The 144,179-nt window shown below is 39.7% G+C and overlaps 11 protein-coding genes and 1 non-coding gene across 12 annotated transcripts; 4 read left to right on the top strand and 8 right to left on the bottom strand.

The window, feature by feature from the left end:
- Positions 1-58,935: 58,935 nt before the first annotated feature.
- LOC141594881 (acetylajmalan esterase-like) lies at positions 58,936-60,292 on the bottom strand. The gene has a single exon (XM_074414868.1). It carries the CDS (start codon positions 60,290-60,292, stop codon positions 59,123-59,125), a length of 1,170 nt encoding a protein of 389 aa, XP_074270969.1. The 3' UTR covers positions 58,936-59,122.
- A 1,678-nt stretch (positions 60,293-61,970) lies between these two features.
- LOC141596597 (eukaryotic translation initiation factor 1A) lies at positions 61,971-64,667 on the bottom strand. The gene is made up of 2 exons (XM_074416797.1): positions 64,272-64,667; positions 61,971-62,354 (listed from the first exon to the last, which is right to left on the bottom strand). The coding sequence occupies exons 1-2, from the start codon at positions 64,524-64,526 to the stop codon at positions 62,172-62,174; spliced, it is 438 nt and encodes a 145-aa protein (XP_074272898.1). The 5' UTR covers positions 64,527-64,667; the 3' UTR covers positions 61,971-62,171.
- A 512-nt stretch (positions 64,668-65,179) lies between these two features.
- LOC141594221 (U4/U6 small nuclear ribonucleoprotein Prp31 homolog) lies at positions 65,180-67,030 on the top strand. Its single transcript, XM_074414370.1, has one exon. The coding sequence runs from the start codon at positions 65,260-65,262 to the stop codon at positions 66,670-66,672; it is 1,413 nt and encodes a 470-aa protein (XP_074270471.1). The 5' UTR covers positions 65,180-65,259; the 3' UTR covers positions 66,673-67,030.
- Positions 67,031-67,177: 147 nt separating this feature from the next.
- Positions 67,178-73,786, bottom strand: LOC141596596 (BTB/POZ domain-containing protein POB1-like). Its single transcript, XM_074416796.1, has 6 exons — positions 72,743-73,786; positions 69,590-69,709; positions 69,279-69,400; positions 69,072-69,135; positions 68,642-68,912; positions 67,178-68,355 (listed from the first exon to the last, which is right to left on the bottom strand). Exons 1-6 carry the CDS (start codon positions 73,140-73,142, stop codon positions 67,542-67,544), a joined length of 1,791 nt encoding a protein of 596 aa, XP_074272897.1. The 5' UTR covers positions 73,143-73,786; the 3' UTR covers positions 67,178-67,541.
- Positions 73,787-74,601: 815 nt separating this feature from the next.
- LOC141596595 (uncharacterized) lies at positions 74,602-77,630 on the bottom strand. The gene has a single exon (XM_074416795.1). The coding sequence runs from the start codon at positions 77,331-77,333 to the stop codon at positions 75,294-75,296; it is 2,040 nt and encodes a 679-aa protein (XP_074272896.1). The 5' UTR covers positions 77,334-77,630; the 3' UTR covers positions 74,602-75,293.
- Positions 77,631-79,035: 1,405 nt separating this feature from the next.
- Positions 79,036-80,134, top strand: LOC141594880 (uncharacterized). The gene is made up of 2 exons (XM_074414867.1): positions 79,036-79,727; positions 79,789-80,134. The coding sequence occupies exons 1-2, from the start codon at positions 79,036-79,038 to the stop codon at positions 80,132-80,134; spliced, it is 1,038 nt and encodes a 345-aa protein (XP_074270968.1).
- A 3,451-nt stretch (positions 80,135-83,585) lies between these two features.
- LOC141596593 (putative uridine nucleosidase 2) lies at positions 83,586-91,638 on the top strand. The gene is made up of 9 exons (XM_074416794.1): positions 83,586-83,724; positions 84,133-84,248; positions 84,430-84,489; positions 84,589-84,774; positions 84,906-85,010; positions 85,492-85,588; positions 90,729-90,836; positions 90,936-91,071; positions 91,342-91,638. The coding sequence occupies exons 1-9, from the start codon at positions 83,685-83,687 to the stop codon at positions 91,448-91,450; spliced, it is 957 nt and encodes a 318-aa protein (XP_074272895.1). The 5' UTR covers positions 83,586-83,684; the 3' UTR covers positions 91,451-91,638.
- Positions 91,617-94,415, bottom strand: LOC141596592 (F-box/kelch-repeat protein At3g61590-like). Its single transcript, XM_074416793.1, has 2 exons — positions 94,326-94,415; positions 91,617-92,934 (listed from the first exon to the last, which is right to left on the bottom strand). Exon 2 carries the CDS (start codon positions 92,912-92,914, stop codon positions 91,712-91,714), a length of 1,203 nt encoding a protein of 400 aa, XP_074272894.1. The 5' UTR covers positions 92,915-92,934; positions 94,326-94,415; the 3' UTR covers positions 91,617-91,711.
- Positions 94,416-98,262: 3,847 nt separating this feature from the next.
- LOC141596591 (uncharacterized) lies at positions 98,263-99,953 on the bottom strand. The gene has a single exon (XM_074416792.1). It carries the CDS (start codon positions 99,287-99,289, stop codon positions 98,492-98,494), a length of 798 nt encoding a protein of 265 aa, XP_074272893.1. The 5' UTR covers positions 99,290-99,953; the 3' UTR covers positions 98,263-98,491.
- LOC141596590 (uncharacterized) lies at positions 99,931-109,590 on the bottom strand. The gene is made up of 14 exons (XM_074416791.1): positions 108,685-109,590; positions 108,164-108,250; positions 107,194-107,309; positions 106,339-106,389; positions 105,330-105,501; positions 104,647-104,952; positions 104,345-104,548; positions 103,515-103,994; positions 102,681-102,890; positions 102,118-102,303; positions 101,733-101,896; positions 101,495-101,647; positions 101,110-101,188; positions 99,931-100,656 (listed from the first exon to the last, which is right to left on the bottom strand). The coding sequence occupies exons 1-14, from the start codon at positions 109,105-109,107 to the stop codon at positions 100,210-100,212; spliced, it is 3,078 nt and encodes a 1,025-aa protein (XP_074272892.1). The 5' UTR covers positions 109,108-109,590; the 3' UTR covers positions 99,931-100,209.
- An 11,780-nt stretch (positions 109,591-121,370) lies between these two features.
- Positions 121,371-121,442, top strand: TRNAG-UCC (transfer RNA glycine (anticodon UCC)). The gene has a single exon. It is a non-coding gene; the product is annotated as a tRNA-Gly (tRNA).
- Positions 121,443-121,517: 75 nt separating this feature from the next.
- LOC141596589 (UDP-D-xylose:L-fucose alpha-1,3-D-xylosyltransferase MGP4) lies at positions 121,518-126,574 on the bottom strand. Its single transcript, XM_074416790.1, has 4 exons — positions 125,867-126,574; positions 123,480-123,641; positions 122,706-122,921; positions 121,518-122,120 (listed from the first exon to the last, which is right to left on the bottom strand). The coding sequence occupies exons 1-4, from the start codon at positions 126,296-126,298 to the stop codon at positions 121,911-121,913; spliced, it is 1,020 nt and encodes a 339-aa protein (XP_074272891.1). The 5' UTR covers positions 126,299-126,574; the 3' UTR covers positions 121,518-121,910.
- Positions 126,575-144,179: the final 17,605 nt, after the last annotated feature.

Raw genomic sequence — 144,179 nt, 5'->3', positions numbered from 1 at the left:
CCAAAAAAAATGTGTAAAGAGGGTGCCCTAGCCTCGTGCTCGAAAGTAATGAAAGTTCTTTGACGAAACAGAAATGTGTAACGTCAACGGTATGCTTGACTCAATCGGGATTCGAAACGCGGGGATGAGAAAACTCACGCCTACGAGACGAGCCAATTGGTCGAAAAGGGTTAGGTTGTGGGCCCGGACAAGGAACCCGACCGTGACCGTAATATCAATTAATGCATTCCAACCAAGACCTCGTTCGAGTCTCACCATCTAGGGATCACAAAGAAGTAAGTGTCCTAGTTTTCCCCAACGGAGTCGCCAATATGTGGACGTGGGCCCACCTGCGTATGCCCAGCTCGATCTGTGGACAATGGCAGCGGTCTTTTGAAAGCCACGCTCGGCGGCGTAAAAATTCTTTCGACCGGATCGTTTTAGATCGGTCGGTTTCGTCTCGGTAAGGGTCTCGAAACGATTAGAGATGTTCGGAGTCGCCACCAAGCATTTGTGGGATGCTTGGAATCCACTTTATACCTCCGTCAAATCGAAGCACAAAGCAGCGTTTGACATAGGTACTAAAGATAAGGAAATCGTCCCTCTTTAGCATCCTATCTCTAGAATGACTCTCGTACGCCCTGGATAAGGTCGTCCACTATCCAAAGTTTCTGAGTAAGAGGTGAAGATACGTATTAGGAAGCCCTTTAATCAGACACCCAATCCCGCCCGCGGTAGCGGCCTCTACTGATCGATCTTGGTTGGTTGAATGCAAAAGTTGATAAAACGGCTTAAATGCATGAATGCACATCCAATAATTTAAACCTAACATGTGAGAGCTTTCTAAGTCGGTTGATTTAATCCAAGTATCAAGTATAAGATGTCGAGTTGGATTAATGGTTGATTTGCATGCAAGACGGAAATTAAACATCCATTTACCGTATTAGGTTGATGGTGCATAACGTGATCCATTTAATAAGGCATTTTGCAAATATGATTTTGAACGAATAAATAGTTATCTAATCCGTCCTATATCCGGGCTAACCGGAGTCGGGATCGTCCTAGACTAATGCTGGAAGGGAACAGGCCCTGCACCAGACGGCTACATGAGGCGCGAGCCAACCGGCGGTATAAGGGGCCTCTCCCTGGTTTTAAAAATGAGGAATGAAGGGCCTGTTTAGGCGCGAGTCAACCAACGGTTGTGTGCCGTGTTCTGACTATTCGAAAAAACGTTATAAAACGTGTAAAAAAATGGGTATTTGAACCCAGTTTGATTTGAAAGGGTCGTTTAGACCGCATTTGTTGATTTAAAGAACTAGACTCGAATAATCATCATGATTTTGATAATATTCGGTGTCGGGTTCGATTTGACAAACTTGACATGAATAGTTTTGAAAATAATTATGAACTAATTGTTTTAAGTTTATTTGGATATAATTAGTCGATACTCATCATCGTACCCGGGTTAAAATCCGGCATGGTATGTAGAACCAAGGATGACTTTGTGTTGGTGACTAATATATTTATTTTGGAAATGTAAAGAAATGAAATAAAAGGTTTTAAAATACCTTTTAAATGTCATTAACCAAATATTATCACCGAAACACGGATTTAACCGTCATGGTATGAGGAACCAAGGGTGAAAAATGTTTTATTTTTAAAACAAATAAAATGAAATAAAAAGGGGTTTGAAAATATTTGAAATGGTAAAAACCGATTACAAATATGAAAATGAATTAAAGGGAAATGACGAGAATAAACACGGTTGATCTCCGACCTGGACACCCCATTTAGACGCGGGCAAGCCGGCGAACCAAGGGGCTTCTGTCTCAGGCCAAAAATCAGTTTTGGCTCGTTTATCCCATGTTTTGGTTCATGTTATGCGCGTTTTAGCATGTTATAGTCATGAAACAAATGAAAACATAATAAAAAGAGGATTTTTACACCCTCATACTTACATGTTTGGTTATGGCGAGTGACCGACGTAAGTGAAACATCTCGTTTGGTCGGAAAAAACTCGGTTTAAAACCGTTTTGGTAAGTAAAAAAGTGTTTTAAGATTAGTGACGATGTAGTGGTCGAAGTGGTCGGTGAAGTGATTTAATGCACGATGATGGTACCAAACAATGTGTAAGGCTTGTATTTACGATCGGTAGGTCGTAAACACGCGTCGGATTGTGACTTAAGAAGTCGAGTCGAGAATTTTAAGGGAGAAAAGAGGGGGCGGACACTCGCGTAAGTCTCAAATGGGGGGCATTTGAGGGGTATTTATAGGGAAATGAGTGGTTGTGTGAGTTTTGAGCGACGTGGCCACTTGGGCTGCTCAAAGAGGCGCGAGCAACGTCGCTGTTCTTCGAAGTGTCTTGTCACTTTCACAACAAACGCAATCATGATTTGTTCTATCCTAGGTTTTGTAGTCACATGTTTGGTACTTGACCATTCATGAATCCGGGAAAACTTAAGGTAGAAGGTTTGAAATGTTTTGTTTTTGGTGGTTGACTCGGTTTGACTCGTTGTTGGAGTCGGGATTTGAATTTTTGAGTCGGTTTTTGGTCCGGTGTCGGTTTTGACTCTAGTTAGTGTCATTGCGACCCCTTCGTCGTGCATTAAACACTCCAGGTATTTTTGAAATGTTTTGAGATGTTATATTTTCGAAATCGTTTTAAGTTTTCCGACGTAAAGTTGTACACAAACTGTCGATCAAACGCCGCGATTCCAAAACATGTTGTAGTCCGATAATCATCGGGTGTTTGTTGGAGTCTCAGCAGATACTGGGTATCTACATTATGATATGGCTTTTGATTACTCATATCTTCCTCCAAAATCAAACAAAATGAATGAGAATTAAAAACATACATTTAAGTCTAAAGTTCATAACACTAGGACAAAGCCTAGAGTATCTCATGTTCCATTTCCTAGACAAAGACCAAGACAACCCTATGTTAAAGCCAAAAGAATAATAAGACAAGTATGGGTTAGAAAGGATCAAATTCACAGAGTCACTAACCATAAAGGACCCAACTTAGCTTGGGTACCTAAAAGCCTTATTTGATTCATATGCATGTAGTGGTGAAAGAAAATAATTTATGGTATCTCGACAGTGAATGTTCGAGACACATGACAGGAGACAGAAATCTTTTTCTTTCACTAGAGCCCTTTTTTGGTGGCAAGGTCACCTTTGGAGATAACAAGAAGGGCAGGATTATTGGAGTAGGAAAAATTGGAATTTCAACCTCTCATTCAATCAAGAATGTATATCTGGTAAGTGGTCTTAAACATAACTTACTTAGTATTTCTAAATTATGTGCCAAAGGTAACAAAGTTCTTTTTCATGCCAATGGTTGTCGTATCATAATTGAAGGTACTAGTAATATTCTGCTTGAGGGTCACCGTAGGAGGAATGTGTATATGATTAACTTAAATGATGTCAATACAAATTCCTTCTCGTGTATGAAAGTAACCCTAGATGAGTCTTGCTTGTGGCACAAGAGGTTTGCACACATTAGTCCAATTATTTTAAAGAAACTTAAGTCTATGGATTTAGTTGAAGGCTTGCCCTCAATTAAATTCGAGCAAGAGAAAATGTGTGACTCATGTGCCCGTTGCAAAGATGTTAGATTCTCATTCAAACCTAAGAGAGTAGTTAGTACTAAATGACCACTTGAGTTAGTACACATGGATTTATGTGGACCTATGAAAGTCAGAAGCCGTGGTGGATCAAAGTACGTATTTGTTCTAGTTGATGATTACTCAAGGTATGTCTGGCCAATCTTTCTTTCCTCTTAAGATGAAACTTTCAATGAATTTGTGGTATTAATGAAGCTTGTCCAAAATAAATATGATAAAAAGCTTATTTCGATTCGGACGGATCACGGCACGGAATTTGATAATCAATTGTTTATAGAATTTTGTAGGGAAAATGGTGTGGGGCATAACTTCTCCGCACCACGTACCCTACAACAAAATGGTGTCGTGGAACGTATGAATCGAACCTTAGAGGATATGGCTCGTACTATGTTTTTGTATAGTGATCTTCCTAGAAGTTTTTGGGCAGAAGCTGTTAGTACCGCGTGCTATGTGCACAATAGAGCTATGATCCGTCCAATTTTGAAAAAGACTCCCTATGAACTTTTAAGAGGGAGAAAACCCAATATGTCACATCTCCATTGTTTCGGGAGCAAATGCTTTGTTCACAATAATGGAAAAGACAATTTAGGAAAATTTGACCCCCGAAGTGACGAAGCTGTTTTTCTGGGATATTCGGATCATAGTAAAGCTTACAAAGTATTCAATAAGAGAACCTTGCGCATAGAAGAAAGTGTTCATGTTCATTTTGATAAAGATAATGTGTTTGATAAAGTTGAACAGGAAGAAGATGAGCCCGATTTCTTTTTAGCCAGAGTTGAACCATTAAATGATGATGAGAATATAGAAGGCATTAATGATGAACTAGATAACTCTTCAAATGATCCTAAGAGAAGTGATAAGTCCGTAGTTAATGATACTATCCACCCTTCTCCAAATAAGGAAAAATATTTTGAAGTTATACCTAATGATGTTATAACTTCCGATCCAAATAATGATAATTCTGATGAATTTAATAATACTTTTGAAGAAAACTCCGAGTCCAAATCAGGGAGAACAAATCATGACTCTTCGTCTGTAGAAGGTGCGAGTTCATCAAATAATAATGAACCTTGAGTTCTCAAGAAGTGGAAACATCAAAGTTCCCATCCTTTGGACAAAATCCTAGGAAATCTAGAACAAGGTGTTAAAACTAGAAGGTCCTTGAATAACTTCTGCTCGTTCTTTTCTTTTTTGTCAACCATTGAACCTACCAATATCAAAGAAGCTCTTGCTGAAACCGATTGGATATTAGCTATGCAAGATGAGCTTCAACAATTCGAACGCAATAAGGTATGGCATTTAGTGCCACGACCTAATGATCGAACCGTCATTGGTACGAGATGGGTGTTCAGAAATAAACTGGACGACGAAGGTGTTCCGGGCGTAATTCCAGAGCAGATTTGTTTACCACGTAAGCTTGGTGAATGGATGTCCTTCCTTGCTTTGGCTCTTCCTCTCGGTCTCTCCTGAAACGATGAATAAACTGAGGGCTCGGCTTTGCACCGAGCGTACTCACTCCGACGCTCAAGTCAGTGAACTTAAAGGGATTAAGTTGTGTGTTACTTGACAAAGTATATTGTAGAGAGATAAGGGAGTTTATACCAGATGAATAGTGAGTTTTAGGTTAGATTGTGGATCCCCTTCTCAATGAGAGAAGTGGAGTATTTATAGACTTTCACCTTTTGTCACGTAGTGGCCAAGTGGCCAAGTGGCTAGCAGGTGGAAAGACTGTTCTACCCTTGGCTGAGGGACCCATGGCAGGGGCGACTCCATGCCGAGGGGTCTTGGATATGAGTACGCGGATATGTCTCCCTATTTGGTGATTGCCCCCGAGACCCAAGTGACCGGCCGACAGGCTGCGTCGGTTAGGCGGTCTAACATGTTGACTTGCTGTCTCTTGATCCTTGACCTTGCTCAATATGTTGACTCGGTCAGGGGGTGCAGAATATGCCCCATCAATTTGCCCCCAGCGTAGTCTATGCCGTGGTATGGACCTTCGATGAGTGTTGAGCGTATTCTGCGCAAGTTGAATTTTCTCCCCCGGCTTCCTCTTCCTCGGCTTGCTTCTTTTCAGGCCGTACCATATCCCCCCTCCACATGGATGTGTAATGGACATCAAATGTGGAAAAGAAGATGTCGCTGGCCGGCGGGTCCAAGGTTGAGAGTGCCGGATGCTTTGATTGCCCCGGCCGTCTTTGCCAAGCTTGGTTGATCACCGGCCGTTTGGCAAGTAGATAACAAGGAGCGCGTTGAAGAAGATACGTCGATTGGCATTCCGCCAAGTAGCGTGTCAAAGAAGATTGGTAACTGTTGTGACGATTGACATTCCGTGGCTGCATGCTTGACACGTGTCTCGGTGTTGATTGGTTGACGCTTCATGGGCTTTGCCCTGATTGGTCGGATTGAGTGGGCTTTGCCCTATAAATAGGAGAGTTAGCCCCTGAATTTGGCCTTCCAAATTCATTCTCTCAAAAAAAAAATTTCTTTTCGCTTAGTTTTCTTTGTCGAAACTTCTCTCTAGTCTTTGAAGCGTTACTCGGCGTAACACTCTTCCCAAGGTAAACAAACAAATTTTCCAACTTTTAATTGTTAAGTTTTTTTGTTGTGAACATGTCTTCTGCTGATGCCGGACCTAGTAATCCTGCGCCGGGGGGTTCCCCGTCGCGCCTTGATTTAGAGGAGGCTCTGGCCGCCGTCCCGATAAGGTCTGGGGGCCCTAGGTCTCCTTCTCCTGAGGTTGACGATCAGTATTTGAAGGATTTCTCGGATGATGGTGATGGTGATGATGACGGTGATGATGAGGAAAAGACTCATTCCGACGAGGAGAGGCCGCAACTCCTGGACCACGGCGACGCTTGTAAGACCGGCCCTGATCGTGCTTGGACCAATAAGTTCGCCAGTTGTTCTGGTCCTGATTTTTTTGAACATCACTTCTCCTTCGGCAGGGAGTATAGGATTGTTATTCCTAAAGAGGGTCAGGTCGTCTGTTGCCCTCCCCCGGGTTGTATCGGCGTATACATGAGACACCTGCAGTATGGGCTCCGGTTTCCTCTCAATGCATACCTTGCTGCTATAATTAAGGCAATGAACGTCGTTGTGGCACAGTTGCATCCGTTGGCCATTCGGACGATTGTTGGCTTTGTGTGGCTATGCCAGTTTAAGGGGGAGGCCCCAACGGTGAACCTATTCCGCCGACTTCATCACCTTCGACTGAATGTTCAAGTTGGCAGGGGGTGGTATAGCATACAGACCGAGCCAGGTTATATCACCGTCTCTAAGCTAACTTCCTGCAAGGACTGGCAGGCACGGTGGGTATATGTTGAGGTTCCAGGGGATTATCCACTGCCTCGGTCCTTCCAGCACCGCGTCAATTTGCAGTGCGAGAGCAAAGGGGAGCGTGAGAAATATGTCTCCCGGCATAAGCTTAATATGGACGCCTTCAAGGTCCCTCTTAATGCGGACGAACGGCGGGCAATGAAGCTGTTTGAGACTGAGAAGGATGGGTCGCCGAAGGGATGGATGCCCCCGACGCAGATCATTCTTCAAGATGAGCCGCTCTGCCACGTCGGCCTCATACCGGCCCTAGGACAGGGAGAGTGGGGTCGGTGTGAGGCCCATCTCTGCTTTTAATGTTTCTGTTTTTGAACCTTGATTTATTTCTTTTGTTTAACTCTTGCTTTGTTTCTTTTACAGACCGTTTTGGCCGGATGCATGCGAGGAAATCCTCAAGAAGATGGGACTTGACAAAGACAAGAACGTTGTTGAGATGCATCCGAAGGCCGATACACGTGATCGCAGACCGGCGCCAAACGACCTCATGGACCAGGCGATTGAAGGTCCTAGATGTGACGGCGGCCCAGCGAAGGTTGCGGTAACATACCGCGCCGAAAACGAAAAGCAATGTCTTCGGCGGCGACGGCGTCAACTCCAGTTCAACCTCCAATCCCTTCAGTCCAAAAGGAGATGGTGGTGATCGTCGATATTACCGATGAGGAGGTCACCTTGGCGGAGGAATCTCCTCTCTTACGTAAGAGAAAAGAGATTTCTTTGCCATTTGTTGCCGCTACTGGGCTCTTTGCTACTACCGCTGCTACTGCTACCGAGGCCGACAAAGAGATGGGTCCTCCGGCCAAGAAGGCCAAGCCTGGTACGAATCTAACTCAGCCAGGCTCGGACTTAGCCGGTTCATTAGGCGTTCCTAATGACAGGCTCTCTGGTATGTCCATGAATGTTAACATGGATGCTTTGATTGAATTTTTTGTAGATCAACCGCCGCCGTCTACCGGTCCTGCTGAACGGCGTATTGAGAAGCGACCTGCGCAGACGGGTGGTAAAGATGCCACCGTCGTCTCCTCCTTCCTGAAGCCTACCCCGCCCCGATTAGGTCGGAGGGCCTAAGTTTGTCCGGATCTTTGTGAAGTGGGCTGATGTGGCGGTGCTCATATTATGGAGCAAGAAAAGGTCATGGCTGAAGTTGCCCCACAGCTTGAGCGGCTCAGGCTTGAGCTCGCTGCTGCAAAGAAGGAAGCTGAGAGGGCCAAGGTCGAGGCTGAAAAGGCGGTCCTTGCTGAGCGAAAACTTAGGGAGGACGCTGAAAAGGCGGTCCTTGCTGAGAGAGCTAAGGTTATGGCTGCGGGGGCTGAAGCTGCTAAGCTGCTGGAGGAGCGTCACAAGCTTCAGGCTGTCGTCAACTTCACTGCTGAGAAAAGGGACGAATGGAAGTCCATGTTTAAGGCCCAGGGGAAGGTGCTTCGGAATACGAAGGCTATCATCGCCCAGAGGGAGTTAGACATTGAGACGCTCCAAAGCGTCATTCTTCCTAACATGTGCGCCCAATCCGGGACCTGGCCGAAGAAGCGCGCGGTGGAAGTGATCGGGGAGCTCTTTCTGAAGGTTCCTTCCGTGGCGTAGATTTGACGAGCCGCTGATGACAAGCTTGATGCTAAGGCGAAGGCCGCGGAGGCGAAGGCCGGCGAGGAGGCAAAGGTGAAGAAGGAGGAGGAGGAGGCTGCGGAGAAGGCGGACCGGGATGCCAAGGCGAAGGAGGCCAAAGAAGAGGCCGAGAGGGCAAGGGCACGCGAAGGCCGCGGATCTCCTTCTCGGGTCGCCTATCAAAGATGATGTTCTGCTGCGCCCGCCACAGAGCGAAAAGAGCATAGGGAGACGGGCGGCGTTACCGGACTCACCCGGCATCTCGGATAGCTTTAGCTGTTCGGGGGCCAACTATTGAGCCTTTCCTCCCTGCCATCTTTTGGCACTTCAAAGTTTTATGTCTGTAACCTTTTGCTGTTACTTCTTTTTTGTAAACTTTGGTAGGTAGTGTTTAGGCTATCCCTATGGGGACGGCCGTCGACTTCTTCCTTGTAACCTGTAAACATTTTTAATAAGAGTTTGTTTACTTTGCCTCTGGCTTGGCCGAGGTCTTTTTCTCATTTTTGTCTGAGTTGTCTTCTTACGTTATTAATTGAGCGCTTCTTTTCTGTTTCTACCTTCGGCTTTGCGGCAAAGCGGTTAGAATGCGTATCTCAACTGTACTTAACGTTTTTAAACATGTTGGCATGTCGGTCGCTTCCTCCACCGCCCGAGGCGGTCAGATTTGCGTGTCCCAACCGCCACTGTGAACATGCTAGCGTATCGGTCGTTGTGTCCCCGCTGCTTCCCGGCCTTGGCCGAGGGAATCGGGGTTACGGCGCGACAGCGTTCGTATCTATAGATGATTATTGATCGCGTCCTCGTCCACGCCCGGTCTTAATTTGCCGAGGTGTCAGATTTACGTCTCAACGGTACTTATACGTTCTTAAGCTCGGTCTTAATTAGCCGAGGGCAAGTCGTGGTTCCCTCGTTTCTTCCCGGCTTTGGCCGGGGCAACTGAGTTAACGTTTTGACTGCTGTTGTATATATGTTAGCATTTTGGCTCGTTCCCCCGTCACTCCCGGTTAGCGGCCGAGGTGATCGAGGTTTTGGCGCTGTCTGTTGTGTACATATGTCTTCTTTTGTAGGACTATGGGAGGGACACTCCATTTTGATGGAAAACTTGGAACACTCTTCATTAGAAATAATCATGCATTGGGGTGCCCACAACGGTCTCGGACACCTCCGCCGCTATATGAAGTATTTTCTGAGGTTGTCTGTGTTCCAGTGGCTCATTAGAGGCACTCCCTCCATGTCGGTTAGCCGGTATGTACCCGGCCTCATTTTCTCAACCACTTTGTAGGGTCCTTCCCAGTTGGCCGTCATTTTGCCATGGATGTTTCCTTTGTTGGTGGCGGCCGACTTTCTCAGGACTAGATCTCCTACTTTTAAATCCCTTTTGTGGACCCTTCGGTTATATGCTCTTCTCATTCTGTTTTGGTAAACGGCCAAGTTGAGCCGTGCCGTATCTCGACTTTCTTCAACTGTGTCTAGGGAGGCTCTCGGGCCTTCCTCATTTTGGACTCAGGTTAAAGGTTTGCGTTCGAATGTCGGCACCGTTGCTTCAATTGGCGGGACGGCCTCGCACCCATAGACAAGGTGGAATGGATCTGCCCGTTGCTTCTTTCTCCGTGGTTCGTAGTGACCATACGACGCCGGGTAGTTCATCAGCCCATCTTCCCTTTAGATCTTCTAACTTCTTTTTCAAACCGTTCAAAATTGTCTTGTTAGCTGCCTCCGCCTGCCCGTTACTCTGAGGGTGGCAGACGGAGGAGTATGCGAACTTGATACCGAGCTCTTCTAGCCAGTTCATCACCAAGTCACTCCAAAACTCTCGGCCGTGGTCAAATACCATGACTTGGGGTAACCCAAAACGAGTTATGATGTTCTCCCAGATCACCTTTCTTACGGCCGCCGTGGTCTTGGCCGGTACTGCGACAGCTTCGACCCATTTGGTGAAGTAGTCAACAGCGACAATTAGGTACTTTCTTCCTCCGGAGGCCGTCGGAAATGGCCCCAGTAAATCCATCCCCCATTGTGCAAATGGTAACGGACTGAGTATCTGGTTGCGGTCTCGGGAAGGTGCATGTATCACCGGAGCATGTATCGAGTTCTTGCACTTTTTGGTCTTAGTTCGGAATCTTCCAAAGCATGGTAGGCCAGTAGTAGCCGGCTCGGAGAGCTTTGTGGGCTAGCGTTCTTGCCCCCATGTGGTGTCCGCAGATGCCTTCATGAATCTCTGTCGAAATGAGCTCCGCGTCGGCTGGGCCGACACATTTCAAAAGTGGTCTTATCACGGACCTTCTGTATAGTTCTCCTTCGAACACCAGGTACCTTGCGGCGATCCTTTTTATCTTCTCGGGAGAGACTGCGGTTTTCCCAACTCTTTTTGTAAGTTTGTACTTCATTATCGGAGTCATCCACGTCGTCTCGGCTTCTATGTCGCCCACCATGCCAACGGTCTCGGTGATGCTTTTAGCATTCTGATATCCACCAAAGACGGTTCGACCGACATTCTTGATGGTTGAACCGAAGTTTTGAGAGAGCGTCGGCTCGGTTGTTCTCGGACACGGGATGCATTGGATCCGGAAAGATTTCAATTTTGCTTTGTGTCGCTTTTACCTTTTCCAGGTATCTCACCATCCCGTCGTCTCGAGCCTCAAACTCTCCTCCGACTTGGTTAGTAACCAATAGTGAGTCCGTCTTCAACACAATGTGTTACGCCTTGCTCTCTAGCTAACTCGACTCCGGTTATCACCGCCTCGTATTCGGATTCGTTGTTTGAGGCCGAGAAGGTAAACTTCAAGGCGTACTCAAATTCGTCCCCGTTTGGGCTGATGATAAGGATGCCAGCTCCTGAGCTGTTCGTCGTGGAGGACCCGTCGGTGTATACCTCCCATACACCGGGGTGTGATTCTTCTTGGTATGTGCACTCGGCAAGGAAGTCTGCAAGTGCTTGCCCCTTTATCTAGGGCCTTGGCCTGTATTGAATGTCGAAGCCGGATAGCTCTACTGCCCATTTGATGAGCCTGCCGGATTGTTCAAATTTTTCCAATGATTTCTCCAATGGCTGGTCGGTTAAGACCGTTACGGGATGTGCGTCGAAGTAAGGCTTTAGTTTCCTTGCGGCAACGGCGACAAAGAAAGGCTGCTTTTTCAATCGTGGGTAATTTCTTTCGGCAGCAACAGTGTGTGGGCGATGAAGTTGATTGGGTGTCTTTCTTTGCTTGTTTTCTTCTCACGACGATTACAGACCTTGACCGTGGCCGAGGTAATCGCTAAGTATAGATATAGAGTTTCCCCAGGTCGATCGGTCCGACGGGGTCGGGAGAGTTTGTAGATGAGCTTTCGAGTTGCACGAAAGCCGTGCTCTGTTCCTCCCCCCAGCAAAAGTCTTTATTCCCCTTCAACACTTTGAAGAATGGGGTGCTCTTGTCGGCTGACCGAGAGATAAAGCGGGCAAGAGCCGCCATCCTCCCGGTCAGCATCATAACCTCTTTGCGATTTCTCGGCTCCGGCAGGTCTAGAATTGCTTTGATTTTCTCTGGATTGGCATCAATTCCCCTGGCGCTGATAAGCACGCCGAGGAACTTGCCGGCCCGGACACCGAAGTTGCATTTCATTGGGTTAAGTGTCATCTTGTATTTCCTTAGTGAACAAAATGTTTCGCTCAAGTCGGCCAGGTGCTCGCCGTCAGACTTGCTCTTTACAATAGCATCGTCGACGTAAGCCTCGATATTTCGCCCTTTTTGGTCTTGAAACACTTTGTCCACCAGCCTAGTGTAAGTTGCGCCAGCGTTTTTCAAACCGAACGGCATCATTTTGTACATGTATGTGCCGTGTATGGTGATGAATGCGCACTTAGGCATGTCTTCTTCGACCATGAATACCGATGGTACCACGAAAAGGCGTCGAGCGAGGCTCGGATAGTGTAGCCTGCCGTTGCGTCTATTAAGCTATCTATTCGAGGCAAGGGATAGCAATCTTTGGGGCATGCTTTATTAAGATTTGTAAAATCAACACACATCCTCCACCCCTTGATGACTTCTTCACCATTACAACATTTGCTAGCCATTCAGGGTAAGTACAAGGCATGATAAAGCCCGCCTCTAATAATTTATCTACCTCGGCCTTGATGGCATCATCTTTCTTGGCCAAGGAGTTCCTCATCTTCGCTTCACGGGCGGCGGCCGGGGAGTACGTTCGGCTTGTGAACGATAACCTCTCGCTCACGCCGGCATCTCGGCGGGCCGAGTGCGCGAAGACGTCTTTGTTCTTCCTCAGCAGGTCTAGGAGATTGGCTCTGAACTTTGGCTCCAGGCCGACACCGATAGTTACGGTGCGCCCTGGGTCAATCTCTATCTGCTCGGTCTCGGCACCTTCGACCACGCCGACGTGGTTGGTGCTCATCGGATCACCCTCCCGTCGTAAGGATGGGCTCTTCCCTTTCTCGACTTTTTCGCCACTTTGAGGGACCGCATGTTGCACCCTGCGCGGATATCTGTCATTGACAACTTCGTCCCTCTCGTCCTTTGAGACGAGCTTTTGACACTTCCCCGGTCCGAGACATACATCAATGTCGGGGCCGGATGGACATCACAAAGATCGGCCTCGCTCAAGGTGACTCGGCCTATGAGGACGTTGTAGGCGAGCGAACCATCAATGACCACGAACTCGGATAAAACATTCTTGGCCGCATCGGCTTGGCCAAACATCACCTAGATCCCATAGACCCCGGGGTACCAGGCCGGCCCCGGAAGAAAAATTTCTGATAATGGGTTGGTGCGGGGGCTCGGATCCTCAATCTTGAGAGAGATTGAAAAGCATTCCCCGAACATGATGTTTGTATAGGCGTCTGTATCAATTAGGCACCTCTTGACCAAGTGGTTGGCTATGTCCAGGTGGACCACCGGTCAGTTGTGTGGGGCTACGACTCCTTCGTAGTCTTTCCTTCCGATGGTTATATCGGGGACGGTGTGAGCGGGGATCGCTGTGGTGGGCACAAATTTGATGGCTTGGTAAAGCTCATTTAGGTGCCGTTTGTGTCCATTAGCGGACCCACCGTTCTCGTTTCCTCCGATGACAACCTGGATCACTCCCATCCTGTGGAATACTGATTTTCTCTTCTCCCCGCCGGAGCTGGATTCTGGGTTCCCGGAGACGTACTTGCTGAGGGCCCCCTTTTGGATCAGCTCCTCAATGGCGTTCTTCAGTTGCCGACAGTCGCCGGTCTTATGGCCGGGCTGGCCGTGGTAATCGCAAAATTGGCTTGCGTCGCCTTCCCTCTTCATCTTGGGGGGTCTTGTCCGCTTCTTCCCTTCGCTCTTGCTCAGGGCGAAGACCTCTGCCGGCGATTTGACCAGAGGGGTGGGACCGCTATACCGCTTATGGGTGTATGGTCCCGAACTCTCCCTGGCGCCCGCCGAGTTTTGCTTCCTGTTGAATCTTTCCGGCCGTGTCCTATTGCTGTCACGGCGTCCTTCATCTTCGTTATCCCGGCGGCTCCTCCTTCCTGAGTGCCCAGATTCACTGTGGCTGACCCAGGTCTTGTGGTAGTCCTCCACCTTTATGGCTTGGTCGGCCATCCTTCTGGCGGAGTCCAGGTTGAGGTCCCCGCACTTGATCAGCTCATCTTTGAGCTCGCCTTTCGGGAGGCCCTTCATCAGTGCGAAGGCCGCCATCTCGGCATTCAGCTCCTGGATCTGCTGAGCTTTCGCGTCGAACCTCTTCACGTAGCTCCGGAGGGACTCGTCCTCCCCCTGTCGGATAGTGAGGAGATCGGATGTCTCCACGGCCCTTCTCTTGTTGCAAGAGTACTAGGCTATGAAGTTGTCTCTCAGGTCGGCGTAGTAATATACCGAGCCATTGGGTAGCCCCTTGTACCAACTTTGGGCCATCCCATGAAGGGTTGTTGGGAAGATTCGGCACAAACCTCATCAGGTTGCTCCCACACCGATATGTAAGACTCGAAAGCCTCGGCGTGGTCGGTTGGGTCGCTATCCCCTTTGTAGGATAGGGGTGGCAGCTTTAGTTTATTCGGCACCGGGACCTCGAGGACATAGGTGCTTTGAGGGGCTGTCGACCACGTGCTTGAGTAGCACGTGGCGATCGGCTCCTCGTGGCCCTAGTCCGGCTTCTCTCCCCGTGACGGGAAGGGCTTCTTGTTGTCCGACTTTGGAGAGTCGGACTTCTGTGTTCATTTCTTCGGGGGTGGCCTCTTTGATGCCGCGGCGACGCTGTCCTCCCTCGCGTGGGGGAAGGACTTTGGTCGGCCACTGACACCACGGGCACCGCCGGCGTCCTAGTATGCTCCACTCCTTTCATTGCCCCGGACAAGTTGTTCGGGGTCACTTTATGGCCCTGGTCACTGCGGGTGTCTTTGCCCGTCACCGTCGTTGCGGCGGGGTGATCGGCGTATTACCCATCAGTCCGGGAGCGACTTGATTTGGTCAGCATCGACCACATGTCCCATGATAGTGACATTGCCGTGGCAGCGGTGTTTACGGTATCATTGGCATCCGTCGCCGGTTGAATTACTTGGCGGTGGGGGATCGCCAATCCCAGAATTGTGGACTGTATCATCCTGGCAGAATTCGGTTTCGTCAGTCACAATTACTTCTGGCTGTTTTGACATCTTCTTAGCTTGTTGGGTGGGTTTTGTTTTGTGTTGTTTTTTTTTTGTAAGGGATTTGACTAGCTTCTAGTATCTGAGTCCCCACAGATGGCGCCAATTGTTCCGGGCGTAATTCCAGAGCAGATTTATTTACCACGTAAGCTTGGTGAATGGATGTCCTTCCTTGCTTTGACTCTTCCTCTCGGTCTCTCCTGAAACGATGAACAAACTAAGGGCTCGGCTTTGCACCGAGCGTACTCACTCCGATGCTCAAGTCAGTGAACTTAAAGGGATTAAGTTGTGTGTTACTTGACAAAGTATATTGTAGAGAGATAAGGGAGTTTATACCAGATGAATAGTGAGTTTTAGGTTAGATTGTGGATCCCCTTCTCAATGAGAGAAGTGGAGTATTTATAGACTTTCACCTTTTGTCACGTAGTGGCCAAGTGGCTAGCAGGTGGAAAGACTGTTCTACCTTCGGCCGAGGCACTCATGGCAGGCCGGCTGACTCCATGCCGAGGGGTCTTGGATATGAGTACGCGGATATGTCTCTCGGCTGGCTGATTGCCCAGCCGAGACCCAAGTGACCGGCCGACAGGCTGCGTCGGTTAGGCGGTCTAACATGTTGACTTGCTGTCTCTTGATCCTTGACCTTGCTCAATATGTTGACTCGGTCAGGGGGTGCAGAATATGCCCCATCAGAAGGAATTATTACAAGAAACAGGGCACGACTAGTTGTCTAAGGCTACAATCAACAAGAAGGGAACAACTACGACGAGACCTTTGCACCCGTAGCAATACTTGAGGCCATTCGTCTCATTATCGCCTTTGCCGCTCATAAAGGGATGAAATTGTTCCAAATGGATGTTAAGACCACGTTTCTTAATGGCTATTTGGAAGAAGAAGTTTTTGTTGAACAACCTCCCGGATTTTTGAATAACAAGTTTCAAAACCATGTTTATAAATTAGACAAAGCCTTATATGGTTTGAAACAAGCTCCCAGAGCATGGTATGACAGGTTATCCAAGTTTTTATTACAAAATGATTTTAAAATAGGATCTGTTGATAAGACCTTGTTCCTAAAATCCGAAGGTTCTAATTTACTTGTTGTACAAATTTATGTAGACGATAAATATTTGGCTCTACTAATGAAAAATTGTGCAAGTATTTTTCAGATCTAATGACTTCTGAATTTGAAATGAGCATGATGAGAGAATTGAAATTCTTCCTAGGGTTGCAGATTCAACAAACAAAGGAAGGTATAAAGATTCACCAACAGAAATATATCAAGGAACTGATTCGAAAATTCGGTATGGAAAATGCAAAGTCTTACGATACACCTATGGTACCTGATAAGAAGTTAACTGTAGATGAACATGGTAAGTGTGTTGATGAGACTACATATCGAGGTATGATTGGTTCACTTTTATATTTAACTGCAAGTCGTCCAGATATAATGTTTAGTGTTTGTGTCTGTGCGCGATTTCAATCGTGTCCTAAAGAGTCACATATGAATGCAGTTAAACATATCTTGAGATATTTAATTGGTACATCGAATTTATACTTATGGTATCCACTTTAGTGTAATTTCGATCTAGTAGGATATTCAGATGCAGATTATGCAGGATGCTCGTTAGATAGAAAGAGTACTTCAGGATTTGATACGTTTGTTGGATCATGCATTATTACTTGGGGTTCAAAGAAACAAAATTTTGTTGCAATGTCTACCGTTGAAGTTGAATATGTATTTGTTGGACTGGTATGTTCTCAATTACTTTGGTTAAAGCAACAACTACGTGATTATGGTGTAAATGCTGGCTGTATGCCTATTATGTGTGATAATACGAGTGCTATAGTAATTTCTAAAAACCCTACTCAGCATTCGAGGACCAAACGCATAGATATTCGACACCATTTTCTACGAGATCATGTAGAGAAAGGCAACATTTCACTTGAATTTGTAGTACCGAAAGGCAATGGGCTGACATCTTGACTAAGCCGTTAGCTAGAAAATGCATTGAGTTATTGATATTGGAGATTGGTTTAATTGGCAATAATTGAATCCGTCATAATTATGTCTGGGAACCTGAATGACTGACTAGGAAAGATGAGATTGTACGATTGTGTCCGTATATTTTGTTGGAAGTTTAATTATGTTAAATAATATTTATTTTACGTGTTATATCTTGCTTATGTGTATGATAATATTTTATATCTTGTATACTCACATATTCCCAAGACAAAATCTACAATATATGGCCTAAATATAATAAAGATATTCTCTATCTTATTATATTCTTTCACAAATATCTATCGTTGCCATATTCTTGTAACAAACCATTCACAATCCTACCTTAAGACCAACACACAAGATTCTTTCCTTATTTTACAACAAATAGACTGTAAAATTGGTAAAAAAAAAAAAAAAAAAAAAAAAAAGGAGGGAAGGTACCGGAAAAAAAAAAGGAAAACTACCGAAAAAAAAGGTGCCGAAAAAAAAAAAGCGAAGAATAACATATTTACCTAAACCCAAATTCTTCATATTTACCAAAACTCAAGCTCTTACATCCTATTTAAACCCTATTACCTTCTCAAAACTAACCATCACTTTATACATCTTCTCTAAACCCCAAATACCTCTACAAAATCTTCAACATCAATCATGGCAATTCATCCTACAACCCGTGGTCAATCTAAGAAACCTGTTGTTGTTGGAAAGAAAACACCTCTATCACCACCAAGCAACCGCCGTTCCGGCACGCCACCCGGACCCACGCCGCGGTCACCACCGAGGGACACCTAAACCGACACCGCCAATTTACCTATAGTTAGCAAGAAGAGGAGGTTGATTAAAGGTAAGGGAAAAATGGTTTCGGAAATAGAGGTAAGCTCAAAAACAGAGAGCTATACACTTCTAGATGGTTCTTCGCGTGTTCTTTACGCACAGCATATGGATGATTACACTAACACATGACTGAATAATCTTCGTTTAACTCAAGTAGAACGAAGGAATATCAATTCAGGTTGCTCAATATCGCATTCACGCAGGACGAGTATATTCGGTTGATTGGTTAAAGCAATATAAAGCACTTGGGTTTTTTAGGAATTTTCTCAAAAATCAAGGTTGGGAAAATATTGTTGCTATGACTGGTCATGTCTTTCCTATTGAGGTATATCAATTTAATGCTACTGTTCAATTTAAGGAAGGAAATCTAATTGTTGTGGTTAATGAGGCTAGTGTACATGTCTCAATTGGTGATTTTTGCGACTTGGGTCGAGTTCCTAGAGAGGGAATCGAAATTAACCCGATCGTAGAATGGGGAAATATGTCGGCTGATGAGAGATTAATAGTGAAACGGTATTTCAAACAAGATGCGACTTCGTCTGAAACTATTTTAACAAATAAATTGTCGCCTTCTTTGAAATTCTTTTTGACCTTTATTTGGACTACTATTGTTCCACGCAAAGAAGGTCGAGATAAATTTGGTGTTCATGAGATGCTTATTAAGAAGGCTTGGCTTGAAAGAGAAAAAGTTAGCCTACCTATGCTTGTGTTTTATAAAATTATACAAGCTAGTGTAACGGCTAAGATGGACGATCTAGCTTCTACTTTGAGTTTGCCTTATGGAAATTGGATTTCTCGTATTTTAGAGAAGAAAGGAGTTATTGGGAAGTATATTTATGGAGTTCTTGGAAGTGATGCGATGAACGATCTTTATTAAACACATATAAAGCTCGCTATTCATGGCTCGGAATTGTGTTTTGACTCTAAAGGAGGAGAAAAAGAAGGTAAAAGTAATATGAATTTAGAGATGTTGGATTCTAAGATGGAATCAAATTTTACTTCTGTTCTTGGAAGAATTAATGAGCAAGACAAGAAATTATGTAAGTTCCTTGATCTCCTTGCAAAGGAGAGGAGAGTTGATTCTAGTGGACCGAGTAGTGTTAACCCGGCGAGATTATACACCAGGTTGTCGCGGTTAGACACGCAAGTCGACCACGCTCAAAAGCGGCCGTGCGCACACACTCTGAATCTACTCGTATGAGGGAAGGAATGGATAGTATGGTAAAGTATGGGGATGAGATTTTGCAATTGGGAAAGGAAATGAGGTCTCAGATGCATATAATATATGAAGCGGTCAAAGCTATGACTTTAAAGATTATTAATTTTAATGCTCGCTTAGCCGCTCAAACCGCAGTCCTTGACCACTGTCACGCTCGACTTGAGGACTTGGAATATCGGACCCGTCCGATGCCTCGTCCACCGAGTCCACATAGCCCATGATTACCTCACCCCAAACCCACCACAATTTCCAACCTAGCCTTAGTTTTCCAATTCCTTTGCTCACAATAAAAGTCCATCCTTATAGACATTAGCTTTTTCAATTCCGCATTTTATTACTTGTGTGATTGCAGGTTTTGGATATTGTTATGCTAATTAAGAACTAGATTGTGTTTAATATAATATATTTTTCATGATTATTTCTTGTCTCATGATATATTATTCTAGTTGTTTTATGTCTGTTCTCGTCTTTTCAATGATGCCAAGAGGGGGAATTGTTCTTATGATTTGCGACCGTCTCAAGTTGATTCTCTCAAGGCGTTCAATAGTTATAACATTGAAAAGATTATTAGTTTCTGTGCTCAGCTGCTCTATAATTTGGGAAGTATTGTGTTGAGGGGGAACTAGACTTAGACACAAATCATAGGAGACTTGTCATCATCAAAAAGGGGAAATTTGTTGGACTTTTAGTCCTAATTAATTGTTTTGATAATGACAGTAATGATTTGTATGTGGACTTAATATTATAAACATATGCGTGTAATTGTGTGCTCAAGTCTTAATATAGAAAGGAACAATTACAAAGACACGAGCTTCAAGTTTGGACCCGCAAATATGAATTATAAGGGATTTAAGTCGGGGATTTAATGATGAATTAAATATTAATGATGATGAATAATATGTTAACACTATCATACTCAAATTATTATGCTAATGAACAATGAACAATTGAACAAGAAAACGAAAAAAAACAATAGGACGAACAAAAGACGAAGGAAGAAGAAAGGAAGCAGGAACTGCGGCAGCCTCACGAAGAGGCGCAGCAGGTGCTGCGTCCCTGCGAAGAGGCGCGGCAGTTGCTGCGTCCTTCCTCGACGTCTGTCTCCTGATAATTCGTAAAAAAAGGTTTAAAACGTGGTTTTACAAATCGGTTTTAAGAATACTTTCGACATAAATCTTACAATAATGATTATAATAAATAAAGAACAATAATAAAATAGGGATTTACACCCTCAGACTTACATGTTTGACGAAACGACATGAACTAAGTTAAAGTTTAGTGATGCTCAAATCGAATGTACGACGAAAGTGCCCTCTAGGAGGAAAACGAATAAAGTTGATTAATTGTGGAGTTAGTCAAATTGGTCGGTCATGCAAAACGAGGCTGGTACTCAGAAGGATCCGAGCTTACGTGGTCGAAAGTTCAAGCACGTAGACACCAAAAAGTAAGAACGAGGTCTAGAATGCAAAGGGAGAAGAGAAGGGCGGACACCGCACGAGAAATATGAGAGACCGAAGGTCTCTATTTATACTAATCACATGACAGAATTAGGGTTTTCGGAGAAACTTTGGAAGTAAATCTCGAAAAGATATGAAAAATACGCAGAAAAGGACTGAGGAAGAGGCGCAGCAGGCACTACGTCTCTTGGAAGAGGCGCAACACTTGCTGCGTCCTTTCCTCAGTGGTTTCCTCCTGCAGAAGAAAGATTTCCGCGTTTCTATTATGGAATAGCGGATTAATCTCGTTTCCTTAATATTTTGTGTGAATATTACTGGAGATATTTTACCAGAGATCAAAAGATTGGAAAATATGGAAAAGAAATATCCGGAACATTCCAGAACATTCTTACTCGGCATTTTAAACGGTTATTAGAAAATGAAGACGGTTTTTGACCCGGACTCAAAATGTACTCTAATTACTACCAAAATGATCATATCGGCGCGTAGATGACAATTAAGAGGTAGACACAAGTGTTTAAGCGATCACTTGACGATAAACTTACGAACTGTCAAAAATCGTTCCGTATACCAAACATGCGGCCCAATCATAACCGGGTGGTTTGCGGGAGGTGCAGAAATGAGGTATCTACAGAGCCCCCACTTTGATTGAGGCTTGGACAAGGCGAAATTCAAAGTATAGCCATTAGGTCAATCGAAGATTACAACCTGACGACTATGGCGACGCGAGGCGACTCAAGGGGTCTGAGCCAAGGACCTGTCATCGGGAACATTTTAGAGTCTGTCGACTATCGGGGAGGGTCGTTTAAAGTCTATTAGACTACGTAAGGAGGCTCGCCAGCCATAAGAAGAGACCATACCTGAAATTCCTTGAACTCCAGGGGAAACAAAACGCGATATTGGAAGAGGCAGCAGGACGTAGTCAAGAACTGCTGGGAGAAATCTGCTTGGGTCAGCTTCAAACAAACTTCGGAAGAGCTTGGGGTCGATGTTGATCTCCATGTCTCGAGAGGGACGATTGCCTATCCGTGTGCTCTCATTGGGGAACATAATCGGGAACTGATCTCCATGTCTCGAGAAGAACAATTGTCTGTCGTGAACTCTCGCTGGGGGAACAGAATAAAGGTGTGTCGAAACACCTGTCGGAGAATAGTCACTCATTGTGACAAGCAAGGTCTTGGTAAAAATATGGCGACAGTTTGCAGTTGGCTTGGAAATGCAGGTCCGGGAGAAGAACAAATATCAAACGGACCAAATATGTGATATGGCATCAAGGAAGAGGCGCACCAAAGGTGGGCCCACAAATAACGAATTTATAGCGAATTTTCAAAAATTCATATGGAGGAAAACTAAGGAAGAGGCGCAGCAAGATCTGCGTCTCTTGGAAGAGGCGCAACACCTGCTGCGTCTTTTCCTGAATGTGGCATTCCTGAGTAAAAACCCGATGAAACAGGGGTTTTGTTTCATTATTTCGAAACATAAAAATCGTCCATTTCTCTCTCAAATTCCAACCATTTCCCATCAAAATTTGATCAAAAGCTTGCATTTGCCATGACTAATCGAGGTATGTGTATTATTTTTGCATGAATCTTCCGTAATTGATCAAATTGGACCGACAAATTAGGGTTTTCAACCCTAATTATGTTGAAAATTTGGGGCTTTTCCCCCAAATGATTTTGCCTTGCAAAATTGACCTTGTAAATGGCTAATTGGTAGTATAAGGATCTTAACCATGTATTTGTTTCGAACTTTCGTTGAGTTTTGAGCATTTGAGTGAAATTGAGACGGTCTCACAGCTAAACCGTAAATCGCTTCGAAAATAGCCTTAGGATTGCCCATTTGTGACGAAACTTGATATTTGGAATCTTTGTATGATGGGTAAACTTCCTACCATTTCGGAATTTTGATTTGCGACGGCTTTTTCAGGACACTTTTCTAGGGCATAATCGCCGTTATAACGAAATGCTGTCGAAATTGCGACTTGAACCCATGATTAGGCTTCAACTTAGGCTTGACTTGACCCAAATTACTACATGAGCGGTCGGGTTTGTGGGAAAATGGCCAAAGATGGCGAGAAAAGAACGATTTCGGAGTTTTGAAAACTCGAAAATCCCCTAATCAAGGCTTGTCGTCGCTTGACGCGGCCTAAATTCACTTTAATTTTGTAGGTGACGAGGCTTCTACGTCTGGGAGAGCTCCCATGGACATGGAAACCACCCTTGACCCTTCTCGTTCGCTTGAGGAGGCATTAGAGCAGGCTTTTACCGCCGCGGTGACGGTTGCTGAGGGCGAGGTCCTTGAGGAGGAGGCCCCGAGACGGGCCAACATTGGACGGGGTGGTCGCCAGCTGAGGGGAGCACCAACGTGGGCTGAGATTTGAGATAACAGGCACCTACTTTGGGCTGCAGAGGGTCACCTGTCCTACAGGACGGTGAAAAGCTTGGTAACTCGAACTCATCGCTCTTCACTTATCTTCTTTCATTTCTATTTGTTATTCCTTTTTCCTTCTTCATTCAAGCTAAATATAGCTCTTGTTTCAAATCAAAATAGGAGACCGGGAACATCAGATCGTTCTCGGACTACACGACGGCGATGGGGTGCTATGAGAGGCTGTCAGTTGAGGAGCATTCGGTGCCTTGGTGTAGGCTTGGAGGGACATCATGAGGAGGAAGCTTCGGGCTAACCTTAGCCTGGTCCGAGCTTTCTTGGACCGGTTTTGGGACACGACCTCCACCTTTCACATGCCTTTTGGTGAAGTGGGGGTCACGTTGGAGGATTACGGCATGATTTCTGGTTTGCCGTGTGGGGCTGAGGTGGTGGAGTGGCCGGAGACAGTGATGAGGGTAGACTCGGCTGAGGCTAGGAGATTGATCGGCTGGAACTTGATGCCGAAGGCTGCTGCGGTACACGGATTGGTGCCTAGTTCTTACGTCCGGGATTATTTTGCGGGGAAGACCCCGACATCGGTGGTGATCGAGGGGAGGGAGATGGCTCCTCCTCTCTGTACTGCAGAGTAGAGAGTCCGTTTGTGGCTCTGGTGGTTCTTGTCTTCGATCTACCTCGGAGACAAGGGAGAGAGGCCAGCGATGAAGCTCCTTCCCTTTCTTTCTGACCTGAGCGACCTAGGCCGTTGGGACTGGGTCACTACTGGTTTTGCGATCCTCATTGGCTTTATGAGGGCCGTGGTTCGTCCGGAGTTGATGGAGAAGGGGACTTCTCCTGCCGGGGTTGGCTTTGGACTATTGTTGGAGGTATGAACCTTCATTTAATTTCATAAAAGATCATTTCCTTTTCTTATCGAATCACGAAAGATCATTATTGATTATCTTGTTTTACAGGCGTGGGTGTACTCCTACTTTCCGAGCCTCGCTCCCAAGAGGACGGGGCCGGTGGAGAGGGCATATCCCGTTGTGAAGGATTGGGTGATGTGTAGTACGAGGCGCCGTCGTTCCTTTCACGACGTCTGTCGACGGGAGGTGAACGCTCTTCAGTTGGACGGCGTGAGTACCTTACCTTGCGTTGTTTGTCTTCCTTTATTACTTTCTTAGAACTGATCATAAGAATGACCCTTCGTTTGCTTTTCCTAGTGGGTGCCCAGACCTTGGGTGCATTACACTGGCGCTCCTCCCTTCGTGGCTGAGGTCCTTCGACCTAGGAGCTCGAGCCGGTTGCTGCTGAGGACATCGATGGGTCATGTGTGGTACTTGAGCAAGAAATTGGCTCGTCAGTGCTCTCGGGATGTCTTGACGGTTCCCATCGATCCTCCTCGGACGATGTTCAGGGAGCCTTCCAAGGCTGAGAGGGAGGCTGACTTGGCAGGTGTTGGTGGTGATGCCCTCCTTCTTCTAGGCGAGGACTACTCGGTGTTCCTCTACGGGAGGTTGGCGTACTGGCCGGTCGTGGTGAGTGTTTTACTATTTTTTTGATCATTTTGAAAGCACGATGAATGATCATCGGTTAATGGAAATCATTTGACTTAGTAGGAGGTCGAAGCGACGGGTATCGAGCCCCCAGAGTACCCCGAGACCCTTGAGTACACCGACGCGATGGGGATGACGACGATCTCCGAGCTGCGTGACTTTGGCGTGGCGGTGACGGATGCTGGCTTGGATGAGTGGCAGCATTTTATTCGAAGGGTGAGTTCTCCTAACTTGTATAATTTTGTGTAAGAACACATTTGCTTGAGTTTGCCGAATCGTTAAGAATCTCTTTTTTGAAATGCAGGTTGCGCCATCCCGGTTCGTCGCTTTGTGGAGGGTAGCCAACCGGTTGTGGGCTACTGCCATCGAGGTACTTGTTGGCGGCCGAGGACGTCAAGTATAAACCTTCCGTTTACTTCATTTTTGAATTTTCTAACTTTTCTTATTGTTTGATTGCTTGAAATGATTGACATGAGCCAATTCTTGCGTTTGCAGGGGGAGAGCGACCTGGAGCGAGAGCTAGCTCAGTCTCGGGAGGAGACAGCTTGTCTGCTGAGGGAGCTTGAGGTTCATGACGCCGAGATTGCCGCTCTCGAGGCGAGAGTCGCTGAGCTAGGCGGCGACCAGCAGTAGTTTGCTTGTTGTTTTTTGTTGTTGGCTGTATTTTGCATATTTTGTACATATTTTGGGACCCAGATTTTGGATATTCGGATTTTGTTTGGGGCTCGAGCCCCCAATTTGGTGTTCATATCCCCTTTTGGTTGTATATATGATGGCCTGAGGGCCTTTGTTGCTGGGTTGCTTTGTTTGTACCTGCGGGTTAGCTTTGAACAGGTTTGGTAGATGACGGTTTATGCCGTCATGCTGCCGAAATTTACATAGCAATTCACATAGAATATACATTTGTACATATGGCCTAAATTAGCGCAAAACAACGACTCGAAAAATGTAAAAGATGCAAAAAATTTGTCGGAAATGACCGGGCAGTAGGGAGGGCTACCCCCTAAAAAAGAAAAAAAATAGAAACGTTTAAGTTCGAAATGTAATGTGGAATGAGAGTGAAATGATTCCCCCGAAAAAGAAAATTAAAAAGAAATTTATAAGTTTGAAAATGAATAAATTAAATTGGTGAAATGATTCCCCAAAAAAGAAAATTAAAAAGAAATTTATAAGTGTGTTGAAATGACGAAAATGTCGGTATCGCCTTGAAAAGCGTGCCCGTGGAATTAGGAAACACGAAACATGGCAATTTGACGGATTTACCAAAATAATAACCCATATGAATAGGAAATTATTATTTGAGGAATTAGGAAAGATCCAATGCGGAAAATCACAAAAGGGAGGCTGAGGAAGAGGCGCAGCAAGAGCTGCGTCCCTTTGAAGAGGCGCAGCAAGTGTTGCGTCTGTTCCCCAGTGTATCCGTCCTGACGGATTTTAGGAAACAGCTTTTAGTATAAATAGAGACGTCGAGGGAGGTTTTATTCACATAATTCTTCCGTCTTTCTTCCGTCTTATTACATAAAGCTCTCAAAATAAGCATACATCATGAATACTCTCGAAATTCGTCTAAAAGAATGGACAAATGAGTTCTCCAGTGTGGAGAAACACGACATGGGTGCTTATAATTTTGGATCACTTTTGAGTTTGAAGCTGATCAAAGTAGTCAAACCATTCCTGGATGCTTGTCTTGATTATTGGGACCCGAATTATCATGTATTTGCCTTCCTCGGAGGCGACATTTGCCCATTTCCCGAAGAAATTGCTGCGATTGGTGGTTGGGACCCGGAACATTTGCATGCTATTCCCTCCACTTCCCAAGGATATAAGAATAAGTTCAGAGATTTTCTTGGGTTGCCAAGAGCTGAGGTTGACCGTCTTGTGACCTCAAAGGGAGTGCAAATGTTAGACTTCATTGATCGGTTCATAAACAGGGCAGATCCCACTATCTCTTATGTTGCCAGGCGAAGGACATTCGGGTTTTGCCTACTACATGTATATGTCCTTCAAGGGCATGTGGATGAGGATTTGAGAGGTGATCCTCGTTACTTGAGCCTAATTGAGCAAATAGAGCTGCGCAGGAGCCCAGCTTGCGTGTGTTTAGGAGAGATCCTGTTAGGGTTAGATAACAGGAAAGCCAACCGTGACCTTCCTTATCTGGGAAGTCCCATTATTTTGCAGGTAAAAGAATAAAAATTCTTTCTTATTAATTTTTTTTTTGTTTAATACCTGCTTTTTGGTAGGTCTGGCTTATGGAGCGCCTGCGATTGATCGAGCCCCCAGTTAATGTTCCTGCTTATCATGCTCGCTCAATTGCAATGAGGGCTAGCTCTACATGGTGGACTTCACTCGAGTCTGCAACTATTTGGAAAACAAACTTAAGAGTGATGATGGCCCCTTGATTAGATGGATCGTACCATGGTGGCATCTCAAATCTGTCACTGGAGTATCATCCTTGGATCCTACCCGGTCTGTGCGCATTCCTGGCTTGGAGTTTATGATATGCATCTTCCCGGAGAGGTTGATAAGGCAGGTTGGATTAAAGCAGACGATTCTGAAGCTTGACACTATCCCGCAGACTGCCGTGGCGCTTACTACTGAGAGTCGAAGAGAATGGGCCATCAAATGGGCTCAAAGAAATATGTGGTTCTTGAACTCTTCTGTTAGTGCTCTATGGGTGTCAGATTCCTATCTGCGGTGGAGGAAAGCTACTACTCCGGAGGAGCACGAGACATTGAGGAAGCGCGAGCCTGTTGACTACAAGGTTCGTGATGTAGAGAAGGAGAAAGAGAAGCATCTGACCGAGGGAGATGAAGAAGCCGGGTTTCGAGTTGTTCATCCTTCTAAGAAACCGAAGACTTCTCCTGCCGTGGAAAAGGTGATTGACAAGAATGGCAAGGCTAGACCACGAGAGAGACTGTTGGTGATTAGGTCTGAGGTGGCGCAAGAGCGTCCGGCTCGAGGTCGAGATAAGAAATATGATCGAAATGACAAAGGCAAAAGGAAAATGGAAGAATAGCCTAAGTCTTTATTACTTCCTCCATTTCAATCAATACCATACATTTGCCTTTTTGAGCACTATTCACAAGTAGGGAGAATTTTCGATACAACTTCTAATATATAGCATAAAATATAGTCATGTGAGATCTTGTTTTAATTGTCTTACCGTGTACATTGTAAATAACAAATTTTTATAATTTTTACTAATATGGAATTAAAGATATGAACAAAAGAAAACGAGCATTGATATACGTGTATAAAGCAAATGTATGGAATTGAATGAAATGGAGGAAGTATTATTTATTATTATTATTATTGTAATAAGAAGGTGGGGTTTTTAGAAACCTAGCCTATATTTTTTCATATATATTATGTGGCATATTATTATTTAAAAGGAATGACATAAAAGAGGTTGATTGGTTATGAAACCGTTATGATTTTCTATCATTATTCTGTCGAATTCCAAATGCAATTGCAAATGTCCTTCTATTTACATTTACAAAAATTAAATGGGTTGTATCCTGTGAAGGATTGATTGCCTACGTATTCATTTAAAAAATGAAATCAAACCCTTGCGCGTAGTTCAAGTAAATGTAAAAGAATAATTATTCTGAGCAAGAGCTTGTAATGAACTTAGAAAATAAGCATGAGCTTTTACTTACTCCTAAAATGCAATTCAGTTTGTTTGATGATATGAGGATGACAAATTGTCAAATTGCAAGAGCAAGGTGACATCAGCTTATTTTAGCTTGCCCAGGGCCGTTTATTTCGTGCCATAGGAGCGACACGCGAGCTTACGCGAGGCGCGTTTTTGCTCCTATTCTAGGCATAGTAACGTTTCAGTTGGTCGAGGTTTGTCCGGTTGGAAAATTCATTCCCATCTAAGTCTGTGATCCTAACCACACCCCCTGGAAGTATGGATTTGACTAGAAATGGCCCGGCCCAATTAGGTTTGAATTTTCCTCGTAGATCGACAGGTAAAAGAGCTCTAATTGATTTGAGCACCAAGTCTCCTTCTTTGATGTTCCTTGGCTTAACCCTTTTGTTGAAGGTTCATTTGATACGTGCCTGATATGTTTGCACATTATATAACGCACGTAATCTTCATTCATCCAGGAGGATGAGTTCTTCATATCTATCCCTCTTCCAATCGGCTTCTGGGATTTGACTTTCGAGTAAAATACCCAAGGATGGTATTTCTAGCTCGACTGGTTGTAAAGCTTCCATGCCATAGGTCAAATAGAAAGGGGTGGCCCCAGTGGGCGTCCTAACAGACGTACGGTATCCCCATAAAGCAAAAGGTATCTTGCTTGGCCAATCTCGATAGTTGTCAATCATTTTCTTGAGAATTGTGACAACGTTCTTGTTTGCCACCTCTACCGCGCCATTAGTTTGTGGTCTATATGGCGAGGAGTGGTGATGCTTGATTTTTTACTTGGCTAGTAATTGCTCAGTCTCAGCTTGGAAATGTGATCCATTGTCACTAATGATCTCATGTGGGCAACCGTATCGACAGATGATGTTGGTTTGTATGAACTTTGCCACATTCTTGGCCGTGAGACTAGTGTAGGAAGCCGCTTCTACCCATTTGGTTAAATAATCGATTGCTACTAGGATGAAACAGTGACCTCTTGTTCCGGCTGGAGTGATCTTGCCGATGATGTCACTTCCCCAAGCATAAAATGGACAGGGAGATGTCATTGTATAGAGTAATGAAGGAGGGACATGTTGAACATTCCCGAAGATTTGGCAATTGTGGCAATGTCTTACATATTTGATGCAATCGGATTCCATTGTGGTCCAATAATACCCCAAACGTTTGATCTTCTTTGCCATCATGGGTCCACTCATATGAGGACCGCATTCTCCATCACGGACTTCTTCCATCACTTTTCGTGCCTGTGAATGATCAAGGCATCGTAGGATTACACCAAGAGGTGTTATTTTGTATAACTCTCCTTGTATGAGAACGTATTGGGAAGCTAGTAAGCGTATAGCGTGTTGTCCCCTTTTGTCCATATCTGGTGGATAGGTGTCGTTGAGTTTGAAGTTCAGGATTGCTTGGAACCAAGGTTCCTCTGCGATTTCCTCTTTATCAATGATTTGGTGCCACGTAATCTGGTTCTGACCGTCGTTCGATGCATAAAGGCATTTCTACCATGCTATCCGGCATATTAATCAAAGATGCAAGTTTTGCAAGAGCATCTGCAGATTGATTCTCCTCTCGAGGTAGGTGTAGGTAGGTTACTTGATCGAAGAATTGGGCAACTTGGTCTATTCTGGCTTGATAAGGTGCTAAGGTTTCACTTCGTATTTTCCAAGATCCCGTAATTTGGTTGATGATCAAAGATGAATCTCCATGTACTCGAAGATTCTTGATGTCTAAACCTACTGCTGCTTGTAATCTAATGAGACAAGCTTCGTATTCTACAGCGTTATTTGTCACCTCGAAGTTGAGTTTGACAGAGATTGGTGTATGCTCGCCTTTAGGAGAAATGAGCAACACTCCTATTCCAAATCCTCTTAAGTTCGATGCTCCATCAAAATAAAGGTCCCAGGAGTCTACATCGGTTTGGAGTATATCCTCATCTGGAAACGACCAGGTGTCTATCATTTGTGAATCATTGATGGGATTTTCTATGAAGAACTCGGCAACGGCGCGCCCCTTTATAACTTTCAGAGGAACATACTTGAGATCGAACTCTAAAAGCATCAAAGTCCATCTTGCTAAACGTCCATTGAGAACGGGTTTCTCGAAGAGGTATTTGACAGGATCCATTTTGGAGTATATTTTGACGAAGTAGCTAAGCATGTAATGGCGTAGCTTCTTCGTTGCCCACACAAGAGCGAGGCATGTCTTCTCAAGTGTTGTGTATTTGCACTCGTACTCCAAAAACTTCATACTAAGGTAGTAGATAGCTCTGTCTTCTTTTCCTACGGTTTGAGCTAGCATGGCGCCCAAGGCTGCTTTAGTTACCGTGAGATATAAACCAAGAGGTTGATCTCGTTGAGGTGGCATGAGCACTGATGGCTTGGCTAGTATCTCCTTGATTCGGTCAAATGCTTTTTGACAGTCATCATCCCATATGGTGTGATCTGTTTTCTTGAGCTTTTTGAAGATAGGTTCACAGATCATGGTGAGCTTCGATATGAATCGACTTATGTATTGCACCTTACATAGGAATCCTCTAACTTCTTTCTCTGTTTTAGTTTGTGGCATTTCGATTAGAGTTTTGATCTTGGAAGGGTCTATTTCTATTCCTCGTTGGCTAACAACGAATCCCAGGAGCTTACCAGATGTTACTCCGAATGCGCATTTCTGAGGATTGAGCCTCATGTTGTACTTCCGTAGCCTTCAGAAGAATTTGCGAAGGTTCGCAATGTGCCCCTCTCTATCCTTGGACTTGACAATCATATCATCTATGTATCATGTCATGTAAGAGCGTAGTTGCGGTGCATTGCTATGTAGCTCCGGTGTTGATTAATCCAAACGGCATAACTGTGTAGCAATAGGTTCCCCATTGAGTGACGAAGGCGGTCTTATGCATATCTTCTTCGGCCATCTTAATTTGGTTATAACCCGCGTATCCATCCATGAAGGACAACAATGCGTGATCTGCTGTATTGTCCACCAATATGTCGATATGTGGTAGAGGAAAGTCATCTTTAGGACTCGCTTTGTTTAAGTCTCTAAAATCAACACAAACACGGATTCTCCCATCCTTTTTGGGTACGGGTACTATGTTAGCTACCCAGTCTGAGTACTCGGAAACTTTGATGAACCCGGCTTTGAATTGCTTATCGACTTCTTCTATGATCTTGAGAGCACATTCTATCCTCATTCGATGAAGTTTCTGTTTTACGGGTTTGAAACCCGGTTTGATTGGGATTCTATGCTCTACGATGTCCCTGTCGATCCCCGACATGTCTTTGTAGGTCCAAGAAAAAACGTCTTTGAACTCGTGTAGGAGGTCTATGAAACAGGCCCTTTCAGTAGAGCTCGAGGTCGTCCCTATCCTAAGTTCTTGGGGTTCTAGTTCAGTTCCTACGTTGATGGGTCAGTGTTTTCTATTACTGGTCCCCCTTCCCCCTCTTGTAGTATTTCTTTGGCTATGTAGGGAGGTATCTCGATCGTGTCTGGGTCTGGGTCATCCTCAGTATCATCGCAAACAGAATTGCATTCAAAATAACACGAAGAGTAAGCAGAACCTGATTTATTCATATTAAAGTTTGAGAAAAGTAGAAACAAAGAAGCCATCTGATCTATAGTCAGTGGCGGTAAATGGACAGTCGTTGGGACATTTCCCGAACTACTGTTACTACTTGATGCTAAGCTAGGAGAAACAAGGGGAATGGGAATGACGACAGGAGGAGACTCTCTAGGAACTTCTCTAGACTCTGACTCTGACTCCGACTCTGACTCTGACTTGAATTTATTATCTTTTGGTTCTCCTTTGAATATCTCTCCTTCTCCAGTGGTGAGCTTGAAGAGTCTTCCTTGGTTGTTTGTCCACTTGGTCGACTTTCTCCATCCTTTCTGCTGATTGGCGTTGGTTTCTACGGTCCCCAGCGTGGCAATGATCTCACCTATGATGCTTTCGGGGCTATTGATTAAGGGAAGATCTTGGAGGTAGACATCTTCTTCGCTATCCGTACATATCCCATTGATTACCTCCTCTTTTGGGGAGATAAGATTTGAGCAATCTAAGGTAGATTCGTCACTTGTAATCACCAGAATTCCAAGAGGATTCTGAGTGTTGTTAGGCTTGCCTCCAGGCGGTATTGGTAGGCGACCGTCTTCAATCATGTCTTGAAATACATTTTTCAGCTTGTAGCATTTTTTCGTATCATGTCCCTTACCTCTATGATATTCGCAGTACGAATTCTCGTCCCAGAACTTGAATTTCTTTTCTTGTTCGGGTGTAGGGCCTATGGGTTGAAGCTTGCCTAATTTCATCAACCTTTTTAGAGCATTGGAGTATGTGTCCCCAATATTTGTGAATTTCCTTGGTGGGGTACTCTTCTTAGATGGCTCGAGAAGGTTAACTTCATCAGTCTTGCTAGTAGAGCCGTAAGAACGACTTGTTGAGCCTTGATATCCACGACCTACTGTTTTGGACAAGAGCCCTTTACGGATGTCATCTTCGATCCTTGTTCCTAGTTCGGTTAAGTCTTTGAAGGTATTGATGTTTTGGTACCTCAAATGATTTGCATAGATGGGCTTTAGATTGTCCACGAATTTCTCCACGAGGGTAGCTTCATCTGGACGTTCAACAAGTTGGGTACTAGTCTTCCTCCACCTACTTAGGAAGTCGGTGAAACCTTCTTTGTCATTTTGGGTAAGAACCTCTAATGTGCTCATATTGACTTGGATTTCGGCATTATCCGCATATTGCTTGGCGAACTCAATTGCGGCATCGTCCCAGATAGCAATTTTCTTGTGCTCTAGAGAATAGAACCATTGTTTTGGGATGGTATCAAGAGATGAAGGAAAGATCCTTAAGAACATCTCGGGTTTAATGCCTTTGATAGACATGTAATCCTTGAAAGCACGGATATGGTTCAAAGGGTTTTCATGCCCCTTGAATTTAGGGATATCTGTCATGTTGAAGTTGGTTGGCAACTTAGAGCTCACGGCTTCATATTTGCGATTATTTTCTCTGTAAATGTCATCCCCTTTGAGATACATGAATTGTTCCTCCAAATATTGGAGTCGTTTCTCAGCTGCAGTCATACGTACGGGAGGGTTTTCGTCCCCGAAGTTATTCACAAATTCATCAGACACTTCACTTTCTCGAGGAGGCATCCTCGTTTCCACGGCATATATCCGGCCTTCAATTGTGTCGAGGCGATCATATACTTGATCTTGAGTGACTTGGAGACGAGCTAGCGCGGCTAGGATTTGATCATTACCGTTCTGGGAATGGTTGTTGCTTACGTCGCTGGTGTCAGGCATCTTGGAAACTGGATAAGAGATTGACGATGAGTTAAAACACGATCGACCATTCTAGCACACCTATCCAAAAAAACGTTTTGACTTGTGAAGTGGGAGTGTGCCACTTGTGTCAAGTGAGCTTTGAAGAAACGACAAAGTTTGAAAATGTTGGTCCTAGTCAACTATAGTGTAGTTGAAGGAGTGGACTCGAAGTGAGGTTTTGAAATGGGCTTTGAGGCCCGAATTTTGACTCGACAATTGGACAGAGTTTCGACTGGTTTTGCGCTAATATTAGGCCTATGTTTCGAAAAAATTTATATTTTAAAAGGGATTTTTATAAAAAATCGTCATGGTTTTGTTTAGAAATGGTGATCACATATGGTACAAACATTATACAAGCATTATAACGGGATGCTGAGTGCATTTTAAAAGGTTTCGATTTTAAAGGGTGGGTTGCCATACCGAACAATCAAACCCGGGGTCTGTGGAGAGGCTCGTACCAAACAAGAGTAAGGCCGATTCCTAGTCCATTTCCTCGAGTAGTGAAAGTCCTTGATACAAACAAGAGTAAGTACCATGGTATGGAGGACGTCAATCGCTATCCATCCTTGGGCCCAAATAAGAATTAGGACCATTTAGACGGGACGATTGGTCGAATAGGTGGGGTTGGGCCTAGGAAGGCCGAATAAAACGATCTAGGAAGACCGAGTTATGAAAATCGACAATTGTCTTGTACAAACTATTCCCTAACCTTGTTCAAGTTTCACCCTTTTGGCTACACGTAAGTGTATTATCCCCAGCGGAGTCGCCAAACTGTGCACGCGGGCCCACGGGGGTGAAAAGCGAAGCAAGCTTGTCTTTTTGTTTGTTTTGCATTTGTGGAGTCGCCACCAATTTATTGTGGAAAATTGGAAACCGTTCGAATACCTCGTGCCATGTCAAGACACAAAGTAGTGACATGAACACTAAGCACTCGTTACCCTTAACATTTTATGTCTAGAATGACTCTCGTGGATGCCAATGAACACGGATCTTCACAGAGATCTGGAGTAAGGGGTGAGGGTATGTATTAGGAAGCTCTTTTGATCGAACACCTAATCCCGCCCGCCTCGATAGCGGCCTCTACTAATGATTATGGAAATTGTCTATACTCGATATATCGTCGATTTATATGCATGCAATGCAACATCCAACGTTTTAATCCTAAAATGTGAGAATTTATTCTAAGTCGGTTATCACGTAATTTAGCATACAATTGGGTCAAAGTAGAGATTTAAGTTGATTACATGTGAAGACATACAAGCAATAAAAGAAATACAATAAAGAAAATTACAATAATTACATCGGAATTATTGATTTATGTCGAAAATACATTTAAAATGGATGATTTTAGAAAAGAAAGAATAAACAAATTAACGATCAGATTAAGGGTGATAATACGATTAATAGTTAATTAAACACGTAATTAATAAACTAGGTCAAAGCAGAAACGGGAATTCAGGGACAGAAATCAACCGGGAAGAGGCGCAGCAGAGCTGCGTCCCTTGGAAGAGGTGCAGCAGTCGCTGCGTATGTTCCTGGGTTGAGCTCTGGCTGTGAAGCCGGAACCGCATCTCGTTAATGTTCATTGTTGAATTTAATGGTCGATTAATGGTTTTTGACTCGGATGGAAGTGCTTAACAGATTATTTACATGTGAATAAGGTCATAAAAACGATAAAACATGGATGAAAACTAATTAGAACGAATTATATACAAGATACAAGGTTAATTAATGAATCAAACGAACTAAACAAAATTTATTAAGCTAAACAGATTATTAATGACGAATTAATGATGGTGATGATGAATTACATATGCAAATATACCAATGATGAATTCCAGAGATTCAATATGGATGAATCGAACCTCTAAAACCCGAATTGATTTTAATGACGAAAACCCGCAAATATGAATTATAAGGGATTTAAGTCAGGGATTTAATGATGAATTAAATATTAATGATGATGAATAATATGTTAAAACTATCATACTCAAATTATTAAGCTAATGAACAATGAACAATTGCACAAGAAAACGAAAAAAAAATAGGACGAACAAAAGACGAAGGAAGAAGAAAGGAAGCAGGAACTGCGGCAGCCTCACGAAGAGGCGTGGCAGGTGTTGCGTCCCTTCGAAGAGGCGCAGCAGTTGTTGCGTCCTTCCTCGACGTCTGTCTCCTGGTAATTTGTAAAAAAGGTTTAAAACGTGATTTTACAAATCGGTTTTAAGAATACTTTCGACATAAATCTTACAATAATGATTATAATAAATAAAGAACAATAATAAAATAGGGATTTACACCCTCAGACTTACATGTTTGACGAAACGAGATGAACTAAGTTAACGTTTAGTGATGCTCGACTCGAATGTACGTCGAAAGTGCCCTCTAGGAGGAAAACGAATAAAGTTGATTAAAGTTGATTAATTGTGGAGTCGGTCAAATTAGTCGGTCATGCAAAACGAGGCTGGTACTCAGAAGGATCCGAGCTTACGTGGTCGAAAGTTCAAGCACGTAGACGCCAAAAAGTAAGAACGAGGTCTAGAATGCAAAGGGAGAAGAGAAGGGCGGACACCGCGTGAGAAATATGAGAGACCGAAGGTCTCTGTTTATACTAATCACACGACGGAATTAGGGTTTTCGGAGAAACTTTGGAAGTGAATCTCGAAAAGATATGAAAAATACGCAGAAAAGGACTGAGGAAGAGGCGCAGCAGGCACTGCGTCCTTTCCTCAGTGGTTTCCTCCTGCGGAAGAACGATTTCCGCGTTTCTATTATGGAATAGCGGATTAATCTCGTTTCCTTAATATTTTGTGTGAATATTACGGGAGATATTTTACCAAAGATCAAAAGATTGGAAAATATGGAAAAGAAATATCCGGAACATTCCAGAACATTCTGACTCGGCATTTTAAACGGTTATTAGCAAATGAAGACGGTTTTTGACCCGGACTCCAAATGTACTCTAATTACTGCCAAAACGTCCGTATCGGCGTGTAGATGACAATTAAGAGGTAGACACAAGTGTTTGAGCGATCACTTGACGATAAACTTACGAACTGTCACAAATCGTTCCGTATACAAAACATGCGGCCCAATCATCACCGGGTGGTTTGCGGGAGGTGCAGAAATGAGGTATCTACACCTTTTAGTAATCTCCTTAAGCTACTTGAATCTGGACCGAAAACCGTCTCAAGGAACCGTCTAATCCTATATAAATCGCATAATAACTATCATAATACATCCTATACTAATATATACTATAAAAGCCCTTATTATTACCCCTTAATTACCCCTGTTACACATACTAATTACTAATTAATTACCCATAACGAAATCCCCCAAAAGTTAGGGTTTACAAAACTAGAAAAGGGTAGATCTTTACTTACTAGATGAAGGAGATGAAGAAGAAGGTGGAAAATCCTCTAATCCAAGCTTAAATCCCAAGTAGTAGGTTTTTGTGAGGGTTTTAGAGAGAATGGAGAGAGTTTGGAGAGATAAGGATAAAGATAGAAATGATTTTAGGGTTAGGGGGAAAGGGTTTAACCTATGTTCTGAACAACGTCACTTAACCGAGTGTCGAGTTCACTCGGTCGAGTGGACTCACTCGCTCGAGTAAATACATCACCCGGTCGAGTATGCCTTTCACTCGATCGAGTGGATCCACTCTGTCAGCTGCAACTTCACTTGGTCTAGCCTAGGTCTTACTAGGTATAGTGTAAGGCTATCCTTCCTTCCTGAGTGATCTCTTATCGGGTCTAATGATCCTCTCACGTATCTTAAGGTCCAAGTACGGGTCCCATAATGACCGGGTATTACAAATATAATAGTTATAATCCCTTATGACCACTATCTAATTACATAAATCTGCAATTAAAACACCCAAAAGATAAAACCCCTAATTTCCTCCAAATTCCAGGGTTTGGTCAACACTAAATTGAAGGAGAAGGATGAATATCAACTTACAAATGGAAGAAAGCAAGAAAGAATCAAACTTGATGAATAATTCCTCCAAAACTAGGCTTGGTCTCTTTGCTAGGATTTTTGAGAAGTTTCTAGGGAGTTAAGAGAGTTTTATGTGTGTTTAAGTGAGAGAAAAATATTGTTTAGGGTTTATACAATAAGGCCCAATAACACGGAGCCCAACTCTAGTTTTCTGGGTCTGAACCAGGTCACTTAGTCGAGTGGCTTAAAATCATTCGGTCGAGTGCACAATTCACTCGGCCGAGTGACACCTAAACAAAACCTGGGTTAAACCCAGAAGACACTCGGTTCACTCTATTCGTTTGAGTGAGTGCCACTCGGTCGACTACAATTATAACACCCCACGTTAGTTTAAGAGGTTCCGTGATAGGCTTAAATGACTAGTGCTTAAAGGGATTTAAATTATTACTCATATCAACAAAGTGCACTTTCTTTTATGGTTATCCATGCAAAAGAACTCTACGGTTAAGCGTGCTTGGCTGAGAGTAATCTTAGGATAAGTGACCTCCTGGGAAGGTTCCCGGGATTTGCATGAGTGAGGACAAAATGCACTATAAAGGACCCGTGTTGATCTATGGGCCATATACAGAGTCTGGTGAGCTATCATAAGTAACCGCTCCCGACCCGGTTTGGGCTGGGGTGTTACAAGTGGTATCAGAGCAATCTTGAAACCGTGTGGTAATGAGAGGCAGTGGTTATACGCTCACGGAGGCCGTTTTTATACACTTTATTGTGGTCACCCAACTAGCGGGGAAGGATTCTGGGTTAGCGGTTATGCTCTCAGGCGCAACAAGGATGTTGCGTTCTTTAAGTTGGGGTGATTATAATACCCCACATTAATTTAAGAGGTCTCGTGATATGCTTAAATGACTAGTGATTAAAGGGATTGAAAGTACTACTCATATCAACAAAGTGCATTTTCTTTTATGGTCATCCATGCAAAAGAACTCTACAGTTAAGCGTGCTTGGCTGAGAGTAGTTTTAGGATGAGTGATCTGACCGGTGTTGATATATAGGCCATGTACACAGCCTGGTAAGCTATCATAAGTAACCGCTCCTGACCCAGTTTGGGTCGGGGTGTTACAAGTGATATCAGAGCAATACTGTAACCGTGTGGTGATGGGAGGCATTGGTTATACGCTTTTGGAGGCAATTTTTATACGCTTTATTGTGTTCACCCAACTAGCGGGGGAGGATTTTGGGTTAGCGGTTATGCTCCAAGGTGCAACAAGGATGTTGCGTTCTTTAAGTGGGGGTGATTCTAACACCCCGGGTTAATTTAAGAGGTCCCGTGATAGGCTTAAATGACTAGTGCTTAAAGGGATTGAAAGTATTACTCATATCAACAAAGTGCACTTTGGTTTATGATCATTCATGCAAAAGAACTCTACAGTTAAGCGTGCTTGGCTGAGAGTAGTCTTAGGATGAGTGACCTCCTGGGAAGGTTCCCGGGATGTCCAAGAGTGAAGACAAAATGTGCTATAAAGGATCCATGTTGATATATGGGCCATGTACTTAGCCTGGTGAGTTACCATAAGTAATCGCTCCTGACCCAGTTTGGGCCGGGGTGTTACAAGATGTTGTACTTGGCTGGGTGCACTGCTAGAATTCAGGGGTATGGCAAATATAATTGATATAATCCTATATTATAATCATCTAATTACCCAAACTCTCAATTACAACACTCTAATTAACAAAACCCCCAATTTTCCCCAAATTCTAGTTTACGGTTAAGACAATTATTAATGGATTAAAAGAATAGATTATGACTTACAATAGGAAATTGGCAAAGAATGATTAAAAATGATGCTAAAACCCCAAATCCATGCTTAATCTCTTGAAAAGATATTTAAGAAAGGTCTAGAGATTGTTTAGAGAGGCTTAAGGTTCATAAATGACGACTGGCTACTGTTCACGCATTATATATACTCCCCCTTTAAAACACGAAATCAATGTGCGCGATTAAAACACGAAATCAATGTTACGCGAGGCGCGTTTTTGCTCCTATTCTAGGCATAGTAACGTTTCAGTTGGTCGAGGTTTGTCCGGTTGGAAAATTCATTCCCATCTAAGTCTGTGATCCTAACCGCACCCCCTGGAAGTATGGACTTGACTAGAAATGGCCCGGCCCACTTAGGTTTGATTTTTCCTCGTGGATCGACAGGTAAAAGAGCTCTAATTGATTTGAGCACCAAGTCTCCTTCTTTGATGTTCCTTGGCTTAACCCTTTTGTTGAAGGCTCGTTTGATACGTACATGATATGTTTGCACATTATATAATGCACGTAATCTTCATTCATCCAGGAGGATGAGCTCTTCATATCTATCCCTCTTCCAATCGGCTTCTGGGATTTGACTTTCGAGTAAAATATGCAAGGATGGTATTTCTAGCTCGACTGGTTGTAAAGCTTCCATGCCATAGGTCAAATAGAAAGGGGTGGCCCCAGTGGGCGTCCTAACAGACGTACGGTATCCCCATAAAGCAAAAGGTATCTTGCTTGGCCAATCTCGATAGTTGTCAATCATTTTCTTTAGAATTGTGACAACGTTCTTGTTTGCCGCCTCTACCACGCCATTAGTTTGTGGTCTATATGGCGAGTAGTGGTGATGCTTGATTTTGTACTTGGCTAGCAATTGCTCAGTCTCAGCTTGGAAATGTGATCCATTGTCATTAATGATCTCATGTGGGCAACCGTATCGACAGATGATGTTGGTTTGTATGAACTTTGCCACATTCTTGGCCGTGAGACTAGTGTAGGAAGTCGCTTCTACCCATTTGGTTAAATAATCGATTGCTACTAGGATGAAACAGTGACCTCTTGTTCCGGCTGGAGTGATCTTGCCGATGATGTCACTTCCCCAAGCATAAAATGGCCAGGGAGATGTCATTGTATAGAGTAATGAAGGAGGGACATGTTGCACATTCCCGAAGATTTGGCAATTGTGGCAATGTCTTACATATTTGATGCAATCGGATTCCATTGTGGTCCAATAATACCCCAAACGTTTGATCTTCTTTGCCATCATGGGTCCACTCATATGAGGACCGCATTCTCCATCACGGACTTCTTCCATCACTTTTCGTGCCTGTGAATGATCAAGGCATCGTAGGATTACACCAAGAGGTGTTCTTTTGTATAACTCTCCTTATATGAGAACGTATTGGGAAGCTAGTAAGCGTATAGCGTGTTGTCCCCTTTTGTCCATATCTGGTGGATAGGTGTCGTTGAGTTTGAAGTTCAGGATTGCTTGGAACCAAGGTTCCTTTGCGATTTCCTCTTTATCAATGATTTGGTGCACGTAATCTGGTTCTGACCGTCGTTCGATGCATAAAGGCATTTCTACCATGTTATCCGGCATATTAATCAAAGATGCAAGTTTTGCAAGAGCATCTGCAAATTGATTCTCCTCTCGAGGTAGGTGTAGGTAGGTTACTTGATCGAAGAATTGGGCAACTTGGTCTATTCTGGCTTGATAAGGTGCTAAGGTTTCACTTCTTATTTTCCAAGATCCCGTAATTTGGTTGATGATCAAAGATGAATCTCCATGTACTCGAAGATTCTTGATGCCTAAACCTACTGCTGCTTGTAATCCAATGAGACAAGCTTCGTGATTCATAGCGTTATTTGTCACCTCGAAGTCGAGTTTGACAGAGATTGGTGTATGCTCGCCTTCAGGAGAAATGAGCAACACTCCTATTCCAAATCCTCTTAAGTTCGATGCTCCATCAAAATAAAGGTCCCAGGAGTCTACATCGGTTTGGAGTATATCCTCATCTGGAAACGACCAGGTGTCTATCATTTCTGAATCATAGATGGGATTTTCTGTGAAGAACTCGGCAACGGCGCGCCCCTTTATAACTTTCAGAGGAACATACTTGAGATCGAACTCTGAGAGAATCAAAGTCCATCTTGCTAAGCGTCCATTGAGAACGGGTTTCTCGAAGAGGTATTTGACAGGATCCATTTTGGAGTATATTTTGACGGAGTAGCTAAGCATGTAATGGCGTAGCTTCTTCGTTGCCCACACAAGAGCGAGGCATGTCTTCTCGAGTGTTTTGTATTTGCACTCGTACTCCAAAAACTTCTTACTAAGGTAGTAGATAGCTCTGTCTTCTTTTCCTACGGTTTGAGCTAGCATAGCGCCCAAGGCTGCTTTAGTTACCGTGAGATATAAACCAAGAGGTTGATCTCGTTGAGGTGGCATGAGCACTGGTGGCTTGGCTAGTATCTCCTTGATTCAGTCGAATGCTTTTTGACAGTCATCATCCCATATGGTGTGATCTGTTTTCTTGAGCTTTTTGAAGATAGGTTCACAGATCATGGTGAGCTTCGATATGAATCGACTTATGTATTGCACCTTACCTAGGAATCCTCTAACTTCTTTCTCTGTTTGAGGTTGCGGCATTTAGATTAGAGCTTTGATCTTGGAAGGGTCTATTTCTATTCCTCTTTGGCTAACAACGAATCCCAGGAGCTTACCAGATGTTACTCCGAATGCGCATTTCTGAGGATTGAGCCTCATGTTGTACTTCCGTAGCCTTCAGAAGAATTTGTGAAGGTTCGCAATGTGCCCCTCTTTATCCTTGGACTTGACAATCATATCATCTATGTATCATGTCATGTAAGAGCGTAGTTGCGGTGCGTTGGTATGTAGCTCCGGTGTTGATTAATCCAAACGGCATAACTATGTAGCAATAGGTTCCCCATTGAGTGACGAAGGCGGTCTTATGCATATCTTCTTCGGCCATCTTAATTTGGTTATAACCCGCGTATCCATCCATGAAGGACAACAATGCGTGATCTGCTGTATTGTCCACCAATATGTCGATATGTGGTAGAGGAAAGTCATCTTTAGGACTCGCTTTGTTTAAGTCTCTAAAATCAACACAAACACGGATTCTCCCATCCTTTTTGGGTACGGGTACTATGTTAGCTACCCAGTCTGAGTACTCGGAAACTTTGATGAACCCGGCTTTGAATTGCTTATCGACTTCTTCTTTGATCTTGAGAGCATATTCTATCCTCATTCGACGAAGTTTCTGTTTTACGGGTTTGAAACCCGGTTTGATTGGGATTCTATGCTCTGCGATGTCCCTGTCGATCCCCGGCATGTCTTTGTAGGTCCAAGAAAAAACGTCTTTGAACTCGTGTAGAAGGTCTATGAAACAGTCCCTTTCAGTAGAGCTCAAGGTCGTCCCTATCCTAAGTTCTTGAGGTTCTAGTTCAGTTCCTACGTTGATGGGTTAGTGTTTTCTATTACTGGTCCCCTTTCCCCCTCTTGTAGTATTACTTTGGCTATGTAGGGAGGTATCTCGATCGAGTCTGGGTCTGGGTCATCCTCAGTATCATCGCAAACAAAATTGCATTCAAAATAACACGAAGAGTAAGCAGAACCTGATTTATTCATATTAAAGTTTGAGAAAAGCTGAAACAAAGAAGCCATCGATCCGTAGTCACTTGAAGTGTAAACGGACAGTCGTTGGGACATTTCTCGAACTACTGTTACTACTTGATGTTAAGCTAGAAGAAACAAGGGGAATGGGAATGACGACAGGAGGAGACTCTCTAGGAACTTCTCTAGACTCTGACTCTGACTCCGACTCTGACTCTGACTTGAATTTATCGTCTTTTGGTTCTCCTTTGAATATCTCTCCTTCTCCAGTGGTGAGCTTGAAGAGTCTTCCTTGGTTGTTTGTCCACTTGATCGACTTTCTTCATCCTTTCTGCTGATTGGCGTTGGTTTCTACGGTCCCCAGTGTGGCAATGATCTCACCTATGATGCTTTCGGCGCTTTTGATTAAGGGAAGATCTTGGAGGTAGACATCTTCTTCGCTATCTGTACATATCCCATTGATTACCTCCTCTTTTGGGGAGATAAGATGTGAGCAATCTAAGGTAGATTCGTCACTTGTAATCACCAGAATTCCAAGAGGATTCGGAGTGTTGTTAGGCTTGCCTCCATGCGGTATTGGTAGGCGACCGTCTTCAATCATGTCTTGAAATACATTTTTCAGCTTGTAGCATTTTTCCGTATCATGTCCCTTACCTCTATGATATTCGCAGTACGAATTCTCGTCCCAGAACTTGAATTTCTTTTCTTGTTCGGGTGTAGGGCCTATGGGTTGAAGCTTGCCTAATTTCATCAACCTTTTTAGAGCATTGGAGTATGTGTCCCCAATATTTGTGAATTTCCTTGGTGGGGTACTCTTCTTAGATGGCTCAAGAAGGTTAACTTCATCAGTCTTGCTAGTAGAGCCGTAAGAACGACTTGTTGAGCCTTGATATCCATGACCTACTGTTTTGGACAAGAGCCCTTTACGGATGTCATCTTCGATCCTTGTTCCTAGTACGGTTAAGTCTTTGAAGGTATTGATGTTTTGGTACCTCAAATGATTTGCATAGATGGGCTTTAGATTGTCCACGAATTTCTCCACGAGGGTAGCTTCATCTGGACGTTCAACAAGTTGGGTACTAGTCTTCCTCCACCTACTTAGGAAGTCGGTGAAACCTTCTTTGTCATTTTGGGTAAGAACCTCTAATGTGCTCATATTGACTTGGATTTTGGCATTATCCGCATATTGCTTGGCGAACTCAATTGCGGCATCGTCCCAGGTAGCAATTTTCTTGTGCTCTAGAGAATAGAACCATTGTTTTGGGATGGTATCAAGAGATGAAGGAAAGATCCTTAAGAACATCTCGGGTTTAATGCCTTTGATAGACATGTAATCCTTGAAAGCACGGATATGGTTCAAAGGGTTTTCATGCCCCTTGAATTTAGGGATATCTGTCATGTTGAAGTTGGTTGGCAACTTAGAGCTCACGGCTTCATATTTGCGATTATTTTCTCTATAAATGTCATCCCCTTTGAGATACATGAATTGTTCCTCCAAATATTAGAGTCGTTTCTGAGCTGCAGTCATACGTACGGGAGGGTTTTCGTCCCCGAAGTTATTCACAAATTCATCAGACACTTCACTTTCTCGAGGAGGCATCCTCGTTTCCACGGCATATATCCGGCCTTCAATTGTGTCGAGGCGATCATATACTTGATCTTGAGTGACTTGGAGACGAGCTAGCGCGGCTAGGATTTGATCATTACCGTTCTGGGAATGGTTGTTGCTTACGTCGCTGGTGTCAGGCATCTTAGAAACTGGATAAGAGATTGACGATGAATTAAAACACGATCGACCATTCTAGCACACCTATCCAAAAAAACGTTTTGACTTGTGAAGTGGGAATGTGCCACTTGTGTCAAGTGAACTTTGAAGAAACGACAAAGTTTGAAAATGTTGGTCCTAGTCAACTATAGTGTAGTTGTAGGAGTGGACTAGAAGTGAGGTTTTGAAATGGGCTTTGAGGCCCGAATTTTGACTCGACAATTGGTCAGAGTTTCGACTGGTTTAGCGCTAATATTAGGCCTATGTTTCGAAAAAATTTACATTTTAAAAGGGATTTTTACAAAAAATCGTCATGGTTTTGTTTAGAAATGGTGATCACATATGGTACAAACATTATACAAGCATTATAACGGGATGCTGAGTGCATTTTAAAAGGTTTCGGTTTTAAAGGGTGGGTTGCCATACCGAACCATCAAACCCGGGGTCTGTGGAGAGGCTCGTATCAAACAAGAGTAAGGCCGATTCCTAGTCCATTTCCTCGAGTAGTGAAAGTCCTTGATACAAACAAGAGTAAGTACCATGGTATGGAGGACGTCAATCGCTATCCATCCTTAGGCCCAAATAAGAATTAGGACCATTTAGACGGGACGATTGGTCGAATAGGTGGGGTTGGGCTTAGGAAGGCCGAATAAAACGATCTAGAAAGACCGAGTTATGAAAATCGACAATTGTCTTGTACAAACTATTCCCTAACCTCATTCAAGTTTCACCCTTTTGGCTACACGTAAGTGTATTATCCCCAGCGGAGTCGTCAAACTGTGGACGCGGGCCCACGGGGGCGAAAAGCGAAGCAAGCTTGTCTTTTTGTTTGTTTTGCATTTGTGGAGTCGCCACCAATTTATTGTGGAAAATTGGAAACCGTTCGAATACCTCGTGCCATGTCAAGACACAAAGTAGTGACATAAACACTAAGAACTCGTTACCCATAGCATTCTATGTCTAGAATGACTCTCGTGGATGCCAATGAACACGGATCTTCACAGAGATCTGGAGTAAGGGGTGAGGGTACGTATTAGGAAGCTCTTTTGATCGAACACCTAATCCCGCCCGCCTCGATAGCGGCCTCTACTAATGATTATGGAAATTGTCTATACTCGATATATCGTCGATTTATATGCATGCACGTTTTAATCCTAGCATGTGAGAATTTAGACTAAGTCGGTTATCACGTAATTTAGCATACAATTGGGTCAAAGTAGAGATTTAAGTTGATTACATGTGAAGACATACAAGCAATAAAAGAAATACAATAAAGAAAATTACAATAATTACATCGGAATTATTGATTTATGTCGAAAATACATTTAAAACGGATGATTTTAGAAAAGAAAGAATAAACAAATTAACGAACAGATTAAGGGTGATAATACGATTAATAGTTAATTAAACACGTAATTAATAAACTAGGTCAAAGCAGAAACGGGAATTCAGGGACAGAAATCAACCGGGAAGAGGCGCAGCAGAGCTGCGTCCCTTGGAAGAGGCGCAGCAGTCGCTGCGTCTGTTCCTGGGTTGAGCTCTGGCTGTGAAGCCGGGACCGCATCTCGTTAATGTTCATTGTTGAATTTAATGGTCGATTAATGGTTTTTGACTCGGATGGAAGTGCTTAACAGATTATTTACATGTGAATAAGGTCATAAAAACGATAAAACATGGATGAAAACTAATTAGAACGAATTATATACAAGATACAAGGTTAATTAATGAATCAAACGAACTAAACAAAATTTAATAAGCTAAACAGATTATTAATGACAAATTAATGATGGTGATGATGAATTACATATGCAAATATACCAATGATGAATTCCAGAGATTCAATATGGATGAATCGAACCTCTAAAACCCGAATTGATTTTAATGACGAAAACCCGCAAATATGAATTATAAGGGATTTAAGTCGGGGATTTAATGATGAATTAAATATTAATGATGATGAATAATATGTTAAAGCAATCATACTCAAATTATTATGCTAATGAACAATGAACAATTGAACAAGAAAACGAAAAAAATAATAGGACGAACAAAAGACGAAGGAAGAAGAAAGGAAGCAGGAACTGCGGCAGCCTCACGAAGAGGCGTGGCAGGTGCTGCGTCCCTTCGAAGAGGCGCAGCAGTTGCTGCGTCCTTCCTCGATGTCTGTCTCCTGGTAATTTGTAAAAAAAGGTTTAAAACGTGGTTTTACAAATCGGTTTTAAGAATACTTTCGACATAAATCTTACAATAATGATTATAATAAATAAAGAACAATAATAAAATAGGGATTTACACCCTCAGACTTACATGTTTGACAAAACGAGATGAACTAAGTTAACATTTAGTGATGCTCGACTCGAATGTACGTCGAAAGTGCCCTCTAGGAGGAAAACGAATAAAGTTGATTAAAGTTGATTAATTGTGGAGTTGGTCAAATTGGTCGATCATGCAAAACGAGGCTGGTACTCATAAGGATCCGAGCTTACGTGGTCGAAAGTTCAAGCACGTAGACGCCAAAAAGTAAGAACGAGGTCTAGAATACAAAGGGAGAAGAGAAGGGCGGACACCGCGTGAGAATATGAGAGACCGAAGGTCTCTTTTTATACTAATCACACGACGGAATTAGGGTTTTCGGAGAAAATTTGGAAGTGAATCTCGAAAAGATATGAAAAATACGCAGAAAAGGACTGAGGAAGAGGCGCAGCAGGCACTGCGTCCTTTCCTCAGTGGTTTCCTCCTGCGGAAGAACGATTTCCGCGTTTCTATTATGGAATAGCGGATTAATCTTGTTTCCTTAATATTTTGTGTGAATATTACGGGAGATATTTTACCAAAGATCAAAAGATTGGAAAATATGGAAAAGAAATATCCGGAACATTCCAGAACATTCTGACTCGGCATTTTAAACGGTTATTAGAAAATGAAGACGGTTTTTGACCCGGACTCCAAATGTACTCTAATTACTGCCAAAACGACCGTATCGGCGCGTAGATGACAATTAAGAGGTAGACACAAGTGTTTGAGCGATCACTTGACGATAAATTTACGAACTGTCACAAATCGTTCCGTATACAAAACATGCGGCCCAATCATCACCGGGTGGTTTGCAGGAGGTGCAGAAATGAGGTATCTACACCTTTTAGTAATCTCCTTAAGCTACTTGAATCTGGACCGAAAACCGTCTCAAGGAACCGTCTAATCCTATATAAATCGCATAATAACTATCATAATACATCCTATACTAATATATACTACAAAAGCCCTTATTATTACCCCTGTTACACATACTAATTACTAATTAATTACCCATAACGAAATCCCCCAAAAGTTAGGGTTTACAAAACTAGAAAAGGGTAGATCTTTACTTACTAGATGAAGGAGATGAAGAAGAAGGTGGAAAATCCTCTAATCCAAGCTTAAATCCCAAGTTGTAGGTTTTTGTGAGGGTTTTAGAGAGAAGGGAGAGAGTTTGGAGAGATAAGGATAAAGATAGAAATGATTTTAGGGTTAGGGGGAAAGGGATTAACCTATGTTCTGAACAACGTCACTTAACCGAGTGTCGAGTCCACTCGGTCGAGTGGACTCACTCGCTCGAGTAGATACATCACCCGGTCCAGTATGTCTTTCACTCGATCGAGTGGATCCACTCTGTCAGCTGCAACTTCACTTGGTCTAGCCTAGGTCTTACTAGGTATAGTGTAAGGCTATCCTTCCTTCCTGAGTGATCTCTTATCGGGTCTAATGATCCTCTCACGTATCTTAAGGTCCAAGTACGGGTCCCATAACGACCGAGTATTACAAATATATTAGTTATAATCCCTTATGACCACTATCTAATTACATAAATCCGCAATTAAAACACCCAAAAAATAAAACCCCTAATTTCCTCCAAATTCCAGGGTTTGGTCAACACTAAATTGAAGGAGAAGGATGAATATCAACTTACAAATGGAAGAAAGCAAGAAAGAATCAAACTTGATGAATAATTCCTCCAAAACTAGGCTTGGTCTCTTTGCTAGGATTTTTGAGAAGTTCTAGGGAGTTAAGAGAGGTTTATGTGTGTTTAAGTGAGAGAAAAATATTGTTTAGGGTTTATACAACAAGGCCCAATAACACGGAGCCCAACTCTAGTTTTCTGGGTCTGAACCAGGTCACTTAGTCGAGTGGCTTAAAATCATTCGGTCGAGTGCACAATTCACTCGGTCGAGTGACACCTAAACAAAACCTGGGTTAAACCCAGAAGACACTCGGTTCACTCTATTCGTTTGAGTGAGTGCCACTCGGTCGACTACAATTATAACACCCCACGTTAGTTTAAGAGGTTCCGTGATAGGCTTAAATGACTAGTGCTTAAAGGGATTTAAATTATTACTCATATCAACAAAGTGCACTTTCTTTTATGGCTATCCATGCAAAAGAACTCTACGGTTAAGCGTGCTTGGCTGAGAGTAATCTTAGGATGAGTGACCTCCTGGGAAGGTTCCCGGGATTTGCATGAGTGAGGACAAAATGCACTATAAAGGACCTGTGTTGATCTATGGGCCATGTACAGAGCCTGGTGAGCTATCATAAGTAACCGCTCCCGACCCGGTTTGGGCTGGGGTGTTACAAGTGGTATCAGAGCAATCCTGAAACCGTGTGGTAATGAGAGGCAGTTGTTATACGCTCACGGAGGCCATTTTTATACGCTTTATTGTGGTCACCCAACTAGCGGGGAAGGATTCTGGGTTAGCGGTTATGCTCTCAGGTGCAACAAGGATGTTGCGTTCTTTAAATTGGGGTGATTATAATACCCCACATTAATTTAAGAGGTCTCGTGATATGCTTAAATGACTAGTGATTAAAGGGATTGAAAGTACTACTCATATCAACAAAGTGCATTTTCTTTTATGGTCATCCATGCAAAAGAACGCTACAGTTAAGCGTGCTTGGCTGAGAGTAGTTTTAGGATGAGTGATCTGACCGGTGTTGATATATGGGCCATGTACACAGCCTGGTAAGCTATCATAAGTAACCGCTCCCGACCCAATTTGGGTCGGGGTGTTACAAGTGATATCAGAGCAATACTGTAACCGTGTGGTGATGGGAGGCATTGGTTATACGCTTTTGGAGGCAATTTTTATACGTTTTATTGTGGTCACCCAACTAGCGGGAGAGGATTTTGGGTTAGCGGTTATGCTCCAAGGCGCAACAAGGATGTTGCGTTCTTTAAGTGGGGGTGATTCTAACACCCCGGGTTAATTTAAGAGGTCCCGTGATAGGCTTAAATGACTAGTACTTAAAGGGATTGAAAGTATTACTCATATCTACAAAGTGCACTTTGGTTTATGATCATTCATGCAAAAGAACTCTACAGTTAAGCGTGCTTGGCTGAGAGTAGTCTTAGGATGAGTGACCTCCTAGGAAGGTTCCCGGGATGTCCAAGAGTGAAGACAAAATGTGCTATAAAGGATCCATGTTGATATATGGGCCATGTACTTAGCCTGGTGAGTTACCATAAGTAATCGCTCCTGACCCAGTTTGGGCCGGGGTGTTACAAGATGTTGTACTTGGCTGGGTGCACTGCTAGAATTCAGGGGTATGGCAAATATAATTGATATAATCCTATATTATAATCATCTAATTACCCAAACTCTCAATTACAACACTCTAATTAACAAAACCCCCAATTTTCCCCAAATTCTAGTTTACGGTTAAGACAATTATTAATGGATTAAAAGAATAGATTATGACTTACAATAGGAAATTGGCAAAGAATGATTAAAAATGATGCTAAAACCCCAAATCCATGATTAATCTCCTCAAAAGATATTTAAGAAAGGTCTAGAGATTGTTTAGAGAGGCTTAAGGTTCATAAATGACGACTGGCTACTGTTCACGCATTATATATACTCCCCCTTTAAAACACGAAATCAATGTGCGCGATTAAATTCCATACCGGACCACTCGGTCGAGTACTCAAGAGTAGACGAAAAATCTGAATTTGTTACTTATCTCCTTTGATTCCTTTCTTAAACTAGTTGCTTCACCGTTCCCTACCGGGTGCGGTGCCTCAATTTGGTGGAATTCTAAGCGGGAAGTAAGTCGGTAGAAACAAGTAGACTTGACGGGCAAAAAATCAAGTCGTTTCAAACGCCAAAGTCGATGCGTTAACAATCGGTATAGTAGGCAAAACACAAAGGAGGCCAATTCCTAAGCATGTGATATATGCTCATTACGTGGCTTATAAGTAAGGCAAAACGAATGTTTCAATTTTCATTCGACATAATCTAAGTATTCCAATTTTGGTTCCTTGGTTTGTATAGACCAAGGGTTTACATCTTGTGCATCCAATGTAACAGTCTAAGGGCCACAATTGTTTTACAAAAGAGTACAGGAAAAACAACTACATATCTTACACAAACTAAAAAAGCATAAATCATCCTTCCTTGTTTGCCAGTTCTAGGATTATGTATGAATCGTTGGATTTGTTAGTTGTCATATTCTGAGCCCAACTGAAGTAGAAAGAGACCAAAAAGACTTTTATAAACTCTCCTTAAGCTTTCTTGGCCAAAAGAGGAGAGATGAAAGTGACATCGCAAGCTCACTAAACGGACATCAATTCTGATCAACAATTTTGTCCCTTAAACTAACTTTTTAATCTTTCATTTTTTGCACAAAAGATCCGAGACAAAGTTACTCATAAGACTCTAAATTACTCATATTAGAATTTGGTTTCATGACCTAAGGACTTGTGGAGATCCTGGACCTTATATTAATAGAAGGACGACAATCGGATAAAATGGAACTTGTTTGAACAACTTATGTTACAGTGTTATGCAAGATCGATCGTATTAGGTTCTGAGAACAAAAGCCCTTGTTGGAAAAAAAAAACGGAAATTTCTCATGATACCCTCGAATTTTGGCATATTACACATGGGACCCCTCATTTTAAGTTTCTACATATGGTACCCCCGTATTTACCTTTTTCGTTCCCAATATACCCTTTCTCAAACTTCCGTCATCACTCCGTTAGCCCATTTAACTAATGACCATTTTTTTGTTATTTAACACACTAATGCTCCTCATCTAATACATTAATCCATATTTTATACAATAAACTAACTTTAATTCTAAATTCCCAAACCACCCGTTATCATATTCTTCAAAATCACCCCAAAAAACCCCCTTTTTCACCCACCACCATACTAACCATCATCTTCTTCTTCTTAACTGCCGCTACCTGCCCTGCCCTCCTCTAAATCCGCTTCCGATCCCAATACCGAGGTGGCTGGATAGGCTTAATCAGAATAATGGCTAGACTCCTCTCGACCCACCACCGTACTCCGTCACCTCTACTACACCGTCTTGCCACCGTCCGTCACCATTTTTCGAAATCATTAGCAGCGGTAGCTAAGCAGGAGGAAGCTGTACATAATGTAGTCGTCAAGGTGGTTGCGGATTTGGTTAAGGAGGAGATGGAGGTGAGAGAAATAATTCATTTTCGTCGCCGTTACCACGTCATTTTCCGTCGACGGAGGTTCGAGATAGGTGGTTTTCAATTGATCGATTTGGACATCGATGGTGGGTTTTGCCCTGACAGCGCTAACCCCGACAACGTCGGATGATGATTTAGATTGCTGCGGCGTGATCGAGGATTGTTTCGGGTGATTGATTTGCTAAACCATGATGATGGTGGTTCGTATGGTGGTGGGTGAAAAAGGATGTTTTTTGGGGTGATTTTGAAGAAGATGATGATAATGTGGTTTGGGGATTTAGATTTTAAAGTTAGTTTATTGTATAAAATTAGAATTAATGTATTAGATATGAGGATTAGTGTATTAAATAACAAAAAAAAGGCCATTAGTCAAAGTATTAACGGAGTTATGACGGAAGTCTGTTAAAGGGTATTTTGGGAAAGAAAAAGGTAAACACAGGGGTACCATATCTAGAAACTTAAAATGAGGGGTACCATGTGTAATCTGACAAAGTTCGAGGGTACCATGGGAAAAAATCGGAAAAAAAAATCAATATCGTCAAAAATTATTTTTGTTAGGATTTTTTGATAACTTATACCTTGAATATGTCACTTTTTCAAATCTTATACCTAAGATGAATTCTTTAAAATCTTATAACGAAAATATTTTTTTCCAAACTTGATTCCAAATCTTAAAAATAAACCTAAATTGATAATTTTGCCCTTACTAATTTGATGGTTTTTAGTGGTGTTAATCATTGATGTGTGAGTTAATAGGTTGGGAAAGGATGATGATGTTTAATTTGTAAGGGTAAAATGGTCAATTTAGAGCTTTTTTTTTTTATATTTATTATCAAGTTTGGAAAAAAAATGTTATTTAGGTATAAAATTTTAAAAAAGTTATCTTATGTACTCTCTCTTATTCACACCAAAGGTTACATTGACTTTATCACACTTGTCAAGACGTGTTTTGCAACGTGAATATCTTTAATTGTACATTATTAAAAATTATAAAAATTTGATATTCTTATTGCATTCACGACGATAAACCAAACAAGATCTCACATGACTATATTTTCTCTTATAGATTAAGAATAATATCAAAGAGTATCTACGACCATGAATAATGCCAAAAAGTCAATGTAGCATTTGGTCTGGGTTGGAGTAAAAGATTTGAAAAAGTGAGTTATTCAAGGTATAAGTTATCAAAAAACCCTTTTTTATGTATATGATCAAAATTTACTAAACTTTTGCCACGAATTATTAGTATTTTGTTATGAATATTGTTATGTTTATTAGTATTTTGCCACGAATATTGTTATTATTGTTTTTGATTTTTTTTATTCTATTTTATTATACTCCCTCTGTGCTAATCAATTTTTTTACATTTTATTATTTTTTCATTAAAAAAAGTTGAGCTATGTAATTAATTCAACGTAAAACAATTTTTTCAATATAGAAATCTATATATTTTTATTTGCGAACTATAGTTCAAGGTAGATTTTTGAGGAAATAATTCAAGGTAGATTGAATGGTTATCATTATTTTGAAATGATACATTAAGACATTCATTAACCAAGTTTAAGTGCCTGCTATTTTCTGGATTCGTCTTAACTGCGAATTTACGAAATTTGTCAGCATAAAAGTTTCGCCTACAATCTTGATGAGAATGTGGATTCTTGCTGCAATTACCTTTTTCGATATTAAGATTTGGAGGCCGTTGTTTTTCTTGCTTCATTTTGAGTAAAGATTTTAGTAAAATAAATGGACATATTTTGGAATTAATTTCTTGGTTTTCTGAATTATTATTATGAATGAACATTAAAAGAAGAAATAAATTTAGCAGGTAATAGGCAAATACAAGTAACACTCTTCAACTCTTCGTGGCACTCATACCTCTAATATTTTCACGAATCATACTCATTTATAATTAAACCAAATAATGGGTTTTGGTGAAATCGATTTCATTCATCAATTGAAATTTCAAATCCATTATCCTCAATTCGGCCCTTAGAAAGAATTAGTCGACAATTTTGACACCGGGAATCGGTATCGTAATCTTAGTCGGTTCAAAGCCCTTGAATTTCCGACTCATCTCGTTCAAAGCGACCATATTTCCCCTTACCGACAATGTCTTAGCATCATATACTCTCCTAAATTGGTCGACACCCACATTCGAGCTTCAAAAGAGTCTCTCATTTTTTCACAATCGACAACTAAACCCACAAATTCTTTGATGACAGTTGTACATTCAAGAACCGAGTTTGAAATACCATGGGGATTCTTACTGGCATCTTCTTTTTCAAGTGCCTTATCTCGTTGATTTTCTTGGTTCATTTTAAATGAAATACTGATTTTCTGGATTTATTTGTAGGGTAGCTAATAAAAATGAGAGAAAATAGAAATATTTTGGTTTTCTGGATTTTGAAAGTGGAGAAGAATATGCAGACTACGGAGATGATGGCGCGATTAATTTGAAATAGACGTATTTAATTTTTTGGTTTGTCCGCCCAATTTTGGAAGTCACCGAGTCAACTATAATCTAAGATGGCTTTATATCCCAAAATGGTTCATCTTTCTATAAAAGAATATTTCGTTTTTAGTGATGAGTGATTTATTTTTTTTAGATAGTGGGATTCTTACCGAATAACATCGTCTACATTCCATTAATAAAGACTTCATTGTTTGTTGGTGCTTGTTATTCATTAATAAAGACTTCATTCCCTCTATTCAATTACTAGTATAGATCCCACGCAATAAATGTGCAGTATAGATAGACTTTTTACTTTTTACCGTTATAAATTTTAGATTAATATTTCATTAATTTTCATAATTCACCTCATTAATTTGTATTTAAATTTGAGAAAACCAGTTTGTCTCAAATCAAAATAATTGATTAATTCCATGAAATGTATGTATTTATAAAAATATTTTAATTACCTCAAATCTAGTAATTTCATTTTACAAATTTCCTTAAATTCTTTTTCATCACGAAGTTAATAATAACAGTTTCGGGTACATGGGATAGTTTATAGTTTTATACCAATTTTATTTTATTTAGTTAAAATATTAAATTTTAAAGTTAAATCATGAAAAGATTTATTATTTATTAAATGAAAGATTACTTTAATGAAAGAAAATTAATTTGTTTCCATATTTAAGATCAAGCACTTTGGAGGGAATATATTTTGAGAATTCTTATTCTCTTACTAGATAGGAGATTGATTGATTTTAAGGGGTGTGTTGAATTTCTTAGCTTAAAGAAATTCGATGCACTTAGGACTCTCTTGTTTTGGGTCGGCTTTCAGCCTAGTTGAAGTGTATCTGTTTTTTCTTTTTTCTTTTTTTTTTTTTTGGGCAAATTCCCACTTGCATCCCTCTGCTATGGGTTAATCTCACTTGTACCCCTATTTTTCAGGAAACCCCGCTTATACCCTTCAGTTTACTAGTTATTTTCACCTATACCCCTCAAGTATAGACTACTCTCACTTGTACCCTTACTTTTAAGGAAAATCCACACTCCAACATCATAATACTAAGCACCAACAACTACGTCGTTAAATGAATTTTCGTTTATCATTATGGAGCGGGGAAGAAGTGTTAAGTACCCTTATGTAAGATGTTAAGAACTATGTAAACAATATGATACTTTAATTGAAATATTTGTTTTCTCTCCAAAAAAACGTCGTTTTCCCTCCAAATTCATTTTTATATGACTCCACTTAATCTTCAACACTCATCTTTTACCCTTATACCACACTTCATCCTCTATATTCATCATTTACTATACTTAAGGGGTATATGTGGGAATAACTAGGAAGTTGGAGGGTACAAGTGAGTTTTCCTGAAAAGTAGGGGTATAAGTGGGATTAGCTCATACCAGAGAGGTACAAGTGGGAACTTCCCTTTTTTTTGTTTTTGGGTTTGTTTGGTGGTCTGAGTGTTTCCTTTGTTTTCCGGTGGTAGCTTCGATCTTTCTTTCGTGGTCGAGTGTTAATTGGAGACAGTTTGCCTGAGTTGGTAGTGGCGGAGGTTGTGCTGGTCATAGTAGGTTTCTTCATCGTTTTCTTCGTAGCTAAGAATAATTCTCCTTTCTCAAGCTTCTTTGTCAAGCGTTTCTTTGTCTTTTGAATTTCATTCAAATGTCTTTTTTTGTCGTGTTTTCTAATATAGCTTATAAATTACTTTTCGTCAATCTTGAGGCATGTTTTTTTTCTGGATGATGATGTTGAGGATAGCGCACTCTTTGTTCAAGCGCTTATTGAAAGTGGGGAACCATCTTTTAATAGTGTCAACCTTCTAGAGAATAAGAGATATGTTTTTTTAGAGATGGTAATGTGCATTTGGCTTTTTTCCACTATTAATTCGTTGTTAAATTCCTCATGTGTATTGGTATCCCACCCAGTTTTGAGGAATCTGCTGTAATTTCTTTTGCCCTCTCCCTTTTATTAAATTTGTGCCGTTTGTGATTTGAAGGTTCCCAATTATAGCCAAGGGTGTTGGCACTGCATTTTAATTCTATTTGTAGATCCCTTTAACATTAAATCCCTCTACCGAAGAGGATTAGCATTTAAGCATATGAATCTCCTTCAGAAGACCCCTTATGATTTTGAGTGTGCTTTGAGCAATGATGACCCAAATATTAAGGATGTTTCTAGGGAGCTACTTGTACATGCTATGGTTGATCATTTAGCTCTCAACACCAAGGGAAAACGGGAAGTATTTCAATTTGACCGCCTTCACATTGATAGAAAAGGGAAGAAGTGGTCTCCAACTTCAATGGATGAATTTGTGTCTGTTTGTTTGGATGATGTGCCTATGAATTTCGTAGATGAAATGCCTATGGATTTTGGGAGTAGCATAATCACCAGGGTGAGGAGTTGGCTAGATTTACCCAACGATGATGATTTCAAGCCAATTTTGAAAGAGATTAAACCCTTGATTACTTATCAAGATTTGCACAGTAAGAGAATTATACATCTGAGGTACTACCTCCAATTCTATAGTTTATGAGTATTATAGTAAAGTTTTTGTGTTTTATTTTAAAGTTTTTGAGTTTCATTATGAAGTTTTTGAGTATATTAACTTAAACATTAAGCTCTAAAAAATTACAATAAAACTCAAAAATATTACATATAAGTTTAGTTAAATTTGAGTTTTGACGGAAAAAATATTAAAGTATAACTTATAAATTTTAATATGCTCAAAAAAATACACATATGCTCAAAAACAAAAAAAAGTTTGAGGTGATAAGCTCAAAAAAAATGCATATATGCTCAAAAAACAAAAAAGTTGGAGGTATACATCCGTATGTTCCTTTTTCTCAGATTTGCATTGAGATATAATTGGGAATGATTATGTGATAACCAAGGTAGAGGAGAAACGTGGTGAATGTGCTATTTGTTCGTCACCCTATACCGGAAAGGTAAGGAACCATCATGTTTTCACCTTGGAGCAAGAGACAAACTATTACACGCTTGTCATATTGGATTGCGGACACTCGCTTCATCATTGTTGGATATTCAAGTGGCTACAAAAAAAAATCAGACCTGCCCTTTTTGTAGATCAGTTATCTATGTTACCGTTTGATTATAGCTAGCGATTGACGAAAAAGATGTTAATTTGTAATTGTTGGATTGTATTGTATTTCAGTTTTTATATAATTAGTATTAGTGCCCGGCTTCGCCCGGGCTATCCCTACTTACCATTAATTTTTTTTCATTAAAGAAAATTACTTAAAATTGTACAACCCATAAATTTATTGTTAATTTATTTTTTCTATGACATATCCTAAAATTTTGATGAAATAAATTTTGAGACAAATTTACTACTCCCGCTATTAATATTTTACTCTTATTAAAGAAACGATAGTAATAACATTTCACTACTTGTCCGTAATCATTGTTACTTTCACTACTCCCACCGTAATTATTGTTATTGTCCTTACTATCGCATTAATATTGATAATTTCACTACTCTCATCGTAATTATTGTAACTTTCACTATTGTCGCATTAATATTGATTGTTTCACTACTCCCGCTGTTGTTTCTACCACCTTCACTAATTCCGCTGATAATATTGTTACTTTTACTATTTAAATGAGTGATTACTATCATTTAACAATATCCAATGTTACTACAATTCTTTTCTTTACTGCCGAAATTACTTTTACTACTTAGGCATGCAATTTTAAGAGGATTATATATTTATATAAAATATTACATATATGCATTAAATCAAATCGAAAGAATTATGCAATATTATATATTATGGAATCTAACTTGAATTATATATAACATATTTATTATTTATAACCTACTTATTATATTATATGCAGTAAAATAATTAACATTTTTATACATCTAATAAACTATAGAGTTTAATAAAATTGCATAAATTTTAAATTTAATAAATAATTTTATGATGATAATAATTAATAGTATAAGTGTGCATGTTTATAGTAATTAATTATTTTATTTTAAGGAAATTGACCATCTTCTAGTCTTCTATAAATATTTATGAAAATTACCAAGCATCTTCTTTCTTTTAGTCTCCTTGAAATTTATCATCTTAATTAATTATTTATTTTAAGGAAATTGACCATCTTAATTAATTATTTTATTTTAATGAAATTGACTATATTTTAGTCTCTTACAAATGTTTAGGAAAATTACCAAACTTCTATATAATTTAATTTTAACCCAAACTATATAATATTTGCATTGAGATCCCTTAATCGGGTTCATCACACGATGCTATTGATCTAAAACTATATAGTATAGTTAATTTTCGGGAAAAAACTCTGCAATAAACTGAATACAAATGTAAAAGGCATTGCAAACTAGCATACTGTTACATAAATTTGACATACTAAGCGTCTAAACATAACAGCAATCTAACTAACAATCAAGTATCACGAGATACGCTAATTGAAAACTATTGTCTGGGTAAACTGGTTTATTGTATCGGATTAAAACAAGACTCAAACTCTGTTTAGCCCTTGAGCGAGTCTTGGCAACAACCATTGAGACATGCGCTTGTAAGTCTGTTGAGTCATATGAATGCCATCCCAACTTATGTACTCATTCGGATCTGCACAAACCTCGAACCCTTGAGTCCCACAAATTTGCGTCAAATCAAAATTGTAGTCATTATTCCCCGATCCACAACACGCCTTGAACATGCTTGGTACATCAAATCCAAGAGCGCCTGCATTCTTGAGGACCGAACTCAATGCTGAATAGTAGTCTCCATATACAACCGTCACCTCTGGGTACTCTTGTTGTAACTCTTTGATGGCCTCTTTAAGGCGGTCATTGTGGTATCTAGCGAAGGCGTTCAGTCCGTCTAAACAATTTAATCCATCTAATGTGTACTCGTTTTCGAATGTGGCTTTGTAAATGGGTAGGCACCCGATGGGGAAGTTCCCTGGTATGTAGACCCGGGTCACACCATAGCTAATAACTTGTTTAGCCGCGTTTATAATAGTTTCAACAACTTGAGGCACCATATCGCGTACTTGATCCATTGTCTTCCCTTGTAGCATCGCATAGTTATAGTCATTCCCACCCGTCTCAATCAAAACAAGGGACCGGCCAAGCTTGTCCCAGCAGTCTAAAGCATCGTCGCAAATGGTATCGAGGTGATCCCGAAACCAGTCCAATTGGACATTCAAAGAAGAGGGAGTCACTGGTGAGATGATACCCTTGGACTGTAGGGTATCAGAGTCTAAGGCAGTCGAACCAGCGACAGCGAAGTTAACACCCTGAGAAAAGTCAGCTCCGTTTGCAAGATATGGGTTTAGGAAAGGCTTATCAAAGAAGGTGGCAAATTGGTCGATCATTAGTAAACCGTCAGAGCAACGGCCAGTAGGCTTGTGCATTGTCATACCATAAGGATAAGCTGCAAAATTATGAGCTCGGACAGGAGACTCGATGACAAGATTACCAGTGTCGCTAATGGAGTCTCCGAATTGGAAGAGGTAATCAATAGAATAAGGAGTTCCAGGGGCTGGAGAAGTGGGAGCAATTTCAAGGTCTTGATAAGTGGGAGCAATTTCAAAGTCCTGATAAGTGGGAGCAGTTTCGCAGGATTGAGTGGAGTAAAGGGAGACGAAGAAGAGCGCTAAGAAAAGTAAGGTACGGGATGCCATTGATGGATGGATATAAGAAGTGATTTGTGAGATATTAGGATGATGATGTGTGTTGTATATATAGGTGGTTGTACGTATGCTCTAACTTTTAGTCCTAATACTAGTTAGGATAGGAATACGATATGAATATGATAAAGAGTAAAATAAGGTAATGCCATATTTCGAAACCTAGTGAAAGAAGGAGTGCTCCTGCAGTCCTGCATGCAACAAACTTCAATCCGAAAGCAAGTAGAAATACAAATCTTGATTCTGAAAATCTGAGATTGAATCAAGACTAGCCCTCCTCCTGTGTGAGTTCACATACTTTATCGAATTTAACCTAGACTGGTCTGCTAGACAGTGCAGATTCAAGGAACAGTTATTTTCCGTAAAGTTTTCATTTGCCAGTTTCATTATATTACTTGCTGTATGATCTGGGATTTCAAGCTATGTTACTCCCAAGTGTTGGATACAGTTATTTTCCATAAAGTTTTCAATTTTTGTTCTAAAATGAAGTGTCGACTGTCGTATCATGAAGTTTCCAACAAGCGAGATGCGACAAAAGTGAAGTTTGATACTAAAGGGTTAATTTTTGCATTTTGGGTATGTAGAAAAATGATAAAGTTAGCAACTTTCAAACCTTAAATAGTTAAATATTTGTTGTTATGTACACCTTAATTTATCAGAAGCAGATTGTGTAGCTTGATAAGTTGATAGGATGTTTCGGGTTTCTGGGATCAAAAGATTAACTAGTTTGAATCCCAAGGTTGAGAGCTTAGGTTACGAAAATGACTCAGTGTAATCAGTTTTGTAGGACATCGTGAGAAGTAGAAGTTGAGGTAAATGGAAAGGTGGCTTATGATGTTGGTGCATCATGTATTCTTGGTAGAGATTGCACTGCCACCAACATAAGGCTAACAGAGTCAAAGTGTTACAGATGGAAATGAGAATACTAAGTGAGGTTTTACCGAAACTGGTTCTGCTTCAGAAAATACAGGAATCATATGAAACGGGAAACAGGGCATCTGATCGGAAAAGGGCCATGAAAATGAAGGGCTACTCGGAACTCAGAAGTATGAAGTACTACTCCCCGTCTTAAATATTTCGGTACCCCGATCATAAAATTCTTGCATTGGAGTTGAAATTTGATTTTGTAATTTCTTCATCTTGTTTGTTGTCTCTTGATTAGTCCCTGCTGTCTCTATATGCTCTCCATCTTCAGGCTGGAGACCCGATTTTTTGCTCAACAATGATGCCATTTAAATAACTCATTTGTAACTTAACAACTATTCCAGCACAAACTCAGGGTGCATAAGAACTTGGACATTTTGTACAAAAAACAAAACATGGGAGTTTCAAGGCAATTTTGATGCTAATGGCATTTGAACCCAGCTCATAACTCATAAGCACCACCTTTTATCACTTTATCAACTAAGTTTGGTAGTTAAGATCTGCTACAACATCAAGTTCAGTCAAGTAAATTCGATCAAACCTATCCTAATTTCAAGTCTGGACATTTTAATACCAGGCAAAGAAAAGATTGTTCAGACTTTAATATTTTGTTGAACGCGAAAAAATAGAAATGCAGATCATAGTCCATAGTTAAACTAGAGACTTGCCCAAGTCAATTTTTTTCCGGAATGAGATTTGTACATGCCATAATCCAAAATCATGCACGTCAAAAAACAGAAGATGGGCATCAAGACAATCGAAAGTACACACTATTTATTGAGGCATAAGCCCCATAATATTGATATCAGATTACATTCGCCATCCAAATAGTACTCTCTCAACACTGGTCAGTATAAAGAGTTACTACAAATATTGATTCAAGTTGAAAACATATAAAGGTAAACATAGGTTCACAGAACAGGATCATCTTCAAGGATTTTAAACATGCTTAAATTTTATCAATGTCTTCATCCTCAAACTCAATGTAGTCATCAGCACCATCTTCATCTTCGTCATCCATGGCGTTACTGATACCCTCATTGAGCCTAATGTTGTCCGGTAATTCACCATATGCCTTGAGTAACCTGGCCTCGTCCGGCATGTATTTCAGGATAACATCAGCCTTGTCATCCTGTCAATCAGAAAACACTTTGAAATCTTATATCACTTCTCAATATATAGCAGTGCAGCTGATTGTGGTATGTTCACACTAAAATCTCAGTTTCATTTTTCGAAAACAAAACAATAAACTTATTACCAAGGACATTTCAATTTGCTACCAACCATGGTAACCTAGCAAGTGAGGCTAATGTATCAATATCACAAGCCGAGTAAAGATTTTCAAATTTATGAAATGAAGATGCCAAATTGCAAATACTATGATGACAATTTCTTGCAGAAAAATGAATAACTTGCATAATTTTTCTCATGACTAGTAACTAGTCAATCTCATTGCCAGTAATATTTTTTAAGGATTTTAAAAAGGGACAACATATATGATAGAAAGGAATCACAGGGCAAGGAGAAGAGCAAATTAAAAGATATATGAATGGACAAGGCCATCTAAACAACGTAAGCCATTTCGGCTAGTGCGGCTCCTCGGGCTTAAATTTAAGTACAAACCCTATTACAATAAAGTGATTTCTTTCCCACCAAAATTACAAACAACTCTTATCACCAGTTACCAGTACCTCAAACTCGAACAATCTTGTTCACCACACATGATAGCTCAACACTAAATTGCATCCGTCAGTCAACAATGTAGTTGCAGAAAACAAAGTTATAAACTCCAACAGTCTCGTAGAAGAGACCACATACCACTACTACAAGTACCAATGGCTTCTTTTTGGCCTATACATGAATCACGATAGGTCACAGGATCTTTCATCATATCCTTTATTAGCCTTCTCTAAATATATTAATCTAGTGGTTCCTCCCACACGAATAAATAAACTATAGCACTACTACAATTTGTTTCACAATGGACAACTATATAGCCTTGCAGCAAACTTCTCCAAAATTAGTTAACTGCCCAAATTCTCCCGTAAATTCTTTTTACAAATATAACCAAATTTTAATTCGAATAACAATCTCATGAACTTCAATACCCAAACCAACACACTATACCCAACATGAAATCCTATCCAATCATACGTATCAAACCCCAAGCACAACAACAACAACATTACCCCAGTGCCTCAATGGCTCCCGCAAATTGCGGGATAAGGGGGTCGGATGTACGCAGCCTTACCCTTGTGTTAGCAACACAAAGAGGTTGTTTCCGAATGACCGAAGATGAAAATTGCGTCGAGAACTGCATCGAAGGACCGCTACTTCACAAAAGAAAAAAGCGCAACCACTTTAGTGAGCCATTTTGATTTATTCTTTTATAATTCATAACCAAACAGTAATGAGTTTTTGGCTACACCGGAAATATGGAAAATCAAACCCCAAGCACAGTAGTAAAAAAAAAAAAAAAGCACAACAACAACATTCCCCTGATGCCTTAATCAGTGGCAGGGTTATGGGGCTAATAGGGGCAATAGCTCTCCCTGAACAATGGAAAATTTGAAATTTTACGAGTACAGCCAAATTCAAATTCTAACAACATTCCCATGAACTTGAAACACACAAACCAACCCATCATACACAACATGAAATCCCATCCAAGCATATCAACAATATAAACAGTAAAGAGAAAAGCACAGCCAACAATCCCCTAACGCCTCAATCAGTGACGGCGCTAGGGGGCTAGCAGGAGCGACTTTCAGTTAAAAACATTTCGGCCCAAAATGACAAATCCTAGCTCCTACAAATGACAGGTAACACGGTGTAACATACGCCACAGCAGGTGTGGAAACACGAACAACTGCGTCGAAAAGCGGTGACTCTAGTTTATTAAACCGTTTTGATTCATTCCATCATAATCCATTAATCCGAACCCAAAAAAATCGAATCTTCAACAACAATAGAAACAAAAACACAATCAAACAATTCACAAAACAGAAAACCCGATCAAAATCAATCAATCAATCGAAATGAATGAAACCTGATAATCACGAAGACCGACAAGGATGATATCACCAGCAGCAATCCAAACTTTCTTATGCATCTTACCACGAATATGACAAAGACGCTTATTATTATCAATACACTGAGCTTCACATCTTCCATTACCAAGCATACGAAGAACTTGAGCGTATTCTTGTCCATCTTCCTTGAATACTAACTCTCTTTTCTCATCATCGGCTTCGTTCTTTCCTCTTTTCCTGTTCTTTCCTCCCTTTCCCTTGTTCTTCGGCATCTTCGGCGACGGATAACCCTAGATCTGACGGTTTTGAAGGCGGAAATCGACGGCGGTGGTTGATTTAGGGTTAGGGTTAGGGTTTCGGATTGAAAAATGAGAAGAGGAAATTGGATTTCTCTTTGTTTTTCGGTGAGGTGGTTTTTATCTTCACGATACCTTTGGTATCTTTCTGGACTTCTAGTAAAAAGACGGTTTTGCCCCTATTTAGACTTTTTCCATACGTATTTTAATATATTTTTATTAAAATTAAAATTTAAAATGAATTGATGTTAAAAAGACTGCTTTTTTTTCGGTTAAGAAAGACCGAACGCACCCCGAGTTCACGGGGTTACTTAGGAAACCTTTTTGACACTCAAAATTAATGTTGGATATATATATATATAATATAATATTATGTTATATTACATAAGCTACCATAAAATATTTATGTGTGAATAATAATTATTTTAAAAATAATAATAATAATAATAATAATAATAATAATAATAATAATATAATCGATTTATAAATTTTAGGAAAGTAATACTCCGTATATAGATTAGGAAACTCGATGTTTGAAAACGTATCTTTCCTAAGAAAAATTGGAGTATATAGTTCCTATAAATAAGGCATCTATCTCCCTATTACAAAACATGAAATACAATCCGACTTTTTATTTTTATTACTTCCTCTGAATCTTCTCTTTAAAAATTGTTTGCTTTTTCCCAATTGTATTGCTTCCTCTACATCTATGGCAACTCTTCATGATTCGTTTTTGGCGGATTTAGACGATTTATCGGATTATGGAGTTGATGTGGAGAAAATGGAGGAGGATATTGCTGGAGAGTTAGTTGATATAGACAAACTGAACCACGACAATCTTGACAACTTTTCAAAACTGCACAAATCACAGCGTTTTAACGCCATCTTACGAAAAATTGAACAAGACGGAATAATTTCAGAAGACGATCCTGATGATTGTCGGTTCATTATCGACTGTAATACATTACTAGTCGATATTGAAAACGAAATTATCCAAATATACAATTACATTCGTGACAATTATCGCCTCAAATTTCCAGAACTCGAGTCACTAATTCACCATCCAATCGAGTATGCTGTTGTCGTGAAGAAAATTGGTAACGAAACAGATTTAACCAATGTTCAATTAGACGGTCTTTCGCCGTCTGATATAATGGTTATTACTGTCACTGCTTCAACCACTGGCGGCAAGCAGCTCCCAGAGGATGTTCTACAGAAAACTATCGAGGCATGTGATCGTGCAATTGATCTCGATTCAGCAAGAAAAAAGGTGCTTGATTTTGTCGAGAGTAGAATGGTTTATATAGCACCGAATCTGTCAGTAATTGTTGGAAGTGCAGTTGCAGCAAAGCTTATTGGAACTGCCGGAGGTTTGGAATCACTTGCGAAGATGCCAGCGTGTAATGTTCAACTTCTTGGGGCGAAAAGGAAGAATCTCGCAGGATTTTCCTCAGCAACTTGTCGGTTTCATATTGGTTATCTTGAGCAGACGGAGATATTTCAGAATACTCCCCCTGGTCTTAAAATGCGTGCTTGTCGTCTTTTGGCTGGAAAGTCTACCCTTGCAGCTCGGGTGGATTATATAAGAAGTGAACCGACTGGAAAGACGGGAAGGAGTATTCGAGAAGAGATTTGCAAGAAAATTGAGAAGTGGCAAGAGCCACCTCCTGCTAGAATCCCTAAACCTCTACCAGTGCCTGATGCTGCGCCAAAAAAGAAGAGAGGCGGAAGGAGACTGAGGAAGGCGAAGGAGAGATATGCTGTTACGGACATGAGAAAGTTGGCAAATCGGATGCAGTTCGGAGTGGCTGAAGAGAGTTCACTTGGTGATGGGTTGGGAGTAGGATATGGCATGCTTGGTCAAGCCGGGAGTGGTAAATTACGTATGTCAGCTGGTCCCAGCAAACTTTTAAAAGTTGCTAAGAAATCGATGAAGCGGTATGGTAGTAGTAGTAGCACTGCCTCAGGGCTAACATCGAGTTTGGCATTTACTCCTGTTCAAGGAATCGAACTTGCAAATCCAGAGGCTCTTGCTCGTCGACTTGAAACTGGAACTCAGAGTACTTATTTCTCTGAAACAGGCAGATTTTCAAACATCAAGAGCAACTACTGTAAAATCTGAAGTTACCGAAGCCATTCAAATATCAGGTTCCATGTTTTCATCTTGGTCTTAGTTTTCACAATGCGTATCATATTATTCGTGTATAAATGCTAAATGCTTTTATCTTCCAGATGTTAATATAAGAGATTTTAGTCGGTCTTGTATAAAACGCTCTTCTTATATGAATTGTGAATATTGTCTCAATTCTCGAAAGTAAAGTTTTTGTGCTGGTAAGAATGCATATTTTAGTAAGTTTTTGTGCTGGTAATATTGCTTATTTTATGACTTCTTGATTCATTTGCTGCGAGACTACCTCTCCGGGAACACATACAACACCAGGTACTTTGGTTTACGATTATCAGCCCAAGGAAGAATAATAACTTGGCTATTAAACAGAGGTAATACAAAAACTTGAAAATTGCATTACTATTCCTTTTGTGAGAACTTTTAAATCTTTAGTCCAACTTTCGTGATTTAACACAATCTTTGATTCGATATAAGGAAAAGATAGTGGAACATAAGATGAGACACAGAAATGGAGCGGAGGAACTTTTATACAATGAAAAAAGATTCGGTAATTTGTCTATAACATTTCTTCTGGTGTTGCTTAAATTAAAATTAAAATTTGAGAATAAAGATAGATTTCAAGAGGATCAGACCCATTTGCCACTAAAGAGCCAAAATCTTTTGAAATACATACTAATACATATACACACTGAAAGCACATTTACACGAATTTCCCTCAGCTCTTCAGGAATGTGGCCGGGATCAACAAGAGAGGTCAGTTCCATTTTTCGAATCCCTCCCCTCCCCTCCCCATATTACAAGACAAAGTTCATATTAGGACCCCGAATGCTTGACAAAGGCCTTGATAAAAGACATTACTCATGTCAATGCCTAATTGTAAGCTCGGCTCGTAGATGAAGAGTGTCGTTGATGAAATACAGGCTATCTTCCGCCATAAAAGAGGTCCATGGTATGCCGAAAAGATTTCTGTAACCTACAGCTTTGCCTCCTGTGAATGTGTAGTTGCCTTTGTATTTGCTCTGAAAGTCTTCTGCCGGCTTTGACCTCGCTGCAAACTCGTAATCAACTCCGAATGAGACTGATCCTTTTTCTTGCATTCCGAGGAACAGTCCGAAGCAATGGAATGAGCTTTGTTGGTCCATGTTACAGTGGGCTGAGAGGAAGAATCCTTGACCACCCAAGTGGAAGGCTTGAGAATAAACTCTACCTGAGGGGAAGAGATTCGCACATTCCTCTCGTTTCAAATCCAAGTAAACCACACATTGTTGGCAAGGAAGGTCAAAGTCGACCACTTTAACAGGGCGATACTTATAAGCACGCTCCAGAAAGCGACGACTGGTTTGGGCGGATTCTTCTGCAATTAGTATTCGTTGACGATGTGGAGCCTCAGCTTTGAAGAAGAGGGCCTCCATGACAAGTTTGGATGATAGCTCATGATCAATATCTGGGCATGTCAAGGCCTTTTTCAACTTCCGGCATGTCATGTATGGGAAACGGATGTATCGAGCAAGGCGGGTAGCTAGGATTTCACGCCGCTCTTCAATTTTGGGGTATTGAACCCTCAACCACTTCAAGACAAAGTCATACACGGCATCCTCAGAGGCTACCTGGAGACCGTCACTAGAAAGAACAGCCTCGATTCCAGAAATGGGTAGAGACAATACCTCTTCTTGAAACCTACAAAGCACCAAATCTCCCATGAAAAACTCCACTGGGTGAAGTTCATAAACAAAATAATCATCTTTGTAACAACTGTTGGTCTCTGTCTCTCTGAGGAACTCTCACATACAGAAATTGCGAGACACACATGTAACTAGAGTATACTAAATGTATCAGTGGATAATTTAGTGGGTAAATAGAGTGGTTTCACAAATAGTATTGTGTGAGATAGTCTCCTATGAGAACTTGGGTCGCACTCTGATACAGGAAGGTTTTCTGGTTCAAAACAAGCACTACGACTTACTTGGTAATATCTTTGTAACGGTCAGCAAGGTACTGCTTCGCAGCATCAGTCAAAGGCTTAACAGCATCAGCCATTATAGGAAGATCCAAATATAGCAGAGCAGACTCTGGTGTCATAGGCATATTTCGCAACATACGGCTGCAGTACCTCATACATGAAGCAACCTCAAACTTATCTGCAGCCATTAATACATCCAGCAATGCTGTAGCCGTATTTGCAGTTAAAGTGTTGCTGTACATAAAGTTTAGAAGCTCCATCAAAGCAGCTTCCTCTGTCACAAGATGATGAAATAGTAATTAAGCATAAATTCCCCTTTTAACAAGAACGAAACGCTAATAATTTTTTTTTTTTTTTAAATAGGAAGCTACAAGGGAAATTTTGGTGCAAGGTCTGTGGACAAAATGACTAAAGCTAATAACGCGAAGCATACCAGATTCATTGATACGTAGAGTTACATGCCTCTGTTCGGATTCCTTCATTCCGTTAGAGAATAACTGCACCAACAAGAACAATACTGGTGTTACTATATAACAACATAGACAAATTACCAACAAAGCCTTCACAAGTAAAAGAAACCAATGGCGCCTGTTTTGACTGCTAAGAAGGGAGGACGTGTGGTAGAGAAGGTGTAGAGTACCTTGTAAAAAAATGGACTCTTGGCTGCTAGAATAGGTGAGCTTATGTGCAACGTTTGAACTCTCATAACTGTTGTACATTCCATGCTCCATGATGAATCATTGCTATTAGCTTCTTCGTCTCCTATACCATCAATAATTTACAATTTATGATCAAAGAGACTGATTTCAACGAGACCATAGATCTGACCACAGTATCATTAATGACCCCATAGCAACAAAGAATACGTGAACTCTGGCACTTGATAAGGCAGTTCATAACTTATTATGATGTTGATCTTATATAATACTGTAGTATCAATGTATCCAGTACCTGAAAGCGATTCTTCAACCATTGCAACGGCTTCCTCGTCATCATTTTCACCCCCTAAAACATCATCGGCATCAGATTGATTTAAAACCTGTTCCTCAGCACAAACGGCGACATCTGCACCTGTAAAGGCAAAAACACAGTTGAAAAAAGAGCCACACCACACACCATTGTCTAAGACATCCAAAAAATATGATTATACCAATAGTTTAGTATCCCCACAAATGCACGGAGAAATGAACGCTACATGGCATGAACAACAAATTGGTGGCATTATGGCTCAATGACATGGCTATTTGTAGCACAAATACTATAGCTCTATGACATGTCTATGTTCACACACCATTGTAGCACACACATGAATACGACACCAAAGAACTCAATTCTGCTCATGCTTGTAACTACATCAAACCACACACTTGTGCTCCAGCTAAATATCAGCAATGTTTCATCTAAGTCATCCAACTAAAAGCGAACGATCATGTACTCTTTAATTTCTAATTACAAGCAAATATAACCTCAACTCCTTCTCTCTTCCCTCCTAACAAGTTTATACTCTCCTCGCACAACAATAATCTTCTCTCTTAAGAACAAAATGTTTTGATATAAATTACGCGAACCAAGTTGACATACAATCCCTCGTTCCTTACTCTGCAGCATTGTCTAGCACTGTCTCTCACATTTCATAGACAAATCAGAGAACTAATACACAGAATTTCTATTAGATCCTGTCATGGGCAACAGGAGAAGTAGCTCTTAGGACTAATAAAGTGATCAACTCTCTCCATTCTTAGGACACTATCACAATTTCGGAAAAGATTACTGTTCCCCTTGCATTCATTATTATTCCTCTTCCATTTCAGCTTTATCAGTCAATGAGCTACTCCTCCATCCCTAATAAGGTTCAGGTGAAACCTCGTTTAAGCATATGAATGGACTCTAAATCCTAACAAGTGCAGCCCAAATCCAATTTATGTGTAACTTCAGGTGAGGTAGTTACTAACCTAATGATGATCAGGATTTGTTCCACTTTCAACCTCAACCGAGTCACACAATATACAACGTAAAATTCTGATAATGAGTAATGTTTTACATCACAAGCAGGAATATGAGCTATGCCCTCCAATTCTTACAAACTTGCCAAAAAATCAAGTCATACATACATGTCTAGGGCTCTAGGCCCTAAGGATGACAATCTCTTCTTGTGACATATATCCATCATAAATTAAATTGGTGAAACATGGAACATGAAATAATTTGTAATTACTAATTAGGGTACGAGTGAATCAAGTGTGTAGGATAAGGATGATCCTATGTCGATCACCAATTTAATAAGAACATGTCGATATCTCACCCGACATTAATCTTACTAATTAATCAAAAACAAGTTATTTATCAAGGGATTAATTGATGGGAATACTCTAAACTATGAGGGTGCTGCTTAAATTACTCCGAACCATGTTTTAACTACCAATAAACCGAACTATTATACACCTTCCCTTTGAATAGAATTGGTGTCTTTGTAACCTCTTGTAGTAGGTTATTTTAGCTTGGGCCCACTTCTATCCCCTTTTGACATGCTTCATCTTCTTCCTTCTCTCTTTTCTAATCCCTGTAATTTTTTTTCCTTTTCACATCCTCTCTCTCTCCTCCATTTCAATGGTACTTTCTCCCTCCCTTTGTTACTTCCCCTGTAAATTGTACCTCTATAAGGGTGAGGTTGATTAAGAGCCGAGAGAAGGCGGAGAAGGATAATTAAGAGCGGAGAGTCAGCTACAAGATCTAAAGCTCACATACTGGGTAGCATTTCTAAGGCTATGGATATCTTCAAACTTTCAAATAGCATCCGTGGACCGTGTAGACTATTTTCTATAGAGAATGTAGGTGACAGCTACGCAAATACGGTATACGAATTTGATGAATATATGAAATTATACTGATTTTGTAGTTTTATGGGTTTTAGGTACTGAAAATAAGTCCCCATTTTTAGTGGTTTCTTACCTTTTTAATTAAATATCAAACTCCATATGAAAGAATCAGATATAAGGCAAGAACTTTAAACAATTTTACGTGAAATGATGCAAGATGAACTTGCTGTCATGGATGCCGAGATTTATTCCAGTGATATTACACTACTACAAACACAGGGGCTCCATTTGACAAGGGTTAATTCTATGATGAGTTCATTGGAAGAAGGAATTAGTTTACTCGAGGAGAGTGATTTTTGAGAGAGGAGGAAAATTGATGGAAGCAAAATAATAAAATTCCGTCACGAATTAATGATTAAATTTTTCCTGTAAATGTATCATTGTGCGAAAATAAATAGGATCAACCACTAGATTGTTAGCGAGTAATAGAAGATGAATATAAGAAGTGATAAATAAGGGCGAGGATCGTCAATGGCGTATTAGAAAAGCTTGAAGCATTAATGGAGCTTAGGTGAAAAGGTGAGAGGAAAGGTAAAAAAACTTTACAGAATAGAGAGGAAATGATAGGTTAAAAAAAAGTCAAAAGAAGTTTAGAAACAAATAAAGATTACCTGCTTATCAGGTCACCGGTCAGTCTATTGTAATATAAGGGAATGTGTGTAATAGTTGGGTTTATTGATAGTTAAAACATGGTTTAGAGTATTTTGAGCAGAACCCCCATAGTTTAGAGTATTCCCATCAATTAATCCTTTATCAAGCATAATTCAGTGAATTTACCGAACTTTGAACAATGATGTTGTACTTAGGAAAGACTGTATGTCTATGTACGAGTTACGACCTACTGACTTAATCCAAGTCTACTTGCATACGCGATCACCATTAAGTTGTCCTTCCTCCATTCATTTCATTTTCACGCGTTTTATGAGTGAAAATATCCATTTCACCCGTTTTACTCTCTAAATAACGATCATGGCAAGACTGATAAAAATGCTAAATGGATAAGGGTGAGATACGAATTATGCAAAAATATAAATAAATATGGAAATGAATATGATGCCATGGAAATTCAATTGAAACCACCTAAACCATTCCAACAACAAAAATAAAACAATTAGTCTCATGTAAAACGGTTTTACACTAAAACGGATCCCACCAACACGAAAATAAAAACACAACAAACATTAAACAATTAAAAAGAATTATTAAAAAAAGAAAAGAAAAGACAAACCATCAAGAATAGGATCATCATCTTCATCAGGTAGATTAACATCAACATTAACTTCAATGTCATCAACATTATGATTATCATCATCAACAACAACATTAACATCAACATTATCTGTAGAGACAACATCCTTCTGCTTTTCCTTCTTCTTCAAATTCGCACGACGTCGTTTTCGGTGGCGGGCCCCCCAATCCAATAAAGAAGAACACCCATCACCATCACCGCCACTACTACCGTCGGATTTGGAATCGGACGGTCCAGCCATGATCTCGATCCGAAGAACCCGGTCCGAAAAATTACTATCATTGAACGCAAATCCGAAATTACCATCTCGAGGTGAACCTTGGTATTCGGGTTCCATCATTGTTCTCGGGTCAAATAAATCCTTATTTATTTCCCTCATTTATGATTATTATAATTATAATTATAACTGTAAATTGCTCAAATTGGAAGAACCCTAGAAAAATGAGCTGGGTTTGTTGAAAATGATGAAGATAGAGAAGATAGAATAGAAGAGTAGAAGAAGCTTTTTTTAATGGCTTCTTCTCTCTTTTGACCTTTGTAGCCTAAAAATAAAAATAAAAATAAAAAAATGGGTATTAAATATGAGTTCAAAAAATGGTGGGTTTTTTTGGGAATCTTTGGGATTTGTAAATGTGTATTTTGGGTTAATTCAGTTACTAAACTTACACAAATTTATGGCTGATTTGGAAGTTTTAGGTTTGGATTACATGTGGGTTTGGTTTGGAGGTGTGATAGATGAGTTGGATTGGTTTTATTGGGTGAGATTGAAAAACTCTCGTCATCTCGTGTCCTATGAGAGGACCGTACATCTGAAATATTTCATTTGGTAGATTGACTATAGGTATAAGGACGGTATTTTCTGAGGACACAAAAAATTTTCGGGTGAGATTAAGGTATGAACATGAGCCAATTTGTGAGCTTGTGACTTCTGACTTGTGACTTATGAGGTGGACATTTGGATTGTTTTAATTGCGCGGATGAGATTGGGATTGGTTTGGGTTCGTGAGGGATAAGTTTAACCATATGTTAATTAGAGAATACGCGTTATTATATAGGTGAGGCTATTGTGTAAGGCTGTTTAATAATACATCGTAGTTAAATACTTCATCTGTTGAAAATAAGGAATGAATCGGCTCATGGGTTGCCTATAGTCGCCTTGTCAGTTGAAATCATGTACTTGTATTTACTATCGTACGATTAAATATTCATCGCTTAATGAGGTGAAGATGTAAAATAATGAAGAGAAACTTAGAAAGCTCAAACTCCTAAAAAACTACTCCAATTTAAAAAGATCTATTTTTTTTTTTTTTGTATTTAAAAATTGTTAAGATGACATAGGGTAAATTTGTTGAGAACAAAAAACCTGCCATGATTTCGATAGGTTATGCATGTGGACTCATATCATATGTTCTGGTATATCATCACATTGATGCTCCAGATATTTAGACTAGTTGTGTAAACTGAATAATTCAGATAAACAAACATGTCAAAAAAGAAGAAAAGAAACCCGATCTATTCTTGATGTTTTTCCTTTTTTCTTTTTGGTGTGAAATGAGCCATAGGAAGCTAGGAACATTACAATCTAGAGGGAGAGGGATTCGAACCTCAGACTAATTGTCTGAAGTACCTCCGCTTAAATCGTTAGGCTACTGCGTCGTGTCGTGGATAAGTAGAATACTTTCTTCCCTATTTTTTCCGACCAGATCAGGACTTCGTAAATTGATCTGTCTGAGCAGAAAAGGAAAGCCGACAAAGTAAATGACTGGATCTTAGTTCCTATTCAGCATCTATCATTGTTTTCTAAATGGTTTCTCAACCAGAAACGGTAATCAATCAGCTTCACTCCAAACTTTTCACATTACCATTTCAAAAATCCAACCGCAAAAGATAAATAAATGGAATTCATGACTTAGAAAATGCATTTATGAAGCCGCTGAAAAAAGCGTACAAAGACATCACCAGAAATGTAAATAGTTCATAGCCAGAAGAGAAAAGATGAATCTGTTAACTACGCTAATTAGGAAAAAGAATGTTTAATCATACTTGAAACAAATTATTCTGTTAGCATATTAGCCAACTAGAGTCCTCTAGAACAAGTGGCAGTGGCATACCTTTCAGTCTTCAATCATCGTTCATCGACTCAAGTCATGGTTCAGTTCCTCCAAAGGGGGAAGTTTTCCCATGTTTACTGCTAGCATTGTCGTAATGCTGACATAAAATGGCCAGATCACATGCATCCTCAGCATTTTTATCAGAAACAGTAGCATTAATTGATGACGGGCCTGAACAGATCTCAGAGGCAATGCGGCATCCACAGTAACCCGAGCAAATGGGTCATCCCATTTGGTTTCAGACACTACGGGATCAGATCATGTCCAGTGCTGATGTGCCGTATTATAGGTCATTTTGGGTAAGGTCAGTTCGAGTTGTTTTTGGGGTAATGGTTATGGATTGTGTCAATCACGTAGCGGCCGTTATGGTTTTTGTTTCGAATTAGTCATACCAGGTTGTTTTGGGTCAGTCACCTAGTTCAAGTTCTTTTCAGCTCCGATCGTGCCAAATTTGAGTCATGTTGTTCAGGGTTTAACCCAAAGGTATTATCTTCTTCATCAGAAAGGTATCTGCAACAATCGGACTCGTCCACTCCAAACACACGGCTCGTAATATCAGGCTCAGGTAAACTGTTTGGCAGTGATATTGAAGCATTAGAAGTTCCTGTATCTATAGCTTGCCGAGAAAGCGCCAATTCGATTGAATCATCAAGTTTAACAAGGGGATTGAACTCAAAACTGGGCCTGGGGGATACGCTTACGCCACGGAGAACTTCAGCCACTGAATTCAGTTCACATTCAAACCAAAGTCTAGAAATGGGATCTGGACTCAATTCGGAAAGACCAAAGTTGGGAGACCTTGAATTAGAAGTTGGACTTTGATGAGAGAGTACGAAATTAGATGGACTTGAATTGGAGTCGGGAGTCTGCATTACATTTCCACTTCCTAAAGAATCTTCCAAATAAGGACTAGCTTCATTATCACACTTAGATTTGCCTTGCTCAGGTGAAAATTCGACCTTGAAAGGTGGTGAAGGACAACATACCATATGATCAAGTGAAGGACCAAGAACACCTCGAAATTCGGAGCTCAAATCTGAATGTAGTAGCTCAGAACTTTTACCTCTACTACTAGGAGTCAGACAACTAGTATCACTAGTCGAGATTGTACAATTACTCTTGTTAAGCATCTCTGAAGAAAACCCAAGACTAGATGATGGAGACAACGAGCAATCGGACAATTTAAAGGGCAGCAATTTTTCACATTGATTTAATCTCAACTCATTAGTATTATCAAGAGCATCACCATCTCCTCGGGATTCGCTCTTTTTCCCATCACACGGAGATGAAAGCCAACAAACCGAGGCCTCAGTTGGAGAAGGAACTATAGAATCCCTACGACTGTTCTGTTCACTAACAACACTCTCACCCCCAATGAGAGAACCCCTTGTTTTGCTAGACCCAAACAAGTTATTATTTCCAATAGTAAGTATTCCTTTAGGCCTGCATTTCCTTTTGTCAGTCACTCCAGAAAGAACATGGCCAGCAGCATAACAAGTAGAGGGAGTAGCCGGCACTACCGAGGTCAATCCACCTTGAATCTCAGGCGAAACTGAAGTCTGAACTGGTGGAGGTGTCGGGCTTCTACAGGCATCAGAACAATTTGCATCATTCTCCATCAATTTTACAGCTTTATTATTCCCACTAAGACTAACTAAATCCGACCCACGTCCAAAATTATTTACAGGGGTACAAACCTCACTACTACACCTCACATTAACCTCGACCCCAGTCGCAATTTTGCCCATTTCATCAGAACGATCATATCTTGAACCGGGTTTTCTCAAATTTACAGCATTATCACAGCAATTAACCTCAAACCCAGATGAATTCTTACTACTACCATCAGAAAGATCATATCGTGAACCAGCTTTTCTCAAATTTGAACCATTCCCACTAAAATTAACCTCAAACCCAGATGAATTCCCACTAATTTGATCAGAAAGATCGTATCTTAAACCGGGTTTTCTTAATTTAGAAACACCAGCAGAATCATTACTCAATTTAAGATGAAACCCAGATGCAAACTTACTAACACCAGTAGAAAGATCACACCTTGAAGATTTCCTTGGATGAGGAACATCAACATCTTTCTTCACTAACCTATTCCTAAAACTATCTGAATTTGGCAAATTACCGCGATTTTTCACAACATTCCTCCTCAAATTCCTAACATTAGGGGCAGATTTAGGACTTTTACTAGCTACATTACACTTAAGCTTTGAATTAGAAGCATTTTTAGAAAGTGTAGAAGAATGATGAGATAGAAAGAACCTGAGACAACCAGTTGCAGCTTCACTAGAAATGGAAGTTGCAGTTGCAGATGATGAACAAGATGATGTTAATGATGAAGATGTTGATGAAGTAACATTTAAATTCTTCAATTTTAATGGACTTCTAGGGCTTTTTAACCTCTTTTGATGCTTCTTTGATGAAGAGATTTTGGGGTTCAACATCATTTCATTGCAAATTTGGAAAATGAGGTTTTTTTGGCGATTAACTTTGTAGGATTTGAGTGAAATGTGTGTAGAATGTAATAAAGATGAAGACTTGTTTAGGAAACAAGGAATAATTTTAGGGATTATTTGATTTTTGAGTTTGAGTTTGAATTTGAGGAGTTAGGGATTCTAATTGTTTGTCTGCTTTTCCCTTAATTTCAGCTTTATTTAAGTTTAAATTTGACTTTTGAATGGTTTGAACTGGGAAGTGGGATGGAAATGTGAGACTATGGAACTTGTTTACTGACCTTTTGCCAAATTGTGATTCAATATGATCGATTGTAGAGGTGGTGATCAGATTATTTTGGTTGGTGGTGGGTCAGATTAAAGTAGACGACTTGAGTTTGGGTCGATTACAGTTCATGTTAGGTTGTCATTGAGTGTTAAGTCGAGTCGGGTTCAGTTCAAATGAGTACTGGGTCGGGCGGACTATGAGCATATATTTTATCTTATGTAATCTAATTTTGGATGCTAATTTCATGTTAAAACAATGTATCGGTGCATTAATGTTTGTTGTAAGTGAAAACAATTACTGAAATAAAGGCCAAATCAGTCTTATTCGCACCATTATTAGGTTAATTCAAAATCAGGACATCGATCGGGTTGTGTCAATATTGGGTCATGGGTCGGTTCGGCCAATTCAGGTCGGGTTTGGTTTGAAACAAATAAGGCTGCTGTGGTTATCGTATCCTCAATTCGGGTTCTTTAGGGTAGGATCGGCTTTTGCCAACTCTAATCAGTTGTCATCTTTGATAGACTAGTAAATTCGTAATCTATTTCGTACTTCCTCCAATCCACACAAAACTCCCCACTTACTATATATGGACCATGCACACCAAACTCCTCATTACCCTTTTTAGTAAAAAGCTTGACTAAATGGTCCTTATTGCTACCATCTATTTACACATTTGCCATCAACTTTATCCCTCCAATCCACATCAATCTCCCCGCTTACTTATACTCCCTTCATTCAACTCCACTTTGCAACTATGGATTTTGCACAAATATTAAAGGTGTTAATAAACAATGATAAAAGTACTTCCCAAAAAGTAAATCTGCTTTATTAGGGAGGAAATCAAGTAAGATTAAGCATATCATTAGTGGGTTAATACTACCTCCAAATTATACTTCTGTTTACATTTCCCCATCAAATGTTTGAAAATCCTAACATTTCCCTCCAAAACCCATTAAATCAGCAACTTGAGTTGCTCCTTTACATAACCTGAATTAGTCCTACATTATTACACATTTCTTGAGCCAACAAAATTACACTCTACTTCCTCTAAAAAAAAATACATATTTGTGTCAAACAATTATCACAGTTTTCAGTCCAAAATTACAGTTTTCAGTCAAAAAAATTACACAAACATCTCATTACAATGCCGGGTAAGTGTCTTTCAGAAGATGGTAGGGAAGAAGTGGCTATTTACTTGCTCCAGCAGTCAGAAGAAGGGAAACCGAGTCGTTGTGCATTCAAGGAAGCAACTGCCGATTTGGAGTCAAGGAAAGAACAATTTCTGATATATGGAAGCTTGCAAAAACACCAAGAATAGTTGGTCAAAAGTTAGATGTAAAAAGCAAAAGAATTGGCAACAAGAATAGGAAACGTATACTACCTGATCTAGAGCTTATAAAAGCACTAGAATGGGAAAAAAGAGACACCATGGAAAGGGTCTCAAAAAACACTGGAGTTTCAGTGGGAACAGTCCACTCATGGGTTTGTGCAGGTTTATTGAAACCACACTCAAGCCCACTACATCCTCAACTCACTGATGCAAATAAGGTCCAAAGAATGAAGCATGCATTGAAGTACTTACTAGTTGAACAAGTTGTGCAAGATTTTATAGATTTAAATGGAATTCCAATGACAAAGATCAAATTTGCAGAAACGAGCAATGTAATACACATGGACGGGAAGTGGTTTTACATTACTTATGATGGTCACAAGTTTTATATGGTTGAAGGGGAAGAATTGCCACATAGGAGTTGTCAATCAAAGTGGTATATCACAAAAGTCATGTTTATGTGTGCAGTTAGTAGACCAATATATTCAGAAACTGGTGAGTTACTCTTTGATGGGAAAATTGGCATGTTTCCTTTCACTAAACAACAACCAGCAGAAAGAGCAAGTAGAAATAGACCAAGTGGAACATTGGAGACACAGCCAATAGACTCAATCACAAAACAAGTGACAAGGCAATGCATTATTAAACAAGTGATTCCAGGAATCAAGAGTAAATGGCCAGAAGGAGCAAGTAAGCATATATTCATACAACAAGATAATGCTAGACCTCATATAAAGAACAATGACCCAGAATTTATGGCTGTTGCAAACACAGATGGGTTCAACATTGAGTTAATTTTCCAACCTCCAAATTCACCAGATTTAAATGTTAATGACCTTGGGTTTTTTTAGGTCATTACAGTCCTTACAATCAAAACAAGCAGCCAGGTCAGTTGACGAACTAGTCAATTCAGTTATGCAAGCATTTGTTGATTATGATGCATACAAACTCAACAAAGTTTTCCTCACACTACAATGTGTTATGATTGAAATTATGAAAGCTACTGGTCATAATGACTTTGCAATCCCCCATATGTCAAAGGATCGTCTTGCTGCCCTTGGCATATTACCAAGAAATTTGGAGGTCAATGAAGACTTGGTGAGGGAATGCATTGGGTATTTACAAGGACTAGGTCAAACAGAAGGTTTAGAGTACTTGATGACAGAATTAGGTTACACTGTTGGAGCAAACCAGTAATTTAGAAAGTGCAAGTACTGAATAAGGATGACTACTGTTTTTGTAATTTGTTTAGAGAATAAACATTTCAATGGTAAGAAATGTTTTAACATCTAACCAAATTTAGAACTTTGTAATGCACAACAATGTATGAAGCAATGTTATCAGTTCAGTTTAATGTTAACAGTTGAGGGATGTTTAAAATTCAGTTCAGTTTAAAGAAATTTCAAATTTACATCAACTCTCAGGCCTAAATTGGCCTCTTCACTGAGTTGTGTGAACTCTTAAGCCTTCCTACACAGAAACAAAATGAAGGTATACCATACTAACTCTATGAATTATTAACAGTAATGATTCAGGCAATTTTACTACACTAACTCATTACTGCAATTGTTTACTCGTAGTGGTTAGCATACACCAATTCACTTGTTAGCCATGTGGTGGCTTTAAGAGTTCATCAAAGTAATAATGCCTCCTATACACACACCCAATGAAGGTAGACCACACTTTGTCCATTAAGCAAAAACCAACACAACTCTCAAACATTTGAAGCGAGCTAATGTCATCATGGAGTTGACAAACACACTGATTCACATGGTTACTGCAACTAAAATGGAACAGTACACACTCGCTTAACATTGGTAGACCATGTGGTGGCAAAAATACTTCAATTAAATGGCCAATTACCTAAAATTAATTCAATTCAAAGTTCAGTTATTGCTCTAAAACCATTAAGGTAGAATCATCATTGAGCAAATACTCTGCTATGACTACTACGACCTCATACCAGCATAAGCCAACAACTATTCAGAACTAAACCCAATGTAAAACTCGATTTCATTTACAAACTTTGAACAAACAACAGTAAATACCCAGAACCTTATCAAACAACTACTCAGAACCTTATCAAACTTATCAAAAACTTATCAAACAATTACTCAGAACCTTATCAAACAATTAATCAGAACCTTATCAAACAATTACTCAGAAACTTATCAAACAATTACTCAGAAACTTATCATAATTGAACAAACAAGTGTACAATACCCAGAAACAATTACCAACAGACCAACAATTATCAGAAACTTATCAGAACTTTAACATGCATGAACCTCAAACAAAAAAAATAGTGTGAGTATAAGAAATGGACCTATTTATTTAGACGGTTTATATAGTTTTGCAAGGACCCTCTCCTCAAAGGCTTTCATTCTGAGAGAACTTGGTGTCTCAGGTTCTGGTTCAACTTGTTCACCCAGATTCAAAGACAATCTACGAGCAACTTCAATTTCAGCCTTCGCCTTTTATTTTGCAACGAACCTGGCAACATATTTGTCGAATTTAATGGAACTTGCTGATTGAGGATGAGACTCAACTGCTTCAACCGGGTTAACAGCAGATCTACAAACATCATCATCTATTGAACGGACTTCTGGATCATCAAACTGTGTTTCATCAACTTGAGTTCCTAAATCCCCCGGATCTAATGTGTCAGGAACAAACGTGTATAGAGGAGGGAAATCAGGTTCTGATTCTTGTGGTTCATCTTCATGTTCCTCATAACCATCTTTATATCTTTGAATTAAACATTGAAAACAAGATTCATCGCAGTTTGCATGTGATCTGTTCATTATTTACAAAGTTGGAATGATTTTATGTTGAAAGATTTGTGAAAATCAAAGGGAGAAATTAAGGAGATGATTAAGAAGGAGGCGGATGATGGTATTTTTTTAGGGTTTTCAGAGAGTTTTTAGGCGGAATTTAGAGAGAGAGAGAGCAACGTTTGAGGAGGCGGAATGAGGAAGAGTAGGTGAGCAATTACCAGGTTTATGATGCTTTAGGGTTTTTAGGAAGGATCTAGAAAATGGGTTGATTGAGGAGATGAAGTCCATTGAAATAATTTGAACGTTATTGGGTATATTGGGTGAGTATGTTGTGGGCCTAGGTCTTATTTTGGAGGGAAAGATTAGTGGGTTGGGTTAGGAAAAGTAATTGAGTTTAATTAGTTTAGGGTGAGTTTTTATGTATTATTAGTGTGGGGTAACAATGACAACTTTTGTAATTAATGGGATTCAACAAGGATAGAAAGGTCTTTTACATGTCCAAATAAGGAAACCTGTAAAGTGGAGTTGAATGGACGGAAATGGAATACTTGTAAAGTGGAGTTGAATGGAGGGAGTATTAATTACCCATATTACCCTTGTTTTTTCCTTGTTTCTTAAAACATGTGTAAACTTATATGGAAAGTTTGGTGTGGATTAGAGGGAGTGGATCATTCGATTTATGTCAGTAGATTTGGATTGGTTTTAAAAGGGCGAGCTTTGGTTTAAGTTAAGTTACTTTATTTCAGGATTATTTGAGCAATTGAGCCTCTTAATGTAACTCGTCTGAGTTATTTTCGATTAAAGCTCTATTAGATTAACGGAAAAATTAACTGTAACTTAAAGCTTACTAAAAACTTAAAAACTAGTTGATCCCATTTAGATTTCTTGGATTCTACTCCGTAATTGTTTATGCTTACTCTTAAATTTAGCTTTATTTCAATTTAAATTAAATTGAATTTGAATTGTGTAAACTGTGAATTCTGATTCAGTGTCCGATCATTTGGGACCTGTTTTCTGACCTTAGCTCAATAGGCAATACACACAAATGTCGATCACTGTGATCGATTGCCAACCTTTTATTCCATAGTTAAATAGGTCTCTCTTTTAACCAATCGTTGGTTGGCGCAGTGGTAGCATGGGGCTGCGCTTGGTAGGGAGGTCTGCGGATCGATCCCCCACAACTGCGATTGGGAGGGGTTTAAATACCGTAATCCTTGGATACGCCCCGAAATCCGGATTAGTCGGCCCAATGTGGTTCAGATTACCGGATGGTTTAGACAAAAAAAAATAGGTCTCTTTTAAGACGGGAATATTCATCCATTTCGTATTAAAACGCTTTAAGTAGCAACAAGAGCAAGTCTCTTGCTTATTTCGCTTTTATGTTATCAGTCCTATTTATTGTCTTAATTTTAAGATGTGTACCCATTTTAAACAAATAATTGTGATTTAATCCTTACAACATAATTGTTCAACATAATTGTTCATTTTTTTGCTGATTGATTTTGAATTTTGGTTTTAGGTGGAGAAACCTATATTTTTGATATTTGTCCACTTCATTCATTTGAGTCCAATCATTCTTAAAGTAGGAGATATTCGGGTTCAGTGGCAGATTTAGGGGACTAGCCTCGTTGGACAAAGAAAATTTCGTAAGTTTTAGTTAAATTCTTCGAATTTTTTTCAAGTTTTCGTTATATCATTACTTATTCGCCCTGCTGTGATTTTTCACCCCCTAATTTATAAATCCTGGTTCCGCTACGGTCGGGTAGTTAACACCATTTACAACTCATCATGGCGAATAACCTATGCATGGGGCTTGCATGCAAGATGTCCACTGCCCACTGTATTGGACAATAGAATGACCAACGTAACATAATGTTTTTGGTGCATATCAGATTACTCTTTCATTTTCAAGAGTGCTTCAAATATAATTAATGGTTAAAGATTCTTCCTAATTATTTTACACAGTCTCCATGAAGAAAAAATTCATAATTGATACTGATCCTGGCATCGGTAAGCCTCTCTTCTATTCTTTATAATATGGACTGTTTTTCCATTTACATTCTGAAAGTTGTGAAAGTGTTGATATCTCTTGTTGTGCCATGCTGCGTTAGTGTTCACTGTCCATAATAGTACCGAAATTGTTCGTTTTGGCCCAAGGCCTTATGGATTTATTATTGGGCTCCTTCCGAAAAAGCCTCGTCCTATTAGAGTTGGTGGATATTTTAAAGATGTTGGACATGTTAGAGTATAAAACCATTCTTGGTCTCTAACCGTCAGCTTAAGCTTTTGGTTGAATGGTTTCTTGACATGGTACCAGAGTTCGTAGAGGCCGCTTAAGCTTAAGGTCTTTTAATAAATTAATTACTGTAACGGCGAAGTATAGTTTTTAAATGGTAGTGGTATTGGTGTTTAATGCAGATGATGCTATGGCAATATTTGTTGCATTGAAATCACCTGAGGTGAATGTGATTGGTCTCACTACTATTTTTGGCAATGTTTATACTACTCTTGCAACCAGAAATGCTTTGCATTTGGTACTTTCACTTGCTTATCTCTTCAACACCATCTTATGTCCTATGCAATTAGTTGGGAAAAATGATGGGCGCTGGGTGGGGTGCTATTGAGACTCGGTACCATCCCCTAACTTGCCCTTATGTAGGGGTAGGGTCCATTTTACCCTACATGTTGTAATCTTGTTTCCTCTGTATGATGCAGTTAGAAGTTGCAGGGAGGACTGATATCCCAGTGGCTGAAGGATCTCATGTCACAATAACTGTATGTCCGACTCTCGACAATTAGGTTGCTTTCAGAGGTTAATGAATGATTAAGTTCTTTAGTTCTGCTAATTCACCATGTTACTTGTTGCTTGTGAAGAAAGGTACAAAGCTCGGGATAGCTGACTTTGCCCATGGAGCCGACGGATTGGGTAACCAAAACTACCCTCCACCAAATGGGAAGCCAATTGAGCAATCAGCAGCTGCTTTCCTTGTTGAGCAAGCTAGTAAATATCCCGGAGAAGTTACATTGGTAGCGTTAGGACCTCTAACAAATGTCGCTTTAGTAAGTTTTACAGAGTTATCTACTTCGAAAGCACTATGCTAAAATATTTCATAATAAAATTACAATACCTTTTTTTGTAGTCCTTCCTTTTACTCAGTCATACTGATCTCCGTGATCATCTATGTCCATAGGCAATCCAGCTAGATCCTGCTTTCAGCAAAAACATTGGAAAAATCGTTATTCTTGGGGGAGCATTCGCGGTGAATGGCAATGCAAATCCTGCTGCTGAAGCCAATGTAAGCCATCTCTTAAAGGAATCTTAAGCTTTTGAAATTTCTAATCCATGGGTCATACCGTCATACTGCATTACTGCCAGGTTCGGGTTCCTTGGCTTTTCCGTGTGTGTTATGTTATTCGGGTGCTTCATATTAACTCGCCTACCTGTATGAGACACCTGACACTCGGACTGTCGGACATAGGTATAGAAACTAAGACATTTTATTTTCAAGCGAAAAACTTGAAATATTCATAAAAGTCGAGTCCAACCTTCAGATATGTCAACATAACATGTAGCATGAAAGAAGCTGCTCAGCTGCGACTGCTTTTTCTGAAATGCTCGACTGCAAATCCAATTTAGAGTATTACCTATCAACTTATGCCTTCTCTTGTTTCGGAATAATACTCTTTCTTGCCATTAACAGGCTGTGGTTGTATGGACTGATTTTTTGGGACACCCGTTACTGATATGTCGTCATTCCTATGCTGTTTGATGTCCAGATTTCTGGTGATCCTGATGCTGCTGATATAGTCTTCACTAGTGGTGCTGACATTTTAACTGTGGGGATCAATGTCACCCACCAAGTTTTCCTTACTGGTAGTTTTTCTTTCATTCTATGTTTTTCCGAGACTTTATTTTTGGAACAATATGTACCAGAGTTTGACACGACATTTCAACCAGATGAACCAAAAGGGAGGCTCGCATGAGAAATGTAGTCAAATCGACCTGGTGAAACATTCAGCATGATATTTAATGACTGAAAGCTTAATTCTTAAACGTCTCTCAATTTCACTCAATTTATCGATGTAGTAGTTTGAACTTTGAAGACATCCTCACACGCGTATCCTCATTCTAGGGTAGTGTCCCATTCTAAGTTCCTGAGTATGCCTAGTTCGACACTTGATTATGTACCCGTTCTCTTTCAACCCCTCTCCGAGGCACAACTCTAGCTCCAAACTCCTCAAATGCGGCTTCCCTCTCCCTAGCTTCAAATTGTTCTATTGAAATTACCTTGTCCAAGCCAAGGCGCAACTCTAGCATTATACTCAAACGAAATGGCACGCGCCCTAGGACGAGGCACATGGAGCGAGTGTAGTTTACGAAACGACTTAAGTTGAGGTTCCTGTGGTCGAAAAGACCTCTCCGACTGCCCGCGGGAGTCTGACCCCCTTGACTTAAAAGCATATGTTCGAGGGGAAAAAAGACCTCTTTTATGTTTTCTGATCGGAGCATAACATTCGTGCATGTGCCCAACTGTCTGAGAGATTAGTAGAATAGTAATCTTCTTTCTATACAGTGGAATCCCAATCCTTAAACCTCGGAATGGGACTCATCCTTAGTCCCCCCTGTCCAACTACCAAGAACCTTGTATTAATCCTCTTTTCGTGAGGAACAATCATAGTATGCGCAGCGAGTTGAATGTTAACAGGTATAGTGTACGAAACGCGTTGGCTGTTACGATCGACAGTCTACTCGAACACAGTCCCCACCCAAGGACAGGGAATTACGCGCCGGGCTATCCTAGGTTTGGTCTCTATTCTGAGTTTGGCCTCAAACGGAGAAAGTTTCAAGACAAAGAAACGAGTAGGATGTTACACATGAGATATTTGACTTGCGTGGATATCCTGATCGCACTTCCCTGTCTCGCTTTCCCGATGCCCGAGCAAGACCGCGCTTGCTTCGCTTATCTTCTTTCGATTGCCCACGCTTCGCCCGATTGACTACACAAGACCAAGCATCGCTTACTTTTATATATGCTGAAGATCATCTCTTATCAAACTGGAATGCTAATCTATAAGCCCAAGGAAACCGCATTAGGAAAGAAGTTTAGTCGCAGGTTGAGCGGGTGAGCTATGTGAAGTAAGGTCGTGGGATGACTGACTACCTGCCCTTGCTTCGTCCGACTATATAGATACGCCCTTTCTTTACACCGGCTGTTGACAGACACAGCTACTTATGATCGCAATAATGCTCCATTCCCTGTCCAACTACTAAACACAAAGCTTACCGAATGTGTCTTTATATATGCGCTTTTCGTTTTCTTATTCATGGGTATACGATCAACAATATGAACCTATGTATAATCCCGTTAGGTGCCCCACTAATGATTCTTTTTCTAAATTTTTAACTTGGAATTCCTTTTCGAAATCAAATGCATCCTTTCAACCTCGAAGTGGCCTATGTGAGATAACTCTTCAACGAGTTGACTCGGTCTACCCGGTCTGTAACAGAACTTTGGGCTCTTGGTGTACTGGAGAAGATTCAACTTTAAAAAGAGAAAGACGAGTTAATAAATATAAGAATAAACCTTGTGTTAAGCAGATTTGTATCTACTTTATGATTGGGAATTAAATTAACTAGAATTTTAGGAATTTACACTGAACGTGTGGGCGAAAGAAGTCTACTTTGGTCCTGTCTCTTGTAGGTCTGCCTCTTCTGACTTATATTTAGCCGAAATCTCAGTCGAAGCCGTAACTCTCATATAATCTTATTAAAGAAGAGAAATTCCCTAGCTTTAAAATATAAAGGTGAGGTCCCATACTTTCTTTCATTCTGTTCAAAAAGTACCCGGGTAAGCCTGTTTGAGGGGGTTTACCCTTGGGCCTTGGATACACATACCAGTCCAACCAACTAATAAGGGTGGGATGGTTGCCACTGTACCGACTCTCTTTCCATGCACTCTTTGTCCAACTTGCCACGAGAATAAGGAAAAGAATGGCGGGAATAGGCCCTTCACTTGCCTCCTTTGCTCGTTCGATAAGTACTTTACCTACGGAATAAGATGTGGAATAAGAGGATTAGTTCTAGTCCGTAAAAGGCAAAGGCGAGGCCTGTCCCCTGTTCCGAGGAGGCCACTTGCTGTGCTTGGGCGAACCATCCTCTCCTTTCACAAGCCTTCTTTCTTTCACGAATACACTTCCTAGCGCAAGATAAGGGCAGAGCCCCTTATAGTATTCTATAGGGCATGTGGGGCAGCCTTACACGTTACACGTTACCTATCGGTCATAAGACCAGCCAATCACTACTCTTTGTGACACCTATTTCCTTGATTTCACTTATATAGGGCTCAATCTGAGTCCTCAAAACGTACTTCCCTGGATGAAGGTATCCCCCTACTTTAGATCTTCAAACTTCTTTTACAGATCTAAAGTAGGGGGATGCTGGGTTCAGAGGACACTTCAACTACTCTGTATACTATTTGAGGCTATAAGCCATCCCAACCTTTTCAGTAGGAGAGAAATCGCTCATTTGAGTTAGCGTATTTGAGGTTTGAGCGTAGAATTGAGCGTAGAATATTCCAGGGAAGTATACAGATTGAAGGTAACGTGGAGGCCTTAGTGAAGTACGCTTCCTGCTTTCGAAAAGACTCATCCTGCCGAAATGAGTGCTAGAACGAGTGCTGCGGGTGGACATATCCTTATTTATTATGTTAAAAAGGAGATTAACTGAACAACCAAACTAGGCTCCTTTAACTGAGGTTGGATACTTAGATTTATCTTTAGGCAGTGGTATAACCAATTCAGTCGAGGTCTTCCAGAACATACATTTCACTCGTTCCTTAAGAATAAGAAGAGGAACTAGCGGTTGCTGGTTCTCTTAACCGATGGTAACGTGCAATATGTCCAGTATTGAATACCTTTGAGGATGGGCTTTGCCCTTGCCTTTCCTATGGACTTGCACCCGGAAGTTTACTTGTCTCCTCGAATTGAAGGAACAGGCCCTCTTAGAGCAGATTCCTCCTTTCCCATACCATTTTCTTGGGGAGAAGCCTTATCTCATAGGCAGGGGTGCACCGGTTGTATTGAAGCAGCGGAATGAACCTCAGCTTTTAAACTGTATTAAGGAGAGGGGGTTTACCCTCACTTTTTAAGTAAGAAGAGGAACCTGCGTTAAAGATACTTAACGGGTCCCCACGTGGCAAGGAGATACGTGGCACAGGCTCCTTAAATAGCTATATGAATTAAATTTCGTAGGTTAAAGGATGGGATCGGGTCAGCACTGGATGCACTTACTGCTTGGTCCACCCACGAATGCCACCTTTACCACTGCTGTGTTAAGGAGCGTAGCATTTGACTGAACAAGCGAAGGAAACGAGCTAATCTATGGCAACGTGCCCAAGGGTGCAGATTGTTCAGATAGCGCGATATGTTGATGGGCAAGTCCCAACACAGAAAATGTATGCAGGATTGGTGGGAGCTTCCTTTACTGCACCCCGAGAATGAGACCCTTTAGGTCAGGTAATATTTGCTACGAAAGCCCTAACTCTAGTTCTAGTCCACGTACTCGGTCATAGAAGACTTTCCTTCATATACTGTGCTTGGAAGCGAACATGCCTCTTCGAATGATTGGGCCTATTAAATTAGAAATATAATTTCTTATATAGGGCTTGCTTACCCGTAAAGGGGGACACCCTATCTTACGTAGGGGGTACATCAATCAGATGAAGTGCACTTGCTGCTTGTTCAAAGACTCATCCTGCCGAAGTGAGTGCTATGGCATGGGTTGAGAGGTCTTATGACCTGTATTTACCCAGTAAGGTGTCCCATATGTCTGGTATTGAATTGAGGATGGGTAAACCCCCCGCCCTTACACTAGCTAGGAAGGGCTTTGCCCTGTCCCTTCAAATGACCTTTGGACTAGGTTCGAAATCTCCTACTGCCGTTTGCTTGAATGTGAGGAATCCTCGTCCCGCTTGCCACGTACATAAGGAGTGTTTCCTCCCATAACCACCTTTCTTTAAGATAGGTATTTCCCGCATTAACAAGGGCTTAAGGTGTCTTTGCTAATAATGTGTCCAGTCCAGGTAGGTGGCACAGCCTTCATAATCGATCAAAGCGACGAAATTCTTCCTCCTTTTCTCGCACAAAGAGCAGTTGGGTAGAGATCCGTAGCGAGGGCCTATCTTTATGCCGCGTTAGCTCACGAAACTGGAGAATACATTCTTTCATATAAGAATAAAGGACGAGAAAGTGATCCTATAGTGGTACGACCTTCAAGAGGACTTGTCCTCGAGCTCTCCGTAAACAAAAAATGGCCGATGTGCTCGTTTCATCTGCGACCGTGAGAGGAGTGTGTTCTCCAGATTTCCTACAGGTATAGGCGCGAAGCCCTTCCCTTTCTCGAGATGGGCGAGTGCGTTAGCTCACTCATAAGAAGAGAGCGTGTCATGTTCCCTAATGATAAAACCACGTTTTAATCTCCTCAGGTGGTAGGACCTTAAACAGGGCCCTTTATCCTTCTTTCGATGTGAAAACAGAATCGGGTACGCTTTATCCGCGAACGTGAACTCCTTTTTCTAAGACCCGCAGCAGGACTTGTCCTCCGTCTTTCTCTTTATTGCAAACAGCTGATGCGCGTGCTTCATCCCTCTCCTTATGTCGAGTCTTTTAGCCCTCGACCCGCGTTAAGAAATGACTCGACCAGAGGTCGTAACAAGGGGATTTCTTTCGTAGTGAGAGGGCTTCGCGCCTCACTTTATTCATAGTTTGACATATCCAAAAGCTGCGGAACTGGTCCTTAGCCTATATGACCTTAAGGAGCACACACTCTCCTTATTTTCTTAATCTAGAAATAGGTATAATACGAACGAAATTCAACACCCGCACCCTAGTCTGAATTTTTCTTACACATTCAAATCTAATAGCTGCCTGTTTAATTCGCTCCATAAGTAGTTATTGTAATTTGCTGTAATGTAGAGCAAGTTAGATTAACATTACAGAAGTGTTGCAAACTGCAGATGCAGATAGGGAAAAACTGGCAGCATCAAACGGAAAACTAGCTCAATACCTATGCAAGATTGTCGATGTGTATTATTGTTACCACTATGATGCTTACAATACTAAAGGTTGTGCAATATATTTAGCTTCTTGCTACCCTCCAAAAAACATTTAATAAGTTTACGATGCCTAGCCTATACTGGTATTGATCGGTTATAGCCATGCAGGCATTTACCTTCATGATCCAACAGCTATGATTGCTGCTATAGATCCTTCAGTGATTACTTGGACAGAAGGTGTCGTCCGAGTTCAAAGAACCGGCATAATGAGAGGCCTTGCTCTACTATATAACAATCAGAAAAGGTATGCTTTCTTATCAAATCACAAGACACATATAAGCAACCATACATGCGAATTTAGCCGTTCAAGACATTGAATGGTGGTACTCATGACCTGAAAATAAAACCACTGATAATCAAAACAGACCCTTCAGTACTAAACTACCCCGGTCGTTGCCCCTGTGGCTGTCTTGTTACCATAAAAAAAAAAAGAAAAAAAAAAGATCAGACGTAGAAGATGATTTGTTTTACTCGCTGCCATTATATTTTGGGTTACTTGGCCTGTATTCTGTAGATTTGCAGAAGTAACTGAATGGAGTGATAAACCTAGCGTCAAGGTTGCAGTCACGGTGGATGCACCGAAAGTGGTTAAAATGGTTATGGATCGACTTATGAGCTCCTAAGAGTCATAAGTTGTGGTGTTAAGGGTAACTACTGCTCAATTGCCTCTACTTTTGTTTCTGCTGTAATGTAAATATACTTTTTAGATCAAATGAATAGAAGTAAGTACTGTATAATAAACAAGGCGGTGCGCAAAAAAAAAAAAAACATAAATAAAATATGCCGAGTTCAAACCTTAATAGGCCATGAAGACCATAGCAGTACTTGCAAATTATATTTACATTTCCAGCTGGTAAATATTCCTGAGAAATGCACTGATTTTTCTAAGGAGAAACTTCAAGCCTAGGTTCATAGCAAAAACCAGTAAAGAGCTGAAGCGGAAACCGCTTTGTCACAGGGCACTTTTGTGACCATCTCCATTGCTTATGGTTCATATCAAATAAGAGCAAAGCGGGTGCTCCGTAGCTTTGGATGTAAATAACATCTTCAATCCCGCTACTTGCGAAAACATCATCGAACTCTCCAAACCCTTGAAAGTATTTATGAGGCATTCGAGCAATTTCTTCCCATTTTGTCCCGTTCAAGACCCATATCCCGATCCCTTTGATAATGTCGGGTCTTTCATGCTTTTCAATACCTCCAACCATAACCAAGTTTCCCTTAAGATTCATTAAACGCCCGCATGTCAAAGAACATGGGGTCGGAATCAAATTCTTCATCAGTAAGCCTTCGGAAGAGCAATTTGAAAGCTTGTAGTGTATCAAACCATGACGATGATCTAGCGTTCCACGTCTGGTTGAGTAAAGTAAGAAGTACAGAACATCGTCACATATGACACTCTCATCCCCAGATCTCCACCCATTTAAAACTTCACTCAATGAAGTCACCCATTTCATTGTTTCTGAACTATAAACATGAATGGAGAGATCCCACTCGTAGAAATTTCCTGGCACTTGCTTCGACTTCACAATAGAGACGTTATAGTTGTGAGACATCTTGTTCACCGAGATTGCCAAAGCACTATAATCAGAGAACTTAATACCAGGAGGCTCAATGAGTCGTTTGCTGGATTTGGTGACAGGGTTGCAAACATAAAGCTCATTTCTGTTATCGTTATTCATGAAGCAAACCAAACCAAACGAGGAAGCATTGAACCAGTTTGATGTGACAAAACGAGGAAGCTCAATACTGTACCATTTCTTAAGGGCTGGATCATATGAAAACCCACGTGATTCGTCGGTGCTTGTAAACATGAAATACCAGGGCTTATGTGATGAGATATTCAAAGAAAAGTTCCACAAGAAACGTTTAGAAATCACGATTTCATGCCATCTCTTACAAACACAACCAGCTCTAAAAATACTGGCAATTGGGAGACTGGCCAGAATTTTTTCCAATAAGTCGTCCGGCAGAATTGAATCTATAGAGACCATGTCTTTGTTCAATTCATCGTTTATATCCGAAAGTGAATCGACTTTGAATGGAGTGCCACACTGGTAACCGGTTACCCATGCATTCCTATCCATTATTTAGAGACGAAAAAGGCCTGCATCAAAAGTGTTCTTATAAGACACATATAGTTCATGCCACAAATCTTGGTAAGCATAGTTGCATAGTACAATGCTCTAGAAACCAAAGCTCAAACATCACATATAGTTCATGCCACAAAAATGAGGTTTCGACATACATAAACTCATTGAGACACGGAACTCAATTACTCATGACCCAGAGACGAAACTCATTAACATCAAAATTGCTCATGTGCCTCCCTTTAAACGTAAGTAAACTTACCCGTCCAATCGAATTTTATACTCCAAAAAAAATAACTGTCAAATGTAGGAAGTGATTTTACACTCACAAAGTTTCGACTTCTAATAGCTCCTGTACTGTGACTAACTGACTACTGACAAGGGGTGTAAAAATCAAATGCTGTAGGGTAAAAATCATTTCCTTGAGACCCTAGACATGAATACAAGCAAGATAGGAGTAGTTGACCTCCTAAATTCCAGAATCTGCTGTTTACTGTATTTAAGAAAGCAGTAGACAGTAGTTACTAGTTACAGTACTAGTTTGGCAAGAAATACATCAATAGATGAAGTACCCAGTTGATGTGACACTTTAAAAAGGAGTTTAAGTTTCAACATCAATTCTTGTTTAAGACCGTCTTAACTTAAAAAGGGTGTGAAAGGTCTTAAGGTAAGACCATCTTAAACAAGACCAAATGAAGATTCAAACCACATCAAATTAGTTATGTAATTACAGGAGGAATCAACCATAAACCAAATGTATATTAAGTTTTTTTTTTTTTTTTTTTGGTCTAACGGAGCGCACTTAGTCGCGGGAGAGGGGGATTCGAACCTGAGACCTATTGTCCACAATACTTCCGTCTCAACCATTAGACTAAGACATTTCTGTATGTATATTGAGTTCTATGCCCATGATTAATTCCTGGAAAAGATCCAATCTTTATACATTTACCCTTATCATTTGACACCTACCCGAGTTTGTTTTACCATTAAACTGATATTGTAGCAATAAACAAGAATTTTTGTACATTTTATGCATGCCCAAACCCTGAATTTGGATCTCATTCAAATACTATCACTATATTAGTACAATACAAGACCCATTTGATGGAGCAATGTTATCAATCTTCTCCAATCTTCCCCTCTCTCAAACTAATAATCGATTTTAATACCGTATTAGAGGAGAAGGTTGGAGAAAGTGAAAAGAGAAAGATAGGTAGCATAACAAAATAATACACATATCACATTATCACGCATGCAAATGTCATACTTTGTAGAATTTACTCCCTTCATTTCAAAATGTAAGTCATTCTCATATATCGAGACACTCACTTATCTTTTCAATATTTATCGAAATATAGAGTAAGTGGCCTAAATGACTGAATACTGATCAAGCATAACAGTAACATACCTTCTATATAATCAATAGGGAGAGAAAAGATTGCTTCTTTACCAAAATTAAGAACAAATTTCGCAACTTTTACCGCTTAATGTGTAAAACGGTATAAACAGATTTGAGAGAAACCTGTAGATATAAAACAGGGAAATAAGGATTGCATGAAATTTAGAACATGACGAAATGAGAATTTAGATCGATTGAAACAAACATCAAGATATAAGCCGAAATTTTAGTTAATTTTAAAAGTGTAGCTAAAAATCAACCGGACTTATATTAACAATGCAAAGTGTGTGCCAAATTTCTTCTGCAAATTCTTGTTTAAAACGAACATATACCTCTTCAATAAGAGACCAAGTGTTGAAAGAGATTTGAGAGAAACGGAGAGGGAAGAAGGATGTGTTGTGTTTCAAGTTACGGAGTAATTATTGGAGAGTATGAGAGTCAGTGAGGCTAGCATTTAAGGAGTTTTACATAAAAATAAGCAATTAATAGATTACTAGTTTAGATCCCGCACATTGAATGCGCGGTATTTATAAAGTTTTTATTTTTATATTACTTAATCATGCTAAATTAATACCTCACTATTGTTTTATATTTCATGTCATTATATTTTCATATGAGAAAAAAAAAATTGAACTGTAAAATTATTCAAGAAAATCGATTAAAATTGAACTTCAAAATAATATTGGTATCTATTAATTGTTCATTTTTCTCGTTATTGTATATTTTTTCGAGAAAAAAAAAATTAAAACTGAAAATTAGTCAAAGAGAATTGAGTAACGTGCTGAAATGTATTTTTTAAAAACTATTTATATACCACAAAGCTAATGATTCCAATTTATAATTCTCTCATTTGTTTTTGTCATGAGAGTAATCAAAACGATTTATAGTTTTGTTTATACATAGTATGAGTCAAGTCATTCTCAAATAATAGCATCAATAAAAGATTTAATAGTTTATAAATTTATATTATTTATATTTTAATTAAATACTATAGTTTAGTGTTTAGTGAAAATTATAAAATTTAATGGAAATGTTAATATTTAATGAAAAAGATTATTATATAATGAAATACATTATAATTATTAATTACCTTATTGAGTGAATACAATTAAATTATCAATAATTTCCTTATTTAAAAAGATGCTTTTTGGAGGGAAAATTTTTTAGTTCACCTATTCATTTAGTAAATAGGGGATATACCATCATACTAAAATTTTCGAGTTTTGTTTTAAAAAATGAGTTATGTTGGAAAGTTTTTGAACTCACATAACCATAAAAAAATAAACTTTTAAAAAGCTCACAAAAATTACACATAAATTCGAATAAATGTATGGTGATTGTACAATGCTCATTATACAACTGGAGGTATAGTAGTATTTGTGAAAAAACTAGGGCCCGATGAAAAAATAGTTAAAATTATTGATTTCTGCAATTCGAAATTTATAAAATGCGGTTTTAACAAACATGCTAAACCATATGAAGAAATTTTGCTACTTGAATTTCGAATCTGGCTACGACCATACTTGTATTTAATTCTATTTTATTCCAGGGAAGGATAGGTGTAAATTTTTGTAGTATGCGACGGAGTAACTTTTTATTCTACTTATCTTACCCTCCGTAATGGGGAAAATCGTAGGTCGTAATTTTATATGGACTAGGTAAATCCAATTATAAGTATGGCGTATGGGGCACTTTGCAAACTAGGTATCGCCTTAAAATCTCCTTTGTGACGGTGACAAAAAAGTGCTCATTTCATGATAAAAGGTGTGATCATTTTAAACGAGAATTTCTTTGCTATTATGTACACTAGAACATGTATTATTTTTTGATTTTTTGGTGACGAGGGATCCACAGCCGCTACCTTTGATTCGCACTAGGTAAACCCCGGGTATAAGTGATGGTCTTCAAACAACATATACCAAGTAAGTCACTCAAGAGTCAAGACTTCAAGAGTGACAAACTCAAAGTCTAGATTCTAGAAAGCATGCCTCAGACCATAATAAACATAATAAACACTCCACAACATTGCTCTGGAGGTGGTTAAACCTAAAACCCTGAAAAATTCACCAAGTTTTAACCAATCGATTACATCCTTGCGGACATATATTAGTTTTTATCCACCAAATAAATAGACATTTCTTTATATACTCTCGTCCACGTCAAAAGTAAATGATAAGAGTATAAAAGAAAAACAATAAATCTTGCTTAAGACGTTTTTAAGTTAAGATCACTAACAAAGACCTGGTAAACGAGTCAATTGAGGGTCTATTTGGGTTCGGGTTCGCAAGAACTTGCATCGAGTCGGGTTCAAGTCATTTTCGTATGTGTTGTTTTTAAGTTATTTGGAGATAACAATCAGTTTCTGATAATAAAAATTCGAGTGGGTTTGAATAAGGTTGGGACAATTTGGGATTCGGGTGCTCAATTCGGATGAAGGTTGGGTCAGTTTTGTCAAGTCTACTTGCAACTTCTTTCTCATTTCCACGTTAACTAAAAACGGTTGTGAGTGCCACCATATCTTAAAGACGGTATTAACTATATTAACCAAGAATTTGTGAAAGAAAAAAGGGCGTAAAGTAATCACAAATTCTCATTATAGACGGACACTATCCGTCTATAGCTATAGACGGATAGTGTCCCCCTCACAAATAAAAGTGAGTAGTGCAAGTGGATGAGAAATGGATACCCCCACTTGCACTACCCACTTTCATTTATGAGAGAGACACTATCCGTCTATAGCTATAGACGGATATTATCCGTCTATAATGAGACGGACTGTAAAGTAATTTCAAATACACTGCAACTAAAATAAAGTATAATAAGAGTAAAAGGGATAGTGGCTAAGGTCAGATTTTCACGGGAACAAAGTACTGAAATACAGTAAAAATTGCTGCCAAAAAAAAAAAAAAAAGTCGAAAATCATCCACTGTTCGGGGGTAAGGGACCCCGGTAGCCCCCAAAATTCACAACTGAAACGTTACTGGAATTCTGGAAATGAGAAAGACAATTGCATGGTGGAAGTGGAGTGAAACAGTGAACTAGCTCACTGTCAAATGTCAGCAATGTCAACCCTGTATTATTAATATGATGGGGGACTGGAGGTAGTACAATAGTAGCAGTAGCATTGCAGTTGGTAAAATTGGTAGCCTACCAGAGCTTAGATTTGCACACCTCAGCGTATCCAACTTTAAACCAATGCCCTTCAACTACATTACGTTTTACGTTTACCCTCAGAATTCAGACAGACAAGTAGTGAACAAAATACTGACTACGGATTATATGTCATAAGTCTTGGCCAAGTAGAAGGTTTATGATCCAAAAATGAAATAGGAAACCAAATGATCGAAAAAGAGGGTAAAATATTGTACAGAACAAGTGCTCTCTACTCAGTAGTACTCCCTCCATTCAACTCCACTTTGCATGTTTCTCTTTTGGACACTATTCACAAGCGGGCATTCAACTTCAATTTTCTCTTAATACATAAGTTAAAATATATTCATGTGGGATCTTATTTGATTCGTCTTTAATATTACATTAAAAATATCTAACTTTTATAATTTTTGCAAATACGTAGCTAAAGATATTTACTGGCGTAAAAAGTCGCGTTAATGAAGCGTGAAAAGCGATAAAGTAAAGTGGAGTTGAATGGAGGGAGTACACTATTGTAGATTTGTAGGTGAATTTGTGTTGTCGTTTTGGCGTGAGCAGACCATAATCGCTCTTAAATCAACCTTTCTTTGCCTGAAAAACATGCAAAAGACCTTTGTCACATAATATCGGTACATTACCATCCGCTTCTTGTAGAGCAACCCTTTTATTTCAATTTCGAATTCCCATTTATCTACTGTTTTTACTTTTTTATAGAGTTACCCTTTGTTTCATTTCCTAATTCACTTTATCATTCACAATGGACCAACAAAATGCAAAATTCCATCTAAAACGGGGATTGATAGTTCATAACATATCAACAAGAATCCTCTTCATTTCTCAAAAAGATTATCGATTTTACAAAATCGCTACTAATAAAGTGGTAAATGTCATGAGAGTTTTCAACAGCTTCACAAAGAATCTAAGATACTAGTAGTAGTTCAATCCTATTACAAACCAAAACACAAATACGACAAAACCGTCATACACAAGACTAACTGCAAGAACTCCTTAATCGCACCCATTAATCAACCCGAATTAAGATTCAATGCACCAAAAGCCCGAATAATATCATCATCAGAAAAACTAACATTCTCACGCCCCTTCTTCAACCCCAACCCACACAGTATCCTCCCAACTCCATCTCCTTCCCTACCATTCAACTCCCTCAGAACACCAGACGACGTCGTAGACGACGAATTAGTGGAGGCGGTCGACTCGCTCCCATCCGAATCACCTCCCCATGACTCACTCCCTGAACTCACCTCAGAAACTCCTCTCCTATGACTCCACCTCTTCACCTTCCTCTCTCCCATCATATCCGCGTATCCAATCGCCGATACGCCGAAAAGCGAAGACTTCACATCTCCTACATCAATCAGAGCCGCACCGACATTAAGCACGCCTTGGTACCTTCCAGAAGGACGGCGAACCTGCACCGCGACAAACTCCGGAACTCCAAGATGGCTCACCGGAGAGATGACGTGGCAGAGGAGTAATCGTACGGAGCCTAAGAGCGCGTCGGTGAGTACGCCGACGGCGAAGATATCGACGGTGACGGCGGAGGTTTCGCCGGAGAGAAAGTCGCTAGAAACGCGGAAGATGAATTTATCGTTCCAAGTAGGATTATCAGCGCCGATACGATCGATTCTTGTACGGAGTTTTGAGTTAGGGTTAATGTATGCGACGGCGTAGGTTTGCATTCGTCGGAAGTTTGATGATGGCGGTGGTTTGAGGTTTTGTGCGGAGATTAGGTTGATTTCGAGAAGGTGTGTGTCTTCTTGAGGTGGTTGTCGCGACGGTGGAAGTGGTGGTGGGTTTCTCATTTTTTTGATTTCTTGGAGGAAAGAAATGAAGGAATTAGGGTTTTGTGGTGGTTTGGAGGAATAATCAATTTGGGGATTGAGTGAATTAGGGTTTTGCGGTGGTTATGGCGGTGGAGAGAGGATGGGTTAGCGGAGGTGAGATGGAGGAGAGAGAGAATAAATGAGAGTAGCTTATTTATTTATTCCGGTTTAATTTGGTGGGGACTGGAAGGTTTTATACGGAGTAACGAACTAAAGAGTAAAGACCAGCTGTTGACTATTGAGTTTACAGCTGTAAATTATGGCACGGTCGCCACGGTGAAAGTGGGCTACTTGCCTAAATCCGATCAGATCAATTTTTTTTTTTTTTTTTTTTTTTTGTAACGAGGAACATCTCTCGTTAGCAGGGATATACCTTTGAGAGACCAAATCCCGAGAGATACGCAACAACACGGTAAACCGGACACTCTCTTTTAACAAACCCCGAAGATCCCGCCTGGAAATATTTATCTTGTGGTTCTACTTTGTTTGATGTGTTGCGGTTGTTGCATCTATCAAGCTTTTACAATGTCATAGACGGATTTAAGTTTTCGCGTACAAATCAGGTCTCAATTATAAGAATTACACAGGTGTGTTGGTAGAATCATATTCACGCCATCAATTACTCGTAGAAAATCAATATCAATTGCATAGACTTCTCATGTATAAGTAAACCAACGTACTATGAATTGTATGGACATTTGAGGCCTAAAGGATCACTGTTTTCTCCATTTACATACAAAATTCCCTCTTAAGAATATCATCCATCCTCCTAAATATTTCATCTATCATCAAATTAAAAAAGATAAAATAAAATAAAATTGATACAAAAGAATCAACAGTTAGATCCCTAGTTGAGTAGTTGGTCGACGAACTAATGCCTGGGAAGGAGCAACCAAATACTATCTCCTTGCCACGGCGCTTGTAGTATTTACCTTCCCTTCCGGTGGGGGTTTCTTATATTTGGCCAGAGGTTTATGGTGATGTCTATTTCGATTTCTTATTCTTTCGAGTTTTTCCTTACTTTTTCTCTTTTTTTCTGCATCATCTTTTTTCTTTTGGTTTATTTCCCTTTCCAAAATGCCTTGCCAGAAGATTTCTCCAGTTGAAGGCCACAACCACCGCCTATTCTTTTGTTCGGAATCAGCTTCTTCTGCTAAATCCTCATCCATGCTCTTTAGAATCCCGAAGTTAAACCACTTAACCCACATGTGACCCTTTCTCTTTTGAAGTTTGTGTTGTTCATGCATCAGACCGGTTTCGGGGTTGACATAAACCATGTGTCTTGCACTGTGGTAGGCCCATACATTTATCAGCAATTCGAGTACCCTAGAGTAACAATGCTTATCCTGCACCCGAGTTTTGTTGCATATCAGTTACTGATTAATATGCGGAATTAGAAGCATTGCAATCAAGCATGATACGTCTCATAATAAGCGTCTACTTCCCTAAAATACTAGACTTCAGTAGTTTTTTGGGGTTTAGATTAGAGGGGGCCACAAACAAAAGTTTGGCAGTAATGGATTTCGAACCCACGTCATGAGTATTACAATCAAAGACTTGAGTCACTTGACCAATTAGCTTAGCTGACAACATAACATATAACTGGAGCAAAAAACCATACTTCATTTGCCACAATTACATCAATTGCGGGGATGGTCTTTGCTATCCGTGAAATTAATTTTGTACGCACTGCCCTCCAATATGAAATTATATAGAATTCGAAAATTGGAAAAAAAGAGTTGTAGGCGACGATGCAAGTCACTTGCAAGAGGAGAACAATTTAGGTGGAAGGGACTTACTTTGTTCAAACTCAAACAGCAGTGCCCTGTCGAATGGTGTTCATTGTATATTTGGCTATCCAATGCATCGACAAACATCCTGAAAAAAACAGTGTCTTAGTAACAGCTCAAGCTCTAAACTCTGTTTAATAGACCTGGATAAGCTGACCCGATTCAAACCCCTAAAAAAGAACATACTAAACTGATTAGAAACAACTTGGCCAGAAAATGACTTATTTGAAAGAAGAATCTTATAACTACGACTCAACCAAAAATGTCCCGAATGATAACACTGACCCAAACCCAAGTTGAACTGCACCTGAAATGACCTGAATACGTAATGACCTGCAATGACCTGACAGGCCGACACAAATGGCCCATTTGCCAGCTATAGCATGTCAAATACCTTGCAAACATGACAAATTCCAGAAAAGACCTAGTTGGCAAAGCCCAGCTATGCTTTACAGACCAGGTATCACCATCCATGGGCATGGGCGGTAGAAAATCCCATTCATGCTTTATGCCGTACATCCTCTTCAGAGCATCAGAAAATGCTGACCTTCAGAGGCATATCATGACCGTCAGCAAAATACATGAAATCCCTGAAACTACTACTACTACAACAACAATAGTGATGGTATTACCTGCAATTACCAGCATTTACAGCATCACAAAATGACCAAAAATCTAACTTCAACGGATTCCGAGGATCCTTGTCCATCCGAACCCAAAAGTAGAAAGTGTCCCCATGTTTCTGCGTTTCAATAGCTTCCAGTAACGCTTTCTCTGCTCTACTGGACAAAGCTACCTGTTAAGATCAAAGACCATATTAACACCATCAAGTAAATTTAATAAGCAAACACAAAAAGAACAATTCCAACCCTGCAAAAAACTCCCCAGTAATTACTGGAAACACCAATAGGTGCATAATTACTTTACAAAGCAATGCCAACTAGATACTTTGTTTGAACTATAAAATCTACTGGTATTGGCAAGTACCCTTGGGGTAGAAAATAGGCGAGGAGATACCTTTGCAGGTGTTGCTCTCCAAGACTGGAAACCAATCCAGGCATTTTTGTGTATACTGTCGATGCGATTAGCTATTGCAAAATAAACTCCAAACTCTCCAAGAACATCTCGGTAATAAGAGTCGGAAAGAAGGGGGAGGCGAGAAGATGCATCAATGTCGTCCACTTTTCTACGCCCTTTCGTGGCCTGCAGGAATGACCAAAAATTTATATCTATGTACTACGGAATCATAATAAGCCACTACCCTTTGAAGATACAATATAAGGATCCAAAATTTTAACTTATTTATTTTAACAAAAACGGTTTCATAAAAGAGTTGTAAGAAATTGTTGAAATTACTTGCTAGCCATAACTCAAATTTTTTCTATTCCATTATTTCTTAATCCAAAATGTGTCCGAAAAATGTGCATAATATCCACGTATCTAAAGAAAGATACACTAATTGTAACATGTATATCGAATGTTCCACGGGCAGTTTCAAATCATAAGTCTGCCAATTGCCAAAGCCTCAAGTCAATATTTTAAGAACATGTGGATACAATATAGTAAAATCAACAACTTACCAGACCAACTCCACGATAGAGGGATTTATGATGCAAAAATGGCCAAGATCCTTCCCCAACATAGGGTTCATATATGCACAATGGTTGACCTGCTCTTTCAAGCTCCTCATCATCTCTTTCATGCAAATCGTTTTTTAGACGATCCACTTTCTTGGAATTTTTATACACATCCTCCCACGTTCCCTGAGGTTGGTCAGACCTATCCTTCATCTGTACAATCACCAGAAAACATTAAAAGTTTGCTGCGAGGAAAAAAGAGACGAATACAAGCATACTCTCAATGGTTTCAGAGAACATTCTTTTTTTCAAAGGGCTCAAATTGTAGTACAATGTTCCATTTTTCCAATGGAGCCACAGACTCAATAACTCTTTGGTTCTAGATTATGATGGAATAAATCAAATGGCTCACTAAAGTGGCTGCACTTCTTGCTCTTGTGAAGTACCGGTCCTTCGATGTTCATGACGCAATTTTCATCTTGGGTCAGTCAGAAACAGTCTCTTTGTGTTGCTAACACAAGGGTAAGGCTGCGTACAAACGATCCCTCTTTACCTCGCAATTTGCTGGACCCATTGAGGCATGGGGTAATGTTGTTGTTGGCTCAAATTGTAGTTCATATGGAAACGATGGTTAAATTGTCCAAAAGCTCGTTTGATCCGGATTCGGGGAGACCAAATAAGCCAGATATTTGGTTGTTCGTTTGGGTAGGTCACCTTAATTACCCGGACCATAGAAACCGCCAATGATCACTTCTAAAGAAAACCAGGGTAACTTGGTTTGCTTGGGAACACAAAACAAAAGGACACTATAATCATAGTAAAAGCCACTTATCTCACCTCTTGATCTTCTCTTATCTTGATTTCACTAGCAATATCGGCCCGTTTCTGCTCTTTCCAAATGCTATATACAAATTCATCATTTTTTGCAGTAGTGGAGACTGAGGGTTCTAGATTACTCGACCGCTCTCGAATCTTGTCCAAGAATATGCTACTACTCAACTCTCTATCCTTGTATATTGATCCAGGAATTATGATCGAGATGTTCCGTTGCCATTCGTTTTTATATTTGGGAGAGATTTCGGCAACAGATTTTGGGGCGGCTACTTCTGATGGTAATTTAAGCAAGTTTTCCAACACAAATGCATAACCTTCAACAGCTTCTACAACCATGAAGTTTTTCGCCGTTTCTTTCCCGATTGAAGCAACATTGTGAGCCAGAGGTGATAATTTCCCATTTGAAACTACTTTTGATATGATTGTACTCAGGACTTTAATATTCTCCTTTGGGAAAATAAAGCCATTCACCCTGTCCTCAACCTAAACATTATCGCAAACGAGGTCAGAGAGTTTTCCGGAATTAAACAACGCAATGCAAGTATGCAACCCTTGGGGAAAATACAAGTCATTTTCTGTTGTCTGTGTTTGAACTTTGACCCCTCATTTTCTCTTTGTAACTATGTACAATAGTCAAAGTTCCGCCTAGAAAAAGCAAAAAAATGGCTAATAGTTTGGAATAGAAGTAACATACATAGGGATGAGGAAATTAATATGGATGTAGTTGTTCCTCCTTATACCAAATTCTCAGTTAAATGGGGACCGGTAAAAAGGTCGGAGGTCGTACATTTCCAAAAAAGAAGAACTAAATTTCCAGAAGAAAAGGGACATACATATTTATGGATCATGGAAAGATTAGGTGCTATTATAAGCTTCTCATAGCGCATGGCTTGGATCAGAATATCAGGAAATGATTGCTCTTCCAAAAATGATCCATAAATGATTAGGTTGGCTGCCCTGAGGATATAATCCGCATTTGCATAGTGATCAGCGTGCTTTATGACACCCTCTGGATACTTCAAAGTTGCAGAAATAGCCTTCAAAAGAAAATTCAATATAATTAAATGACAAGTGATTTTAAAAACAAACGAACATTTTCAATGACAAATTATGAGTAAGGTGGCAAGTGTTATACCTCCACAGCCTTGGCATAGTTACCGGTTGAATCTCCAGTCAAAACAAATATTTTGAGACCAGAGCTCAAACCACCGTCGGAAGAAATATCTGTGAGAAGTGGCTTTAAAGCCTGTAAAATAAGGGCATGCTCTAGTGGTAAACCTTTATACATGAACTGACTTCCCACAACAGCAACAACAAAATCATCATCAGCCAGACCCATTTTAGATTGGAGCTGGGCTGTTACGTTTTCTGCCTTCCGTACTTCGGTCGGAGTTCCCGGAATGACAAAGTAATTTCCCGTGTCAAAAGTTGAATACATCATCTAATGCAAGAAATTTAAAACATTAGAAGTATAAACAGACGGATCAGTAAATAAGCTCACAAAGGCATTCAACATTAAGGTCTTAAAAGAGAAATGTTATAGCAAGCGCCATGCCAAAATTGTGTTTACAAAGACCAAGAACTAAAGCGGTTTCTAGTAAACTTTCAAAGAAAACACAATATATGCTGCATTTTATCATAATAGCAGAACGGTTACTAACATTTCGTCCTGTGGCATTAAGGCCATTTCGTTTCTTTAACAAATGGATATTCGAATAGAGGAATTTCACAATCAAGTATTTTCTGTGTGATATTAGGACAATGTGGTTATAACATCAGTAACATGGCCAATTTGCAAAAGGAAAATGCAGTTCTTACCGGGAGTGCATAATTTGGAAACACAACTACAGAAGCGCGGCTGAAGCTCTTTTTCCACTCACTGTAAATCTCGCTTGTACCATTCAGGGAGTATTGACTCAATTGAGTAGCAAGAGTCCTTTCGTGAATGGTCCATATAAGTGGTAATGACTTGAAGGGTTCCTGCATAAAACTGTAACAAGTATGATCATTCATTAATATATATGCTATGTTACTAAGACTCAGTTCGAAGTGTCAGACGAGGACAGGGTGCATAACCAAGTGTTGTACTCAACTATTCTATGGAAATTGTCGTGTTTTGGGTTAAAAATGAAGTGCGCAGGTGTCATATCAATGTCAGAGTCTCGAGTGTCGGACAATTTCAGTGTCGAATGTCGCATACCGCAACGTGAGGTAATATAAAGAGTCGGCTTACCATGTTACACATGTAAGCCGATCAAGGATGGTTAGGTAATATAGAATTATTTTTTGTTAGATCAATTTCATGAAACTATTATAATATTATATCACAAGCATTCTAGAAGACTAGAACAATAGTTTTTAGGTGTTATGACTTATGAGTTATGACGCAAGATCGTAACTGTAAACACTCTCGTTATCAATAATAATCAGTTAAAATCTTGTGTCCATAACTCTTTTGTCTTATGTGGTATCAGAAACCTAGGATAGTCTTCCTTGGGACCTTAAAAAGTGAAGCATCCTTAGAAATAAATAGTTAACGTCTAGGTGTATGTGTTTTCAAGCTGACTTAATATTTTCAACTTTTCTCATCAATTTTATGCTTTTTCATGTAATATCGCGAGCTTGCATAGAATGAGCGATACCAGAGAACCAGACAACAACAAAACCACAACCTAACATTCTGCAGGGACCAAGCTTTCTTCAATACACCAAGAAATGGAGTATCAGATGCCATAATTAAACAGCATTTATGCTCTTAAGAATCCACCAGAAAATCGAACAACACATTTACAACTGAGAAAGTATAAACATCTAGAAACAGTCATACCAGGAAAGGATGGCCTTCCCCTCTAGCGAGTTAACAAGAATACCATCGTAGCTGCAAAAGTAACAATACTAGTCAGTACCCTGAATACACGAAGGTATGCTTTCCTTGACAAAAGAAAAGTACATGAGCTCGTTAAAGCGCTAAACATTGATATGCCCATGCCTTATATGTAAAGCCCGGTTTGTGATTTTGGATGGGTGCAACTGGAGTTTCTTTTAGTTCACTACTAACTCCATCCCAACTTTTTTTGGCCCCGTTTGACTTTGATGGTCAACCGTCACCGATGTCAACTTTGACCATTAATTTTGTCAAAAAATATGAAACAATGTAACATTAGTCACATTTGATTTTTGAAAACAACTTTTTAAAATATCATTTTTAAAACATTATACAGGGTATATTCTGAGAAAATGGTGATAAATTTGTCAATATTTGACTCTCAAAGTCAAATGAGGACAACAAAAATTCGATGGAGGGGTACTAATATGCTATGTGAAAAAGTAAACTGAACTTTTATTTAGACTAGAACTTTCATAGCAGCATGAAACAGTGAACACCCGGTCATATTATCTGTTCCTGGTTGTTTTAATGGCCATATAAGTACTACTACTATAGATGAACAAAAAGATTAAACTTAAAACTATTCTTTCCAAGCAGAACTTCTTAGTAACGAGGTTCTTATCTTTTTATATTACACGCAAAGACTTAAATTTACCAACTATCTGTTATGTTAGGGGCACACAGGAATCAGTGTATAATCCGTTCCAAATATTGAAATATGACATACAGAAGGGTATTCCCCAGACAACACACATGATTTGTAAGACAATGCGATACAAGCAAATGTTAACTCACTTTAACCAATCTGTATTGTTTTGAGTCCGAGAGTTGTCTCTGAGTTCAACTAGGGTAACTGGGATTCCCATTTGTAGCCAAACAGCATGTGAAGGACCGTCTTCATTCGCAAAAATCTGGAATCAATCACGCAACTCATCATATAATTCAAATCAATATTAGAAGCATCAAGCACCATATGCAACAGTCAACTATTTTATGACCACAGATAATTTGTGAAAGGACTTCAATGTGAATAATTACGAGTTTACGCCGCTCTTTAGTTTCCGATTACCTTTTAAATAATAAAGTACTATTAGAACAGTATACACTTTCAGTAAAATTGTGTTAACAACTGTCAACCTCATCACTATGCTAACAACCTAGAGAGACTATTTTTAGATGACCCCTGTCTGTGTGGGATGTGTATAGAGAAGAGACAAACGGAGTAATCCTTTCTCAGTATAGGTTGAGTTTCACCATCCTACAAGAAAGAAGAAACGCCATCTCCCTAGACCAACCACATAATACATTAAACACCTCATAGAAGGGGTTCACATAAATCGCATTCTGAACTGCTCACGCCAACTATATGACACGAATAAACGAAGACAATGTAAGAGTCTCTAATCATAGTAGAGACTTATAAGAGCCAGGTCCCAAGCGTACCATTTTCTTTGAATTCATGTTCACAGGCTCACAGCATTGACTTTAATGTGCTAATTATAGTCCCCCAGTAACAATCAAATCATACCAAGTATCCCTTGTGCAAGAGTTCAAGAGTCGCGCTGTCTATCACTAATGTCCAAGGTTCACTCACCGGTACTCCCTTCATTCACTCAAATCATGCTACCATTTTATACTACATGCAGTTTATTCTCCTCAAATAATCATGAAACTAATAGTGTTGGATCTGATTTTTAACAATTCTACTCATACCATCCACAAAGAGCCAGGCTTAGCACTATATGAATAATAACCAGTAAATTACCTCAATTGAGTAACCAATCTCTTGCAAAGCAGCCGCCAAAGTCGACATTAGTATCTGATACTGATCAACAGCTAAATCTGCAAAAACCTTGAACGCAACACAACCCACATTGTCACTTAAACCATAAAACCACCCTCAAAACAACCACAGCTAGTTTACTTCAATACACATTACATTTGCATCCTAGAAGCTCAATTTCGCAACATGAGCTAATCACTATGACTTAAGTCAAAACGCATTACCATGCCGATTTTATACTAATCACACAACGGAAAAATCTTAACAAACCGTCTACCAACATGAGCTAATCACAATGACTTCATGAATTAATAAGTATGTATTGAAATATACTCCTTTCGTCTCAATCATACATTTTTTATTCTTTGTGAGGGTATTTTAATCAAAGGTAAACAAATGATCGTGACAAAGGGAGTACAATTCTCCTGTAAACACGAAAGTGAAAGATATTCTCGAACCAACAGAAGTCGAAAAAAATCCATAACTAACAGCTTAACACTCACCATAGCAAGCTTAGGTTTTCGATATCCAAATCTAATCCTTCTTCCATACACAGTAGACTGATTCAATTCAGCTGCTTCTTTCTTGAACTTAGACAAAAGTTTAGCAGGAGCAAACCTCAAATCTCCCCCAAATTCCAAACTATCAACAACATCATGCAAGTACAATAAATCACCTTCAACTAAACCTAAATCATTCCTTAAATTCCCAGGTTTCTCCTCTAATGAACCAGGTAAAAAAGCTTGAAAAACAACCATTAAAACTGAGAAAACAACAATGGTGGCAATCCATTGCAGGTAGCCTAATCTCTTTGGAAATCTAGATCTTTGTCTTTGTTGCTTTGAGAATGAAGCAACCCTCCCATTAATATGCTTGTTTTGTTGTTCATCTTTCTTCAACAAAACCCCATTTTCAAGGGAACCCATTTACTTGAGTACCATCAAAAACTCAAAAAGATTGTCAAAACACAAATTCTTATTTAAGACGGAGCTGTTTTAGCAATAAAACGGATATCTCCATCTTAAGAGAGACTAACTGTTGACAAAAGTCTGAAATCTTTGATGATATCAGAGAAAACCCAGATAAAAGATTCAAATTTTGTTAGTAGACTAATCTGTTTTAGCAAAAAGCTGAAAACTTTGATCAATGCACAAAAAACCCAGATTGAGAAACAAGATTTTCTGTGATAAATTGCATTAAAGAGAGTGTAGAATAATAAAGATTGTAACTTTGGTTAGTGTATTAGTGAAGTTAATCTTACAGTATAAAAGATTCCTGCTTTTATAGCAAGAAATTAATTATTTTTTAAGTGATTTAATAGTTGTTTGGTAGCTTTTTATGGGTTATTGCATAATGGGTTTTCTTACAAGGAAGAAAATCAAAGATTAAAATAGTGTTGTAGGACAAACATCAGAGAATTATGGAAGGTTTAAGGGTAATCTAACTTTATTTTATCTAATCCTTATTTTTATGGTATTTTTTCGACATGGTTGAATCACACATTCTTATTTAAGATATCACTAATGGTTGAATCACACATTCTTATTTAAGATGTCACTAATCACTATTCTTTTAAGAGAATGACAAATTGTTTGTCCGATACTATATACAAGTGGGTATCTATTTAATCCGTTTTAATCCTAAAACGGGTATTTCCGTCCTAAGCGAAATTTACTGTGGTTGAATATAAGTTATTATACACTTTTACCCTTGCAAATTGCGATCGTAGGTAATATTTACGTTTACGATTTGATGTCAATGTTTTTAAATATTGACATTAATTATAATTAATGTAATAAAAAGTACTGAGTATTTAAATATGAAACTAATATATTTATATTTGTTTTGAAAATAATTTCATAAAATAATAATTTCAATAAAAAACTGGGTAATATATATAAAGGGAAGAATATTGGTTTAGATATTATAAAAGGATTAATTAATATTATATAATAAATTATACTATTACCATTTGATTGGATGTGGAGGAGTATCAACTTTTGAGATCAGAAAATATTATTAAATTAAGGAAGAAAATAATGAAATTGATAATGGAATTTAGATGGCAGGTTGAATTCTTGAGTGTGATTTGATTATCTCAGTAATAGTCTTTTTCCTTCTTTATTAAAGAGTAGACAAAGAAGTCATGTGGCATAATGACTTGTCTTAAATTGTTAGATGTCACTAATTTTTGTCACGAGAATCTTATGCATTTTTTTTATGAAGATATCTTTGTTGTTCAATGGATAAATCTTAGAATATACGTAATAGTTTGTGAACAGTGGCGTAACCAGAAAATTTAATCAGTGAGATTTTAACGTAAATTTAAGAACTGCCCATAAAATAGAGGGGTCTTACATAGTAAAAAAATTAGTATAATTGTACATATACGGACATACAATACGGTAAATCTACAAAAAAAAACTGTGGGATCTCAAGACCCCATTTTTCATAAGGTGGCTACGTCACTGCCTGTGAACCAATCATGTATATCAGGTAAATCACCCGAGAGTAAAAGAGTCAAAGTTCAAAACATAGGCTCGAATATAAACATTTCACACAATTGCTCTTGAATATGCTTGAACGTGGATTCTTTGAAAATTTTAATCAAATTTAAACCACTAAGCTCCATTGTGTATACTTTTAAGTTACTCGTTTGCTTACTAAGGAAAAATTACAAATAACCACCATGTATTTGCGTATTTTTACAAATTACCACCACGTATTTACATTTTTACAAATAACACCCAATCTTTCATGTATATTCCCGAATTACCACCGTATATTTGTCCCGAAACTCGTTTTTCTTATTTTCCGACTCATTAGGTAACGATTTATGTGAAATACCCATATTACCCTTATTTGTTACTCCCACACACATCCCTCTTTCATATTAATCCCCAAATACCTTATTTCCCAATTGATTCCTAAATCCCTAAATCTCAAATCCTAAAATCCCCAAATCTCTATCCCTAAATCCTTTCATTCCCTGAATCTCCCTCTCTCTTTCACTCAAATTTCTTTATCTTAGTAATAATGGAAAAACACAGAAGGAAAATAGAAGAAACGAAAACCTATATCAGAAGAAGAGGAGGATTTATTAGCAGCAAAGCATAGATTTGTTGAGGAAGAGATATTTGTTCTACAACCATGAATATAATGGCCAAAAATAGAGAGAAAAGTGTTACTGTGCAGTAACTTTAGTTGATATGAAAGTCTAAAGCGGCTCATTTTTGTATCATGATAGCTTAAATTTGAGGATGCACATGTCATAAAGTGAACAAGTGACTAAATGGGACTGTCAAACTCACAAATATTCTCCCGAATTACATCTGCAAATGCAAAAATGACGGATGTTTATGGTGTCAACAATTTTAAGAAAGGAAAGAAGTAGTCATATGTTGTGTGGAGTAATTGATAAGGGTAATTTGGGAATTTCACATATATCATTACTTAACGAGTCGGAAAATAAGAAAAATGTGTGTCGGGACAAATATACGGTGGTAATTCGGGAATATACATGAAAGGTTGGGTGTTATTTGTAAAATTGTAAATACGTGGTGATAATTTGTAAAAATACGCAAATACATGGTGGTTATTTGTAATATTTCCGCTTACTAATTGTAGAGATGGACTTACATGGGCGTTTTTGGGCCCATTGTAATCCCAAACACGCAAAAAAGTCAAGTCAGGCTCAATCTAAATCGACAATCGTAAGATATTTAATCATTTTTATAAGAGAAAATTGTTAATTACGGCCTTTTATAAATCACTTTTTGAAAATTACAGCCTTATATAATTTTTTTTTAAAATTACATCCAAAATTTTACTTTTCTTCCAAAGTTGCACCACGATGCTATTTCCGGTGATTTTTTTTAAAAAGTGACCGAACTACCCTTTCTTCACAAACACTTGTTCTTCCCCAAAAATGACCTCTTTTCAATCAATTTTTCCCAGATTCTTCTAATTCAATGGATATTTTTTGCCTTGAATTATTCCCGATTATTAATCTTTCTACTTCATGTCCTTCGCATTCAATCAACGCTTTAATTAATTATTATTAATCTATTGTTTTTTATTTTCCCCAATTTCCCAGATTTTTCTATTTTTGACGCCTTTAATTCATTCTCCGCCTCTTAATAAGTAAAATTTTAGAATTAATTATTCTTGCATCCAAGGGAAACGTAAGTTTTTTTTCCTTATTTTCATGTTAAGTCTAATTCCGTTTTGATTTGTATGCTTTGAGCTATATATTTGTAGTTAGTTAGATGCTCTAATTGGGTTTTCAATTAGATGTTGAATGATTCTTAAGGGTTTTTAATTAATGTGTAAAAGGTAATTCAACTATAAAGAATTCAGCAGCAATGGTGGATAGCGACGATACCGACAATGTAAAAGGTAATTCAACTACAACAAGGGGAAAATTATTCAATTAATTAGGAAAACTGAAAAACCCTAATTAATTTCAATTTGGGGAAATTGATTTAGAAGGTATAAAAGAGAGATAAAGAATGGAAATAGGGTAGAAATTTCGTATATAATAGAAATAGGAGAATTCAATTTGGTATAAAAGAGAGCAAATTGAAATAGGGTAGAATTAAATTGAAATGATTAGGTAATATTGTTGAAGAAATTCCCAATGAAGAATTAGAGAGACGAAGAAGTCGTGAAATTTGAAGGAGTGAAATTTGAAGAAGGAGATGAACATTAAGGGATTATCAAGAATGAGGGTAAGGGTATTTTCGTCATAAAAAATGAACTTAAGTGACAGAAATTCAAATTGGAGTCAATTGTCCACCGAAGTTAATGTTTTGGTTGTAATTTATCATCAGAAGTAAAATTATGGATGTAATTTTCAAAAAAAATTATATAAGGCTGTAATTTTCAAAAAGTGGTTTATAAAAGGTTGTAATCAACAATTTTCTCTTTTTATAACTAGTATAGCCGTATAGGGATGGAAAAAACAGTAGGGTGAGCAAAACTGTATACTTCAAAACTGTATCGGGTAAACAGTTTTAAAAATCGCAAAAATCACTATACGGATCCGATACGGTTTAACCGTGTATACGGATTTTGGGTACCCGGAAAAACCGTGTATACGGAATCCGTATATACGGAGACGGTTTGGTGACATATGCGCAATTAAACATTCTAGCTATTCAAGAGCTAATAATTACCTCTAACATGACTACCTTTGATGAAGGGCTAATTTTTATTTATTGAGATAAGTTAGTAAAACAAGTCATAAAAAAATATTAGGGGTGGAAGATGAAAGAGTAACCTTGCGTTTTTTTGTTTTGTTTTTTTATACAAAAACTTTAAACCGTGTCGAAAACCGTATATACGGTTTTGGTTTTGCCCAACCCGGATACGATACGGTTTTATGAAAACCGTATCATATACACGGATTTTCACATCATATATACGGAAATCCATATAACTCAAAACCGTTGTAACACCCCCGTACACCAGAACGCCTTACCAAGGACCATTCCAGTGTATGACGGTGTCACCATCTCGGTTTCCCGAGGAGGTAGATCAAATTAGACAATATAAGAACAATATTATATCATTAGGACATCTATTACATTACCATTCCATTCAAGGTTCCAAAGATACATTATGGTTACAACACTTGTGATTCTACATCTCTAGATTAGTAGCGATTGACTCGATCCCTCCAATCCCAGCAGCAGTAATCAACAACACCTGCTAAACCAACTGCTCACCATCCCCGAATGGATCACCGCAGATACCACAAAACAACACGGGGTCAGTACTGACTAACCAAATATAAGATAAAACAATCAAGTAAAAAGCTGATCATCCACTATCCCACACTCATCATCTCGTACCAACACCGACTACACACGAAGTGTGTAGCCCTGCCAGATTACCCATCGCAACAGGTAATCCTCGCCGTCAGTGGGTGACCGCAGCCCATCCCCACCTAGTCCAGCTCCTCAACGAGCGACTAACAGTCCCTGTCCCTTAATGTGCACATCCCCTCCCGTGGCGGGTTCCACGGAGGGCGAACTAGGGTGTGAAGCCACTCCCGCAAGTGACTCCACTACAATCTCAATCACAACATCGCAGCTGTCACACGACCACGTCAATATTACCACAACCACTATACTCCGATGATCAGCGGATAGCCATGATTCACAATACAAACATAGAATTCAATTCAATTAACAGTAGACTGAGTAGGGAGACCCTACCTCATAGCAAAGCATGAAAGGACTCCATCTATAGCCACGCACGACTCCGTTAAGCACCCTAACAAAGATAACCGTATCCTATTATACGACTATACTCAAAGAGATCATACAAGAGAACACAAAGCAGAACTTACCTAACCTTGCACATCGGTGACCACCTAGACAACCACCACCCACGTCCCTCTTGTTCCGCGAATCCCGATATTCCCATGGTAGGGATTTAGGCTAGCTTCCTTAAGGTATGCAACTATGGAGTGATAGAGGAGGGAGATGGTTTAGGGTTAGAGGAGGAGAAACTGTCGAGGAAATGAGAAAATAGAAATGAATCTCGCGAACACGCATTTATAATAACACGTCATTAGCAGCCATACTCGGTCGAGTATAGGAATACTCGGCCGAGTAGACTCCACTCGGTCGAGTATTGGTGGTACTCGGCCGAGTGGCCTCCGCTAGGTCGAGTGACTGACTTATACGCCCCCTTATTACCGGGCCTCGATCCCTCACCCAATCATCCCTAAGGTCTGTTTGGTCAACAAGATCGGTCAACAGCGTTCCTACAATTCCCGAGTATTACAATCTTCCCCCCTTAAAAGAACTTCGTCCCCGAAGTTCAGCCCGCACGACACTCCCGCAAAAGACTTTACGTACCATGACCTTAACCACCTTCACAAAGGCACACAAATTCACACTATCCATACGTTACCATGAACCATCTTACTCAACAACAATCGCTTATCACAGCTACCTTTCCCAACAATAACCCATTCTCAAAACAGTATGCACCCATATACTTACATGAGTATGCAATTGCGACACTTTACACAACGTAAGGAAACCATACACAAATGTAAACTACCACATTCCGCACACTTATATTAAATATACAAATGCAACGCGATACTCCATTGTAGAGCAACACTCACATTATAAAGAGTAACTAAGTATACAATCACCACTTTCAAACACGCGATATATAAGTACACAATCACCACATTCCGGACACGCACACCATTGATCATCATTTGACTCGAATCTTTATATTACTTGACACCCGTGCACCATATAATTTTCATATTAATTGGATACACATAGATGCGGCTTAAAGAAACATAATTGTAATTTAGTAACTCCGAATGTGAACGCCTAACATACATATAATTCCCAATATTTCATAAAAATTAAATACTTACTCATAAATAAAATACATATTTCACAATTAAAATACTTATCATAAAACTTGATTTCCGTCATCCATGTATAGTATAACCTTTATATTACTCGAATACAACAAAGCTATCACTTCAAGGGAACATGAACATACATACATGAAATTCCAAAATCATAGATATAACTAAACACATGTTTTACATACATGAAATACTTAATTCCGCGACATTACTCTTCCCCTCTTAAAGGAACTTCGTCCCCGAAGTTCACTATTAACTAAGGCTAACACGCGCCCCTGACGGTGACATTACCTGTAGACCCTTGTAGTATACCCTTGTAGTATGACACTACATACTCTTGACTCCTAAGGACCAAAACATTACAGCAACATAACAACGTATGACACGGATCGTATAATTAATGAGAAATGACAGTGTGACGCGAAAATCGTTGTGGTAATTATCACTGTAGCCAGACATATCTCCATATAAAACTTATTACAACCACTACACTGGTTGCGTAAGGTGTTACCTTTCACATAATTTCAATGGTTCGAGTCTTCCTCCCTGAAACCACTCAAGTTCCTGACAACTAAGCAACGTCGTAATACAAAACATTCTCAATCACGAATCCATGGTATAACTAGCATTCACCTATGAGGATTATTATGGTATAAAAAAAAAAAAAAAAAAAAATAACGTGATAAGACATGGACCACTCCTCTATACTGTTATCATATAACTTCACCTGTGCCTTCTGTTACTTCAACATTCGGCCGAGTATGAGGGCTACTCGGTCGAGTGAGCAAAACTCGGTCGAGTATATTTGTTTACTCGGCCGAGTGAGCTCTACTCGGTCGAGTACTGCGTATACTCGGCCGAGTTTTCATATCCAGAGGGCGTTTTAACGATTTTACATTGTGTAGTTACCGTCAACCTGCATCACACTCCTTACAGTAATATAAAACACATCCAAATCCCAACATACATACCATTTAACATGTCTCCGCGCGATAATTAATTAGCTAACGGCCTTATGGCCAAATACAGTCGTCCAACGAGAAGTACCAAATACTGAAAGCAACGTCTAAAGAAGAGGCAATAAATCCGACACAACAAAACAAGTCCATCACCACTAAATAAGTCTAACATCCAAGAAATCAACTAAATCAGTCTAACATCCAAGATCAGCAACGAGGACCCTCCTCCATGTCATCACCGCCACCTGCGCCAGAGGTCCCTGCACCTGAATTCCCTGCACCTGGAAAATCTGCTGCTGCTGAGTAGTCCCCTCCCAGCTGACTGCCGGAGTTGGCTCCCCACGGTCCCGCGAGGTAGCCAAACTCGGTCTCCACTAGAGGTCTCCAAAAACTCGGGTCCACCCCATAACTGTGGAACACTCCCGTATCCACTCCTGGTCCTCTCCACCAAACAGGCTGTGCCAAATCAGTCCCGATGCCCTGATTGAGGGTCATCTCATGAAGGTTGCGGAGCACCAAAGTAGAAGAGATCCGCTCAGCCAGCTCATGAGGCTGCATCCTAGGGTCATGCACCGTAGGGTACGGCGAGAACTGGTAGGGGTGGTAAGGGTAAGAGTCGGGGACAGAGTAAGAGGGCTCGGACACAACTGGGTCTACCCTAGGCTGCCTAACTCCACGACGCTCCCTAGGTGGGGGAGGTGCCTGCTGCTGCCCCTCAGGCACGGTGACAGGCTCCGGTAAGTCCAGAAGGATCCGCGGGTCAATCAGGTAAGTCTGGGGCTCAGGCCTAGGAATGCCACAAGGCTCCCACTCGGCCAAATGATCAACAACAGGGAGATGAGCTGGGTCCGGAAGCACCATCCACATAGTCCCTCTCACCCTCCAAGCATACGACCCATCATCCAACTTCCTCAACCATCGGTTCTGACGCCAATACTGGGCGTCCATGGTAGGTACAACCTCAACATACTCATTCCCCTCAGGAGGTGGGGCCTCAAAGTCGGCCAGTCGCTGAGCCAGGCGGGTCACTATGGCCCCGCAAGCAAGAAATCGGGTCTCAGACTGTGCCATGCGCTCCAGACTAGAGCACACTATACCAGGGGCACTGTAGTAAAAGGGTTTCCGACGGTGGGGGTTAAGGTAGGACACAAGAAGCATGACCTCGTGAGAGTTGAGTTTACTCACGTCCTCTCTCGAGTAAAGTAGACAGGTCAACATCCTTAGAAACATACGAAGGGAGACGTGTTTGAATATCATTAATCAACATGGCACGACGGTAGGGCGGGTCTCGCGGTCAAATAAGGTAGGTGCGAGGTGCGCCACTGTTCTTGGCCACGTCACTAAGGTAGTCATCCTCCTCAGCCTCTAAACCTAAATGGTCAGCCAACTCATCCATGGTAAGCTCATGGTCCCTATTCATGAGACGAAAAGAGACGGTCTTTCCCTTCTTATCATACACAAAAGAACTCAAAAACTCTAGGGTCAAGTGAGGGTATGATTTCTTTCTCAAGTGATACAACCCCTCCATGCCCAAAATTTTGAAAATGTGAACTATGTCTTCCTTAATCCCCAGAGTCTCAAGAATACTAGGGTTGACACAACGGGTGGGGCGAAAAGGGCGACGCATAAGAGCCACGAAAGCCTTACGATGATCAAAGTTAGCGAAAATTACTGATGGATGAGCCGCCACCGTCGGTACAACCGGTTCGTTGCTACCCTGCCCAACCTCGAGTTGGACCTCCGCGCGAGATCTCTTGTTGGGTAAACCTCTAGTTTTCACCATACTGCAAGAAAAACATTTTTAACAAAGGATTGACACAGACAGTTCTGAACACAAAAGACGGACTGTTCTACTTGTATATCGATTTTGGAATAAGCTTAGGAAGATAAACTATCAGAAATCACCATGTATCTTACAATTCACCTAGTTTTAAGGTTTCAAATTGCATCAAAACAGGAAATACAATACTCATCAACAATTAAGAAGAATTTCGTTTATTTTACCCTAGAATTCAGAAAGTGAAATTTACTTCATGAAATCAATCAACCAAAGATGTACACAAGTTCAATATGTGTTCACGTTCGAAAATCGAATAGTTTAGGACAAGGTTCAGATTGTTTTTAGCAAGAAATCGAAATATAGCATGTTGATACACAAAATCTTTGAAAACAATAAAGGAATTGAGTTTAAATCTTACCTTAAACTGAGTTAGGGCAACTAAAGACAAGTGTGGCACCAAGATTGTACCCAAGAGCTTGAGAGAAGAGGAGTATGGAGTTTTAGAGAGAAGAAAAGATGAAGATGGGAGGCGGAAATAAGAAAGAAAGGCACGAATTTAGGGTTTTTGTATAACCCGCAATTGGCCTGCTACAGCAATACTCGGTCGAGTGTTGGGAATACTCGGCCGAGTGTTTACTACTCGGTCGAGTGCTTACGATACTCGGCCGAGTGTGCAATACTCGGTCGAGTACCATTCTTACTCGGTCGAGTTTTGAGGTTCAGAATAGATTATTATTCCAACAAAATGGGCACTTGGTTATGTAACCTGCCACTCGGCCGAGTTTGATATACTCGGTCGAGTACTCGTATCTACTCAATCTAATCTTCGAAATAAGGAAGGGGTCGTAAGTTTTCACTGTTCCTGCAAAACCAAATAACATCGTTCGGAGTTCCGGGATTCCGGCTCGTCACGATTAAAGTTGATTCCTACCACGTAAACACACAACAACACGTATATCTACACATTCATCTCCAAACAATCATTACTTTCACTTTATCCTTCACTATTACAAGAAACTACTTTATTGTACTCATAAAGCACATGTCACAATCTAATTACGATAATTACCAGGTTTAGTTCTATATCACATCATTTCCACTTCTGCTAATCACCAAACGTACAACTTATTCACATTTGTAATGCAATAATGCCACACCTACACGTCCCAAATGTAACAAATTGATTAAGTTGTCATTGATCACACATTGCAATAATTCCATGTTCACTTCCACTTTTCTACACATTTAACTAACACATATCACTCTAGTAATAGATACACACACAATGGATGCACACAGCACGCAACACTTAGCAACTCACGACTCCCACTAGCTACCCTTTGCCCGTGTCTGGCTTAAGTCCGATGGGGCCATGATTTTGAAATGAGGGCGCCTACTCACCCAAAATCTAGCATCGGCTGGGGCTCCCAACGTACATACACCAGGTTCATTTTAAGTGACACCCTATGTTCATTATTTTGCTTAGTTCAGGTTCCAAAATCGTCGGCTCTGATACCACTTTGTAACACCCCCGTACACCAGAACGCCTTACCAAGGACCATTCCAGTGTATGACGGTGTCACCATCTCGGTTTCCCGAGGAGGTAGATCAAATTAGACAATATAAGAACAATATTATATCATTAGGACATCTATTACATTACCATTCCATTCAAGGTTCCAAAGATACATTATGGTTACAACACTTGTGATTCTACATCTCTAGATTAGTAGCGATTGACTCGATCCCTCCAATCCCAAAGAAGCAGATAATCAACAACACCTGCTAAACCAACCGCTCACCATCCCCCGAATGGATCACCGCAGATACCACAAAACAACACGGGTCGATCTTGACTAACCAAATATAAGATAAAACAATCAAGTAAAAAGTCGATCATCCACTATCCCACACTCATCATCTCGTACCAACACCGACTACACACGAAGTGTGTAGCCCGCCATTACCCATCGCAACAGTAATCCTCGCCGCCAAGCAGGTGACCGTAGCCCATCCCCACCTAGTCCACTCTCCTCAACGAGCGACTAACATGATCCCCCGTCCCTTAATGTGCACATCCCCTCCCGTGGCGGGTTCCACGGAGGGCGAACTAGGGTGTGAAGCCACTCCCGCAAGTGACTCCACTACAATCTCAATCACAACATCGCACTTGTCACACGACCACGTCAATATTACCACAACCACTATACTCCGATGATCAGCGGATAGCCATGATTCACAATACAAACATAGAATTCAATTCAATTAACAATGACCGAGCGAGTAGGAGACCCTACCTCATAGCAAAGCATGAAAGGACTCCATCTATAGCCACGCACGACTCCGTTAAGCACCCTAACAAAGATAACCGTATCCTATTATACGACTATACTCAAAGAGATCATACAAGAGAACACAAAGCAGAACTTACCTAACCTTGCACATCGGTGACCACCTAGACAACCACCACCCACGTCCCTCTTGTTCCGCGAATCCCGATATTCCCATGGTAGGGATTTAGGCTAGCTTCCTTAAGGTATGCAACTATGGAGTGATAGAGGAGGGAGATGGTTTAGGGTTAGAGGAGGAGAAACTGTCGAGGAAATGAGAAAATAGAAATGAATCTCGCGAACACGCATTTATAATAACACGTCATTAGCAGCCATACTCGGTCGAGTATAGGAATACTCGGCCGAGTAGACTCCACTCGGTCGAGTATTGGTGGTACTCGGCCGAGTGGCCTCCGCTAGGTCGAGTGACTGACTTATACGCCCCCTTATTACCAGTCTGATCCCTCACCCAATCATCCCTAAGGTCTGTTTGGTCAACAAGATCGGTCAACAGCGTTCCTACAATTCCCGAGTATTACAACCGTATACCGCATCATATCCGTATTATAAAACCATATCATATATTTTTGCTCACCCATAAAAAAACATTAACTACTTTGATACTGTTGTTTGGCCTTTCATTTTGTAGTTGGGTCTATTCTTTCTGTAAAACAACAAATATATAACCTGAGGTTTTGATAATTAACAACAAGCGTCTGTAGTCCAACGGTTAGGATAATTGCCTTCCAAGCAATAGACCCGGGTTCGACTCCCGGCAGACGCATTTATTTTCTTTTCTATTTTTTTTCTGAGCGGCATGGGACTTTTAATATATGGATCATATCTACCCGTAACTGTATGCGTCAAATTGAGTGCACAATCATCATAATACTGTAAAAAGAAGATTCAGTAATCAACATATTCAGCTCAAAATTTTATACATTTCAGTTACGTACTCCGTAGGATACATATCCATGAGAAAAACTATACCTAATCCCAATCCTAAACGTGATAACCAACAACATGCTCAAACCTGAAACTACATGCCGTGTCTATATATCCTGCAAACTCAAATCCGCCCCAGGGACATTTGTTTTCCTCGCCTAAAAAGAGGTCACAGTTTTCAGAAGATTGGTCATGGGTTCATGGTTTATACAAGGCAGTTGGTCGTTGAAAGTGATGGTCTCCTCCAAACTTGGCACAAGCACAACCCAAATCAATATTTGTCCATTGATCGGCCTTTGCAACATTTCTATAATTTCCCAAGTGGAGATTCCGAAGAGTAATCATCAGCAAGCCAAAGGCCATAATCACGGAAACGCTTTATCTTCTTCTCAAAACCTAATATGTAATTGTTGTGAATGATGACATGTGAGCCCTTTGTTTCACGAACCCATGTTTTGTTCTTAAAGTACAATCCTCCTGTCGGGAACGCGGACTGGGGAAGTAAATACATATCCACCTGTTTTCATGTCAATATAGAAACTCAGTGAGTATACAAGAACAACATCAGAGCCTTAGAAACTCAGTGAGTACATGAGACGAATATCAGTTGGCTTGAGGGATAGCAGCAGTACAATAAATTTCATGTAATGCAAAGGTGGAACCGTTGATTGACTAAGAAATAACACTCGGCTTATCCAAGAGTCCTTATTTAAGTCATAGCTCGGATTCAAACTTCGGGATATCAATATTTTTGCAACTGTTTAGTTTACTAAAAAAGAACACAATAATCCATACAATGAAAGGGGAGATCGGTTTGAACCTAAGGTCTAGCGTACCCAATATCTCAGCCGGAATTTTATAGTGCCAATACTACACCTTGTCACAAATATTGACCCAAAAACAGACCTAAGTTTATCATCGTGAACTAATATTTGCGGCAACAAATATTATTCTTCCTAACAATCACAACATACCGGCAATCGGGGTGACATTTGCTACCCCGTTGCAACATTGTAGCTCCACCCTTGGTCCCTAAAAAAATACAAGCTTCCATTTTGTTGGGAAGGCAGGAAGTACGCTAAAAAAAGGAGAGGAAAATAACCTGATCCGCGTTCTTCATTAAAGCCCAATTAAAGGCAGGCTGGTCATTAGCTTTTTTGGCCCTGGTCCATGGCTGTTCTTGAAGCTCTTCAATCCACTTTCTCATTGCTAATTTTGCACCATCTGTAGGTCTGAGGAAAATCATACAGCTGCAGACGTAAGGTCGGCCCTTCTTTCCAGGAGGTGGTAAGTCATGCGAATGATTAAGAGGTTTCACCTAAACGTATGAAAAATGTCACTATTAATACTACAAATAGAAAAGCAAAGCAGAGGTTATCAACACGACTCAAAATGTGAACATGACGTATTTTCCAGTCTCCACCATATGCAACCATAATACTACCTCCATCAAATTTGTATCGTTTTTATTTCACTCAGGTAGACAGCCAATATCAACTGTGACCGTTGATCCCTCCAAAAATAAGTAGAGATACAAAATTATATTGGCCACATGTGATTTATCAAAACAAATATTTTCATATTAAAATTTTAAAAAAAGTTGTAGCTATTGTATATTACTAGAAAATATTGGCCAAAGTTGATGTCATTTGTTAATCAAAGAGTCAAATCAAGACAATATAAATGGAAGCATGTAACAATTCTTAAAAGTGCATGCCCTGTCTAATAGTTATGGTCAGTTAACCATGGCAAAAGTGCAAAACTACATATCCACCAAAAAGCAAGTGACGAGTATGATTGCTGAATGCCGAATTGAAGCCTTTTGGAAGTCTCTAAGCAGACTAAAATAGCATGAGCTAGGGTGTGACCAACATACCGCAGCCACATCATCCATGAAGTAGACATCATGGTTTCCCTCCAAATAAGGAAATGGATCTTTTAACCAGACCATGTCAACATCGTTGTACATAACGTTATATCCAAGTTCCAATATGTTTAGAAGGTGCTGAGGTCTCCGAGCTGTAAAATTGAAGAATCCCTGCATAAATGATTAGGCGAATATTACTGATTTATAACTAAAGCAAACATTTAGTTCTGCTAGTGAGACCTATATCCACAGGAGTCTACACTAAAACTCTAGAAGAATGTAAAATTGAAGGACGCAAAAAAAATTTAAACGTTGAACATGTGAAAAGATGTTCATGTGTATTCACGGTTTTACGTGGATGCATACTATAATTAACATCTTAAAACCCATCAATAAGAGAGAGACAAAATATTGATCACACTCAAGTCTTAGAGCTCAGCAACATAAGTAACTTCTGTGTTGAAAGTAAGTTGAAAGTTGAAACAACAATGATCCAATCAACATTAGTTATCAAACTCATATTCTATTTACCGAAATATCAGTCAAGGCTTTTCCCAAGGAAATTATGATCACTGAATCTTCAGGTTAGAGGAACCTTCACTCGTTCAACAAAATGCAAACATCCATGGGGCTTTAAACAACTTATAATTCTAAAAATTGCCAACATTCAACATTGTATCATCATCCCAGCGCCTCAAAGGATCCCGCTTAAGCACAATAAAGGTGGTCGTACATAAACAACTTTACCCAATGTTGATAACTTATCACAAGAATTTGCTACATTCATTTTAAGGGCACACAGGAAACCTAACTAGTTTCAAAATTCTACCAATCTTAAAGACTTAAACACCACCATTTCAAAAACCCAAGAATGGTAGGTACTATAGTTCTATAAGGCCCCACCTAAATCAAAACAACATCTAGTGCCTCAAGGGCTCCTGCAAATTGCGGATCCCCATCTAACTCCGAATATCAGCATACGCACTCTCCAACACATCAATCGCTTTATCAGGCAGAAGTCGACCGTTGATAAACGTCGAAGAGAGCTGTGCAGCATCAACCAAAAGTTGCGCCTGAGATTCGAACACCATGATAGTTTTCATACTTGTGTTTTATCCCTCAAAGAATGCTTATTGTAGCTTCTTGCGCGTCGCAAATGCGGAATCTTTCTCTGATGGGTGGTCGCACCAATACAATTAAGCTGGCCTTTGGCAAGCATGGGCTTGAACACGTTTGCTGCATCCCTATTTTGACCATCACCTATAACCATGTGAATTTAATCGATAAACAATATGACTTTTCCTTTCGCTTGTTCGACCTCGTGTAACACATTTTTCAGCCTCTCCTCGAATTGGCCCACAAGGGTGGCTCCAGCCTCTAACGTCACCATATCTAGTGATATAATCTCTATATTAAGGAGACTTTCAGGAACATCACCACCGCTTAAAATCCGTTGAGCAAGACCCTCAACAATTGTTGTCTTACCCACACGACCCTCAACAATTGATGTCTTAAAATCCGTTGAGCAAGAACGGTCATGGACCAGGGCCAAGAATGACCGGTCTGCCTTTAATTTTGCTCAACGGATTTAAGAGGTGATGAAGTTCCCGAAAGTCTCCGTAATGTAAGGATTATATCACTAGATATGGTGGCGTTAGACGCTGGAGCCACCCTTGTGGGCCAATACGGGGAGAGGCTGAAAAATGTGTTGCACGAGCTTGAACAAGCGAAAGGAAAGGTCATATTGTTTATCGATGAAATTCACATGGTTATAGGTGATGGTCAAAATAGGGATGCATCAAAAGTGTTCAAGCCAATGTTTGACAAAGGCCAGCTTAATTGTATTGGTGCGACCACCCATCAAGAATACCAGTAAGTATATGGAGAAAGATCCCGCATTTGCGGGCGGTTCCCCGACTGTTGACGTGCAAGAAGCTACTGTTCCGGTCACAATAAGCATTTTTCAAGGGATAAAACAGAATTATGAAAACTATCAAGGTGTTCGAATCTGAGATGCAGCTTTGAAGGGGATAATGTTGCCTGGAGTGGTACCGGATCATATCAATCTGCACTGCAACTAATACATTTCCAATTCCCTTAAACAACAACAACCACCCAATGCCTCAATCGCTCCTGCAAATTGTAGGATAAGGGGGTCGGATATAAGAAATTAAACCAAATTACTACCCCTGATTCTCAGGAAATACCCCATATTCACAATAATTGTCCCATTTTCATTTTGAGTATGTTTTTGTTACAAAAAATCACCCAACTTTACTGGCGAGACGCACCACTCCACTCATAACCTTAATCCTTGTGCAAAAAGCAAACGAAACATTTCCGAAGAATGGAAGGTGGTACAATAAATCGATAAAAAGCCAAAACAAAGAAGTTACCAAGGATCCAAACTTATGAGCTTCTGAAGCTTCAAGAACAGGAGGAATAATCACAGCATGACCAGGCCATCTTTGATTAACCTTAAACAAAGTACTATAATCTTCAGCAATTACCAAAACTTTATCTTGATGTCCTTGTCTAACAACACTAATCAACCAATTATTTAAAAACTGTAAATAAGGATCACTAACAATACAAACAATCACAGTTTTTTCCCCATTTTGCCCAACAAAATTTACAGCTTCTTTAAGTGAATAATTCCTCCATTTCGATTGAAACCCTAATTGGGTATTTGAAAAGATTGAAACTTTGGAAAATCCCAGATATGGGTATAGAAAACCAAGGATTATTATTAGAGAAAATAGTAAAATTAGGTTTGTTCGTGTGAATATGAATAAGGGTTTTTGAAATGATGTTTTTTTGGAAGCCATTGTTGTTGTTGTTAATGGTATGAAGAAGGTTTTAATTGAAGTGGGAATTTTTGGGACTCCATTGATGAATTTGGTATCAAGTTGTAGTGATTTATTGATTGAAGTTTGAGGATTGAATGATTTGATTGTTTGGGATTGAAATTAAGGGGAAATTAATGGTTTGATTTTGAGTGTTAGTGAGGAGTGATGTGTGATTTGGGTTGAGAATGAATGTTGAGCAGTGGATCTAAGATTTTGAGAATCAAGTGTTGTACAGCTTTTGTAATCACATTCTGGATCACGCGCTAGGAACAAATATTTTCACCCAATTTCCGGTTGAAGACGAGATATATCCGTTTGACTGTTAAAACGGGTCAAATAAACATCATTTGATTAGACAAACTATTGACAGAACTATTACAAGTTCGTCCCTACTATTATGTGATGTATTTGAAGCTGTTTTAGGAATATATAAAGAGTAAATTATAAATAACTCCTTTATATAATCGACTTTTTTTAAATAACTCCCTTTTATAAATTTTTATTCAAATAACTCCCTTTTAAAACATGTTTTCATACAAAACAATGCCTCTTCACCAGAATGAGACTTATTTTTGAATTTTCTAGCCCAAAAATCGTTTTTTCCTTCATTTTTCACTTATATGAGATGTCAAATTACTATTCTACCCGTTTACTCACTATGTTATTCTTTAAAATGAGACAAAACGACGAATTTATGCTTGATTCTTCCTCGTTCAGAGTGCATCATTTGAGTGTATTTTATTTAAGAGAGATTTGGAATTGGTCACAGTTTATGAAAACATAATAGCGAGGTAGGGATTACGTTATAAGAAGGACAAATCAATCAAATTATAAAACATAAATCTAGTTCTGGTGAAAAGGCGTTGATTTGTTGAAAAACAAGTTTTATAAGGGAGTTATTTGGATAAAAAATTATAAAAGGGAATTATTTCAAAAAAGATGATTATATAAGGGAGTTATTTATAATTTTTTTCATATATAAAGGAACACAAATTCTCATTGAAGACGGCGACTATCCGTCACAAGTTGAAGACAAGTCGAATTATACCAACTAAGTAGTGAATGAGCCGAATACTCTAGCAGTGGGTCACTAAAATTAATGCTGGATGTTTGTAGTGGGGTTTGTGTTGTACTGTATTTGTTTATTTAATTTCATTAATCATTCCCCTCTATTTTTACTTTTGAAAATCTATAAAATTCATCATTTGCCATTATTCATCACCTCCATTTTTACTATTGAAAATCTAAAAACATTTAATTAGCTCATACGTGAAACACCACCTTGTCATTTGCTTGAACATTTTTGTACTAAGATGGTAACATTGTGAAACATTTTTAAGGCAAAGTAATATGTTACTATTTTTGTAAAGTTGTAGTGCTTACCTCTCGATCTTATAATGATTACATTTCAGACTAATATGATATCATTTTTACACAAATGCCATTTTTGAGTTGTGACTATCTGAGTTCATATATGTTTCCATTTTTAACTCTTTTAAATCGTTGAATCAATTATTAAACATGGTTACATTTCTGTACTAAGATGGTAATATTCTTGTAACACCCCCATAAGTCGAGATCCTTTCCTTTAGGCATTCCAAACACATGGAGGCATCACAAGACTTAGTCCCTAGGTTTTGTAGTGTGAACAATCATGTAAAGAAGCTCCCGACTCAACATAAAGCAATAGATAAGTTATAGCTAAATGTTTACAAGTTGGGGGATGCAAATACCATCCCGATAGTTATACAACCATATCGAAAAGTGGGGGTTTAATAGACAAAAAGCTAAGATAAACACAAGTGGTGACGACAAGTGAAGACCGCTCCCCAAACTCTCGATTGAATCATGCTAATCTGTCAACACTACTCCCCATATGGGCGGAAATCACCATATGGTTCACCATAGATCATTTAAAACCCAAGTGTTAGCTTAATGATATAAATGTTCAATGCATACAACACTAAGCTTACCTAAACATATGACAATGCAAGATGAAGCCAATAAGGTACAATAAGAGATAAGAAATCATCCTCCAACACACATCCCCACGAACCGGTGACCAGGACACGCCCACGACGTCACTAACACACACAAGGGCCACTCGGAACACGTCCGTGGTACCGGGCCTGAGTGCGACTCGAGTCCCATGGCAGACGTCGTGCCTCACCACACGAGTTCCTCCGTAACCCAAGTACTAAATGTGCACATCCTCCTTGGAGTGGGAAGCTCCAAGGGTGACTTGAGCGAAAGACGGTTTCCCAACCGCCTTCCGTCTCCAAAATCGGAACCAAAGATCCTCCAACATCCTCCAATGTCCACCAAACCAAGAACAAACCAACAAGTCCAAATAACACAACTATGCAACCATAATGGTAAGACAAGTACAATCATGCTCAACTCTTCACTAATTCATTTCTCATCCTTTAATTGCTCTTTAACATATTATAATGCAATGTAATCATCTTTGGGACAATTTACCATTCTCATCTTAACCTAATTACCATGAAGTCATCTTATATGATAAACCCTAATTGCCAAAACATATTATAATGCAACTATCATGAGACAAATGCAATTAGTGATAATAAATGTACAATTAAACACTAATATCACCATAGCTAAGTAGGGAAAACCCTACCTCAAGCTTATCTTCACCAATCCACAAGCTACTCACTAGAAATGCTCCTCAATGAAGCTCCCTACACATATTAATTGCTACAATCAACACTAAAATCTATTATAATAACCACACTAATTAAATTCCCCTTAAATATCTCCTTTAATTAATACAACCTAACAAGTATAGAGAAATCTACTAACTAAATAAGATTCTTAAAACAAGAATAAAGGGAAGAAGAAGTGTAGATCAACTTACAACCAATTGGAAGAACAAGGGAGGCAAGAATCTCCTCTAGAGAATTAGGGTTTTGAGAGAGTTTGTTGGTGAGGAATTTAGATAGATTATGGGGGAGTTTAGAGAGTGGTGTGGATAGTGTTGGAGATGGGTTTTTTGTGTGAAATCTAAAATGATAAGGTTCCGAAAGCAACATTTCACCCGCAATCTTCTCGTATAAGCCGCACTCGACCGACACTTAGTCGAGTGGCCGGTCCACTCGGTCGAGTGGAAGCTCCACTCGGTCGAGTGGAAGCTCCACTCGGTCGAGTGACCAACTTTACAAGTTTCCAGAATACTGTCCAGTGGCACTCGGTCCTTCACTCGGTCGAGTGGGGCTCCACTTGGCCGAGTGAATCGTTTACTTGGTCGAGTCGAGTCGATATAAATGCGGGGTATTACAATCTTCCCCCCCTTAAAATAACTTCGTCTCCGAAGTTCACACCCGACACACTAAGAGTCAAAATTCTATATCCCATAAAATTCTCGAAGTGAAAGGAGGCGGTGAGTTGGGTATCAAACTAGTATCCTATGACCAACCAAAATTTATACGGTTAAGTAAAAGATTAAGAAGTTCGTGTTACTTGTACTTGTGTAATACGTCGTACCCTTCTAGAAACATGGTTACGACCTCGTAAACGACTCATACCTATTCGAAAAAGTGAGGGTACCGTTCTCTCATATTCTCCTCGGCCTCCCAAGTGGCCTCTTCGACAAGATGATTGGACCACAACACTTTCACCAAGATTGTCTCGCCATGCTTTGTCTTCCTAACCTTTCGGTCAAGAATTTCTTTGGGTTTTTCCACATACGCTAGGGCATCATCGAGTTCGATCATCTCCGCTTCGAGCACATGAGAGGGGTCACTTATGTACTTACGCAACACGTGGAAGACATTGTGAACTCGGTCCAAGGCCGGTGGGAGTACTAAGCGGTATGCCACTTCCCCGACTCTATCTAAAATTTCATAGGGGCCAATAAACTTTTGGCTCAACTTGCCCATCTTCCCAAATCTCATGACTCCTCTCATGGGTGAAACTTTGAGTAGTACTTTGTCTCCTACCGCAAACTCTATGTCACTTCTCCTCAAGTCGGCGTAACGCTTTTGCCTATATTGTGCCGCTCTCATCTTTTCACGGATTACATGGATTTGATCAATCATGTCTTGAATCATTTGAGGTCCTAATAGCACGGCTTCGGTGCTATCTTTCCAACATATCGGGCTTTGGCATTTCCTTCCATATAGGGCTTCAAATGGTGCCATTCCAATGCTAGCATGGTAGCTATTGTTGTAGGAGAACTCAATCAAATGTAGTCTTTCTTCCCAAGAGCCTCCAAATTCCAAGACACAAGCTCTCAACATATCCTCCAATGTTTGGATGGTCCTCTTCGTTTGTCCATCCGTTGCCGGGTGAAAGGCCGTACTCATCTTCAATTGGGTGCCTAAGGAGCTTTGAAGTTCTTACCAGAATCTTGAAATAAACCGCGAATCTCGGTCCGATACTATGTCCTTTCGGAACCCACGAAGCTTGACCACGTATTTGCAATAAGCATTAGCCAACTCTACCTTACTACAAGTGTCCTTCATTGCAATGAAATGAGCCGACTTGATCAATCTATCCAGAATGACCTAAATCATGTTGTTCCCCTTTTGGGTTCTTAGTAGTCCAACTATGAAGTCCATGGATATCGACTCCCACTTCCACTACTACAAATCCAGGCAACTACAACGCCCCTTTAACAACGATTATTCACGAAAATCATAATAGACGTTGTAGAATGTATGGCGCGAATTTTACTAAAATCAATTACAACGGGTATGGTTATAAAAACCGTTGTTATTCGTTTTAACAACGGGTCACACATGCACAACCGTTGTTAATAATTTGGCGCAAAATTGGCGCAAAGTTAGTGAAAAGTAATCACAACGGTTATTTTTGAAACCCGTTGTTAAAACTTATTTAACAACGGGTGTTTTTTACAACCGTTGTTAAAACATATTTCACAACGGTTGTTGTTTAATAACCGTTGTCAATACCTTCCATACTATAAACCACACAAACACAAGTCTGCTGTGACCACAAAACACAAACCTTAATACACAAACACAAACCCAAAGAAGAATAAACACAAACACAAAACACACACTTTCTCATCGTCTCTTTCTCTCTTTCTCATCGCCGCTTTATCTTCTCGCCGTCACTTTGTTGATTTCATCGTCTCTTTACGTACGTTACTGTAATTATCGGGTTTGTTTCATCGTCATTATTTTATTTTTCTAATTATTTCATTTCCATGTATGTGTTTTTATCGACCATTAGGTTCCGTTCAAAGATCTGCTAATTATTTCATTTCCATGTGTGTTTTCTAATTATTTCATTTCCATCTTCTTTGGCGTCCTTCAAGATCGGATCGAGCATAGTAAGAGTCTTAAGGATGATATCATTCATTTTGTTGGAGTTTGGAGTTTGTTTTGAAAGATTAAGGAGAGGGTTAATTTATTTGGAGTTTGTTTTTAGCGATTAGGATTTGGAGAATATATTGAGATAATGGAAATGCATGTTAGTTGAGATAATGCAATGTATTTATACTAAGCAATGTGTGGGTTGAGTTGTTTTTTAATTAATATATATGTTAGGAAGTTGTGTCATAATCAAGATCATCATATCTCTCAATGCCGCTTCAAATCTTATTGACAAAGTGATGGCGGTAATAATCGGATCTTGATGATGACTGATCTATGGAGTTGAAAAAATGGAAGCAAATCAAACAAGCATAACTCAACACTTTCAAAATGATCATTTCATTTAATTTTAAACCAAATACATTACAACAATTATCAGAAATCAAAAGATGTATAATAAGCCGTAACAACCCCGGTTAAGCGTAAAAAGCGCTTCTCAACCTGCCACCAATCACGCCACTCTGGTATACCGCTAACTTCCTGGTCATTGGCTTCATATTTTGCAATAACAGATTGAATATATGCAAGGACACGACTTGCATGTGGAGATAAGGTTGGAAGAGTACAACTCAACATATCTCTCGTCGCAGCCAAGTTGCGAAATAACAATGTAAGCGAGGGTATGAAGATGATGATGATGATGAGGCTTTGTTGACAAGCCGGACCGCTTCACGCCTCTTAATCCAATAATTCCGTTGATGTTCAAGGGATGCTTTGATTAATGGGTGTTGATCGGCGGAAGCCCTAAGAGAACCTTCCCATCATCTTCAATCGTTTGTGTAAGCCATTCTTCGTTGTTGATAAAATTAGGGTTCATTGCCATGTTGTTTCAATTAATGAATGTTAGTAAATGATGCTTTAATATTTATAGCTAGTCACATTTATAAGTTTTTTCAAAACCGTTGGTAATTAATTTAAGGGATATTCTGCATGCATCAGAATTCTAACGGGCCGTAATTATACATGCATCTAGTAATATTTAATTTAATTTTTTTTTATTTTTTAAGAACAAACAACAACGGTTATTTACAAACAACCCGTTGTCGTTAGCTATAACAACGGTTTTGTATATTCAAACCCGTTGTTATAACTTTCTCCCCAAAATTGAGTCACACTTTCCACAACGGGTTTTTATACTTAAAACCGTTGTTAATATTTTTCACAACGGTTTCCTTAAGAAAACCAACCGTTGTTAAAACCTTTTACAACGGACGCTTTAACAACGTTCGCTTTTTTATATAACAACGGTTTTTGACCGTTGTTATAGCCTGTATCTGTAGTAGTGTTCCCTTCCGGCACATCTAAGGGTTGTACTTTCTCTTGAGGTCTCTTATGTTCACCTTTCACTATTTGGCAAGTCAAGCACCTTGCCACGAATTCCGCTACCTCCCTTTTCATGTTCGGCCATCAAAACGTTTTCTTGAGGTCCTTGTACAACTTATCACCACCCGGATGCACCGAATAAAGTGTGTTGTGGGCTTCATTCATAATCTTCTTCTTAAGTTCATCATCATTTGGTATACACCACCTCCCTTTGAACCTAAGACTTTCATCCTTGGGTAACTCGAATCTCGAGGGCTCTCCCTTTTCTAGTATTCCCTTCCATTCTTGAATTTTTGCATCACTTGCTTGCCTTCTCTGGATTTCATCATATAACTCGGGCACTAAGGTCAAATCACCCATTGTTTCCCCTTTTCGTATCACATGGATACCCATCTTGCTCACTTCTTCCTTCAACCTTAGCATGGACAAGACGGTACACAAGGAGTGCACCGACCTCGTACTCAAGGCATCGACCACCACATTAGCTTTCCCTTCATAATAGACTATCTCCATGTCATAGTCCCCAATAAGCTCGATCCACCTCTTTTGTCTCATATTCAACTCATTTTGGGTGTAGATATACTTAAAGCTTTTGTGGTCGGAAAACACCTTAAAGGTTGCTCAATACAGGTAGTGCCTCAAAATCTTCAAGGCAAAGACAACGGCTCCCAATTCTAGGTCGTGGGTTAGGTAGTTCTCTTCATGGGTCTTTAATTGTCGTGAATCATAGGCAATGACTCTACCATTTTGCATAAGCACACACCCTAGACCATTCTTTGAAGTATCGATGTATACCTCAAAATTTTCACTCCCTTCCGGCAAAGCTAGGACCGGGGTCGTGGTTAGGCGCTTCTTTAGGGTAAAAAAGGTCATCTCACAACTCCCGTCCCATTTGAAACAGCTCTCTTTCCTCATCAATGATGTTAAGGGTCTAGCAATTTTCGAGAAGTCTTTCACAAATCGGTGATAGTACCCGGCTAGGCCTAGGAAGCTTCGAATTTCCGTCACATTCTTGGATACCACCCACCTAGACATGGCCTCAATCTTGGTAGGATCCACGGCAAATCCTTCCTTTGATATTATATGTCCTGGGAAATCCACCTTTTCCATTCAAAACTCGCACTTACTAAGCTTTGCATAAAATTGGTGCTCCCTCAAGGTTTGTAAAACAATTCTTCGGTGCTCCTCATGCTCTTTCTTGGTCTTGGAGTAGACCAAAATGTTGTCTATGAATACCACCACGAACTTGTCCAAGTATGGACTAAACACTCTATTCATGAGGTCCATGAAAGCAGTCGGTTCGTTTGTTAACCCGAATGGCATTACCACAAACTTGTAATGTCTGTACCTTGATCTAAATGTGGTCTTTGGAATGTCTTCATCCTTGATCTTCAATTGGTGATACCCCGATCTTAGGTCGATCTTTGAAAATATTCCGGCTCCGCTAAGTTGGTCAAACAAATCATCGATTCTTGGTAGAGGATACTTGTTCTTGACGGTGATGTTGTTCAATTCCCGATAATCTATGTATAACCTTAACGTCCCGTCTTTCTTCTTTAGAAAGAGGACCGATGCTCCCCATGGTGAAACACTTGGCCTTATGTAGCCTTTATCCGCCAACTCCCAATGTTGTTTATTCAACTCTTCTAATTCCTTTGGACTTATCCGGTACGGGGCCTTAGAGATTGGTCACGTACCCAGCTTCAAGTCCACCCCAAATTCCACTTCTCTAGGAGGAGGTAATCCGGGCAATTCCTCCGGGAAGGCATCATCGAAATCCCTCACTACCGGTATATCATGCGCTTGCGGTCTCTCTATACTAGTGTCCCACACATGACACAAGATCATAGGACAACCCTTCTTCAAGCATGTCTTCAAGGTCATCACCGTAATTAGCTTTACCTTAGGTTTAACTAAGTAGCCCAAGTATGACACCCTAGTACCCTTGGGTCCCCTCAAAGCGATCTTCTTTTGGTAACAATCTATGTTGGCTTTGTGTTTACTTAGCCCATCCATCCCTAGGATCACTTCAAACCCCTCGAGAGGGAACTCAAAAAGGTTTGCCGCAAAGTTGGTCTCATGCACTATGACCGACACTTCTTTATATACTTTTCAACATAAGATTTACTCTCCCGAAGGTAAAGATACGTCATCATTGGCTAGTTCTCCCTCCCCCAATCCTAGGATCGAAGCATGACTCTTAGACACAAAGAATGGGTAGCCCCCGAGTCAAATAAAACAAAACAAGGACGAGAATTAATAAGGAATGTACTAGAGCTGATCATATGGCCCAGGCCCGCTAGCCCGACCCGGCCAAGCCCGATTTTTCTCCGGGCTTGGGCCTCGATTTTAGGCCTGACAAGCCCATGGCCCGATTCAATATAATAGGGCCGGGTTTGGGCCGCCTTAATGGCCCAAATTTTGGCCCAGTCCGGCCCTAACATATGCAAAATTTACGAATATGTACAATTGAAGAATTTTAATAAGCATTTAGTAAAATAATTAACCAATTAATTGTTGTATTGTAAATAAGCCGTAGTCACTTGTTTACATGTATTAGTTTGATAAGGCTTAGTATTTTCCGTTAGTAGTATTTATATTATAAAAAATGAGCTAATGATTTTGTATTACACTAGTGCCGATAAATTGTTTACCATTATCGGCTTGCTAAGTCAATGTTTTTTAGCCTAAAGAACAACAAATATCAAATCAATTACAAAACTAAAACAACATACATGAGTGAGCACCGCGCACACTAAATTATATTATTATTACACTACTAAAAATTGTGCATTTATTTTTTATGAGTCACCTCAAGCGGTTCATAAAAGCTACATTAGGTTACTACTTTTTAATTGACAATACTCGAAAAAAATCACATAATTCTATACAAAAATTTTGATAATAAATACATAAAGTATCTAACTTCATAATGTAGATTTCTAAACTTATTTCAAGAGGAAAAATATTTAGCCCGAATCGGCCCGAAAGCCCGCTTTAAGCCCACATGGGCCGGGTTTGGGCCGATAAAAATAGGCCCGCACTTGTAGCCCAGCCCGACCCGCACACGTGGGCTTAATTTAATGCTTGGACCCGGCCTAAACCCGGCCCGGCCCGGCCCATGATCACCTCTAGAATGTACCAGAGACAACGTGGGCATCCTCTTCAGCACTCTTCTTATCCATGTCAAAGAGTTTGCCACTAGACTTGGGTTCACCTTGTACCCTGCTTGCCGATTGGGTTAGCCTACTTCCCAAAGTATTGCCTCCCGCAAAGCTAGTCGCCCTAGATGGAGCTCCCCGGTTGAAATTTCCCCGTTTGTTGCCGCCGTTGAAGTTGGAGTTAGCATTCCTTGGGTTGCTCCATGCCCCCGAACTCCGATTATTGGTCCCACTTTAAGAAAGAGTATAGTAAGAGTTTCCTTGCCCGAACCTCCGGTTGGGTCCTCTTAGGGTGCTCGTGCACTCCACCTTCTTGTGGCCAAAACAAATACAATTATAGCATCGAGGTTCTCCTCCTTCACTTACGGCCCTTTCGCCGTAGCCGTCTGACTTCCCGTAGCTACTTGTAGGTGTTCCTCCCGAGTAGGATCTAGCTTGGTTGAAATTATTCTTCTTGGGTTGGTACCCTCCATTCTCACTTTTGACCTTCCTCTTTTCCCCCGACCTTTTCTTAGCCTCCTTGGCCATGTCGTGTAGCCTCTCCGTATTTCCGGCCCTCGCATAGACCTCTTTCACATTTGACACATCTACAGGTTGAAGCTTCTCTAGGATTTTGATGGTTAGTCCTCCCTCAAACTTGAGATCCAAGTGAGATTGCCTAAGATGAAGGTCTTCCACGTATGTAGCTAGTTCGTTGAAACGGATGTAGTAGTCTTGAACGGTCATAGCATCGGTCATGACAAAGCGATCGAACTTCGCTCGGAGCTTGCATCTTACATGCTCGGGGATGAACTCATTCCTCATCTTCACCTTGAAATTGGTCCATGGTATTGTTACATCACCTCTTTCTTCATAAAATTCCCTCATAGCATCCCTCTCCTTATGCCACCACCCTCCCGCGAGACCTCCTAAGTAGAAGGCGGCTTGCTCCACCTTGAGGTTTTCAGGGCACCTTAATACCTCGAACACATTCTCCATTTCCCTCACCCAGTCGCTAAAGAGACATGGCTCCCCAACCCCAAGGTACTTGGTGGGGCGGTGGCGCAAGATGACGGTGCTCACGCAGGCAAAAGGGATTGACCATAACCCAGGTCCACTCGATCGAGTGTGGAATCTCACTCGGTTGAGTGGTGAGCCCACTCGGTCAAGTGGTGTCACACTCATTCGAGAGACTCGGCTTACAGAAAGTTTCCTTAAATTCCCTAAGTCCACTCGGTAGAGTGTTCCTTCCACTCGGCCGAGTGCCACACACTCGGTCGAGTGACTCCTCCACTCGGTCGAGTGCCAAAACTTACAGGAGGTCCTAAGGGTCTGTAAACGTGCCCACTCGGTCGAGTGGTAGGGGCACTCGGTTGAGTGCCTTCTAGTCGGTCGAGTCCCTTTTTTCCATTTAACCAAGTATGCACTCTAAGGGCTATTTACCCATCCCTACTCCTACAAATCCACATATAACCCTATTTACATGTTCCTAAACGCATGTACGGAAAAGTAGAGGCATTGATACGACATACAACTCACATATGACGACAATTATTGTATGTTCACCTTAACACATCCATCACATCCTTTATAATTGTATTGTTTTCAACATGTTTTCACATAGATTATTATCAAGCATGTAACAAATCCACAACATTATGCAAGAAATATGCAACAATCATATGCATCACACACGCCTCATTGCCCCCGCATAGTGACCAACTTAAGTTAAGAGGACAATGGCACAACTTTGGGGCGTCTCCCAAACTTGTTACAAGTTCTCTATGACTCAAACCGAGTTCATTTTAGATTGACTCACCCTAGTTCATTGGTTCATTGATTTAGGCTCCAAAACCGATGCTCTGATACCACTTTGTAACACCCTCATAAGTCGGGATCATTTCCTTTAGGCATTCCCAACACATGGAGGCATCACAAGACTTGGTTCCCCAAGTTTTATAGTACGAACAATCATGTAAAGAAGTTCCCGACTCAACATAAAGCAATAGATAAGTTATAGTTAAATGTTTGCAAGTTGGGAGATGCAAATACCATCCCGATAGTTATACAACCATATCGAAAAATGGGAGTTTAATAGTCAAAAAGCTAAGATAAACACAAGTGGTGACGACAAGTGAAGACCGCTCCCCAAGCCCCCGAATAAATCATGCTAACCTGTCAACACTACTCCCCATATGGGGGAAAATCACCATATGGTTCACCATATATCATTTAAAATCCAAGTGTTAGCTTAATGATATAAATGTTCAATGCCTACGACACTAAGCTTACCTAAACATACGACAATGCAAGATGAAGCCAATAAGGTACAATGAGAGATAGGAAATCATCCTCCAACACACATCCCCACGAACCGGTGACCGGGACACGCCCACGACGTCACTAACACACACAAGGTACTCGGAAAACGTCCGTGGTACCGAGCCCGAGTGCGACTCGAGTCCCCTTCCAGACGTCATGCCTCACCACACGAGTTCCTTCGTAACCCAAGTACTAAATGTGTACATCCCCCTTGGAGTGGGAAGCTCCAAGGCTGACTTGAGCGAAAGACAATTGCCCAACCACCTTCCGTCCCCAAAATCGGAACCAAAGATCCTCCAACATCCTCCAATGTCCACCAAACCAAGAACAAACCAACAAGTCCAAATAACACAACTATGCAACCATAATGGTAAGACAAGTACAATCATGCTCAACTCTTCACTAATTCATTTCTCATCCTTTAATTGCTCTTTAACATGTTATAATGCAATGTAATTATCTTTGTGACAATTTGCCATTCTCATCTTAATAACCTAATTAACATGAAGTCATCTTATATGATAAACCCTAATTGCCAAAACATATTATAATGCAACTATCATGAGACAAGCAATTAGTGACAATAAATGTACAATTAAACACTAATATCACCATAGCTAAGTAGGGAAAACCCTACCTCAAGCTTATCTTCACCAATCCACAAGCTACTCACTAGAAATGCTCCTCAATGAAGCTCCCTACACATATTATTGCTACAATCAACACTACAATCTATTATAATAACCATACTAATTAAATCCCCCTTAAATATCCCCTTTAATTAATACAACCTAACAAGAAGTATAGAGAAATCTATTAACTAAATAAGATTGTTAAGACAAGAATAAAGGGAAGAAGAAGTGTAGATCAACTTACAAACAATTGGAAGAACAAGGGAGATAAGAATCTCCTCTAGAGAATTAGAGTTTTGAGAGAGTTTGTTGGTGAGGAATTTAGAGAGATAATGGGGGAGTTTAGAGAGTGGTGTGAATAGTGTTGGAGAAGGGTTTTGTGTGGGAAATTTGAAATGATAAGGTTCCGAATGCGATATTTCACAAACAATCTTCTCGTATAAGCCGCACTCGACCGGCACTCGGTCGAGTGGCCGGTCCACTCGATCGAGTAGAAGCTCCACTCGTTCGAGTGACCAGCTTTACAGGCTTCCAGGATACTGTCCAGTGGCACTCGATCGAGTGGGGCTCCACTCGGCCGAGTGAATCGTCTACTTGGTCGAGTCGAGTCTATATAAATGCGGGGTATTACAATTCTCATATGTCACCATGTACATTCATAAATGTTATCCGTTTAAGATTCATTTAAATTACAAAACATAGTGTAGAATGGTCGCTAAGTGGTAATATTTTTAAGACAAAGTAGTATGTCACCATTTTTACTAATGTTGTAATTCTTACCTTTCAGCCTTATAATGGTAACATATTGATAGCAAACTGAAAAGTTGAACAAAGAAAACATAGGGAAGGACAATGTTTTTTATTATTTTGATAGGAAATTTAAAATGAATGAAACAAGAAGAGAGAGGAAGTGACTGTCAACTGACAAAGCAAGAAGAGAGGTTTTTTGAGTACTATCATAGCCGCTCAATGAATGGGGAAATCTTTTTTTTTTTAAGGGTAACTAGTTCAGACCCCGTGCAATAAATGCACGATATATATAGAGTTTTTTATTTTTTAATAAATTATACTCCCTCCAATTCTATGTATTCTTCCCTTTGTTTGTGGGCACGAGAATTAAGAAGAAGAATAAAATAAGAGTAAAAAGTTGGGTGGGGTTTGGTAGTAGGAGAGAAGGATGAATAATTATGAGTTAAATAAGAAATGGTGGGGCCAAAATATTAAGAAAAGTAATAAAATATGAGTAAAAGAGTTGGGTGGGGTTTGGTGATAGGAGAGAGAAATGAATAAAATAAGAGTAAAAGTTTCCAAAATAAGAAAGGGGAAGAAAACCTGAATAATCCGTTTTAGGAAATAGGGAAGAATATATAGAATAGGAGGGAGTATTATAATGTCTCAATAATTGTTCGTATTTCTCGTCATTATGCTTTGTTTTTAGAAAAAAGTTGGAATAAAATTAGCTTTTTTGCAGTTTTGTTCGTATTAGTGTCTCCATAATTGTTCATATTTCTCAATAATGATTGTTTGTATTTATCAATAATGATTTCAATTTATAAATTCTCTCAATTTTTTTTCCACGAAAACAAAATTTGTGATTTAAAGTTGGGTTTTTCTAACGTGTGCCCTTAGGGCACACATTAATAACCCATATATGGTAAGATTATCAACAAATTCACATGAGATACTCAAGCATATTCTCATTTTTACCATATTTAATGAGAATATGTTGATAATCTTACATATTTGGGTTATTAATGTGTGCCCTAAGGGCACACGTTAGAAAAACCCTTTAAAGTTTTGTTTGATACATAGTATGAGTGAAATCCTTCTCAAATAATAGCATCAATAATATATTTAAAAATTTATAGTTTTATTTAAATTTCTTTAATATTTAATTAAAAGATTATATTTAAAATTTTAGTGTAAACAATATAATTTCATGTAAAGATATATTTTAATAAAAAATTATAAATTGAAATAAATTATGTAATATATAAGTATGTTCCTTATTGAGTGGATAATGAATTTAATTGTGATTAAATTTCTTATTTAAGAATATGTTTTTTGGAGGAAAAAATCACGAGTTCACCTATTCTTTAGTAGATAGGGAATTATCTTGCCAAAGATAATAATATATACAATCAAATAATATATACAATCAAATATTTTCATAAATATTTGATTGCATATATTTCGTTGTCAGTTTTTTTACGTTCTATCAAATAATGACTTATTATCTTGCCAAAGATAATAATATATGCAATCAAATATTTTCAATAATCTGGCAATATTTTTTTACGTTATTCAGCACTTAGTAGAATAGATGGTTAATAAAAATATTTTTTTGGTATCATTTTTTATATTAGACTTAGCCCATAGTAGAATGTAATAAAAATAAAAGCCCAATTAGAAGATAAAATTTTAGGTGGGAAAAAACGTAGATTGACCTATTCATTTAGTAAATAGGGGATGTCAAATCTGATTTTAGCTAATTAATACACAACTAGTATAGGCCTGTGCAATGCATGAACGGTGTTTATAGAAGGATCAATTGATGAAAACACCCTTTAATGTCGCACTTTTTAATACTTAACACCGTATGAAAAGTTTTTTAAAACTTAATACCTTAATGTCAGGGGCGTCTTAAAGTAAACGGAGGCCCAGTGCACCACACAAAAATGAGGCCCCAAATATGAATGTATAAGTGTATTACACGTCGAGATTTATATTAAATTTTATTAGTAAGCTTATAAATTCGGCGGCCAAAACTGGAGGCCCGGTTCCGCTGCCCGTGGTCGCCCGGGGTATTAGACGCCCCTGTTAATGTGCATTTTATTCGTATTTTGGTACCTTAAGTGGACTTAGGCCAAAAAAATGAAATATTCCGGCCATTTTTTAAAGACATGACGACATATTTATGATGCACTCCGTTTACATTTTCAACCTCTTCCCTTCCCTCTTATAACTTCAAGTCACGGTTGATTCAATCTCGGCAGTATTTCACATTTTTTTTGGCCTAAATCCACTTAAGGTACCAAAATGTGAATAAAGTGCACATTAAGGTATTGAGTTTTAAAAAACTTTTGATAATGTGTTAAGTTTTAAAAAACGCAACATTAAAGGGTGTTTTTATCAATTGATCCTTTATAAAATTTTACCTTTTAGTATACTATATTCACAATTCATTATTTTTTAACGTTTTTCGTCATTGTATTTTGATTTGAGAGAAAAAAAACATAAGTAATACTCGTAACATGAAATGTGCATTTTAATGAAAAAAGTTTTTACACAAATTTAATGATACTGTTTTATAACTTTTTTAATAGCATATCTTTTAGCTACAACTTATCTTATCGAGAACGAAATTTTTATCATCAAAAAACCTAGAAGCAAATCTTAAATAGGGAACTATATTGAAATAGGAAAGAAAATAATAGATTATATCAAAATAGGGGAAATATTTTAGGCGGGAAAATTTTGAGTTTTTCCTATTCATTTAAGTATATAGGGGATATGGGTCCATTTGGACCATATTAATACAATGTGGTATGTATCCGTTCCGTCTTTAGCTTGTAACGGATAGCGTCTGTCACAAGGGAGACAGATTGATAAACGAATGTGCTTATCCCGAGTCAGACTAAGTGATAATCTGTAGATGTATTCGTTAATTTCAATTTGGTGTTATCGGTTTTGTAATTAGTCACAACACAATCCTATCTTTATTAATACAAAAGCATTTACTCATCTGTGGTTGCTCCACGTCATTTTTTGCAACTCTAAATACAGAGGGTATCTTTGTCATTTCATCTACCACGTCGTACAGTTTTGTTTATGTTTTTTTTTTTTTGATAGCTTTGTTTATGTTGTTGATACATTTAAGATTTAGTAATTTAGTTTGTCAAGCCAATGCAAATCTCATTATCTCAAGGCTGTTTTTACCAGTAAAAATAAAATAACACAAAATCCCATTGAAGACGGTGGCTTGTGACGGATACCATTTCTTCTCACAAAATATCCATGAGAGGTGAGTGGGGAAGCACATGGAGGGTGCCTCATCTTGTCCCCTCTCCCTTTTTGTGAGAGGTCTTCAGCTTGTGACGGGATTAGCCCGTCACAAGCAAGACGCTTTAATAAAATAAACGAGGAAATAAAAAAAATACAATTTTTTTATCAATTTTACCCATTATTTACAAAATGGAAAATTAAAATAAGCAACTTATGAATGTTTATTGTTTAACATAAAAACAACACAAAAACATTATTACCAGATAACCTAAATTTAAAGTCCGATTAGAAGTTCTACCAAACTAGAACCATTTTTCAAAAACAAAAATATTGGTAATTAATAGAATCATTATTACCAGATTTTTATAGAGATAGCCAGTTTGAAAATAATACGTAATAAATACTTATAGAATTTAATTGAATATTTTTTTATATAAAATGCGTGTACAGAGTAACATAAATAACTCTAAAAAAAACACATTTTTAACTTAAGAAAAACTTAAAAAATTAGTATATGGAACAATAAAAATAAGAGAAACATTATAAAATATCAGCTAAATTCTAATTTCTTAAATTTTACAGAGTATCATATAACATACCAAAGTCGTTTGAGTAAGAATTAATTGAAAGTTATTTCAGTAGATTAAATGTGATTGAGCCATTAAGCGAGTTAGAGGACAGATCTGGGTAGACAAGTAGTGAAAGGGAACGTTTAATGGACTTGGACTTGGCGAAAGAGATAAAGAGAGTAAAGAAAGAAAGGAGCTCTAAGTCGGCGGACAGATTGACAAAGGGCATGTAGTTTACAGAAAGGGTATGGATATATGTACAAGTTTAATGTTACGAAAGCCCAAATTTCTAATGATATGAGCCCAAATAGTTACAGAGTTGCATCTTAATTAAGCAAATTATATTTAAGACATGTCAAATATTACATAAATTATAAGAGAAAAATATAATGTATTGAGATTAGTAAAATGTTTGTTTCAGAAAGTGAGATGTTATCTGACATATTTTATTCTAAGATATATATCATTGTTAAAGGAGGATATACTGTTACTTTCATGGAGTCATTCTC

This window comes from Silene latifolia, chromosome 8, assembly GCF_048544455.1.
Source record: "Silene latifolia isolate original U9 population chromosome 8, ASM4854445v1, whole genome shotgun sequence".
Lineage (NCBI taxonomy): Eukaryota > Viridiplantae > Streptophyta > Magnoliopsida > Caryophyllales > Caryophyllaceae > Silene > Silene latifolia.
Note: the sequence above shows the minus strand (reverse complement) of the source record. Positions and strands in the feature narration are given on the sequence as shown.

Excerpts from the sequence above, each read along its gene's own strand:
- LOC141594881 (XM_074414868.1), bottom strand. The coding sequence starts at position 60,292 with ATGGCATCCCGTACCTTACTTTTCTTAGCGCTCTTCTTCGTCTCCCTT.
- LOC141596597 (XM_074416797.1), bottom strand. The coding sequence starts at position 64,526 with ATGCCGAAGAACAAGGGAAAGGGAGGAAAGAACAGGAAAAGAGGAAAG. Across the intron at positions 62,355-64,271 it reads TCGGTCTTCGTGATTATCAG|GATGACAAGGCTGATGTTAT; the intron begins GTTTCATTCATT and ends TCTGATTGACAG.
- LOC141594221 (XM_074414370.1), top strand. The coding sequence starts at position 65,260 with ATGGCAACTCTTCATGATTCGTTTTTGGCGGATTTAGACGATTTATCG.
- LOC141596596 (XM_074416796.1), bottom strand. The coding sequence starts at position 73,142 with ATGAGGGAAATAAATAAGGATTTATTTGACCCGAGAACAATGATGGAA. Across the intron at positions 69,136-69,278 it reads AGAGTCCATTTTTTTACAAG|TTATTCTCTAACGGAATGAA; the intron begins GTACTCTACACC and ends TTGTTGGTGCAG. Across the intron at positions 68,913-69,071 it reads TCTACGTATCAATGAATCTG|AGGAAGCTGCTTTGATGGAG; the intron begins GTATGCTTCGCG and ends ATCTTGTGACAG.
- LOC141596595 (XM_074416795.1), bottom strand. The coding sequence starts at position 77,333 with ATGATGTTGAACCCCAAAATCTCTTCATCAAAGAAGCATCAAAAGAGG.
- LOC141594880 (XM_074414867.1), top strand. The coding sequence starts at position 79,036 with ATGGAAAGGGTCTCAAAAAACACTGGAGTTTCAGTGGGAACAGTCCAC. Across the intron at positions 79,728-79,788 it reads ACAGATGGGTTCAACATTGA|GTCATTACAGTCCTTACAAT; the intron begins GTTAATTTTCCA and ends GGGTTTTTTTAG.
- LOC141596593 (XM_074416794.1), top strand. The coding sequence starts at position 83,685 with ATGAAGAAAAAATTCATAATTGATACTGATCCTGGCATCG. Across the intron at positions 83,725-84,132 it reads TGATACTGATCCTGGCATCG|ATGATGCTATGGCAATATTT; the intron begins GTAAGCCTCTCT and ends TGTTTAATGCAG. Across the intron at positions 84,490-84,588 it reads GATCTCATGTCACAATAACT|AAAGGTACAAAGCTCGGGAT; the intron begins GTATGTCCGACT and ends TTGCTTGTGAAG.
- LOC141596592 (XM_074416793.1), bottom strand. The coding sequence starts at position 92,914 with ATGGATAGGAATGCATGGGTAACCGGTTACCAGTGTGGCACTCCATTC.
- LOC141596591 (XM_074416792.1), bottom strand. The coding sequence starts at position 99,289 with ATGAGAAACCCACCACCACTTCCACCGTCGCGACAACCACCTCAAGAA.
- LOC141596590 (XM_074416791.1), bottom strand. The coding sequence starts at position 109,107 with ATGGGTTCCCTTGAAAATGGGGTTTTGTTGAAGAAAGATGAACAACAA. Across the intron at positions 104,953-105,329 it reads TTCCAAATTATGCACTCCCG|ATGATGTATTCAACTTTTGA; the intron begins GTAAGAACTGCA and ends TTCTTGCATTAG. Across the intron at positions 102,891-103,514 it reads AGATAAGAGAAGATCAAGAG|ATGAAGGATAGGTCTGACCA; the intron begins GTGAGATAAGTG and ends GTGATTGTACAG.
- LOC141596589 (XM_074416790.1), bottom strand. The coding sequence starts at position 126,298 with ATGGCTTCCAAAAAAACATCATTTCAAAAACCCTTATTCATATTCACA. Across the intron at positions 122,922-123,479 it reads TCATGGATGATGTGGCTGCG|GTGAAACCTCTTAATCATTC; the intron begins GTATGTTGGTCA and ends TCATACGTTTAG. Across the intron at positions 122,121-122,705 it reads TAATGAAGAACGCGGATCAG|GTGGATATGTATTTACTTCC; the intron begins GTTATTTTCCTC and ends ACATGAAAACAG.